General features: G+C 39.9%; 6 protein-coding genes across 9 annotated transcripts; 3 read left to right on the top strand and 3 right to left on the bottom strand.

Moving 5' to 3' along the window:
* Positions 1 to 1,363: 1,363 nt before the first annotated feature.
* KAT14 (lysine acetyltransferase 14) lies at positions 1,364 to 22,178 on the bottom strand. Of its 3 annotated transcripts, none has more exons than XM_060774270.2 (10): positions 21,923 to 22,178; positions 19,842 to 19,960; positions 16,748 to 16,869; positions 14,269 to 14,450; positions 13,025 to 13,444; positions 11,142 to 11,704; positions 8,935 to 9,071; positions 7,358 to 7,533; positions 4,006 to 4,196; positions 1,364 to 1,673 (listed from the first exon to the last, which is right to left on the bottom strand). In XM_060774270.2, the coding sequence occupies exons 1-10, from the start codon at positions 22,176 to 22,178 to the stop codon at positions 1,500 to 1,502; spliced, it is 2,340 nt and encodes a 779-aa protein (XP_060630253.1). In that variant the 3' UTR covers positions 1,364 to 1,499. The 3 variants fall into 3 exon arrangements, with proteins under 3 accessions (XP_060630253.1, XP_060630254.1, XP_060630255.1); XM_060774271.2 differs by having other exon boundaries at positions 13,025 to 13,441; XM_060774272.2 differs by lacking the exon at positions 21,923 to 22,178 and adding an exon at positions 17,212 to 17,324 and having other exon boundaries at positions 19,842 to 19,928.
* A 146-nt stretch (positions 22,179 to 22,324) lies between these two features.
* On the bottom strand, positions 22,325 to 24,639 carry PET117 (PET117 cytochrome c oxidase chaperone). The gene is made up of 2 exons (XM_060774275.2): positions 24,519 to 24,639; positions 22,325 to 22,463 (listed from the first exon to the last, which is right to left on the bottom strand). The coding sequence occupies exons 1-2, from the start codon at positions 24,612 to 24,614 to the stop codon at positions 22,326 to 22,328; spliced, it is 234 nt and encodes a 77-aa protein (XP_060630258.2). The 5' UTR covers positions 24,615 to 24,639; the 3' UTR covers position 22,325.
* A 6,987-nt stretch (positions 24,640 to 31,626) lies between these two features.
* OVOL2 (ovo like zinc finger 2) lies at positions 31,627 to 56,082 on the top strand. Its single transcript, XM_060774279.2, has 4 exons — positions 31,627 to 31,936; positions 51,614 to 51,780; positions 52,289 to 52,478; positions 54,585 to 56,082. The coding sequence occupies exons 1-4, from the start codon at positions 31,837 to 31,839 to the stop codon at positions 54,890 to 54,892; spliced, it is 765 nt and encodes a 254-aa protein (XP_060630262.1). The 5' UTR covers positions 31,627 to 31,836; the 3' UTR covers positions 54,893 to 56,082.
* Positions 56,083 to 56,264: 182 nt separating this feature from the next.
* On the bottom strand, positions 56,265 to 68,227 carry MGME1 (mitochondrial genome maintenance exonuclease 1). Its single transcript, XM_060774277.2, has 5 exons — positions 67,691 to 68,227; positions 63,957 to 64,546; positions 62,157 to 62,379; positions 60,119 to 60,251; positions 56,265 to 58,090 (listed from the first exon to the last, which is right to left on the bottom strand). Exons 2-5 carry the CDS (start codon positions 64,480 to 64,482, stop codon positions 57,938 to 57,940), a joined length of 1,035 nt encoding a protein of 344 aa, XP_060630260.2. The 5' UTR covers positions 64,483 to 64,546; positions 67,691 to 68,227; the 3' UTR covers positions 56,265 to 57,937.
* Positions 68,228 to 70,846: 2,619 nt separating this feature from the next.
* On the top strand, positions 70,847 to 96,350 carry SNX5 (sorting nexin 5). Of its 2 annotated transcripts, XM_060774280.2 has the most exons (13): positions 70,847 to 70,947; positions 75,930 to 76,034; positions 76,802 to 76,912; positions 79,797 to 79,918; positions 81,134 to 81,257; positions 81,650 to 81,745; positions 84,103 to 84,208; positions 84,306 to 84,381; positions 86,241 to 86,280; positions 87,413 to 87,499; positions 89,213 to 89,372; positions 93,570 to 93,655; positions 95,742 to 96,350. In XM_060774280.2, exons 1-13 carry the CDS (start codon positions 70,894 to 70,896, stop codon positions 95,790 to 95,792), a joined length of 1,218 nt encoding a protein of 405 aa, XP_060630263.2. In that variant the 5' UTR covers positions 70,847 to 70,893; the 3' UTR covers positions 95,793 to 96,350. The 2 variants fall into 2 exon arrangements, with proteins under 2 accessions (XP_060630263.2, XP_067323802.1); XM_067467701.1 differs by lacking the exons at positions 93,570 to 93,655; positions 95,742 to 96,350 and adding an exon at positions 89,753 to 89,950.
* A 3,726-nt stretch (positions 96,351 to 100,076) lies between these two features.
* BANF2 (BANF family member 2) lies at positions 100,077 to 106,618 on the top strand. The gene is made up of 4 exons (XM_067467087.1): positions 100,077 to 100,094; positions 100,185 to 100,262; positions 104,785 to 104,913; positions 106,388 to 106,618. The coding sequence occupies exons 1-4, from the start codon at positions 100,077 to 100,079 to the stop codon at positions 106,532 to 106,534; spliced, it is 372 nt and encodes a 123-aa protein (XP_067323188.1). The 3' UTR covers positions 106,535 to 106,618.
* Positions 106,619 to 110,662: the final 4,044 nt, after the last annotated feature.

Here is a 110,662-nt window from a genome sequence, read left to right as displayed (position 1 = left end):
TCCTGGGGCTCAATAAGGATTCCTTATTTCTCTTTAACAATAAAAAAAACTTCACCACCTTTGCCCCCGGTGGTGCAATGGGTTAAATCGCTGAGCTGCTGAACTTGCTGATTGAAAGGTCATTGGTTTGAATCCTGGGAGCGGTGTGAGCTCCCACTGTTAGCCCCAGATTCTGCCAACCTAGCAGTTTTAAAACATGCAAATGTGAGTAGGTCAATAGGTACAGCTCCGGCGGTAACGGTGCTCCATGCAGTCATGCTGGCCACATGACCTTGGAGGTGTCTATGGACAACGCTGGCTCTTCGGCTTAGAAATGGAGATGAGCACCAATCCCCAGATTTGGACATGAATGGACTTAATGTAAGGCGAAATCTTTACCTTTACTTCACCTCTACTAATGAAGAGAAAAATGTGATACTCTGCTTCAAAACCCAAGATAGCATATCAGTATTATCTAAAATTCTGAGAGGTGCAGTCTTTAAACAGGTAAAATTTCACAAGATTTTCAAGTACAACTGACTATAGAAAGCCTTTAAAATTAGTACCTTAAGGGCCATACAAATGTCGTGGTACTCTTTTCAGTTGCTATGAATTTGCACATCTCTACTGTGTATTTTTTTTAAAATAAAATAAAACAAGTGAATTTTGAGGAATAAGTAATATGCTTCTATGTGTTGTCGAAGGCTTTCATGGCCGGAATCACTGGGATGTTGTGAGTTTTCTGAGCTGTATGGCCGTGTTCCAAAAGCATTCTCTCCTGACCGTTTTGCCCACATCTATGGCAGGCATCTTCAGAGATGGTGAGGTCTGTTGGAAACTAAGCAAGAGAGGCCTTGGACCTGCAGGGCTTTGCAATGCTAATCAAGGTGATTAACTGCAACATTAACACTTGCCTCCAACAGACAAGAGTTCTTTCTCCCACCCTGGACCTTCCACAGATATATAAACCTCGTTTATTTTCCAATATACCTCACAATCTCTGAGGATGTTTGCCATAGATGTGGGTGAAAAGTCAGGAGAAAATCTTCTGGAACATGGCCGTACAGCCTGGAAAACCCACAGCAACTCAATACGCTTCTATGTAATAAAACTTGCAGCACCTATAATGATTGATACAAGAATTTTTCAAAGTGGAACAAAGAAAAGAAGGGAAATCCAATAATCGTACTGGCCAAATGTACTAATTGTACTGTTCTTTTCAAAAGGGATGCACTTCATCTTACAATAAACAATTGTTTCCATTTGTATCTTAGGAAAATCTACCTAAAATGTATCATCAGAATTATCTGACAGTAAAATACATTGCCTCAAGGAGATGGACTCTTACTTGGCGATTGGATAGGCATATTTTAAGAGACCTTAATTCTCAAAAAAAGTCAGAGACTGAATTTATTAACATTAAAGGCAACAGAGTTTTATAAATCTCTACAACAAAACATTGGAGTTATTTATTTTCCAGTGACTATTTTTCTTTGTGACTCTCCCAATAAATTCTTACGTCATCGTCGCAATCTGAGAAAGAATGCATGCTTGCACTCCTTGCTGTCCAAAGGATAATATTTGTCATAGAAATCTAAGATGTATTCCTCAGTTTTAAATCCAAACTTTTGATATAATAGCATTGCTGAATTGCTTGCAGAGACGTGAAGGGTGGCATCTTTGCCCATGCAAGTCTGTCAAAAGGAAACAAGGCTTGTATTATACATTATGAGTAAAATGAGGACATAAAGAACCAAGTATAACAATGTACAAACCAGCTCATACATTACAAAGAGAGGAAGATGCATTTACTATAACTTGAGGCATTCGATTCAGAGATCACACGTGAATGGAATGAGGAATGATGAGACTACATTTGTTGTCCTGTTATTTCCTCACTTCAACTCATTCTCAGGTTGTAATTAGTTGCTTTTCATTTTTCTTGTCAATTTGAAAAACACAACATTTCAGGCTTCAACAGGAGCAGATGATGCACTGCATGGCAAAGTTCCTGGGATTCAGAAGCCATGAGTGTTCAACTGCAAAATTAATTTCTTGGGAGTCCTTTCTAGTCCAGAGGAACTCTGGGAAATGAATGGGTGGCCACATTGCTCTGTGAGTTTGTTTATTTATTGCACTTTATACCGCTTTGCTCACCCTTGGGGGGACTCAAAGCAGTGTACAGCAAATGGCAAAAATTCAATGTTTCACATATAGTTAAAATAGTACATCACAAGTTTAAAACAATAACATATAACTAAAAATTAAACCAATAAAACTATAAAACGTCAAACACAGAACTAAAATGTATTAAACATTTAGACATTGCACCGATCCCAAGGTTGTCATCTATCTGCTTCAATGTTATTATCACTCACCAATTGCTTGTTTACATAATCAAGTTTTAAATTGTTTTCTAAATACCAGGAGGGAGGGGGCTGATCTAATCTCGCTGGGGAAGGATTTCCACAGCTAAGGGTCCACCACTGAGCTGGTCCTGTCTCTTGTCCCCACCAATAGCACTTGTGACAGTGGCAGAAGCAAGAGCAGGACCTCCCTTGGCATTTTTAGTGCTCTAACTGGCTCATAAAGGGAGATGAATTCGTATAGGTAAGCTGGACTTGAACTGTTTAGGGATGTATAGGCTAAAGCCAGCACTTTGAATTGTGCTCAGATGCAGACTGGCAGCCAGTGGAGCTGATGCAACAGGGGTCTTGTATGCTCCGTGTACGCCGCTCCAGTAAGGAACCTGGTTGCCACCTGTTGGTCTACTTGAAGCTTCCAAACATTCTTCAAAGACAACCCCACATAGAGCGCGTTGCAGTAGTCGGTTTGAGCTGTAACAAGAGCATGGACCACCGTGGCCAAGTCTGACTTCCCAAGGTACGGGCGCAACTAGCGCACAAGTTTAAAATGTGTGAATGCTCCCCTGGCCACCACCGAAACCTGGGGTCCCAAGTCCAGTGATGAATCCAGGAGAACTCCCAAACTCTGAATCTGTGTCTTCAGGGGGAGTGTAACCCCGTCCAGCACAGACTGTAACTCTATACTCTGTTTGGCCTTTCAACTGACCAGGAGTATCTCTATCTTGTCTGGATTCAGTTTCAATTTGTTCGCCCTCATCCAGTCCACCACAGCTGCCAAGCACTGATTTGGGACTTCAATAGCCTCCTTAGCAGCAGGTGGAAAGGAGTGACAAAGTTGAATGTCATCTGCATACAGATGACATCAAACTCCAAAACTTCAGATGATCTCTCCCAGCAGCTTCATGTAGAGTTATTTGGCTATCCTTTCAGCTGTAGGCCCCAAAAGCTCAAACAGCAAATATGCTCTATATTTGAGAAAAGGCTGAATAAAAACAAATCACTTCTCGATTTCAGTGCTTTTTCTAGTAGTATCTAGATTTTTTCTAACTGCTTTCTCATTCTAATGCTAACAAGGATTTGATGCCTATTCAATCTTCTTTTTAAGAAACCCATTGACCTGCTTGTTACTGCTGAAGGAACTTCAAAGCAAGGAAATTAAAGTCTCGATATACTCACTGTATTTTTAATCAACATGTTAAATATGCATGAATGTGTATATGAATACAATAACCTTCTTGAATAGAGCTATTTAAAAAAACATTTAACAGGCACCATTATGAAAGCAGTATTTCTTTTCCTTTTATTGAGATCAACAAAGGCATGGAGAAAATAAATATCTAGCATGTTACAGTCTTGTCTGTACAAGCTGTCTTGGAATTTATTTGCATGTGGAATTTGGCCCTAGGTCTCACAAAATACTTCAAAATCTGATGCCTCGATTTCTGATGCAGTTTGATCAGCTTAATTGATGCCAGCTATTAAATGTCTTTAGGGATTCAGAGTTGTACTGCTCTTGTAATGACTAGGAAGCAACAGCTAAATTCCAAACACAAGCCACATAAACACTTGGGTAAACCTGTTCAATTTGCATTTGTTCTTAAAATAAAAGGACAATCTCATATAGATCAGAAAAAAAACCCAAAAGTACTTTTCAATCTACCTGGATAAGATGATAAATCATAAAAGTTGCAATCCCTGACCGTCTCCACTCAGGATGAACAAACAGAAAAGAGATGTATGCTTCATTGTATTTAACGTCTGGCACCATGAAACCAAACGCAATTATGACTTTTTTGTAAAGGACAACAACACTGAAATCTGGATACTGGAGGCATTCTGAGAGGTCAATCCCTGTGGAATGAGAAAAGCAGTCACGAACTATTACACACTGGTGATGAAACCATTGTCATGCAGAAATGCATTCAAATCGCTTGAGATTTAGTAGAAAAGCACTGCTCAGAAAGCATTCTGGGAAAACATTGAACAATGTTCTGCAATTTTAACAGTGTATGAGGAGGACCAATTCATAATATCTAAAGGGATAATGGAAATAATCCTCTAAGAACCAAATGGAAGTTTTAATTAGATTTTCACAGAACAAGAATGCACTATGAGAATAACACTGTAGTAATTTAAAGCGTAGTTTTATGCCTAACTGGTTTACAGTCCTACTGCATTAGTGAGTGATTGAAATGAAGAAATACCTTAGGGTTATAGGCTGGTTTAACAGAAATATAATGATGTCAATTCTGACATCCTGCAGGCCAAGTTAATGGCCACTACAAAAGCAGACTTAATAACAAGAACCGATATGAAAAGGGTTGATGTGACTTTCCTGGGCTGTATAGCCATGTTCCAGAAGCATTCTCCCCTGACATTTCGCCCAAATCTATGGTAGGGGGCTTTCTTAGGGGTTGAGAGGTCTGTTGGAAACTAGGAAACTGAGATTTATATATCTGTGGAATGTCCAGGATGGGAGAAAGAACTCTTGCCTGCTTGAGGCAAATGTGAATTTTGCAAATGGCCACCTCAATTAGCATTTAATGGTCTTGGAGCTTCAAAGCCTGACTGGTGGCTGCCTGGGGGTATCCTTTGTTGGGAGATGTTAGCTGGCCCTGATTGATTCTTGTCTGGAATTCCGCTTTTTTAGTGTTGCTCTTTATTTACTGTCCTGATTTTAGAGTTTTTCTTAATACTGGTAGCCAGATTTTGTTAATTTTCATGGTTTCCTCTTTCTGTTGAAATTGTCTACATGATTGTAGATTTCTGTGCGGTCTGACATGATAGTCCTGGCATCGCATGATAAAGTGAATGTAGGTGTGTTGGTACATCCTAGGAGAGGACTTAATACAGTACTCAACAGCAGATTATCAAGTACTGTAGAGGGCAGAAAAGAGCCTTGCAGAACGAGGTCCAAGTAGGGCAGTGGTTCTCAACCTGTGGGTCCCCAGGTGTTTTGGCCTACAACTCCCAGAAATCCCAGCCAGTTTACCAGCTGTTAGGATTTCTGGGAGTTGAAGGCCAAAAACATCTGGGGACCCCAGGTTGAGAACCACTGAAGTAGGGTCAATTTTAGCAATGGGAGGATTTGAATTTTTAAAACTGATGAATTGGCCAGTGTCGAATCAGTGGAAAGTTATCTGACTTTGCAAAAGACCAGGAATCTGGGCAGGCATAGGAAGGTATAGAGAAACATCTTCACTGAGGGTGCTGTGAGGCCTCTGACCTGGTTCAGATGAAAAAGTTTGTTTTTGAAGGCATCAAAAAGATATGCAGGCAACCAGGTTATGAACAAGATAGATCCTGTAGCTTTGCATTTGTATGCAAGTAGTAGCAGGCACATCTTTAGGTGTAACTCCAGTCAAAAATCAATCAACCAATCTTTGGATTTGAACACCTCTGTGGTGTTTGTTTGGCTGTCTGTGGCCCTGTTCAGAAGATTTCACATTATTTTCTACTCCTGTGACAATTGAACTTTGAATGTTTTGGCTTGTCACAGAAACAAGGATTAGTGATAAGGCTTCAGGAGATCCTTTTCTCCCTCAATAACTCTTACAGGAATGAATTTCCCTTTCTTGAGATAGATTTCTTCTCACTTCCTGTTGTTACACAGACACACACCACCCCCTTTGTAACTCGAAGTCTTATGTAAGTTGGAAGTTTGCAACTCGCACACTGTCTGTGCTATGTTGGCAAAATATGTGACACAGCATGTTATAATTTGGTACCACAATTCACTGGAGGGTGAAGATGCAAGACTTATTAGAGGCTGTCCTCTGTCTTTAGTATATAAGGTTTTAATAGACGGTAGTCCTATTCATTGGAAAACAGCACAACAGTACAAAATACTGCTTGCAGAGGTATGTATGGCTGAGGTAAATAATAAGTAATGCCTGGAAGTATATCCACCCAACCATCTATAAGAGTCTTAGATTAAGGAGACTGGGCAGAAGTAGAAAATAAAAACACCGCACCATCACGTTTTGTATCAGTTTCCAACACAGAAAGGTATCAACTTTGGGCAGACTGATAAAGGCACATTTTCTTTGACTTTGAGGAGGTACTGGAAAGCATGAAAAACCATCTAGAAGTGGTATTATGCCATAAGAGATCCATCTACCACATGAGATCCAAACAATATCTAAGCATGGCCAGTAGACAACAGATCAGAGGAGAAATGCATCACTTGAATGAACAGTGTAATGTACACATATTTCTTGCTCACTGTGAATAAGTACTCTTTGTTGCAATGTACAGTATTGGGTTGCTGTAAGTTTTTTCAAGGTATATAGCCATGTTCTAGAAGCATTCTCTCCTGACGTTTCGCCTGCATCTATGGCAAGCATCCTCAGAGGTTGTGAAGTCACAACCTCTGAGGATGCTTGCCATAGATGCAGGCGAAATGTCAGGAGAGAATGCCTCTAGAACATGACCATATACCCCCAAAAAACCTACAACAACCCAGTGATTCTGGCCATGAAAGCCTTCGACAATATAATGTACAGTATTACTGATGTGCCTAGATAGTGCACTCGAGCAATGAATTGATACAGATGACCTTTGTCATTGACAGTGTTGTGCTCCTTTATATATGCTACTGCAAGTTATCTTTCTGTCTGTTTTGTTGAAAGGATTCAAAATATCATGCAAGAAAGGGTAAGCTTGTACACTTTCCATCTAAGGTCCAGAATGAGTTGCTAAACTTCTGATAGTTGTAACCAGACCAAAGAACAGAGCTCAATTTTATACTACAACCCCTTCTGACAGTAGAACTACCGATAGCCTGTGAGATTTCTACAACACATAATTAAGCAACCTACAGTAAGAGCAAGACAGTAAAATTCAAGTGAATAAAGTGGGCACAACAGGAGAGTCTGGGCTAAAAGATCACAGGAAGGCAGCTTCCATTTCTTCCTAGTCCCAGGAATTCAATCCCCCCTAGAGCAATTAAAGTGGCAACACACATTGGGACCCCTTAAAACTCCTTATCTAGATCTTCTCATAAATCCTACCTGGCCAGAAGAACTCGTGGCACAGCGCGTTAATAGTGGGGATGTGATTAGGCCGAACATAACAATAATCAATGGGTGCTTCTGGTTCTGCAGTCCAGTTGGGATCGTTCTTGTGTGAATGGGCACGAATCTCACTCAGCAGCTGAAGTTTGGGAGGTTTGGTCTCATAATCACGTCTAGAGGTAACAAAAATAATATTAGGCCGCAAGAGCATGTGGACGTGGGCAGAGTCCCAACCAGGGTAGACCGAAAGCATCAATGAAAGAACAAGTAAACCAAGATCTGTGAAATTTCTCCGGATTCTACAGGACTATCCTAGCTGAAATGTCATCATGTTCATAATTCAATTAAAATTTAGAAAAATAATAGTATGTTTTCCTACTTTGGTCTCTACTGTAGGGTAACCCCTCTGATGTTTAAATCTCTATATAAAAAGTCTAAGTGTATGTGCAATGTTTGTCTGTTTCTACCACTTTGTTGCTCTATGTTATGCTATTGGAAAAGAAAAGTGGCATGTATGAGGGGGAGGGAGAAAGGAAGAGGAGAGCCACAACTGCTAGCATCATTGCTTTTCCTGTACCTCATTTCCATGCACTAGTACAATGAAACAAGCAGGTTAGGTAAGCCTTGCACAAGTGAACAATTTATTTCCAAACCTTCTAGATAACACTTAAAAGTTTCTTCTACGCATCCAGAAATATATTTCTCTCTTAAACAGTGTCCATTTTTCTTATGATTTACACTCGGTGGCTGAACCGATAGGTGTATGCTTTTTTAAAATACTGGAGGAAGCAAGTGGGACAAGCAAACCTGCTTTCCTGTCCTGTATTGCTGTTCACCTGTCCCCATATGCTCAGTAAAGAACTCTAGCAACAGCTGGTGTTTAACTTGCCTGTTGTAGGGAGACACACATAGCTTAGAGCAGGAATGGCTAGAACGTAATCATATCCTTTGCCAGCTCAAGATTTATTGGCTTTTGTCCTTCTGACATATTTCTTCAGCCCACCTTCACCAGCCTCCCAAACCCGATAAAGGTATAGGTAAAGGTTTTCCCTTGACATTAAGTCTAGTCATGTCTGACTCTGGGGTGTGGTGCTCATCTCCATTTCTAAGCTGAAGAGCTGGCGTTGTCCATAGACACCTCCAAGGTCATGTGGCTGGCATGACTGCATGGAGCACCGTTACCTTCCCACTGAAGTGGTACCTACTTATCTACTCACATTTGCATGTTTTCAAACTGTTAGGTTGGCAGAAGCTGGGGCTAACAGTGAGAGCTCACCATGTTCCCTGGATTTGAGCTGCCGACCTTTTGGGGAACAAGTGCAGCAGCTCAGTGGTTTAACCCGCTGTGTCACTGGGGGCTCCCCCAAAACTGATAATGTTTACAAAATTACAGCAAATGAAAAGATTAGTAAAAGGGAAGCTAGTAGTATGAAGACATTAAACAAATACTGTTTTACTGAGGCTTTGTAAACTGAGGCATGCCTGTACTATGTTTATCTGTCACAGTACATAATAAATCTGAAAGTAAGAAGGAGTAGCATGTTCCCAAACAGCAATAGCGTAGTGATCCTTACCTGATATAAGGTTTTAAGACACGGGACGTGTAGGGACTGATGATGCTATGGTCAGTCAGGGCATCTTCTGAACCTACAAGTCTGCATAGAAATTTTGTTTCCATTTGTCGAATTTCCTTCACATTAGACAATTTTGTCTGTAAAACAAGAAAAATTACAGATTAAGAAAGCACTGTACATACCCGAGTATAAGCCTAGTTTTTCAGCCCATTTTTTAGGCTGAAAAAGCTCCCCTCGGCTTATACGCAGGTAAGGGTCCTGGTGGGAAGGCATGGGACTGAAAGAAGGGCTTCTTTCAGCCCCACGCCTTCCTACCAGGACCCTCACCTCTCTGCACAGCAACCCAGCTTTTCTTCCTCTCCTCTCTCGGTGCCAGTGTTTCTTACTTTTCCTTATTCATATACACACAGCATTTTTTCCCCAAAATGTATAGTTAAAATAAACTATGGTGATTATTAGAAGGATATGTAAGCACATTTACACTGAAGGTTAGAATAATCATTTAGTCAAAGTTAGAATTACAGTTTTATGTAAATATTCAAAAACATTTACCCTACTGATACCTCAATCAATGTAATTTTATTGGTATCATTTTTATTTTGAAATTTACCAGTACCCGCTGCATTTCCCACCTTTGGTTTATACTTGAGTCAATGCGTTTTCCCAGGTTTTTTTTTTGTTGTTGTTGTTGTTGTAGAACTAGGTGCCTCAGCTTATACTCGAGTATATACAGTAGTTAACAATTAAAGGCAATGGTGGCCAGATACTTTAGTATCAAAATATCAAGAATAAATGACCTAACTAATATGCACAAAAAGTCTTTTGGCATTTGACAAGAAAATATAAAACACATGTCTATCAATAGGTTACACGCAAGAGGCATTTTGTTTCGTTTGATACATTACAATCTACACTAAGAACCAGATAGCAATTATTAGTTTTATGCCCAATTTTAAGAAAAGTAAATATCATAGCTTTTAATAAGTATAGAAACAATAGAGTCCAAACAATGCCAAGCCATCTCAAGAATTTACCAAACATTTGCTTTTGAGGTCATAAAAAGTAATACTGGATTTATTGTTATTGTTAATCATCTTCAAGAGATGGAGTTTATGCAAAAACTGACATTCCCAAGTGGAGCAGCCTCATGTGCAGGATTAGGGAAGCTTGCAATTTAAAGGTTTCTCATGGCTACAGTTGGAAGATTGAGGCCTAGAGCTCACAGACAAATAAGTTAGCATAAAAAGATGAATGCATTTAATAGCAAAAAAAAAATTACAATAATTCAATTGTATTTATGCTAGAAGGAGAAAATTACTCAAATGTTCTCAACTTATCTTCCATGCTTTAAATTATGTTTCTTGTCACAGGTACACACATCCCTGGCATACTTTAATTCCAGTGTAAGTCAACCACTTTAGTATTATTTGAAAAAGTTTACAACTTTAAATTTCAAATAATTCTTATCTCTGCTAGAATTTCCATAATCAGAATTTGGAAAAGCAAGTTAGATTTCAGCATGCTACTGGTTTTTTTTTTTTGGTTTTTTTTTGGGGGGGGGGAATAATAAAGTCCAAGTAATGCTGTATGATGAACAGAACAGGTTGTAAACTGACTGCAGGCATTTCTCAGTTAACAAAGACACTATTTCTATGTAGTCATTTTTGCCCGCCCAGCTTCCCCTTTTCTTCTTAAAAGAAAGGTGGACATGCTTAGAGAGTGACTTAGAACTACAGTAAGCATTGGGCTTCCAGAAAGTGGGTGAACCGAGGAAAGCAACTGAAGAGAAAAGGAAAGAAATTGGAGTTTTGAATAGACACGTATTTCTCATAGAATTGGAAGAAATCCCAAGAGCCATCCAGTCCAAACCCCTGCTATGCAGAAACACACAATCAAAACACTTCTGACAGATGGCTATCCAGCCTATGCTTGAAAACCTCCAGAGAAGGAAACTGCACCAGCCTTTGAGACAGCATAGCACACTGCCAAACAGCTCTTACCATCAGGAAGTTCTGCATAAAGTAGTAATGTTTATCCGACATATTAATAATTTTGCAATTAATGCTTCTTTGACCGCTGGTTTGGACAGAAACAGCAAATACCATTTAAATGTGCACTACATGGTCAAGAAGACGTCTTCTCCCTTTGCTGAACAACCCCCATAGCAAAGGAGCTATTTGAAAAATGATTGCATTGGAAGCATTAACCTGATATCGATCCAAAATTCTGAAGTCCTGGCTGGTAGTTCTGTATGTGGCATAACCTGCTGGCACACAGGGCGCGCCCTCTCCTTCCTTAGCTCCATAAATCCGATCAATCAGGAGAACAGTCGCATTCACAATGTTATCCAAATCAAAGAGAGGCAGGCCTCTCTCTCGTTTAGCTTGCCGGACTATCAACTTGCGCCTCAACCTCCGAGCTTCAGGGGTCATGGCAACAGCATTTGGATAGGCTTCCAAGTTTCTCAAAAGAAGCTTTTCTTCATAGATACTAACAGGTCCATATTTAGGAATACCAGACCGAACATCCTTATGGTCCAGTTGTGTCTTCCTTTTGTCCTTATGCTGGTCCTGAAAGCCTGTGTGAGTATTATCAGGGTTTTCAGCATCACCTTCCAGTTTCTCTATTTTTTCTTCCTCACTCTCCAGCTCCTGCTTAATCTGTTCCGGTATCTTCACCTTCTTTCGGATCATTCCCACTGATGCACTGGATGGTGGGATGTACTCTATTCCTGGATCTATAACACCATCACCTTCCATCTCTTCATCATCTATAAACACAACAAAATATTTTATTTCAAAATATTTGTTATGACAGAAATACTGTGACAGAACAAGCAATAATATCAGATGTTCTTGGAATACTGTGGTTTAAAAGTGAAATGTCTATACACCAATTAATAAACTACAGCACGAATATGAAAAACAAATTGTAATTGCTCTATAATATTCAAGTTTGATAGTACTGATGAAGTGAACTGATAACTATCCATTTCCTCTTCTCCTTTGACACTCTAAAACAGTGGTTCCCAACCTGTGGCCCACAAGAAATAAAATATGGTCCGCAGCCTCACCATTACTACACCATTGCAACAAGAGCGACTGGTCTCGTGAAACCCTCTTATAGTGGCTTATTAAATATGGTTTTCTGTGGGTGAGCAGATAGCAACTGTATTGTTGTAGGTTTTTCAGGCTATATGGCCATGTTCTAGAGGCATTCTCTCCTGACGTTTCGCCTGCATCTATAGCAAGCATCCTCAGAGGTTGTGAGGTCTGATAGCAACTACTGGATGGCATATGTTCTGTACCAGAAACTAGAGCTGATGTGGTCTATACAATGCAATTTTCTGAATCAGCACCCCAGAAAACCAAACCAAACCTAAAGTTGACTAAAAACTGATTCGTAACCCTTTTGGTACTAATGTTGGAGAGTGATCCCTGGTCAAGTGGTCCCTGGTCAAAAAAAGGTCGGGAACCACTAATCTAAAACAAAGCTGATTTATTAAAAAGTGTTTATAAAAGAAAAGTAAATCCAACTCCACTACAAACAAGATAGTATTCTATTCTATTCGTAGAAGGAAGGAAAATGGGCTATTAAAAACTGGCAGGTCTTCCAACTGGACATGTACTGACAGATGTAGCAACTGGTATATATAACTATTCGTTGACAGGCAGTAAAACATTAAGCATTCTTCTACTAGAAGGCACAGCCAACAGACAGAAAGGGACAGGTATTAATATAGGCTGGAATCATTATTATGTTTCTAATCTATCATCCATCCTCATTTCATCCTCAATATACTACATTTTCTTCAGTATGAGAAAGCACTTATCTTTCTTAAAACTGTTTCATTCACAAACTCTCACATGAAACTTAACACACAAGAACCTAACAGCAATCCCAACTCCCAGTCTGCAATCAGGTGGAAGGAAAGTAAGCAGAAAGCAATCCAGAGGTAGTTCCTTAGTCATATATGTATTTTTCATAGATGTCAATTAGTCCCCTTAAAACAATGGTCAAGAAACTGTTTTGTAAAGGAGATCTAATATATGTAGATTGACAGACAATGAAACTTTTAAAAAGCCTTTACCGTGGAACAGGGCCTGGGGTGGCATTATATCTGGAATCAGATCTGCTTCTGAGAGGAGGCTAGGTGTAGCTGAGTGTGAAGCTGGCGTTCCAGGGGCAGAGAAATCCGGAGAAGGAGATGGAGAAGGGCTGGTCATAGGAGTTCGATCCGAGGAGCTCAGGGATGAAAAATCAACCACCTCTCCTTTCTCAAGCATAATGTCAGGACGCCGGTTTCGGCTGATGAATTTGACAGGTGTGGAAGAGGTACTCCTATCCAGAAAGCCTGCCGCCTCCTTCTGGGCTCTCCTGATGTCTTTGGCTTCCTGAGTTCGAGACCTCTTCTCTTTGAGTTCCATGGCAGATTCTACTGGATTGCGACTCACTCGTTTTCTAAGTCCCTCCACTGTAATTATTGGATCCAAAGATGGTTTTGAACCTGCTGGAGAACAAACAGTGCATTTTTCTAATAAGCACTGAGAATATTGACTTTAGAATTCAGCTGTATAGTAAGGATAAAACCTACTTCGGAATAATGAATACAGAACAAACCTAGATTTTTTAAAAAAATAAGACAAACAAGTAGTTCAATTCAATTCAAAAAGTAATAAATGTATAGGCAAATATAGGCTAACGTAATTAAATCCACAGTATGCTTCATGGAGTGTGGGAACAGATTCTCTGTTGTAGACACTGAAGTTTTAAACTCACATATCAGAGAAAGGAAAGTCAAGAAAGAAGAGAGAGAGAGAAAAATGTAAATGGCTGGTGTTAAGATAATTAAATGAAACTGAAAATGAGTAGGGATGAAAATAATAGAATAGAACTACTTCATTTTCATTATACATCATAAGCAAAATGAAATGCCATTCCCAATCATATTATATATGTAGAATTACCAAAAAAAGACCAAAAGAAAATTGCAGATATCAGGCAGGAGGGGAAAAAAGGGAATGGACAATGCTAGCATTCAGCTTTACCATTCAACACTAACCTATCACATATAATACCACTGACCACTCACCCACTCTGTGCAGAAATGTCGCCTACTTTATACATTCATTTCTAGATTTGAAGTAAACTATTGGCAGATGATCAATTGTATAGTCAAGTGCAACTCACTGTCTCACTCCCATCAAATTATCAAAGTTCAGGACCCCCCTCCCCCCCCCCCCCCCACAACACACACACACACAGCATCTTTCAAGACTAGGCTTATTTATTTATTTAAATGTGAAAACCTATATACAATGTACAAATCATTACCTTTGGCTTTTAAGGCAGATGCAGAGAGTTTCTCCCCTTCAGGCTTCAATGTAGGAGGCCTATTATGAACCAGCTTCCACCACCCTGGCTCTCCAAATTCCTGGGCCCCTGAACGAAAATACATAGGACTTCCCACAGAAAGACAACCAGCAACAGTGCTCCACCAAGTAGACGTCTTCTTTCTAAATAAAATGAAGGAAAATAAAATGAAACAGAAAGCGAAACGGGGGCAGGAAACAACCAGGCACTGCAGTCAGAGTCTGCCTAAAACATTCTGGTGCCCAAGGCAGAAGTACCCAGCTAGCAGCTGAACCTTGGTCTTCTAAATCTTGTGACAGATTACAAACTTGGAGAGAATATGAGATCAACAGAGGTAGAAGTGCATATAATAAAGATATACTCTATATTAACTAATTTGTCCTAAAGCTTGGAGGGATAATTCTTCGTTATACACTTATAGTAGGAACTGTACTGTGCAAAAATACTTCTCATTCAATTGTAAGCTTTACTATGAAGTGAAAGATGGAAATGGAACAGTGTGAGGTCATCCTATCCAAATTTTATTTCCAAGCAGCCACTAGTAACAGGTCAGTCATGGCACCTGACATTGCAAATCGGTGTATGATTCAGCCGGAAGAAGCATTTATTTATATTATGTACAATGTCTATCAATGATCCATGCAGTTGTGTTACTGTTATACTGAGACTATATAAATAGTGTGTTGAGAGAAAATTGAACATTTTCTTCTTGTTGGTATTAAGAGAGAGAATAAATTAGGCCATAGCAAGCTACAGCAAGGCAGAAATGTTATTTAGATATTAAAAGAACAAGTGTTTAGTTAAGGTAGGCAAAAAGGAGTCCTGCCATTATAAGCATCACAACTCCATGTCTTATAAAAATGACATGTCTGAGCTTGAAACTAAAATCCAGGGTTCATTTGATGAGATCTATAAATTAACCAGAAATGCAAGGTAAAAGGTCCTGAAAATTGAGACACCCTCCCTCTCCTGTCTTTGGAAAAGCCTACCATTTATTATTTCAAATTCTGTTGAAACCGATTGCTGTGCTTCATTTAGATCTGTCCTAGAAATAAATCTTTGCTGGTTTGACCAAGTTTTGACAAGCAAGTTCAAAACGTTGTCCAAATTTTCATCCCACATAACATGAAACTTTCTATTGTAGCTGTAGCTAGTAAAGTAAATGATCTATGTTTTAATATTCTTGTTATGGTTTTATATTATGTGTTATTGTTTTTAAATGTTTTATGGTGTTTTTGGGCATCAAATCATTGCCATTGTAAACCGCCCTGAATCGCCTGAGGGCTGATAAGTATAAATAAATAAATAAATAAATAATGTCAGTATGGAATTAAATGCTGACAATAATCTAACATTATAGAGATCTGTGCCTCCCACTTACTATAACTAGAAACCAACAAATGTCTCTACTGTTTTATTTGTTTGTTAGAATTGGATGGAATTTTCAGTCACAGTAACACATCATGGCGGATTCACAGCTATAGACAGATAGGTATAAAGAGCTTTCTGTTAGGAACTGAAAAGGCACAAATCATAGAAGAGGAGTAGCCTGTTATTTAGAGAAGTGAGGGGGCGAGGGATTGGGCGGGGGAAGTATTTCCACAAAGGTATTTTCTCCTAGAAAAAAATAAACATTGAAAAAAAAAGATTTTTTGGAATATTGCATAAAATGATTAAAACAAAGTGTCAACATATTTGTTTTTAACTGCAGTCAACTTTGACCTCCAAGTCATCCTGTCAGTAACTGCCCTGCTCTGGTCTTCCAAACACAGGGCTGTGACTTCCTTGATTGAATCTATCTACATGTAATGCAGTCTTTCACTCTTCCTATTGCCTTCTACATTACAAAGCAATATTATCTTTTCTAGTGAGTCAATCTCAGTTTAGTTATCTTGGCTTTCACTGAGTTTTCAATCTTGAATTAATCTAGGATACATTTATGTGTCTTTTTGGCAGTCTATGGTATCCACAGAACTGCTATCCAGCACATTTCAAATTACTGAACTCTCTTCCTATCTGCTTACTTCACTACCCATCTTTCATTACTACAGTTAGAAACATAGTAAATTAACTTAATAACAAATTTGTACTGGTATAATAATAGACACAATTTGGTACTAGGCTGCGATGGCAGTTCTTCAGTGAACAATACATTAAATTCTGAATTTCATAAGAGAAGGATTTTGCAGTGTTTATGTGTACCAGAGCTACCTAAAACAGAGATGGTAAACAGCAATTACCTTCAAAATCCCTAACAGAGTATGTGTGAAGAGCAAAACAGAGAGAAAAGATGAGAGCAGAGAAGTCTGCCTCATCAGCAAACCCTTCTCTACTTGTTAAAAAAGTGTAAGTTTGGCCATTAAAATGGAACAAGATAGAAGAAGAAAAATCTTTGGATGCATTTTGGAAGACCTTTTTTAAGTTTATTCAATGCCGTTACCTGTTTCCTAACAGAAAACTCCAGTGTTTTTCAATGAAAGCACAAATATCTTCCTTCCATCTGAAATAACCTTGGCGGCCAGTTCCTTCTAGAGATAAATTGTACATTGCCAGCATGACAACCTGAAATACAAATAGTAATGCTTCATTTACTAGTAGTCTAAAAGGTTCTTTATTGGAAGAAGAAAAATCCCTTTCTCCTACTAACTATCTTTGAAATTTAATATATTATTATTACTTTTTTCGCTTCAAGACTCAAAGCATCTTGCAACAAATTAGAAAAATATTTACAAATTCACAAAATACAGAAGTTAAAATGATTAAATTGTCAACAAATTAAAACTGGTTTAAAAGCATAAACCTTGTTAAATCCAACAAAACAACAGATAAAATTAACACTATACAAAGCTAGCTGTGCCTAAACAATCTGTCCTCAAAGGACTGTTGAAACAGAAAAGTTTTCACCTGTTTATGAAAGAGAGTAGAGAGGGTGCCAGTCTAACCTCCCTGGGAAGGGAGTTCTAGAGCCTGGGAGCAGCCACTGAGAAAGCCCTCTTCTGTGTTCCCACCAGATGTACCTGTGAGGGCAGTGGGTCAGAGATCTCAAAACTTGTGAGGATTCATAAGAAAGATCACCATACCAACATCTGTAAGTGTGCTGCCAGAGTAACACTGCCATTGCAAATCCAAGATTATATGGCAACAAGGTAATGAAAGAAAACTATGATTCAGGCAGCAGTATAAGCGCTATGAAGCCTCATTCCTGCCTGGCAATGTTACACTAGCACATGAAGTGGATACTTGTTGAAGTCAGTAAATAGTTAAAATATATTCACATGTTTTATGTAATTATGATGTTGTTTATTGTTTGCGTTTTTGGTTTGTGTTTTCGGTTTTAGTCTGTTGTACTTTGTTGTTTGGGCTTGGCCTCATGTAAGCCGCCTTGAGTCTCCATTGGGGAAATGGCGGCAGGGTATAAATAAAGATTATTATTATTATTATTATTATTATTATTAAACTCCCTCCACTTTTTGATTTACTCCTTCTATAAACAAACTTATCAAATTGAAATAGATAATTCTCTGGTCCAAATATACACTTGTACTAGGTAAATATATTTCTAACCCATATGTTTTTGCTGAAGTTATGTGTTGTATTTCAATCTGTTGTTGTTCCCCACCTTATTCATGTGTATTGGGAAATAAATATTGTTGTTGTTGTTTGTAAGTCACTTGAATGTTTTGCTTTCATATTAAATCCCAAATAAGTTTTTGCAATCTTCTTATGAAATTATCTGATAAATATATCAGGAATACTTGAAATGAATTGATTTTTAAACTACTGTCGTTTTTATAAATTCTGTTTTTCCTAATCATTTTCTGAGTAAACAATTTACTTCTCTATATTTACTTTTACATGTTGCTTTAGGATATGTGAACTACTACATAGCTACAAATTTAACTGGTATATTTAAAGTGTTAGACAATTCTCTCTGTCCTTCTTTCACCACAGCATTGGTATTGAGAATTTTTTCACTGAAAGCCAAGGATGCCATCCTGCTCCTTAACTGGTCCCTGACATCAGTGATGGACTGGATGAGGGCCAACAAGCTGAAGGTAAATGCAGACAAAACAGACGGCTGAGCAGGATGTGGGATTACAACCTATGTTGGACAGAGTCACACTCCCCCTGAAGGTACAGGTTCATGGTCTAGGGGTGCACCTGGACTCATCGCAGACCCTGAAACTTGTGCACCAGCTGCACCCGCACCTTGAGATGCCAGACTTGGCCATGGTAGTCCAAGCCTTGATTACTTCCTGTCTTGACTACTCCAACAATCTGTACATGGGATTGCCTTTGAAGATAGTTTGGAAGCTGCAACTAGTTCAGAGATCAGTGGTCAGGTTACTAACTGGAGTGCCACATCTTGAGAGAATGACTCCCACGTTGCAGCAGCTCCACTGGCTGCCAATCTGGTTTCAGACTAAATACATAGTGCTGGTTATTACTGATAAAGCCCAAAATGGTTCAGGCCCAGACTATTTGAAAAATCGCACCTCCACGTACAAACCAACATGAGCACTGCAGTCTGCGGAGGAGACCCTGCTCTCGTTCCCACACCTCCGTCTCAAGCACAGTTGGTGGGAACGAGAGAAGGGAACTTCTCCGTCGCCACTCCGCATCTCTGGAACTCCCTCCCCAAATAACTAAAAATGGCCCCCTCTCTCATCTCCTTTAAAAAGGTTTTAAAGACCCATCTCTGTAATCTAGTTTATGGAGAGGAGGACTAGTATATCTCGTCCACACATAGGACACCTGACGATATGCTACATTATACAATGCTTTTAATGTACTGTATTTTAATTGGTCGACATCTTGTGTTTATGAAGTTTATGTATTTTAATCCTTGGTTTGATTGTTTATAAGTTACACTGAGTTTATTTTCTTGTATGTTTTGCCTTGAATTTTGTTTATTTGTTTTCTAGCATTGAATGTTTGCCACTTTTGTTATTTCTTGTGATCCGCGCTGAATCCCTTCGGGAAGAGAGGGCGGTCAATAAATAAAGTTTTATTATTATTATTATTATTATTTCTTATCATTATTAAAAATGAAGAAGGTAGTCAATTCTGGATTAAACCGAGTGCTTGCTAACATAATGTGTACAACCAGCATGGTTCATTATATAGGCACAAGAGTGTTTGAAGGAACATGGGGCTACAACAGTGGTTCTCAACCTGTGGGTCCCCAGATGTTTTGGCCTACAACTTCCAGAAATCCCAGCCAGTTTACCAGCTGTTAGGATTTCTGGGAGTTGAAGGCCAAAACACAGGCTGAGAACCACTGGGCTACAAGGCATAATGCCACTTTCCATGTTCATAGCTGTGTCTTTTAATGTTAAGAAAGGATTATATTTGTAATGAGTTTTGAACTGCTCTAGCTCAAAAATCACTTCTTTTTGCCTTTGCATCAAAAAGTTAGCATAGGTTTAACAAAATCACTAGAATCTCACTAAACAAACAAAAGATCCCCAGTGTATATCATTACACAGAAATTTGAAACCTTCTTACTCCATTACTGCTTGTTTGCTACTTACTTGCTGCCATGTTAGTTTTAGCCGTTCAAACTGCTCCTTCCCATCTTCAGCGCAATCAGAGCAAGTAAACTTGAAAAAGTTATCACCTTTGAGATGGGTGATCTGTTCTCTCACCTGACCTATAAACAAGCAAGGAAAGGCTTCAGGTTTGTCATAAACTGTAAAACTGCACATTGCATTCTATCAGAGTGGAGATCCCCTGACTTCAGTAAGAAGGTTCTTACTAGATATGTTGCTCCTTAAGAGAAACTAACGAGACTGAATAATTTATGCTTTAATTACATTTCAATTTATTAGCATTAAAAGATTGACAGAAATACTGACTCTAAGCAGGTTGCCTTTTGAAAATCTGAACACTTTAACCTTTTTTTGCTGAACTGTAAGAAATACTGACTGAAATACTATTGAACACCCTGAAAATATATAAGGCTAGATATTTTTAGAAAAATCAGATCATAATCCATAAGCTTCATGACTTTTATTATTTGTTTAGTTACATACCAGTATGTAACTAAACAAATGACAGGGAATCAACAGATAATTAGTACAGGAGGCTTTCACTTATTTGATAGTCTAAGGACCACAACACTGTCAGAAAGTGGAATTGGTTGGGAAGTGGAACCCGGGGGAGGGGGGGGGGGTAGCTTACAAGTGCATTCTGACTGCAGCATTTTTTTCCCTTGACATTAAGTCCAGTTGTGTCCGACTCTTGGGTGTGGTGATCATCTCCATTTGTAAGCCAAAGAGCCAGTGTTGTCCATAGATACCTCCTAGGTCATGTGGCTAGCATGACTGCATGGAGCGCCGTAACCTTCTCGCCAGAGTGGTACCTATTGATCTACTAACATTTGCATGTTTTCGAACTGCTAGGTTGGCAGAAGCTGGAGCTGAAAGCGGAAGCTCACGCCGCTCCCAGGAATCGAACCTGCGACCTTTCAGTCAACAAGCTCAGCAGCTCACACTTTAACCCAGTGTGCCACCAGGGGCTCCTCAGTACAGTATAGTGTAACATATATATGAGCAGTCCCAAGTTAACCTCATAGACAAGATGTGATAGAACAGTGGACCTGTCATCAAATTACTGGAACTTGTGTGTAATTTTGCAAGCCTTGAAAGAGCAACATATCAGAAAACAAGGCGTTCAAAGACAGAAACCTGTAGAAGGATTTCTTGCCTGGTACTGAAACAAACTGTGTCACTATTTATATTGTACTGATTATGAGGCTTATTTAGAATCAGCAATCAACGTCCAAAAAAATCATGGTGCATGCTGGAGTTTTTCTAGCTTCTCTTTACACAGCAGATACCACCACTCCATGAATCTAGGACCCCACCTACAAAAGCCATTTAATGCAGTTTCAAACTGGTATCAAAAAAGTGGCTTTGCTCTGCAGATGATTACATAGAAAATCCTGGAATCAGTTTGAGGCTCAGATGGTGATTACACAAACCATAGAGCACTGATATGCATTAAGGGCTTTCTTTTGCTAGCTTTCATGGCCATTTGTTGTCTAGCTAGTTTTGAACTGCATTAACTTGTCAGTGTGGATAGGGACACAGATGAATTTCTAGAATAAGATCCTACACAGTGCAAATACTACAGCTGAGAGCAATAACAGACCAGTCTCTGCATACAGAAAGAACCACCTTAGATTTGAATGTGGGGCTTCAAGGAATTTAACTTCATAATGACTATGATCATAACTGCTCAACAGTTAAAGCCTAAGCAGTCGGTTTTCTCTTATCAGCAAACAGAGCAAGACAGCAATGATGCCCAAAACTTGTAGCAGCTTAGCATATATCCTGGAGGAGAGGGGAAAAACCATCCACAGCAGACGTAATTTGTTCAGCATTTTAATTTTATTTGTACGAATCCATTTGCATAGTTGTTACTCTCATTAAACAATGAAGGTTTAACCATAAACCATATATTCTAGATGGACTGTATTTCAAATGACAGAGAAACACATACATCATTTTCATACACATAAATACAGAGAGAGAGAGACAGGCAGACAGACAAAAAGGGAATAAACCTGGAGTTCTGAAAACCACAAAAATTAAATATAAGGGATTCTTACTTGCAGCTATCCATTTCTGGCATCTTTCGCAATAATAGGACAGCTCCTCTGACCAGGATGTTTCCCCTTCATCACTATTCACAGAATCTCCACTCTGATCATGACTCAAATCCACTGATGCCTGATCTTCAGATTCCACTATGAGAAGAGTCTCCCCTTCCACTTCCCCTTCTTCCAGTCCTTCTGAAGGGGACGTCCTTGTTGCTTCATCATCATGACAACTCATCATTTCACTTATGTACATACTATTATCCATTGTTTCTTAAAAGAGGATTTTTTTGGTATGCTAGAAGCTTCCTCTGCTAATAGCATTAGACATATGAAGATTATCTCAACCATCAAGAAACCTATGCAATTACTGAAAGGACCAGGAAATTTCAATTTCAATTCTTCTCCGTCACTGTTAGCATTTTTTGAGCACTTGAATTTTGCTTTCCATTTCACGTTGTTGGATCAAGGCAGAACGTTCCTCCAAAAGGTTAATATATTCTTGTTTATGATTCTGTCTCTCAAAGTCTCTCAACACTCCTTCGCGTAGCCTCTGAAAGAAGGATATGATCATTTTTACTTCACAGGAAAAATGATATTGGAAAGAACGCCCCACAGTGAAACTTCTCAAGTTGTGTTGAAAAACAAAAATTAGACTGAGCTATCTTTTTCCTAGCAACTAACATAAGTTTTCAAGTGTTGCTAACTGCCCTGCAGCCAAACAATAATTTATGTTATACTAATAAGTATATAAACAATTTACAAATTAAACAGAGAAAACTATCCAAGAATCATTATTATTTGTAAAAACAATCTAATCTAGTAAATCTATATAAATAAAAATGTAAAGTTTGTTTGTGGAATTAACACAACTCAAAAACCACTGAACGAATTGACACAAAATTTGGACACAATACACCTATTAGGCCAACAAGTGACCATCACTCATAAAAACACTGAAAAACACAGCGGAAGGGACTTTAAAGCCAAAAGAAGCAAAAAGACACTACAGCGCATGCGCAAAACGACTCCCCCTGGAAAACAAAACACATAAAAGCATATCCACACTCTCTTCCGGACTACAACTCCCAGCATCCCCTAGACCAGGCCCTTTAGGAGAGGAGGATGATCCAAATGCACTGCTTCCAAGCTGAAAGCTTTCTTCTCCTTGGATTTCTTTGAGAGCATCCCAATCCCTGCATATTTCCAATTTCCTATTCCTGGACTGCCACTCCCAGCAATAATCCAGATAGATAAGGTAGACTGAGTAGATGGAGATGGATAAGATGGGTAGGTAGATAGATTGAACAGGAGGACTGCTGGGAGTTGTAGTCCAAGAATAGGTAGAGAAGGAAGAAAGGGGAGAAAGAGGAAGGGAAAGAAAAGGGGGGAGGAAGGGAAGAGATGGAAGGAGAGAATGAAAGAAAAAAAGGGAAGGAAGGAGGGAAAAAGGAAGGGGGAAGAGAAAGGAAGGAGGAGAGAAAGGAGGGAAGGTTGGCCACAGCAACATGTGGCGGGTACAGCTAGTGTTTAATAAAAATTATTTGGAGAGATAAAAAATCCAAATTATCTGCTTTGAACTGGATGATATGGTCAGATCAGCTGGAAAGCAGGGGTCTAGGGCGAACTCGCCATCAGCATTTTAGAAGGGGCCTTTGTCATTTCCGACTTGGTAGTAAATGATGCCAAGCAGCTCTCTAGTGCAAGTGGTTCCCGACCTTTAATCCTCCAGGTGTTATGGACTTCAACTGCTAGAAATCCCAGCCATTTTAGCAGCTGTTAGGAATTTTTCTTTTTGTCGTGTCAGGAGCGACTTGAGAGACTGCAAGTCGCTTCTGGTGTGAGAGAATTGGCCGTCTGCAAGGACGTTGCCCAGGGGACGCCCAGATGATTTGATGTTTTTATCATCCTTGTGGGAGGCTTCTCTCATGTCCCGACATGAGGAGCTGGAGCTGATAGAGGGAGCTCACCCTCCTCTCCCCGGATTTGAACCTGCGACCTGTTGGTCTTCAGTCCTGCCAGCACAGGGGTTTAATCCACTGCTCCTGTTAGGAATTGTGGGAGCTGAAGTCCAAAACACTGGGAGGACCAAAGGTTGGGAACCACTCCTCTAGTGGTTTGCTTCTACTTAATGCTATATTCTTGCCTCATAATCTAGTGCAGTGGTTCTCAACCTGGGGTCCCCAGATGTTTTTGGCCTTCAACTCCCAGAAATCCTAACAGCTGGTAAACTGGCTGGGATTTCTGGGAGTTGTAGGCCAAAAACATCTGGGGACCCCAGGTTGAGAACCACTGATCTAGTGGAAGTGAGAGGAATTCAGAGACTCTCTATCTATTCAGAGACTCTATTCTATCTACTCTCCCTTCCAAAACACATTGAAGTTCTGGCATTCTTCTAATTCTGGTGTTACTTCATGTGGAAGCTATGGTTTTGAAAAGGGTGCCATGCCAATACAGCGCCAAAGGAAGGGAGGCAAGGCTGGGCCCTCTACAGAGGCCTCTCAAAGTCTCTTCTCAGGGAAGCAAGCACTTCCGCCGCGCGCGAGGCGGAAAAAAGGCTTCTAGCACCTTTGGGGATGACGTCACTAGGGAAACCGCGCGCCGTTACCTCTTGCAGGCGCCTCTGCTGGAGGTGGACGCCCGCCACGACCCCGCCGGAGAGCAGCAGCGAGGCCCCCAGCACCACTTTGGAGGCCGTCGACATGGCGGCTCATCTGCGCATGCGTGCTTCCGCGCGCCCCCTAATGCGCATGCTTGCAGGGCGCCGAGTAAGATTGCTCCCTCCCTTTGCTCCCCTCCCCGTTTCTGAGGGGCGGGGCTTCTACACTGCTCTTTTTTAAACAAGTGCTGAGAAGAGAAACTTAGGATCGTCTTATCTTCTTCTCTATATAAATAAAAATGTATTGTTCGTTTGTGGGATTAACAGAACTCAAAAACCACTGGACGAATTGACACCAAATTTGGACACAAGACATCTAACAACCCAATGTATGTCTTTCACTCAAAAAAACTGATTTTGTCATTTGGGAGTTGTAGTTGCTGGGATTTGTAGTTCACCTACAATCAAAGAGCATTCTGAACCCCACCAACGATGGAATAGATCCAAACTTGGCACACATAACTTCCATGACCAACAGAAAATACTGAAAGGGTTTGGTGGGCATTGCCTTGAGTTTTGGAGTTGTAGTTCACCTACATCCAGAGAGCATGGTGCACTCAGTGATGGATATGGACCAAACTTGGCACAAATATTCAATATGCCCAAATATGAACACTGGTGGAGTTTGGGGAAAATAGACTTTGACATTTGGGAATTGCAGTTGCTGGGATTTATAGTTCACCTACAATCAAAGAGCATTCTGAACTCCACCAACAATTGAATTGAACCAAACTTGGCACACAGTTCTCCCATGACCAATAGAAAATACTGCAAGGGTTTGGTGGGCAGTGTCCTTTGGTTTTGGAGTTGTAGTTCACCTACATCCAAAGATCACTGTGGACTCAAACAATGATGGATCTGGACCAAACTCTACACAAATACTCAATATGTCCAAATGTGAACACTGGTGGAGTTTGGGGAAAATAGAGCCTTGACTTTTGGGAGTTGTAGTTGGTGGGATTTATAGTTCACCTACAATCAAAAAACATTATGAACTCCACCAATGATAGAATTGGGCCAAACCTCCCACCCAGAACCCCCATGTGGGTCACAGCAATGCATGGCAGGGGATGGCTAGTAGAATATAGAATTGGAAGAGACCTCATGGGCCATCCAGTCCAACCCCCTGCCAAGAAGCAGGAAAATTGCATTCAAAGCACACACACACACAGATGGCCATCCAGCCTATGTTTAAAAGCATCCAAAGAAGGACCCTCCACCACACTCTGGGGCAGAGAGTTCCACTGCTGAACAGCTCTCACAGTCAGGAAGTTCTTCCTAATGTTCACATGGAATCTCCTTTCTTGTAGTTTGAAGCCATTGTTCCACGTCCTAGTCTCTAGGGCAACAGAAAACAAGCCTGCTCCCCCTTTCTTATAACATCATTTCATATATTTATACATGGCCATCATATCTCCTCTCAGCCTTCTCTTCTTCAGGTTAAACATGCCCAGTTCTTTAAGCCGCTCCTCATAGGGCTTGTTCTCCAGACCCTTGATCATTTTAGTCGCCCTCCTCTGGACACATTCCAGCTTGGTTTGTTTGTTTGGCTCCTTGCTGCACTCTCATATGTGACTAGGATGCCTAGTCAATGTTGCTGGATTGGAAAAATTATCTTCTTTACCTTTATGGCAAAGCAAAGGCACCAGATGTCTTTCTGATTACACTAGGGCCCCTTCCACACAGCTGTATAAAATCCACATTGAACTGGATTATATGGCACTGTGGACTCAGGGCCCTCCAGGCAGGCCCTATATCCCAGGATCTGCATTAAAGTGGATTATATAAGTCCCAGATAATTTGGGATAAACAGAAAACCTGGGATCAGATCCAGGGATATAGGGCCTGTCTGGAAGGACCCACAGATAGCCCTGTTCAAAGCAGATATTGTGGATGGTCTGCCTTGATATTCTGGGTTCTATGACCTTATGTCCCGGAATATCAAGGCAGAAAATCCCAAAATATCTCCTTCGAGCTGGGTTATCTGAATCCACACAGAATGTGTGGATTCAGAATGTGTGATGCCTGGCTCGACAGCAGTCCATGTGAGAAAAATCATTCAGAAAATGTGGGATTTTCTGCCTTGATATTCTGGGATATAGGGCTGTGAGTAAGGGTCCTCTGCTTGGTTCGTTTGTCTACTTACTTCACTCCCATGTAGTCATATGTACTTAGGGTATCCAGTTGATAGAGCTGACTTGAAAAATGATCTTCTTCTTCTAGCATTATGGTGAAGCTAAATACTGATAACTACTTCACTTTTGGGGATAATATGTACCTCCAAATTAGTGGCACTGCTATGGGCATTTACATAGCAATGCAGTATGTAAACATCTTCATGATTGACCAGGAAGTCCTTCCTAAGGCACATGCACCCAACAATATGACCTCTACCTATAGTTTCTTGACATCTTTGTAATTTGGCCACATGGAAAGCAATAATCAGTAACTTCTATCCTAACACCAATCTGAGCCTGGAAGAATCCACATAACAAATTCACTGTCTGACACCATGCTCTACTGAATTCATTAAATTCATTTCTAAGTACCTTTCGGAACATACTATCAATTCAATTTTTTACAGACATCTGAGAACATTGCATCTGCTCAGAACCACAAGACAGATAGTCAAAACTCTTGGACTGAAAACAAAGATTTCTCAAACTGCAATGCCCACTAAATGAGGAAATAAATAAACAAGGCAATACTAATAATACTCAGGAACCACCTACTGCAAGATAGACCAAAAACACAAAATGACAGAAGAACACTAGTTGTTGCCTGCCACCACTGGAATGTTATCAAGGATCTATAACCAGTTCTGGAGAATAACTCAGCGCTCTCACGGGGCCCTTCCACACAGCCCTAGATCCCAGCATATCAAGGCAGCAAATTCCATAATATCTGCTTTGAACTGGGTTCAACTGGGAAGGGCCCACAAGTTCTGGGAGGTAGGCCTACAGACAGCCTCCATATCTTAAGTAACTACTCGCAAGAGGATAACATTGTTATTTTAAATCATTACTCAAAGTAAATTTCAAACTCTGTCCACACCTTCTCCTTTGGTTCTAACTGGATTTGTGTGCTGATGTTTTGAATCCATTTCACTGTACAATCTTTCACTTGTCCCTCCTGCATTTCACTTGTTCCTCCCCCAGCAGCTTATACATTTTAATAATCATATGGTCAAGTGATTTTATCACTACGGCCATGCACACCATCTTGAGAAAGTTCTAACCTGGAAAGCATGCATGGGTCCTGATGGGATGACTCCCATCTATATAAATAAAAAATGTAATGTTCGTTTGTGGGATTAACAGAACTCAAAAACCACTGGGCGAATTGACACCAAATTTGGACACAAGAAACCTATCAGTCCAATGAGTGACCATCACTCATAACCCTCTGCCTCCCAAAAAAACAGTGGAAAGGAATTAAAAACCCCAAAAAGCTAAATGACAAAAAGCTAAATGATGATACAGAAAAAAGGGAAGGGAGGAGAGAAAGGAAGAGAGAGAGAGACAGAAGGAAGCATGGAAGCAAAGAGCAAAGGAAGGAAGGAAAGAGGTAGAGAAGGAAGAAAGGAGTGAAAGAGGAAGGAAAAGAAAAAGAGGGGAGGGAAAGAAAGGTAGAAAAGGAAGGGGAGAAGGAAAGAAAAAAGGAAAGGAAGGAAAGAAGGAGAGAAAGGAGGAGGGAGGAAAGAAGGAAAGATAGAAGGAAGGATGGAAGCAAAAAGCGAAGGAAGGAAAGAGGTAGTGAAGGAAGAAAGGAGAGAAAGAGGGAGGGAAGGAAAGAAGGAAAGAGAATGAAGGATGGAAGCAAAAAAGTGAAGGAAGGAAGGAAAGAGAGAAGGAAGAAAAGAGAGAAAGGGAAGGAAAAGAAAAAGGGAGAAGGAAAGAGGTAGAGAAGGAAGGAAGGAGAGAAGGAAAGAAGAAAAGGGAAGGAAGGAAGGAAGGAAGGAAGGAAGGAAGGAAAGAGGGAGTGAAGGAAGGAGGAAAAGAAGGAGAGAAAGAGGGAGGGAGGGAGGGTTGGCCACAACGCGTGGCGGGTACAGCTAGTGATTGGATAAAACAGATTATATTAGCTCAAAACTGGTCAACATTAAAAGGGTTTTGAATGCCAAAGACATTTACAGAAATTCACTAACAACATGTAGGGCCCTTCCACACAGCCCTATATCCTAGAATATCAAGATAGAAAATCCCACATTTTCTGAGTGTGGACTTAGATAACCCAGTTCAAAGCAGATACTGTGGGATTTTCTGTGTTGATATTCTGGGATATAGGGCTGTATGGAAGGGCCTGTAATGATTAGAATGGACTCTGCAGAAAATGCTTCTTCTGTACTTCATAAAAAGGAATAACAGCTGTTTAGCAAGCCTTGCAAATGCTGAGTTATTTTCAGGAAATGTTTAGTTTTTATATGTAGTTTCTATACCTAGAGTCATATAAACATTTCTCAGGCAGAAAGGGGTCCTGAGTGAAAAAAATTTAAGAAGCCCTCCTCTAGATTACTGTGGGTCCCGACCCCAAATGGGATCCCCTTAGCTCCATGTCAGGATCCAGGGAAAATTGGCAACAGTAAAAACTTATGAACTACCATATTTATTTAACTCTAATTCTCACTTCTGTTGACTAAACTGCCTTCCGAACATTAGAGTGCACATTGGATTTGTGTAATATGGAAATCTTAGAGCTGAATCAAAAACCCCTTCCACGCAGCTGAATAAAATCTACATTATCTGCTTTGAACAGATAATGGCAGTGTGGTCTCAGGATCCTTCCACACAGCCCTATATCCCAGAATATCTGCTTTTAACTGGTTTATTTGAATCCATACTCAGATAATGTGGGAATTTCTGCCTTGATATTCTGGGATATAGGGCTGTGTGGAAGGGCCTCAGATGACCCAGTTCAAAGCAGACATTGTAGGTTATTCTGCCTAATCAAATACTGTTTACCCACAAGCAGAAAGAAATTATATATATTAGAAACCAACACTTTCTCATTACTTTATTTTCCAGATCACCAGACTGGGTCACAGCAATGTGTGGCAGGGGACGGCTAGTATATATATATATATATATATATATATATATATATATATATATATATATATATAATATAAATGTAATGTTAGTTCATGCTACCATCAGAAATAAAAAACCACTGGGGGAATTGACACCAAATTTGGACACAAGACACCTAACAGTCCAATTTATGTCCTCCACTAAAAAAAAATTGATTTTGTCATTTGGGAATTGTTGTTGCTGGGATTTATAGTTTACCTACAATCAAAGAGCATTCTGAACTCCACCAATGATGGAATTGGGCCAAACTTAGCACACAGGGCTCCCATGACCAACAGAAAAAACTGGAAGGGTTTGGTGGACATTGACCTTGAGTTTGGGAATTGTAGTTCACCCACATCCAGAGAGCACTGTGGACTCAAACAATGATGGATCTGGACCAAACTTGGCATGAATATTCCATATGCCAAATAAGAACACAGATGGAGTTTATGGGAAATAGACTTTGACATTTGGGAGTTGTAGTTGCTGGGATTTATAGTTCACCTACAATCAAAGAGCATTCTGAACTCCACCAATGATGGAATTCAACCAAACATGGCATACAGGACTTCCATGACCAACAGAACACACTGGAAGGGTGGTGGGCATTGACCTTGAGTTTGGGAGTTGTAGTTCACCTACATCCAGAGAGCACTGTGGACTCAAAACAATGATGGATCTGGACCAAACTTGACACAAAAATTCCATATGCCTAAATATGAACACAGATGGAGTTTGGAGGAAATAGACCTTGACATTTGGGATTTGTAGTTACTGGGATTTATAGTTCACTACAATTAAAGAGCATTCTGAAACCCACAAACGACAGAAATGGGGCAAATTTCCCACACAGAACCCCCATGACCAACAGAAAATACTTAAGGCCATCCAGTCCAACTCTCTTCACCAGAGAAAGAAAATGTAATCAGAGCCCTCCTGACAAAGAGCCATCCAGTCATAAATATAGATAGATAGATATGATTCTCTCTCACACACACACAGATATAGTATCACAGATTTGAAAGAGACCCTTAAAGAAGGACTATGATATGTTGCATATTCCAGAGTAGGCAAACCAGACACTCTCCACATCAACACTGACAAAGAATTATTTATTATTATTTTATTTCACAGTTTTGTATACCGAGCTTCTCAACCTCGTCGAGGGACTCAGCCCAGTTTACAGCCATAAAAACATATACATTCATTAAAATATCATATATCACAAATTACAAAACAACTTTAAAAACACTAAATATAAAACTACAGTGGTCAGTCATCCTAATAAGATGGATCTACATCAACTTCCATCCAGAGTCCTATGGTGTTGTCTCATTCCTCGAAGACCTGACTCCACAGCCACGTCTTCACCCGTTTCCTAAATGTTAGGATGGATGGGGCGGTTCTGGCCTCCAGAGGGAGAGAGTTCCAGAGTCGTGGGGCCACCACCGAGAAGGCCCTGTCCCTCGTCCCCACCAGCCGCGCTTGCGAGGCTGGTGGGACCGAGAGCAGGGCCTCTCCAGATGATCTTAGTTATCTTGATGGTTCGTAGGGGAGAATACGTTCGGAGAGGTAAACAGGGCCGGAGTCGTTTACTCACAAGCATAAAGGAATTACATATATTAGAAACCAACACTTTCTCATTACTTTATTTTCCAGATCACCAGACTGGGCCACAGCAACGTGTGGCAGGGGACAGTTAGTAATGTATAAAATAGATAGAATAATACATAAATATTACAATTAATATGGCATCCCTACTTTGCTGATTTTGACTTATCGCAGGTGGTCCTGAAGTGAGGGAACCTAGGTGGGTCAGGTACAAACTTCTGGGTCTGAAAAGAGAGTGGGGAGGGGGTATGCAGCCCTGCTCTGGCTAAGTGGGGGAAGTTCCCAGCCCTGCTCCTGCCCCCTCCTCATTCCCAGCCCTCCCCGCTCGGCAAACATTGGGATCTCAAGGATGGGTTGGAACAAAGCAGAGCTGCCCCAACCGGTCGGACAGGTAGGGAGGCTTGTTGACACCGTTATGTTTGCAGCACGCATGCTCCCTCCCAAGTTTCCTGGAGGTGCCTTGCCCGGAGACGCCGTCGGGAATTGCGGGGAGGGGGTCTCCTGGCCTCCAAGGGACTGGTTGGAGTGGTTGGACTGGGAGGAGAAGGGGCAGCGATCAGGCCCCTCTCCTCCTGCTGCTCAGCATGCCCAGAGCCTTCCTGGTCAAGAGGAGGAACCCCCTGCCTGCCTCTCGCAGTTGGGACGCGCTGCCGGACGAAGAGAGGGCCGACACCTATGTGCCAGGTAACGCACACCTGAACACCCCCTTCTCTCAATTGAGGAATGCCCTGTCCAAAGTCCCCAGGCAAAGGAGGCTGGGGGGGGGGGGGGGGGGAGGGTAAAGTGGCCGTTGAGCCTCTCCCGCGGGAGACAGGCAACCTGGAGGAAGAGATCTTGGAGCAGGTAAGGCTGCAGAGCCTCCAGAGCCCCTTCCCCGTTGTTCTTCCATTGCAAAAGTCGGCAGTCCTGATGAGACTCCTTTTGGGAGAAGCGCCGCACCTTAATGGCACCGGAAGCATAGGGGCCCGGCTCTTTAAGCAAAAGAGCCTTGCCTCTTGAACGCAGGAGCCCTTCCAAGGCAAATTGGGCCCAAAGAAAGCCCAACTAGGGCCCCTTCCACACAGCTGTATAAAATCCACATGGAATTGGATTATAGAGCAGTGTGGACTCAGATTATTATTATTATTATTAAAATTAAAATTAAAATAAAATATTCTATATAAATAAAAATGCAATGTTAGTTTGTGGGATTAACATAACTCAAAAACCACTGGACGAATTGACACCAAATTTGGACACAAGACACCGATCAGGCCAACAAGTGGCCATCACCCCTAAAAACACGCGCGCACACACACATAGAATCATAGAATCATAGACTTGGAAGAGACCTCATGGGCCATCCAATCCAACCCCATTCTGCCAAGAAGCAGGAATATTGTATTCAAAGCTCCCCCGACAGATGGCCATCCAGCCTCTGTTTAAAAGCTTCCAAAGAAGGAGCCTCCACCACACTCCGGGGCAGAGAGTTCCACAGCTGAATGGCTCTCACAGTCAGGAAGTTCGTCCTCATGTTCAGATGGAATCTCCTCTCTTGTAGTTTGAAGCCATTGTTCCGCGTCCTAGTCTCCAGGGCGGCAGAAAACAAGCTTGCTCCCTCCTCCCTATGACTTCCTCTCACGTATTTATACATGGCTATCATGTCTCCTCTCAGCCTTCTCTTCTTCAGGCTAAACATGCCCAGCTCTTTAAGCCGCTCCTCATAGGGCTTGTTCTCCAGACCCTTGATCATTTTAGTTGCCCTCCTCTGGGCACATACCAGCTTGTCAATATCTCTCTTCAATTGTGGTGCCCAGAATTGAACACAATATTCTAGGTGGAACAGACTTAAAAACCCCAGCGGAACAGACCTAAAAAACCCAAAGAATACACCATATATACATACACTCATATACATATACACATACACACATTCATACACACTCACATATATATATGCACAAGTACATACAAATATACACATGTACACACACATAAATATACATATATACATATACACATGCATACACAAATATACATATATACACACATATATATATACACATGCACACACATATACATATCCACACATGTATACACACAAATATGCATATAGACAAGCACAATCATATACACAATATACACATATACACATACACACACATATATGAGAACACATATACACAAATATATACACACACATAAGCACATAAATACACACACATAAGCACATAAATACACACACAAAACACAAATACACAGACTGGGCCACAGCAACGAATGGCAGGGGACGGCTAGTAAATCATAAAATGCAATCAGCCTGAAGCCTATAAATATATGGGCATACTACAGTTGGACAATATCGAGCATGGGCATGTGAAAAATGTGGTCAGCAAAGAATATATCCAAAGAGTCAGAAAGGTTTTGAAGAGCAAATTAAATGGCGAAAATACGATCAAGGCTCTCTACACCTGGGCCATCCCCCGTCATTAGATACACTGCTGGAATTGTGAACTGGACACAAGCACAGCTGGAAGATCTGAACAGAAAAACAAGAAAACTGATGACAATCCACTACTCATTACACCCACGCAGTGATGTCGACAGACTTTACCTGCCCAGAACATCAGGAGGCAGAGAGAGGATTATCTGCTTTGATAATCTGGATTATATGGCAGTGTAGAAGGGTCCCTCCAGTGTGGCTTTGTAGACCAAGGTTTCTCAAACTATGCTCTTCCAGGTGTTTTGGACTTCAGCTCCCTGAAATCCCAGCTGTTAGGAATTGTGGGAGCTGAAGCCCAAAATATCTGGAAGAGCAAAGTTTGAGGAACACTAATGATTATATAATACTAATGATTAGATAATCTGGATTTTATATGGCCAACTTCCTAACTATGAGAGCTGTTCAATAGTGTCCTGGAGTGTGGTGGAGGCTCCTTCTTTGGAGGCTTTGTTTGGATGGCCATCTGTTGAGTTGCTTTGAATGCGATTGTCCTGTTTCTTGGCAGGGGGTTGGACTGGATGGCCCACGAGGTTTCATACAACTCTAAGATTCTATGTTGAAGGGGTCTAGATGGCCCTTGGGGTTCTTTTCCAACTGGGAGTCTTTTGTGCTTGAGCCACTCCTTTTCTGGAAGCAGCAACAAAAATACACTCAAATCCTTCTTCAGGAAAGCTAGCGGCTCAGCCTCACCCTCCGTTTTTTGTAGGTTTAGCAGGAGGGGTTTCCCAGGCATCTTCCTTCAGGTCTAACGGGTTGTGGAGGCGACCTTTGGCCTGATCTGGGACTTAAAGCAGCTTTGCAGGCCCGTTGTCTGGGAGCAGAGGCAACTCCCTTCAATGCCGCTTGGATTGTTCAGCCCAAAGGCATGAGAGACAAGCCCTGCTTTGCTTTACTCTCGTCTCCCCCCTCCACCCCACCACCTCCCTGTTCCATTGTTTGCTGAGAAGAGTTGATCCAGAGCCAATGGAAGGACTAGACCACAGGCTTCCAAACTGTGTGTCCTGACACATATTAGGCAGCGCGGAGGTGTGCTGCACAAACGTAACTAGAAACCGCTGAGTCTATGCGAAATAAGCAATCAGTCATGGATTGTAAAAAATATGAATGAGATATATTGTGTCTCCATACATTTCGCAATTACGATGTATGCACACGGTTGCATCTCTTATTAGGTCATGGTTTAATTTCCAGTTTGCTAGAAAAACTGCATTCCTGTGTCACAAAATGATGCATGTATCAAAAAGGTACAGTGACGCAGTGGATTAAACCCTTGTTCCGCCAGGACTGAAGACCGACAAGTCGCAGATTCGAATCTGGGGAGAGCACGGATGAGCTCTCTCTGTCAGCTCCAGCTCCCCATGTGGGGACATGAGAGAAGCTTCCCACAAGAATGGTAAAGCATCAAAAACATCCTGGCGTCCCTTGGGCAACATCCTTGCAGACGGCCAATTCTCTCAAACCAGAAGTGACTTGCAGTTTCTCAAGTCACTCCTGACACGACAAAAAAAGTGTCAGATTTACCATTATGCTTAGGTGTACTAACATATAGGGTCCCATCTCCCTGCCATTTTTTTTCTTGATGGATTTTGCTTATGTGGTGCAATTCTCAATTTGAAGGCATTCTGTTTTGGAGCAATTCAGACATAAAGATGGAGTTGCTAGTCCATGGGAGTGTGTCACAAAGCAGGCAGTGTGGGCCAACCGGGCCTGCCTCCTTCAGGGTCCAAGGAAGGGCTTTGTGACTTAAATAGCACAGGGCTTCGTTTGTCCTAAATCTAGTGCTGTGTGTCACCAACATAGATGAGTGTTCCAAATCCTCATTGAGAACATGTCATCCAAAGTTTTCCAAACATTTCCTGTTGTCGACACACTTTGTAGACATGCATCATTTTGTGGCACAGTAATTCAGTTAGTTGGCAAACTAAAGTTGGATTGTCAAACTCACTTCCAATGAGGGCCACATCAGCCTTATTTATGGTTGCCTTCAAAGAGCTGTTGAGTCCATGGATGGAGAATCTAGATACAGAGGGTCAACTATATAATAATAATAATAATAATAATAATAATAATAATAATAATAATATCACAATCTGTCAACTTCAAAAGGCCACCTTACTTGGATCTGCGCACATCATTCGGAAATATGTACATCACACAGTCCTAGACGCTTGGGAAGTGTTCGACGTGATTTTTTGATACGAAATCCAGCATAGAGATCTCGTTTGCTGTGTCATACTATAGTTTTGTGTCAATAATAATAATAATACAAAAGCAAGCATAGTGGTCCTGTTTGCTGTGTATTAATCTTGTTATGTATCTAATAATAATAATAATAGGTGACAGTCACATTGAGGAAAAACAACAGGAAAAACTCAGCCATTATCAAGACCTCAATATTAAACTGCAAAGGCTCTGGCACAAACCAGTACAGGTGGTCCCAGTAGTCATCAGCACACTGGGTGCCATGCCAAAAGATCTCAGCCGGCATTTGGAAACAATAAAACATTGACAAAATCACGAATTGTCAACTGTAAAAGGCCACCTTACTTGCATCTGCGCGTGTCATTTAAAAATACATCAGACAGTCCTGGATGCTTGGGAAGTGTTCGACTTGTGATTTTGTGATACGCAATCCATCATATATCTTGTTTCCTGTGACATACTGTGTTTTTGTGTCAGTAAAACAACAACAACAACAACAACAACATTTCTAACCGCCCTCTCCCCCCGAGGGGACTTTTTTTCTTTTTATATAATGGTCAGTGTTCTGTAGTTTTTACCCAGTTCGGATTCCCAGGTGTTATTGAACTCTCATCACTTTGGATTACACTTTATAACACAATTTTAGTTCCTGGGTTTTAAATGTAATTTCCTAATTGGTTCTGTCATAAAAAACATGGAAAAAATGTATTAAACTGCCAAAACTTTGATGCAGGCCAAAAGGAGCATAGTGTCTAGATCTAGGGAAGTCATGCTACCTCTCTATTCCGCCTTGGTTAGACCACACCTGGAATATTGTGTCCAATTTTGTGCACCACAATTGAAGAGAGATATTGACAACCTGGAATGTGTCCAGAGGAGGGCGACTAAAATGATCAAGGGTCTGGAGAACAAGTCCTATGAGGAGCGGTTTAAAGATCTGGGCATGTTTAGCTTGAAGAAGAGAAGACTGAGAGGAGACATGATAGCCATGTATGAATATGTGAAGGGAAGTCATAGGCAGGAGGGGGCAGGTGTGTTTTCTGCTGCCCTGGAGACTAGGACACAATGGAACAATGGCTTCAAACTACAAGAAAGGAGATTCCATCTGAACATTAGGAAGAACTTCCTGCTGTGAGAGCCATTCAGCAGTGGAACTCTCTGCCCCGGAGTGTCATGGAGGCTCCTTCTTTGGAAGCTTTGAACAGAGGTTGGATGGCCATCTGTTGGGGGTGCTTTGAATGCAGTTTTCCTGCTTCTTGGCAGGGGGTTGGACTAGATGGCCCATGAGGTCTCTTCCAACTCTATGATTCTATGAAAGAGCTGGAAGAGACCACAAGGGCCATCAGTCCAACCTAATTCTACCATGCAGGAAAACACAATCAAATCCCCCCAACAGATGGCCATCCAGCCTCTGCTGAAAAACCGACAGAGAATGACCCTCTGCCACACTCCAAGGCAACAAATGTCACTGCCAAACAGCTCTTAATATCAGGAATTTTTTTCCTAATGTTTAGGTGGAATCTCTTTTCCTGCATTTTTATCCTTCACTCCTAGTCTCCAGAGCAGCAGAAAACAAACTTGCTCATTCCTCAGTGTGACACGGTTTTGAGTATTTTGGTATTTCCAAAATTTTGGTCATTTCTCATCACGATCGCGTGACAAACCTACACACTGCAACCAACACTCCTGACATGTCATGACACATAGTTTGGAAAGCTTTGATTTAATCACTGCAGCATCAGACTCGTTTCTATGGGTCTTCAAGTCACTTCTACTTCTTTCTTGGAGTTTTCTAGGCAGAAGTTCTTCAGAGGGAATTTGCTGTTAAAATTAAATCTTCTCCCCAGATTCAAAACCACAGTCACTAACACATTGAACATTTCAGCTAAAAGTGTTCATGAACGAGTCGATCAATCCGTGGATTGAAGGCAACACCTTTAATTTACGTAGCTCAAACTGCGTCCCAGGACTTGCAGTGAAGCAGCTGCCTCCTTTGCTTCTGTGCTTGGATTGCTCCTGGCCAAATTCCATCGGCTTTCGCTGAACAAAGATCATGCTTTGCCTCGAGGCCCATTTTCTGTGTATAACTTTCAGCTTTGCAGCAGCATAACACTTTCCTGTTGGTCATGAAAATACATAGCATTCTAATTTTACAAATTAAACATCTTATATATGGAAAAAAACAGCACCTTGCAGTTGACATAAAAACTGCTACTGCTTTCACATGCAGAAAACAACAAAGACCATTCTAAATATGTCTGTTAATTGCTCTGGAAACAACTATTTCATGCATCCAATTGAGCGGAGAGCAAATTTGGAATTTGCTATCACTAAATAAGAGTTGTATGCATGGTGTAGTGGTTTGAGTGTATGACTGCACCTTTGGAGCAAGGTTTGAATTCCTTCTTAGCCAAGGAAACCCACTTGGTGGCCTTGGGTGAGTCACAATCTCCCAGCTTCAGATTTTGCCCAGAAAAAGTCACCTTGAGGTCACGATAAATCAGAAATTACTGAAGGGCACACAACATCTGGTATCTTGAACATTTGCTATATCATGAGATAGGAATCAAGGTTATTTATTATTTTACTCGTTGTTGTTGTTGTTGTTGTTATTACAGTTATTCATTTACTCTATTTATTATTGTTATTATTTTTTATTTTATTCTATTATTATTAAATTTATTATTTTACACTATTTATTATTATTACATTTTATTATTATTATTACTACTACTACTACATTATTGACATTTTCTTTTGTGTCTTATAACAGGCTGTGCTTTTTATTTAATTTTAGTTTGTTAAGTTATAATTCATATTTATATGTTGGTATAAATATGTATAAATTTTGTTAGTATGGATGTATTGTTGTTGTATTCGGGCATTGAATGTTTGCCTTTTAGTATGGGATCCCCCCTGAATCCCTTTGTGGAGACAGAACGGAATATAAATAATAAAATTATTATTATTATTATTTTACTCTATTATTATTACATTTATTATTTTACTCTATTATTGTTGTTATTACATTTACATTATTTTACTGTATTTATTATGAATGGTATCCTTGAAGTGACTGGCTTTACTTGAAGGAGCTGAGGGTGGTGACGGCCACCACGGAGATCTGGCGTGGGTTGGTCCGTAAGGTCACAAAGAGTTGGAAGCAACTGAGCAACTGAACAAATAAACAAAAACTGTATTTATTATTATTATTATTATTATTATTATTATTATTACATTTATTATTTTGCTTTATCATTATTGTTATTATTAAATTTATTATTTTACTCTATTATTATTGGAATGATATATAATCACATTTACATTGAAGAAGGTTAGAATAATGGTTTAATCAGAGTTGGACAGTTTTGTCTTAAATTACAGTTTTATGTAAATATTCAAAAACATTTAACCTACTGATGCCTCGATTAATGTAATTTTATTGGTATCTATTTTTATTTTGAAATTTACAAGTAGCTGCTGCATTTCCCACTATCGGCTTATATTTAAGTATATACGGGTAATTGAAAAGGGGTGAAGAAATTCAGAGGGATAGATACTGACGGCAGGCAAGCCAAAAGGCAACCAATACCATATACCATAAACTAAATGCATGCACCATACACTTCCCCCTTTCTTAGCAATTATCAGGAACTCTGGGAGCTGAAGTCTAGAACATTGGGCCAAAGCTTGGGAACCGTAACTCCAGAGTTTCTTTCTTTACTAGCCTTTCCTAAGGAACAAGACTTTAGGAAAGGGATAGTGCCTCATCTTAGATTTGGTGGGTTGTATAATGAAATCTGTACTGCCTCAATAATATTGAGGCAACATATACCACCTGATTTTGGAAGTAAACAGGGCCAACTCTGATTAGTATTTGCATGGGAGACCATCCCCAAATGCTAGGTACCATAGAGAAAGGAACTACAAAACCACCTTTGATCATTCATTGCCTAAGAAAACTCGATGAAATTCATGGGGTTGCCATAAGTCAACAGGCACCTTAAAGGCATTCATACATATATAAGTAAGCTTGGGCACCAGCATAATATTGTGACTTGAGTGTCGAACTGCAATTCCAGGTGGTCAGGGTTCAAATCCCCACCCAGGGAATGGGCGATCCTGAGCAAAAGTTGCACTTTCTCAGCATCAACCAAAGCAGTAGCAAACTTCCTCTGAACAGAGCCTTGTTGAGAAACCCACCTGATAAAATTCAAGCCATATAAGAACATAAAGAGGGCTGAGAGGTCATTTGAGGTCCGTGGGCCAGAGATTCTGCGCCACTTATGTGGGGAATATCATCTGGAATGTTACTAATCCCGTACACTGTCTCCAGTTTGAAATTGCACCTGAATTCACTTGGACTAGAACAGTAATTGTGCTAAATGTTTTGCTTAGTACCACTCTTTGTAAGCGCAACCCAAATGTAGATATCATGCAGACAAGAGTCTGAGAGAATAACTATTTAACAAGATGATCATGTGCTCCTATTTCCACTGATAGAATTATTACCTATAATTTAGGAGTTCTATAAATTAAACAAGTCATACCAAACAAAACAGCATAGATTTCCTCAGAAAGTAGTGGGCTTGTCAACTTTGGAAATTGGTCAACAGAGGTTGTTTGGGCATCTTTCAGGATTTCTTTAGTTGCATGTTCCTGCATTGCAAGGAATTGAGCTCAATGTCCTCTCCCGTTTTCTTCCTTCAGACATGCCCAGTAAGAGATTCTGAAGGCAGCTGCTGTTTACTCTGCCTGTTGTATGCAGGTACACACAGTTATAGCAGGAATGGATAGAACAGAATCCCCAGATAAAGCTTTATTGCACTGTTTATTGCAGACACACTGCTTCAACCTGAAGACAGAAAATCTATCTTTCTTCAGCTCTCCTTTGTTATCCTCCCACTGCTAAAAGTGCTTAGTAAATAAATAGCTAGTCGGAATTAAATACAGAGAAGGGTAGGGCAGACCTAAAAAACCTTTGTAATAAGGAGCTTTACCATCAGAGGCTTTGTTAACTGAGGAAACCCTTTATTGTATTTTAACATGTGAGCCTCCTTGAATCTCATATAAAATAAGGAAAAATAAGGTATACATATAGAAAATCATGAAACAGCAGCAGTAATAATGTTAAGAGCTTTCTGAGGCTAGGATCTCAAATGGGGGAAACGGCAACAGTTAAGGGCTTGTTTGAATCTGGGGAGCGGCATGAGCTCCTGCTGTTAGCCCCAGCTTTGCCAATCCAGCAGTTTAAAAACATGCAAATGTGAGTAAATCAATAGGTACCACTCCGGTTGGAAGGTAACGGCACTCCATGCAGCCATGCCGGCAACATGACCTTGGAGGTGTCTACGGCTTAGAAATGGGGATGACCACTAACTCCCAGAGTCGGACACGACTGGACTTAATGTCAGAGGAAAACCTTTACCATAAGGGTTTGAACAACTGAACTATCTATACTATGTTATACAGTAAATACCCAGTTGGGAACCATCCCCATAGAAGTATGGATTTGTCAGGACCTTAATAGTCACTTAGTACAGTTCCCAAAAGTAATGTAAATACTTTTGAATGTGACTATTAAAGAGCATTTATAGAGACATTTTGACTGGACATGTTCAAATTGTATATCCATTTCAGTTTTATCAGTGCTGCAATGTTAACAGCCATGTCTATTGTGTGACCTTTTTGCTCTAATGTACTCTGCCTAAGGTAGTAGTAGAATTAGATGGCCTTCAAAGGTAAGTTTCAGTGCTATCATTCTATTGTTAGTAGGCTAAAGTGCTTACAAGGGTTTGCACAACATTCGCCTAAGATGCATGTGTGTTCCTATCTCAGTGCATGTAAATAATGAGTCAGCCTGCAGCCTGTTAGATAATAGGAAGACTGCCCAAGAAGGCATTCTAGCTCCTAAGGCAGAGCAGAAACTAGTACTGTGCCCTAGTGTAATGAAGGTCTCATATATGGCTGTTCATGCTAACTTTCACTGGTCGGACGTGTAATGGCAAGACCAAGGCAAGATAACTCAATTAGCTGCTGCTTTCAGTAAGACTCCTCCAGAGAATGTGAAGAGAAAATAATTTATTCTTTTATAACCCAAAAAACCTACAACAACCCAATTTATTCTTTTTAAAAAAAAAATCGTACAAACAACTAGCCGTCCCCTGCCACGCGTTGTTGTGGCCCACATGGGGGTTCTGTGTGGGAGGTTTGGCCCAATTCTATCATTGGTGGGGTTCTGAATGCTCTGTGATTGTAGGTAAACTATAAATCCCAGCAACGACAACTCCCAAATGTCAAGATTCTATTTTCCCCAAACTCCATCAGTGTTCACACTTGGGCACATTGAGTCTTCGTGTAGAATTTGGTCCAGACCCATCGTTGTTTGAGTCCACAGTGATCTCTGGATGTAGGTGAACTACAACTCCAAAACCAAAGGACACTGCCCACCAAACCCTTCCAGTATTTTCTGTTGGTCATGGGAGAACTGTGTCCCAAGTTTGGTTCAATTCCATCATTGGTGGGGTTCAGAATGCTCTTTGATTGTAGGTAAACTATAAATCCCAGCCACTACAACTCCCAAATGACAAAATCATTTTTTTGATTGAAGGACATACATTTGGTTGTTAGGTGTCTTGTGTCCAAATTTGGTGTCAATTCGTCCAGTGGTTTTCGAGTTCTATTAATCCCACAAACGAACATTACATTTTTATTTATATAGATGTAAATCAGAAAAAGAGTCATCATCATGGGCTATCACTTGTGGCCAAGTATGATTGTCTTCTAGAGATAGAGTCTTAGTGGTGGGTCCATAAGTCACTGTGGAGACCTATTCTGGATCCACAAGGCCTTTCAGAATGAGGACATAAATTTCCAGGCAGAAGGCATTCCCGACAAGGTTTGCTTGACAAGCCTTCCTCTTGGCACATTTCACCCTTTCATCCTCTATTTGTGCTTCTCCAAAATCCAGAGCACTGTTGGGAACAGTTGACCTCCAGTGACCAACACACTTTCAGAAAAAGAAAAAATGAAGCAATGAAAAGAAGGGGGGAAAACATAAAATCAAACTAAAATACATTACTAAATACTGCATGCTAATTCACTGAAATACAAATGGGCTCTAAACCTGCGAACCAAATTGCAAAATAATAATAACGATAGTAATAATAATAATAATAATAATAATAATAATGAAAAATATATTATTCTACCATTACAAATCCAACTAAATAATTCTGCTAGAATTACTAGTAACCATAGGTACAAATTATCACATTGTTAGATTTCTTATTGCGGAAAAAGTTCATGAACAGTTTCCAATCCTTTAAGAAGTCTTCAGTTGGTCAGTTCTTTAGAATCTGTTAGTCTGGCAATTTGGATTAACTCAGCAACCTTTTAATAATCCATTCTTCCATTGTTGGCGCTACAGTCCATTTCCAGAATTGAGCAATCAGTGTTCTTGCTGCTGTTATCATATATCAAAGAAGATATATGGTAACCGAAAATATATATGTTTCTACAATAAAGAAAACAATTAAAAGGAGAAAATAAAACAGTTATACCCAGTCTCAGTTTGTAAAATAAATCTCAGCAATTGAACCTTCTCAGTAGTTTTAGGGTCCTTCAAATAACTTGTGAGATCAAAGGGTCTAAAGCAGGGGTCTTCAAACTTTTTAAGCAGAGGGCCAGGTCACAGTCCCTCAAAGTGTTGGAGGACTGGATTATAATTTGAAAAAAACATAAATGAATTCCTATGCACACTGCACGTATCTTATTTGTACTGCAAAAAACACTTTAAAACAATACAATAATTAAAATGAAGAACAACTTTAACAAATAAAACTTATTAGTATTTCAATGGGAAGTGTGGGCCTGCTTTTGGCTGATAAGAAAGGATTGTTGTTGTTGTTGTGTGCTTTCAAGTTGTTTCAGACTTAGGTTGACCCTAAGTGAGGGCCGGGTAAATAACCTAGGAAGGCCGTATCCGGCCCCCGGGCCGTAGTTTGAGGACGCCTGGTCTAAAGTCTATTCTAAAATTAACTCCACCCCCTAAGAAAGCTGTTCCAAGTTTGGACTAAATGCCAAAATGGGTTTATTACTATCCTCTTGATGTGGGATCTCCTTGAAAAAGAAGTCCCGGTTGCATTGGGAGGTCAGCAAGGGCACCGCAGGGACTTGAACCCCGTCCTGGAAGCCAGGAGTGCCAACCACCAGCGCCTTTTGCTTTTTTCTGTGGCAATGCAACAAGGGGAAAAGCAAAACCCAAGAGAACCACAAGTGTGTTCTCTCAGGAAAAAGAAAACCTGTCAGAGTTAGGATTTCACAATGTTTTGGAGAGGTACTCTTTTTCCTAGCCAGGTATTATTATTATTACAATTACTACTGTTTCCCAAAACAGCTTAGGAGTAAAAAGCAATAAATTTAAAAACATGCATAACTAGAACTCGATTGCAATGTAAGCATTACAGCAAATCAGCTTAAGCACAATTAAAATGAAACAAAACTTTAAAAAAGCAATTCAAGTAAAACCTCCAGTGTCCCACATTCAAAACTGTTTATTCTAACTATTTCAGAATATTTAGGTATTGCTTATGAAGAAATATGTGCCTGTCCTCCTATCCAAAACAATTAGTTATCTATACAAATTCAAAAGTATGGCTAATATTCCTTCCATGGGAGAAGTTATGAGCAAAAGAAGCTGATTATTATATATAGTTTTTAAAAAGTGCTATTTCTAAACATGTTACCCTGTGAACAGCAGCACTGACCAGCATTTGATCTCAGTGCCAATTCAGTGCTTCCTCTTTTCTGCTTAGAAATTTGAAATTAGAGACAATCTCTGCTAGATCCATCTTTAAAGTGATGTAATGGTGAGCTGTCCCAGTTATTTGCGCGGTAAACCAGAATTTTAGTTAACTCACAGAAAATGAGACTTCTGTTTCTTAAAATCAAAGTCATGCATGGTATGAAACCAAAGTGGAAAATATTACATTTTGTGGAGTTTCTTGTTCTGATCTGTGAAAAATAATCTCAAAACACCCCACTCTGTCTCCATCCCCAAACGAGGAATCCCATAAACATAAACAGAGCAAGAGGAATGCAATGGTACTTACCGAGATGACTTCTGTGGCTGGCTGTGAATATAAGGCTGTTAGGCCTCAACAACTATTTGTTATTTCTTAAACATTAAGACAGGAGACCCTCCCATTCTAATCAAACCAGCATGTCAACTGCAAAGCTTTTAAATTAAAATGTGGTTAGCCATGCAATATTCCAAAAAGAAGAATGTTACAAAACAAAGAAAACCAACAGAAAGAAAAAAAATACCTTTAATTTGACGGTCTGGGAGTTTTTTGTCCTGATATGTGAAAAACAGTCTCAAAACACCTCATTCTGTCTCCACCCCCAAAACAGGAATTCCATAGAAATAAACATACGAATACATTTCTATATAGAGTAAGAGATGACTTACCGAGATGACTTCGGTGACGGGCTGTGAATAAAGGTTGTTAGGCCACAAGAACGATTTAAAATGTAGAAAAGGAAAACTTTCCACAAAAACATTTTGGCTTTGTATGGAAAGAGCAAAAAGGTGAGTCACCTGTATGGCTGTTCACTGAAATGGTGACTTCTTTGGATTCCTCCAAGATCAATGAAAAGCCACCCAGTCTTCCCAGATCCCCCAAAGAAAACCAGTAGAAATCCAGACTAGTGAAGCATCTACAAGGGAGAATTATTATATCTGAATTAATAGGAACAATGCCCCCCTCCCACCAACAAAGTCCCCAGAAGTATTCATAAAACAACAGGGACATCTGTTATTTGCTAAAAATTAAGACAACAACAACAACAAACCTTATTTATACCCCGCCACCATCTCCCCCAACGGGGACTCAGGACGGCTTACATTCTATTTATTTATCTATTTGAAACATTTATATTCCATCCTTCTCAACCTCCGAAGAGGGACTCAGGATGGCTACCAAAAGACACCATTCAATGCCAACACAAAATAAAACATAGCATAAAATACAGTTAGTACAAATTAAGACAGCTATAAATATTCATTGTCATCCTAAAAACAGTCCATTCTAGCTAAACCAGCATGTCAACTGCAAAGCTCTTAAATTCAAACATGGTTATCCATGCAATATTCAAAAAGGAACAGCGTAACAAAACAAAGGGAGTCAACAGAGGAAGGAAATATCCTTTATTTGCTGTTCTATGTGTTTCTTGTCCCGCTATGTGAATAATAGTCTCAAAACACCCCACTCTGTCTCCAGTCCCAAACCAGGAATCCCACAGAAATAAACAGACAAATACATTTCTATACAGAGCAAGAGGAATGCAACAGTACGGTACTTACCGAGATGACGTCGGAGGCTGACTGTGAATAAAGGTTGTTAGGCCAAAACAACTATTTCAAACATAGAAAAGTTAATCCTACACAAGAACTTTCTGACCTTGTACGGAAAGAGCAAAAAGGTGCCCACTGTATTGTTGTTTATTGAACTCCTATGGGTCCTCCACAGATTGCTGAAAAGCAACCCCAAAATAATAATAATAATAATAATAATAATTATTATTATTATTATTATTATTATTAATAACCCACCACTATCTCTCGAGGGACTTGGAGCGGCTTGCAAAACACACAAAGGTGCAAATGCACAAAATACAACAAGTGCATAAACAATAACACAAATGCAATAACAACAACATAACATCACAAAACCCCATTGGTTAAAACCAATAAAATGCAACAGTAGCTGCAGATATAAAACAACTGCAATCAATATCAGTCTCATAAAGCGCAAGGTGAAATAATCTCTAGTATTTCCCCAGCCCTTCCACTTCCCCCCAAAAAGACCAATAGAAATCCAGAATAATGCTGCATTTATAAGAGAGAATGAATGTATCTGAAAGAACGGGAACAATGCCCCCCACCAAAGATGCCAGAAAGATTCACAAAACAACAAGAGCACCCATTATTCCTTAAATATCAAAGCAGCAGCACTACCTAATCTAACCAAACTATCATGTCAACGGCAGAGAAGCCTTTAAATTCAAACTTGGTTATCTGTGCAGGATTTGAAAAAGAGGAACATAACAAAACCAAGGGAAAACTAGAAACATTTTCTATCCAAATGGATCCAAATAACCATGGCTGTGCCATGTGTCAAAATGACTCACTGCGCAGGTCTCCCAAGATGAGACTACCGAGATTCAAAGGAGAAGACATCTGCCAAAGGAGGTTCAGTTCAGCACAGCGTCACGATCTGAGCTATGCTTTCCTTTGGTTTTCATCAGATTTCCCTGTTGTCCCTCTCTCCACTTTGGGGGGCATATATTTAATGTTAATTCATCTATCTGTTTCCTCAGTCTCTCTTCCAACTGCCTTCCTAAAACAGAAAAAACCAGTATGGAACCAGTGAGACAGTCTCGCTCAATGGAATGGGCCGGATCCTTCCGCCAGCCATTGCACATCATAAAGGAAAAAAGTAGTCCCTGGCCATAGGGCTCAATGCATGCAAACATGCTCCTTGTAAATCCTTGCTCACATAACAACAGACCAAGCATCCTTTAGCTGGAAATCCAAGATACAAAATGATTCAAAATCCAAACATGGCCACTTGGATAGCTGAAGTGGGGGACATCCAAATACTGACCAGGGATCATCCAGAATAGTGCTTCCCAGACTTTGGTCATCCAAAGCAGCTGGAGGATACAATTCTGGGGAACGCTGGTCCAGAGTAACAGGGTCATGGATGTGTTTACACTGCAGAATTATAGCAGCTTGACCACATGAACTGCCATGGCTCAATGCTATGGAATTGTGGGATGTGTAGTCTTGTGAGGTATTTACCCCGCTCTGTCAGGACGTTCTAATGCCACAACATACTAGAAATCCCATAGTTTCATACAACGGAGTCATGGTAGTTAAAGTGGTGGCAATCTGCTATAATTCTGCAATGTGAATGGTTTAAGTCAGTGGTGCCTAACTTCTTCAATCATAGGAGACTTCTGGAGGCATTTGTTTTCTGTGAAACCACGACTATATCCCTGATTTGTTTAATCAAAATATATATTCTTGATCATTTTGCACTAATGCAAATGTTTCCCTGTTTTCTATAAAACGCTTAGAAATTTAAAGTAAATTTTATTCTTTATATTGTATGAATAGTAGCCCAATATCCTAAATGTCTTTCATCTCGAAAACTGTCCATCTGAGAAAAAAATGCAGAATCAGCTTGAAAAATTGACTACGTGTGAATCATTCTTTTTCAAATGGCAAATAATTTTTAAAAATATATTTATTGAAGAGTTTTCAGTTTACATTAAAAAAGAAAAGAAAAGGGAGATTGAATTAGGGAGGGGGAAAAAGGGGATAGTGGTGGGGAAAGGTTATAATGGGGAAGGGGGATAAAGTGGAAAATAAGGATGGGGTTAAGGGGGAGGGTTACAGGGTAAAGGGGAGGAAGGGTAGGTTGTTGGCTTTCCGTCTTCTCATTCTGGATCCATTCATTTTGATTTGAAGGGTTGTTAGCTCTTGTCTTCTTAGTACTTATGTCCATATTTCCAGATTCATATTTGTGAAATTTGGTACGAGATGTTTTACCGTTGGTATATTACCATGCCAAAACTCGCAAAATGTTATAAAAATATTAATGAGAAATGTTGGAAATGGGAAAAAGAAAGAGGAACTTTCCATCATATTTGGTGGAGTTGTGATAAAGCAAATAAATTTTGGAAAGAGTTTCATAAGATGACTCAAGAGATTCTCCAATTTAAGGTCCAATTAAAACCAGAACATTTTCTCTTGGGGATTATAGATTTTAATCTGGATAGAAGTAAAGATGTTTTATTTAACTATATAATATCAGCAGCAAGAATAGTTATGGTACAAAACGGCTATTATGGAGACAGTAAATCAAATAGTTGGCCTCTTGTGGTTTTATTTTAAAGTTTGTTTAAATTTGATTTTAATATCTTTATTTAAATTCAGTTCAAAGGATTTCCTCAATTTTTGGTTACATTATTGTAGTATTTTTTTTATTTTAAGAAGTATTCATTAACTCTCCATCCAAAGTGCATTTACTCCGTTTTCAGAAACGGGGGATTATGGTCTGATAAGGTGTTTTGCAATATATTCATCTTCATTAAGTTAGCCATATTATTGGAAATCCATTCTAAAGAAAGATTCATGATGATTTGGGTGGAAAAAATAGTCTCTGGAATTTGACCCCAAATCTCTCCAACCATCTATTAACCCAAAGTGCTCCATATCTATTTTTAAAAGGTTCTGGTTTTCCTTCATTCTTTTGCTCTACATTTACCATTATTAGGACCAACAATTCCATTCCCATTGCCTATGTAAATCAAATTTTGTAAGATCAATTCAAATGTCTCTCTTAATAGATTTTCATAAAATGTTGATTCATCATGATTTGGATCATAAATGCTCATTAATTGCATTCAAGTTGTTTTGCATAATTACACATCTGCCTTATTCATCTTCATGCATCAGTTTGATTTATATAAAACACTATTCAATCAATTTATTTTATTCTTGTCCATGAATTCAAATTCTAAGGACCATTAATTTTCATATACACTTGTCTATAATTTTTTTTAAAAATGAGGCTCAAAAACTGACCCCAAAAACTGTCTTGACTTAAATACAAGTCAATGCCTCTGTACGTCTGTTCTCATGGTATTGCTTCTGGCCTTTTGTAATACCAATTTACTGTGTACTAACCAATTAATGCACTTTCAAGCTAGCTTTGAACTTTAGCAGCCAGACAACAAACTCACACAAAAATGTGCCAATGAAAGTCCTTAATCCTCTATAGTTTGTGTAATCTTTTGTGTATAGTTGTGTATAGTTTGTGTATAGTTGTGTAATCAATCCTCTATAGTTTGTGTAATCATAATCCAGGCCTCAAACTGATTTCAGAATTTCCTCTTTAATTATCTATGCAATGAAACCTTGAGACTGGTTGGAAACAGCGTTAAATCATCAATGTAGATGGGTTTTAAGAGTATAATAAGAGTGGAGAGGATTAATGCTTCTTTTTGGGTCCTCCATAGACAGACTAAGCTTTGTGTTGTTGAAGGCTTTCAATGACTTCTCTGTGTAGTCTGACATGATGGTTGTTAGACTCCATAATAATATGGACACAGCATATTATTTGAGAACACAGAAATGCTGGACCACTCTCACAACCACCATGTCAGACTACACAGAGAAGCCATTGAAATACACAAGCATGTGGACAATTTCAACAGAAACCATGAAAATGATCAAAATCTAGCTATCAGTATTTAAAAAAACCTCTAAAATCAGGATAGTAAATAAAGAGCAATACTAAAAAAAGGGAATTCCAGACAAGAATCAATCTGGGCCATCTAACACCTTTAAACAAAGGATTCCTTTAGGCAGCAACCAGTCAGGCTTTGAAGCTGCAAGGCTATTCCGTAATCATCAAGGTGGCCAATTGCAACATTCACACTTGCCCCAAAGACAAGAGTTCTTTCTTTCACCCTGGACATTCTACATATAAACCCCATTTGCCTTGTTTCCAGCAGACCTCACAACCTTTGAGGATGTCTGCTATAGATGTGGGCGAAATGTCAGGAGAGAATGCTTCTGGAACATGGCCATACAGCCTGGAAAACTCTCAGCAACCCAGACTAAGCAGTTGCTCTGGTTGCTGCGTGGTTTCGAGGCAATGGTGTTGTAATGGTAAGGCCGCTGACTAAATTTTCGTTCTTGCGGACCACAGGTTGGGAAACACTGCTCTAAAAAGATTCCTGCAGACTAGGGCCTTCCTCCATAGGAAGGTTTTCTGTGTGCACTGAGTGGTTGACAAAGAAGAAACATAGAAGGCCTTCTGGGGAGGGAAATCCCAAATCCAAAGCACAGCCCCAAAGTCCTTTCCCTGAGCCACCCCAAATTTGCCATATACAAGAGAAACTCTTTAGATTATCCTGAGAAGTTGTTGTTGTTCATTTGTTTAGTCGTTTCCGATTCTTCGTGACCTCATGGACCAGCCCACACCAGAGCTCCCTGTCGGTCGTCACGACCTCCAGCTCCTTCAAGGTCAATCCAGTCACTTCAAGGATCCCATCCATCCATCTTGCCCTTGGTCAGCCCCTCTTCCTTTTTCCTTCCATTTTCCCAAGCATTGTCTTCTCTAAGCTTTCCTTTCTTGAGAAGTAGAGTGTTCCAGTCTTTCCCAATGTTCTTCAATATCCATATGAAGCTGCTGAGTGAGATCATGAGGAGTTTTGAGGTCAAGTGTTCTCAGTATAACGGTGTCATCCGTTCTACTTCTCCTGGTTTTTGGGATCATCTGGGGCTGGACACATGCTGAGGTAATGGTTAGCTACTATAATGTGCTGGATGAGGGCCAAGAAACTGAAGTTGTATCCTGATAAGTTGCAAACTCTGTGGATTGGTTGTTTCTGAGTCCACAAATTAGAAAAAAACGCACTGTCCTAAATAGGACTGTACCCCCTCCTAAGAAAGCAGGAGTCCTGGCTTCACCCCTGGAGGTCCAGTTGGACTGAGTGGCTCAAAGTCTTTAGTAGGGCCACTGTGATCCATCATCAAAAATAGCATTTGTTTGAATGCTTGCTGTTTCTGACTTCGACGTTGTATATTCTTTCTCCAGGGGATATAAGGTGTGTGCTCCTGAATTATCGTAGTGAAGACAGCTGCAGCTTAGAGAGCACAAGCAGCAGGGATACAGAGACTGCAAATAACTCAGCTGAGTCTACAACAGAAGACACACTTTTGGCTTTGGCAGAGAATCGCCCTACAGTGAGATCCAAAATAAAGGTACTTACAGTTGTAAGTGTACATGGAATAATCATATATGTGTTTTGTTAGTTCCTTTTGCTGAAATGTAGCCTACAGCACAGGGTATTGGTTGCTGATCTCCGATCTGTGCTGACCTTGCTTCACCTTCAAGATCAGACTGGATTTGGAGATCAAGGAATTGTCTTTGACCTGATTCTCACCAAAAGGGAAAGAGTGGTCAACAGGAACCTTGGGTGGAGGTCAACATGTTCTCCTGGGACTCATTATAATGATATCCCTAGCAACCCTGAGATAGATCTGTGTTTTGGTTTTTCTGATTTTCTCCTTGTATTATTCGTTTAAGTTCCTCTTTGATAGTTTCTCCCCCTTTTTCCATTGCTTGTACATGTAATTTTTAAATCTTAGTTCAGTTGAATGGTAGGAGGTTGCTTTTGGCCTCAGCTTTGGGGCAGGACAGATGTGTCTTTGGCTCTACTTCCGTCTCAATTCTATAATTCTAAAATGGTGTTTTACTTCCTACTCCTAGTTCACCACCGGCATTTGCGGTGATGCCTTGATGCACAATTGTGAATTATGTGGCAAAGGATTTCGCCTGCAGCGCATGCTCAACCGCCACATAAAGTGTCATAGCCAAGTGAAGAGACACTTATGCACCTTCTGTGGGAAAGGATTCAATGACACTTTCGATCTGAAAAGACACGTAAGGACACACACAGGTAAGAGCAAATATTATCGCCCATCTGATCGGGGTATTGGGTGGCAACCTGTGCTGGATGGGGTTGCACTCCCCCTAAAGTCACAGGTCCGCAGCTTGGGGGTCCAAGGGAGAGCCCCTTCTCCTCTGTGGCTCCCCGACTTTGGAACTCATTACCTGGAGAGATCAGGAAAACCCCTACACTAGAAACGTTCAAAAAGAACCTTAAAACCCGGCTCTTCCCCTGCGCCTTTGGTGAGTAGGTGCACAATATAACACCATTGCACCCCTCAACGCTCTTCCCACTGGAATACATGCCCCCCAAATGGGAAGTTTAGCTTCACAACTATGTGTGTTTTTATGAGTTCCCTGCAGATAACTTGCTCCTATTTTTATCTCATTAGAGTCTTTGAATCGTTTTTATCCTGTACATGTGGCCCGCTCATTGTTATTGTGCTTGTGCTTATTGGAATGTTATTTTATGACTGTGTTTATAATTTTTTTCTTGATGTCATTTGATGATGTTGTTTATTGTTTATGCTTTGGGTTTTTTTTGGTTGTAATTTGTTGTCCGGGCTTGGCCCCATGTAAGTCGCTCCGAGTCCCCATTGGGGAGATGGTGGTGGGGTATAAATAAAGATTATTATTATTATTATTATTATTATTATTATTATTATTATTATTATTTGCTAGAAAATGTCATGAGATTTCTATCCCTTGTAAGCATGCCTGCTGTTGATAGGAAAATGTTGGCCCATTTCTTTTCTTTACTGTTCAATTAGTTTGTCATTGCACTAACATATTTAAAATGCTCTCAGAAGCACATGTTATTTTTCAAGATAAGTTTGGGACATTTGTGTAGAGTTCATTTCTTTGCATCATGGTGCTTTGATACTGGGAGAAAGCAGCTGCACAGTAGACAGAACATCTGAATACTACCAGATCTACTCAGTCTATTTCCCACACACCCCCCAAATATATTGTACCAGTCATAAGCAATAGATACTCCAAACTCCAAACACAAGCAGCTGAATTTTCCAAACAATAATCATATTTCTGTGGTCCCACAGAATCTCAAGTTGCCATTCTGGTATTTAATTTAGAGTTTTGAGTTCCAAGTGGCATTGAGTCCCCTTTAGGGAGATAAAGCGGAGTATAAATACATATAATAATAATAATAATAATAATAATAATTATTATTATTATTATTATTATTATTATTATTATTTTGCTTCTGCTTATAAACCCATGGAGCCCCCGGTGGTGCAGTGGGTTAAACCCCTGTGCCGGCAGGACTGAAGACCGACAGGTCGCAGGTTTGAATCCGGGGAGAGGCGGATGAGCTCCCTCTATCAGCTCCAGCTCCTCATACGGGGAAATGAGAGAAGCCTCCCACAAGGATGATAATATATATATATATAGCTTTCAAACATGTTTTGAACTTTTGAGGATGAGCAAAGTTGTTAAAAAAGAAGCTGAGGACCACAGCAAACTAAGTGTGGAGGCCAATATCACAAACAGCATTTTCCTATGCTTCCTCAATTTACAGCCTACACAGAGCCTTGAAAATGATAATTAAAATGCAATATCACAGAATCATAGAGTTGGAAGAGACCTTGTGGGCCATCAGGTCCAACCCCCTGCCAAGAAACAGGAAATTCACATTCAAAGCACCCCCGACAGATGACCATCCAGTCTGTTTAAAAGCCTCCAAAGAAGGAACACTCTGGGGCAGAGAGTTCCACTGCTGAGCACCTCTCACCATTAGGAAGTTCTTCCTAATGTTCAGGTGGAATCGCCTTTCTTGTAATTTGAAGCCACCGTTCCACGTCCTAGTCTCCAGGGCAGCAGAAAACAAGCTTGCTCCCTCTTCCCTATGACTTCCCCTCACATATTTATACACGGCAGGGTTGGGAAAACTTTTTTTCAGTTGGAAAGCCAATTGTTGAGACCACTAGAAATACTGAGCATGTTCAATTCCTTCTTCCTGCTCAGTGGACTGCCAGATATGAGTAGGTCAGATCATTCTTGTTAAAGATCTGAACTGATTATTTGGAGAGTGTTTGAAATTTGGCTGAGAGTTGCAGATTGTCCATCCCTGATTTTTAAAAAGTCTGTTTTTTTGCAGGAATCCGTCCATACAAATGCGAGGTCTGCAACAAAGCCTTTACCCAGCGTTGTTCCTTGGAATCGCACCTTAAAAAGATCCACGCTGTGCAACAACAATATTCTTATAAGCAACGGAGAGATAAACTGTATGTTTGCGAAGATTGTGGTTATACAGGTCCAACCCAAGAGGACTTGTATATGCACATCGGTAATATACATCCTGGAAGTACTTTACTGAAGAAAACTTCCAAGAAAATGACAGCTGTTTTGCAAAACAAACTGACCTCATCAGTGGAGACAAGCCCAATTCAGAATGAGGGGGAGTAGTAAAGATGTAATAGACTACAGTGGCAAAAGGCAATGAGGTTTACATGTGTACAGATGAAGGCTGCCAGGCCTCGCAGCCTAACTAGTCTACTTAAAATCTTCTAGAGAAGTGCATCTCAAATTATCAGATGTGGGGGACTGGCAGGTTTTCTCCTTGCAATGTGGCAGTACCCCAGTTTGGTAACCAATTCTTTCTTTCTCAGATAATCTCCAAGGACCACCAACCAATGACTTGTGGATTGACACTGGTCCATGGAGCACTACTTTGAGTAACACTGCTCTAGGGTGGGGAACAGAGTAACATTTCAGGAAAAGGAGAGGAAAATACTTGGTTTGCCAAGACTGAACACATTTACAACCATTCCTTCCAAACCACTCTATTGCCACCCAGTTCTCTGTCAAATGAAACGGCAGAGGAAAGCAAAGGGCATCCTATAGGCCAGAGCTTTCCAAACATTTCATGCTGCTGACACACTTATTTGACATGCCTCGTTTTGCAACACAGTAAGGCAGTCCTCAAGTTTGTTTGTTTTTTTGTCATGTCAGGAGCGACCTAAGAAACTGCAAGTTGCTTCTGGTGTGAGAAAATTGGCCATCTGCAAGGACGTTGCCCAGGGGACGCCTGGATGATTTGATGTTTTTATCATCCTTGTGGGAGGCTTCTCTCATGTAGGTGGGGAGCTGGAGCTGATAGAGGGAGCTCATCCACCTCTCCCCGGATTCAAACCTGTGGCCTGTCAGTCTTCAGTCCTGCCAGCACAAGGGTTTAACCCAGTGTGCCACCGGGGGCTCCTCAGCCCTCAAGTTACAAACAACTCATGGCTAAAAACAAGGGTGAGATAACAAGAAGTGAGAGAAATCTATCCCTCAGAAGGGAAATTCACTTCTGAAAGAGATATCATGGAGAAAAGGTGTCTCCACTGAAGCTTTCTCACCAATCCTTGTTTCCATAACAAGTCATTTTTTTAAAAAAAAATCCAATTATCACAGGGACAGAAAGTGAGGTGAAATCTTCTGAACAGACACAGACAGCAAAACAACAACAATAATAACAACTTTACAACTCGGGGCGGCTTACAAGGGACAGGCCCAAGATTACAATTAAAATTAAAACAAACACCACTCTTCCCTAATTTATCCCGTGTGTGTGTGTGTCAGCATTTTAAGTCTGGTGTTACACTTAAAATGTACATTTTACGTGTAACACCAGACTTAAAATGCTGACTTACAAATTCAACTTATGAACAAATCTACAGAACCTATCTTGCTCGTAACTTGGGGATTGCCTGTCATTCAGTTTTACTAGCAAATCAGAGGTTAGAACAACTCCTTATAAGAGATACAGAAACATACATACACTGTAACAATGAAATGTATGGGAACACAACATAATTCATGAAAATATTTAATTTACATGGTTAAAAATATGGTTTATTGCTTATGTCACAAAGACTCAAAGATTTTTCATTGTTTGTGCGATACTCCTGGACAGTGTTGTGACACACAGTTTGGAAGGTTCTACTATAGGCTGTATTCAGCCTCCTGTGCTCCCATCTCTACTCTGTTTTTATAAAAATGAAACGCCACTCTAAGGTTGTAGGTGGAAATTTCACCATGCCTGGAGGAGCTGACATATTTCAGGCTCTTAAAAAATTTTAAAAAAAAACAACACCTGCTTTTAGAGCCTAGAACACTCTGGGAGCAGGGACTGATCTGGTAAAATTAATCCTGTAGCCTGCAGAGGGCATGTTTATTGAAATATATTGGAGCTGGAGGCTGCATCACTACTGGATTGGATGGTTTTATGCGTACTTCTCTGGACCACAGGACTCTGGGCTAAGTTCTACTGCTTCCCTAAATGGGATCCACTTAATTGATTGGCCAAGCACCATTCTGTGGCTGTGAGCTTCAGGGGTTCTCAGAACTGTTATCCAAGTCAACTAAACACCACTAGTGCTTAAACCTGTTGTTTGAAACGATTAGAAAATCAACCTAATTTCTGAACTTGAAAGAAATTTCCACAATAAGGGATGAGCAGAATATAGAACACAACAAAATTTGATTTTGTATGATTTTAACAAATGCCTTTGATAAATAAACCTGGTGTAATGTAACAAAACAAATTTATTGAATATAAATACAGGTGATGGGATTTTGAATTAAAAAGACTTTTTTTTAATGTAGCTCTCCATTTACTAGTCACCCTCACTACATATATCCCAACTTAAAATACATAGTATTTATTCTAAGTTCTCCTCTCTTTCCCACTTCACCACCCAATCACTAGGTCCAAACAATTTTTATGAAGTACTTAAGAATCAGTGGGAAGGCATTGGAGGCAGGTGACTGTTTCACTTTTTTCCTATCAGTATGAAAATTAGAAGTAGGGCCCACTTGAGCACTATTCATATGTAGCATCTCTTTTGGCTTCCTTGGTTACTGAAAGTTTCAAAGGAAATAGAATTCATCTTTGAATGTGGGACCATATATTACCTTTCCAGTATGTATGTTCAAACCTGTGGGATAACAAAATAATAGCAACACACCACCACAAAGGGCATTTGTACATGGGAAGGAGCAGCAAAGGAAACTTTCTATTACAAGCCCTGGCTCCTAATGCTACTTTCACACCACTGGGCTTCTAATTTCATAACACAGCTGACTTCTGCTCCAAAAAATGGGCAGAGGCAACAATGTACAATGGTTTAAATGCTGGACAACTCTGGAGACACAGGTTCAAATCCCTACTCAGCCACGGAAACCCATTGGGTGACTCTGGATAAGGCACGTTCTCTCAGACAAGGGCAATGGTAAATCCTCTCTGAACCATACATTGGAAACAACTTGAAGGCACACAACATGAGAAAAGGAGCATATTCGAGGAATCTTGTGATAAAATAATTTTCCTAGATATCGATACCCTATGTCTGCAAATGTCCCTCTGCAACTTTATGAGGAAAGTACAAGACTGGGAACTCCAATGGCAGACTAAGTTCAAGAAGTACTCCATCTGTAGACTGGGATTTTGACTTTTAAGGGCACTTTTTAAACAGTGTTACTGCCCTTCTTTTTCTCTTTATATTCTTCTAGACGGTGCAGCCACTTCTTCCAGTACTGAGAGCATAGTTCAGAGTCCATGTAGTGAGGATGTGCAGGAGAACCATCTTTGTAGGCAATGACAAGGAGTCCACAATCAACCTAGAAAGAAAAACAAAGCACATTTTTAGCCCATATCCTTTTTTGTTTTATACGTGACGTGCTCATCAAATGTGGAATATATGTGGAAGAACTGTACTAAACTTAAAACATTCACAGATATTCCTTGGTTTTGTTTCTGATTCCCTAAGTTTTATCTTTATAGCATGACATGATTGCTGAATGTTTAGTTTAGTACAATTATTAATGACAATATCAATACACTGACCTTTCCATAAGCAGGGGTTCTGCAGTGGCTTGAGGTCTCTTTGATACCAGTCAAACTATTGTGCCAGTTACGTTGACACTGCCAATGACTTAATGATACCGATGGAGTCGAAGAAAAGAGTAATGTGTAGTGTGGAAGACAGTAGTATGAGTAGGTAACTATGCGTACTATTCACGTTTCCAAAATATCTAGTTTCCCATGGGTCTTTGAGACATGATACTCTGGGAGAGATGGCTTATGCAATCGCTATTCCTGCAAACATCTAAATCAGAGCTTCTTAAAATATAGAGTCACTCTAACTGTATGTTGTGGTCACCTTCCTTTCTTTTTTGTGCAACTGTATGTTGAGTTCACCTTCCTTTCTTTTCCTTCTCTCATTCTTGCATGTGTGTGTGTCTGCTTTCTCTACTCTATCGCGTGTGTGCAGCTCTCTGCCTTCCCTTCTCTCCCTCCCTTGTGCATGTCTTTCTCCCATTCCTCCCTTCCTCCATCCTTTATATACCTAGGGCCACATAAACATTTACTGGATAAAAAAGGCCATGATTAAAAAAAGGTTAAGAAGCTCATGTCTAAATCATATTTTCCATAATGTCCTGACTTGGAAATAACCAACTCTCCAAAATCAGGCATTCAGAACACAAGTGCTTTGGAGTTGCTGCCCACCTTCCATGAGTACTGAAGAAGTGCAACTATACACATAACCGCCCTGAGTCCCTCCAGGGAGATAGGGTAGGTTACAAATAAAGTTGTTGTTATTATATAACAAAAAATTATTATTACATAACAGATTATATTGGTGAGGTCTATCAACACCATCTTTTGAACTGCTATAAACTTTGCAAATCCGCCACATTCAAAAACTTTTTCTTTAAATCTTGATACTATGGCAGACATTTTTGAAGCCACTTCAAACCACCATTTCCGATTCAGAGAGCAAATATTAACCATAGAAAAGGCCTGTACAAAAAGGGATGAGGAAACACGCCAATTCTGGCTTGTTCACAATCCTCCAAAGCCATGGCTCATAAAATAACCTGAACCCAACCACAGAAATGAACAGCGACACTATAAAATAGCAGGTTGATGATGTGATAAATCCCAAAACAGGTTTGCAGAGGGAGATGTCTGATAGACAAAGTTATAAATGAAACCCATGCACCTTTTCCTCTTAATTCCTTTTAATTCAGATTATTCTCCTGTGGATATGTGTGATTAACAAAACTACTCCAGTTCAGGATTAGAAGCATAAATTCTATTCATATTAGATCCTCCCCATCTTTACTTAAGGCATGATTTTTGTTGGCAAGATATATAAGCCACTTTGAGTACCAAAAGCCACTTTCAATCCCAGTCCTGAGAAGAAGTGGAGAAAAAATTGACATATTTAAAAAGTCAGGTTTTTACACAGTGTGCACCTTGAATGTGTAAAGAGGTAATTTAATGTCAAGGTAGTACTTCCTTATTGCTATAGGTAAACTGACTACTAACTTGACACCTCCATTGGTTTCATATTTGCTATGTCATTCCCAGCTGTTATGTGTAGTCCTGTCATGGATACCAGGAAATCATTTTTGGAGTTGCTATATTTTTGGTGCCACTAGGAATGCAGTTTCTGATTCAACCAATGTTAGACTGGCATAAGCTGGCTGCTGGGGCAGTAAGGCTACTGAACCAGATTCATTTGAAATATCACAGGACCAAACGGTTGCAGATCAAGTTGGATTAAGTGGAAAACAAGATGCTAAAAGTACAAAACTGCATTTGAACCGAGAGTCATCTCAGCAGCAAGTGGTCACACTGACCTGGAAGTTGTAGTTGTTATCATGATTAATGGCTCCTATGTATGCTGCAATCTGTAGAGGACTGTCAAATGTATTGCGGAGAAATGGCTTCGATTTCTCTGAAGTCTTCCAGTCAATTACACACAATGTTCCACTGTGTGAACAAGCATTTAGAGATAATTCAGTTATTCACGGCTGACCAAAATCACCACACCTCGTCAATAACAGAGCAATGTCTTATCTGACACCACAAGACAAATGGCTAAAGGTTTTCCCTTCTGTATAATTTCTTCAGAATTCTTGGAAAGCCACACTTCCTCTTTGCACAAGATAAAAGGTAGCCCTTCCAAGGACCATAGGAAGGTTGGCCCCTGATTCCATGGCAGGCATGATTATGGATCACTAAATGAAATGTATCTATGCACTTGCTTCCTCTCTGGTGTAGCATAACTTTTAATTCTGCAAAAGCAGAAACTACAGAAGTACAAATATTAAGATCTTATGGGGAGGCCCTGTTTTCGGTCCCACCTTCTTCACAGGTGCAGTTGGTGGAGATGAGAGACAGGGCCTTCTCAATGGTGGCCCCTCCCTAGTGACATTAGATTAGCCCTCTCCCTCCTGGCCTTTTAAGAAAAAAAAACGAAAACTTGGATGTGGGACCAAGCAATTGGATAAGTGATTAGTGCAATATGTGAGCATGGAATGGTGCAATGATAACTGGAACAGTCTGGACTACAATATTGGATTATGTGGTTTTAATAATTTTAATGTTGATATGTTTTAGCAGGGGTTTTAATGTATTTTTTATTTGCTTGATATATATTGTATGCAATGTATGGCATTGAATTGTGCCTTTGCATACTGCTCTGAGTCCCTTTCAGGATTGAGAAGGATGGGATATAAATATGGCAAATAATAATAAATAATAATAATGCAGTGCCATGCAACAGTAGTGAGCAAATATTCAAGATCTGGGTGCAGCACATGATCCTCACCAGGGCTCAGAAACAGGTACTCCTGCCATTGCACCAGCTACCTCGTTTTTTTAAAATTATTATTTTTTAAATCCAAAATGCCTTTTGCCACTCTGATAAGATACAGGTCACAATTGCCATATATTTCTGGATTCCTTGAACTGTTATAATAATTTAAGGAGGTGAGTTTTATTGAAACAATAAATAAATCAGAATCTTGTTTATTTTGTGCTTTTAAAGAGGGCTACAACAGGCCTTTCCTGGGCTTACATCAATATACAAAGATCGCAAACATTCAGGGAAGGCAAAAACATGATATCGGGTGGTGATATTCCAGCCATAGGTATCATTTCCTCAGCCTTTTATTTTTAATAAAAGCCTCACCAAAATACAAGCAAACTGTAAGCCTGCATATTATCTTTTTATTTTGTGTATTATTTTATGCTTTGATCATGTGTAAAGACAGCAAAAGATGGAGGAATGGGATCAACTTTACCAAAATGAAGCATACTAAGGCAAAGGAGAACAATTGTTGGGGTGTGGACCATATGGGTCTTTCAGAGAACCTTGGAGGGTTTCAATCCTCACCAAAATTCTATCTATCTATCTATCTATCTATCTATCTATCTATCTATCTATCTATCTATCAGGATGTTTGAGAAGACAGGTACCATACATTTTGGTCACTTTTGGTTTTTGAAGAATTTAAGTTCAGGGCCCCCAAAACATGCCAATATTGCCTCTGACACCCCCGGAAAATGTTTGGAAGCAGGAGAGAGGAAGACTATTAACTTTCAATTCTCACTGGTAAATGGAAGGTATAGCGATTTAAATCCAAAGTTTAGGGAAAACTGAGAAGGAAACACAATTTCTAGGTCTATGCTGCCTTAATTTTGAGTATGCTATAAAGAATGTGTCTACCTTACAAATTTTGAAGCATGAGGTAATTGAAATGAAAAACATTTAACATGGGAAAACATGAGATCATTCATTTTACTGGAAAAGCTGAACATGTAGTTCAGCTCCCATTTAATTCAGATATTAAAGTGGACAATTCCATTAACGTGATGGGGTTTTACTCTTACCGATATTCTGCCACACAGTCCACTAGACCTTGATAACCAAGTGTCTCATGCTGTACTGCACTTTCAAGGGCTCTCACTCTGGTGACTTCCTGTAGCACATGCTTTACACTCTTTACAAAGCCAGAACCATCAATATCTTCTTCCTGCACCTTCACAGAAATATCATCACTCAACAATAAACTTTCCATGGCTGCATGAAAGCACTTTCCTTTTTGAAAGATATCTACAAAACAAGACAAGCTAATCATAAAGCAGTTGCTCAAGACATTTTGATATACTGTATAGCTAACAACAATTTACACATGAACATTTGTTAAAGATATACAATTATCAGATTATTTAATAACTGATTATGCAGACAGATCAATAGTGTCTGTTTACTACGTTCATGGCAACAAGGCATTAAAAAAACCTCTCTGTGTAGTATTTGATTTTCTCTGATGATTGAATCCTTTTTAAAATCTGTGTGTTCACTAGTAAAATATTTTATATCAAGCTAAAACACTCTCCCACAAACTGAGATGAATTTGAGGTGGAAGGAGAGTGGGAGAGTGTTTTAGCGTGATATAAAATATTTTAAAAGTGAACACACATATTTTAAAAAGGATCAATGAAACATACTTTGGATTATTTTGTATATTACACTATGTAAATTGATTTTTTGTTCCTGGGTTATGTGTCATTTCCTCATTGGTTCTATAATAAAAACAAGGAAAAGGTTTATTAAACTGCAAAAAAACTGTGTTTTTGTGGAACATCCTATAGCACATTTTGCTATAGTTTTTCAATGAATATCTCATAGAGCAGGGGTCCTCAAACTAAGGCCTGGGGCCAGATACGGCCCTCCAAGGTCATTTACCCAACCCTTGATCAGGGTCAACCTAAATCTAAAATGACTTGAAAGCATACAACAATAATCCTATCCCATCAGCCAAAAGCAGGCCCACACTTCCCACTGAAATACTAATAAGTTTAAATTAGTTAAAATTGTTCTTCGTTTTAATTATTGTATTGTTTTTAAGTGTTTTTTGCACTACAAATAAAGTATGTGCAGTGCACATAGGAATTCATTCATGTGTTTTTCAAATTATAATCCGGAACTCCAACAGTTTGAGGGACTGTGACCTGGCCCTCTGTTTAAAAAGTTTGTGGACCCCTGTCATAGAGTTTCAACCATTTCAGCAGTTTGTGGTAGCCACAAAAACAATGTTTATAGAGTATAACAAATACATTCAAAGTAAGCACTGCAACAATTAAACAGGAAATAACACTTTCAAACAAGGAACTAAATTTTGGTTTCAAATTTTGTTACATAGTGTTATTTTGTAGGAAATGTATCATCATTTTTGACATCCTATTAGCTATGTACTTGCATTTTTTGTATATAACTCAAATTAATACTAAAAAAAAGACAGCCTTGCTTAATATCCCTTTATATATATGTTTGTTGAATAAAAGCCTGGGATGGGAAAATCTCATCACATAGTTCAGATCCAGACTACAACTCATTTTCATCTGGCTCATGTGTGCTACAAACCAGAATAATTCAACAGCCAAATGGGTTTGCAAAGCCACAAATTGTTAATTATGCATATGCTTTATATTTTTTGTAAAGATTCCTACCATTAGCAAACTAGTAAGTTGTAATTTTTAGTACAGGCAGTTAGAATGCATGCTAGCTTAGCAAATAATACACATCTGAAAGCATAAAACTTGATTCAAAACACCAATTCAAATGTTTTTTTCTGATTTAAATCAACCCACCCTGTAATAAACCAACAAGTGCATATGGCTGCTTACTTTTAGTGTATTCTGCAAAACCCTCTTTTCCAAGTTCCAAAATCATTCGCTGTCTCCACTTCTCCAGATGAAAAGCCTGCTCCAGAGGCATGGTCTGCTGCAGCACAGCTGTCACACTGGCCAAATTCCTCTTTTCCAAACTGATTTGCAAAGGCGATTCGAGGACGGATTGTGGGGGTAAAGAACTCTTATAAGGATTCATTAGAGGAGTCCAGTTCCCAATAAGTTGTGGTTCAGCCTCCTTTGTTGGGGGCTTATATTTACTCTCAGGTCCATAAAGCAGTTCGTCTTCTTCAAACAAATATTCAGGTCTTTGCAAACTATCTCGGTAGGAGACAAGATCACGGACCAAATCTCCATACTTTTCTTGGTCAATGTTTTCATATTCACTTATCTTTTTGTTCTTTCTATAAAGAGGGGAAGAAGTAGCAAAGGCCTTGTACAGAAATCTGTCCTTGTTTAAAAAGCTTGTCAACAGCAATTCTAATCGTCTATGTTTTCTAATTAACAGATGCAATAACGACATACTGCAAGACAGTATTTATTGATGGTTACATCCAAGAGGCCCTCTTCTAGTTTTCTATAATTTCCTGGTATAGAGAAAAAATAATATACATTAGTTATTTACTATGCATCATCAAGCCTGCCACTACCACTAGGCAGGCTGATACAATATAAAGATATCTTTCTGAAGTGCAAGTAAAATAAAACCGCAGCTATATATATATATATATATATATATATATATATATATATAATTATTATTGCAATTTCTGAGTTGTTGTAGGTTTTTTGGGCTATATGACCATGTTCTAGAAGGTCATGTTCAATTCTATTTTGGTGATAATTGCTAGCATGGTGAGAATTATAATTTGTTATATTTTCAGTGATGTCTTCAGCTGAAGACCAATTTTTCTTACTTTATCTAGATAAAATATCTTTCTTCTTCTTTATAAGTATTTCAGGGTGCATCTATCTACAAGAATTATAAATAGGTAAAATGTAAAAGAAAAAATGCAGTTTGGCATCACATTAACTGTGATGGCTCAATGTTATGATCAGAGTTGCAGTTTGATGAGGCAGCAGCCCTCTTTGGCAGAGAGGGCTACAGACCTTGTAAAACAACAACTTCCATACTATTGAGACATGGCAATTAAATTGATGTCAAACTGCATTCACTCTACATTCTTCCACACAGCCCTATATCCCAGAATATCAAGGCAGAAACCCCCACATTATCTGAGTGTGGACTCGGATAACCCAGTTCAAAGCAGATATTGTGGGATTTTCTGCCTTGATATTCTGGGATATAGGGTTATGTGGAAGGGCCCATAGTCATATAACCCAGAATATCAAGGCAGATAAACCACAATATCTGCTTTGAACAGGATTATATGAGTCCATACTGCCATATAATACAGTTCAATGTGGGTCTTATACACCTGTGTGGAAGGGGCCTCAGACGCATCCATAAACATCCTTCTTCTGAAACAACTTTAATAAATTATGGTTTTGTTGTTGTTGTTGTTGTTATTGTGTCAGGAGCATCCTGTTGTGAGAGAATTGGCCGTCTGTTGCCCAGGGGACGCCCGAATGATTTTGATGTTTTATCATCCTTGTGGGAGGCTTCTCTCATATCCCCACATGACGAGCTGGAGCTTATAGAGGGAGCTCATTCGCCTCTCCCCAGATTTAAACCTGCGACCTGTCGGTCTTCAGTCCTGCCAGCACAGGGCTTTTACCCACTGTGCCACTGGGGGTTAATATTTGCGAAGCCTACTGATAATCTTCCATTATAACTCTTAATCATCATAATCTTCCATTATGACTCTTAAGATCATCACACGTTAAACTGCTTAAAGATGAACACAGTGACAATGACAATCAAAGAAGGCCATGGGAAGAGACGAGAGAAAGTGCTTCTAAATGAGACCAAGGGAAAATGAAGCATGATGGAGAGACAAAATCGGATAAAATAAAGATTTAAGGGAGCATTATGAAGTAAACTGAGAGGATGTGGGTGGGGAGGTGATTAAAGAAGATAGCCACATAGACCTCATCTACACTGCCACATAATCCAGTTTCAACTGCATTATAATGGTCGGTATAGGCCACTTCTACCCTACCCCATAATCCAGATTATCAAAACAGATAATCCATATTATGTGATTTGAACTGGATTATATGAGTCTTGTTGTTCATTTGTTCAGTCGTTTCCGACTCTTTGTGATTTCATGGACCAGCCAACGCCAGAGCTCCCTGTCGGTCGTCACCACCCCCAGCTCCTTCAAGGTCAATCCAGTCACTTCAAGGATACCATCCATCTTGCCCTTGGTCTTCCTTTTTCCTTCCATTTTCCCCAACATAGTTGTCTTCTCTAAGCTTTCCTTTCTTCTCATGATGTGGCCAGAGTACTTCGTCTTTGCCTCTAATATCCTTCCCTCCAATGAGCAGTCAGGCTTTATTTTCTGAAGTATGGACTGGTTGGACCTTCTGGAGGTCCATTTATTTATTTATTTACTTTGCTTATATACCGCTGTTCTCAGCCCGGGGGCGACTCACAGAACATAGAAAGAACAAGGTTCAAAATTCAAGACACAATATAAAATGATCCACAATCCAGCATTAACAAAAACATCATCATCAAAAAAACATCATCATTACTATAAAAGCCATTCCGCGTCGTCTCATCGTCCAAACCACAATCCAGTATCATCCAAGGCACCCTCAGCACTTTCCTCCAACACCACAGTTCAAAAGCATCTATCTTCCTTTGCTCAGCTTTCCTTATGGCCCAGCTCTCACATCCATAGGTGACTACAGGGAATACCATTGCTTTGACTATGTGGATTTTCATTGCCAGTGTGATGTCTCTACTCTTCACTATTTTATCAAGATTGGTCATTGCTCTCCTCCCAAGAAGTAAGCGTCTCCTGATTTCCTGGCCACAGTCTGCGTCTGCAGTAATCTTTGCACCTAGAAATGCAAAGTCTGTCACTGCCTCCACATTTTCTCCCTCTATTTCCCAGTTGTCAATCATTCTTGTTGCCGTAATCTTGGTTTTTTTTTATGTTTAACTGCAAGCCAGCTTTTGCGCTTTCTTCTTTCACCTTGATTAGAAGGCTCCTCAGCTCCTCCTCACTTTTGGCCATCAAAGTAGTGTCATCTGCATATCTAAGGTTGTATGAGTCTACACTGCCATATAATCCATTTCAAAGCAGAAAATCTGGAGTTTATATGGTAATGCAGAAGAGGCTGTAGACTCCTATAATGCAGTTTGAGGGCCCTCCCAACCTTGAACTGGATGATATGGCAGTGTAGATTCTGATATTCCAGTTCAAAGCAGATATTGTGGATTATCTACCTTGATATTCCAGGTTATATGGCTGTGTGGAAGGGCCCTAAACCTCATTGAAGCAGATTATATGAGTCTCTATACTGCCATATAATCTAGTTCAATGCAGATAATCTGCATTCTAAAACTGGATCATATGGGAGTGTAGATGAGGCCTTAGAAGCTGCAGAGGTATTTATGCATACCTGGCCTGTCTTCCCAGCCCATCACTAAAGGCACCTTGTAAACTAAAGCAGAGTTTTCAAGATATCCTACACATCATACAAAAGCATGAAAAAGAAAATTACAAAATACAAACCAAACAGCATGTTATGAAATCCCTTTAATTCCTAAAGATACATCAAAAGAAACCCCTTATTGAGTTACTTGGTCTTCCTACCTGCTTGCTGCCTTCCTCACTCAGCTTTGCTAACTGGGACAGAGCAAGTCTCTTCTCTTTGCACACATCTCGCGAGACTGCCTGTGTTTCATAGACGCACGAAACAAAAAGTATAGAGTGATACAGCCATATAAACCAATCGGGGCGATTGAAAGAAACCTTGCAGGTACCAAATGCGCGTCTACACCTTGTTGAAAATGAGTGCAGTTTGACACCGCGCTGACTGCTATGGCTCAATGCCTGCAAATCGTGGGAGTTGTAGTGTTACAAGCTCTTTACTCTTCTCTGCCAAAGAGTGCTGTGTCTCAGCAGACTACAGCTCATACAGTTCCATAGCATTAAATCAGTGATACTAAACTGCATTAATTGCACAGTGTAGATACATTGTATAAAAAAAGAGATTCCTAGTGAGAGAAGCTCTTGTGGACTACACAAATCTTTCCTTCACTCTCAAAAAATGCAATAGGATATCTTTGGGCCCTTCTAGACAGACCCTATATCCCAGGATCTGATCCCAGGTTTCCTGCTTTAAACTGGATTATATGATTATTATTTTTTTGTCATCTCAGGAGCGACATGAGAAACTACAAGTTGCTTCTGGTGTGAGAGAATTGGCCGTCTGCAAGGATGTTGCCCAGGATGATTTGATGTTTTATCACCCTTGTGGGAGGCTTCTCTCCGAATGAGGAGCTGGAGCTGATAGAGGGAGCTCATCCGCCTCTCCCCGGATTCGAACCTGCGACCGGTAGGTCTTCAGTCCTGCTGGCACAGGGGTTTAACCCACTGTGCCACTGGGGGCTCCAGGATTATATGATAATCTGGGATAAACAGAAAACCTGGGATCAGATCCTAGGATATAAGGTCTGCCTGGAAGGGGCCTTAGTGTGATTTATTTCACTGCCTAAACAAATCACATTCCTGTTTTAACTCCTCTTTAGTAAAATTATTTTCGTTCATTTTTTTTCATTTAGACGATCCCGATGTCCGAGTAGGATAGTCTTCCAAGATCAGTGTTCTGGTGAGTCCGTAGGTGACTGTGGGGCCCTATTCTTGATCTGCATCTTCTCCCGCAGTGAGGGCATTGGTTCCCAGGTGGAAGGCGGTCCCAGTTGGGGTTGGCTTGATGCACCTTCCTCTTGGCACGTTTCTCTCTTTCGCCCTCCACTGCCTCTTCAAATTCTGCAGCACTTCTGGTCACAGCTGACCTCCAGCTGGAGAGCTCAAGGGCCAGGGCTTCCCAGTTCTCAGTGTCTATGCCACAGTTTTTAAGGTTGGCTTTGAGCCCATCTTTAAATCTCTTTTCCTGTCCTCCAACATTCCGTTTTCCGGAGTTCGGAGTAGAGCAACTGCTTTGGAAGATGGTGGTCGGGCATCCGGACAACGTGGCCGGTCCAGCAGAGTTGATAGCGGAGGAGCATCGCTTCAATGCTGGTGGTCTTTGCTTCTTCCAGCATGCTGATATTTGTCCGCTTCTCTTCCCAAGAGATTTGCAGGATTTTCCGGAGACAGCACTGATGGAATCATTCCAGGAGTTGCATGTGATGTCTGTAGATAGTCCACATCTCGCAGGCATACAGCAGGGTTGGGAGGATGATAGCTTGATAAACAAGCCTTGGTATCCCTACGGATGTCCCGGTCCTCAAACACTCTCTGCTTCATTCGGAAAAAAGCTGCACTCGCAGAGCTCAGGCGGTGTTGCATTTCAGTGTCAATGCTGACTTTGGTGGTGAGGTGGCTGCCACAATGTCTGCTTTGAAGTGGGTTATCTGAATCCACACTGCCATATATCCCAGTTCAAAGCAGACAATGTGGGATTTTATTCAGCTGTGTAGAGGGGGCTTTAGTCCACACTCAGATAATGTGGGAGTTTTTGCCTGGATATTCTGGGATAGAGGGCTGTGTGTAAGGGCCCCCAGAGAATGCTACTGTAACATGGCCATGTTGTTGTTGTTCATTCATTCAGTCATTTCTGACTCTTCATGACTTTATGGACCAGTCCACACCAAAGCTTCCTGTCGGTTGTCGCCACCCCCAGCTCTTTCAAGGTCAATCCAATCACTTCAAGGACACCATCCATCCATCTTGCCCTTGGTCGGCCCCTCTTCCTTTTTCCTTCCTTTTCCCCCAGCATAATTGTCTTCTCTAAGCTTTCTTGTCTTCTCATGATATGGCCAAAGTACTTCATCTTGGCCTCTACTATTCTACACTCCAATCAGCAGTCAGGCTTTATTTCTTGAAGTATGGACTGGTTGGATCTTCTTGCTGTCCAAGGCACTCTCAGAACTTTCCTCCAACACCACAGTTCAAAAGCATCGATCTTCCTTCACTCAGTCTTCCCTATGGTCCAGCTCTCACATCCGTAGGTTACTACGGGGAATACCATTGCTTTGAGTATGCGAATCTTTGTTGCCAGTGTGATGTCTCTACTTTTCACTATTTTATCGAGATTGGACATTGCTCTCCTCCCAAGAAGTAAGTGTCTCCTGATTTCCTGGCTGCATTCTGCATCTGCAGTAATATTTGCACCTAGAAATACAAAGTCTGTCACTGCCTCTATGTTTTCTCCCTCTATTTCCCAGTTGTCAGTAATTCTTGTTGCCATAACCTTCTTTTTTATGTTTAACTACAACCCAGCTTTTGCACTTTCTTCTTTCACCTTGATTAGAAGACTCCTCAGCTCCTCCTCGCTTTTGGTCATCAAAGTGGTGTCATCTGCATATCTAAGGTTGTTAATGTTTCTTCCAGCAATTTTCACCCCGGCCTTGCATTCCTCAAGCCCCACACATTGCATGATGTGTTCTGCATACAAGTTGAATAGGTTGGGTGAGAGTATACAACCCTGCCGTACACCTTTCCCAATCTTGAACCAGTCTAATGTTCCATGGTCAGTTTTGACTGTTGCTACTTGGTCCTTATACAGATTCCTCAGGAGAGAGAGATAAGGTGATTTGGTATGCCCATCCCACCAAGAACTTGCCACAATTTATTATGATCCACACAGTCAAAGGCTTTAGAATAGCCATGGCTATACAGCCCGAAAAACTCACAGAAACCTTTCCCCCATTTCTGCAAAAGGAAATAGAATGGTCTCTTGAGCGCCCTCTTTGGGTCAAAAGGGAGTGAAGTGTCGCTTCCCTTTTTGACGGGAAGAGCTGAGTGGACGTAGTGCGCATGCGCGGCCAACCGAGAGGAGCAGGGCCATCATGTCTGTAGCAGCAGCTGAAGAGAAACCGGAAGAGACGCCGAGCCCTGGCAAGGTAAGAACATAAGAAGAAGAAGAAGAAAGAAAGAAAGCATGAGTTAATACGTTTATTAGGCAACTGTTTATCACTTTGAAGTAACTTAAAGTGTAAGAATAAAGCAATGACAGACTACAGGGAAGCAGGCCAGGGTTCTGCCAGGCTTCTTGGCTGAAGAGAGTGCTGCTTCCACTTCCTCCTTGTTGTTTGCTTCCCGCTTCTTCCATTGACAGAGTTCTGCCTGAGTCTTAAAGAGATAGAGACCCATTAAATGTCAGCCTACTTCTTTGAGGAGTTTGTTTTGGTTTGGAGCAGGCCAACCCAGTCAGTTATGTATCTTTACACTTTATTATTATTATTATTATTATTATTATTTATACCCTGTTTTATTTCCCCCCGAAGGGGACTCAATGCGGCTTAACATAAAAGTGTTATCATAACAATTTAAAATATACAAATATACAAACATCGAGATAGAATTAAATGTAGACAGTATTTAAGAATTCTCAGTTAAAACAGTGGATGTGGCTCTGAATGAGACATGCCGCATTATCACGGGGTGTCTGCGCCCTACACCACTGGAGAAATTACACTGTCTAGCAGGTATTGCACCACCGATCCGCCGGGAAGTGGCAGCCAATAGTGAAAGGACCAAGGCAGAGACATCTCCAGCTCATCCCCTGTTTGGGTATCAGCCAGCACGTCAACAACTTAAATCCAGACATAGTTTTCTAAGATCTACAGAGACACTCACTGGAACACCTCAGCAAGCGAGAGTCCAAAAGTGGCAGGCTCAAACCCAGAACCTCAACCAATGGCTGATACCAAATGAGAGACTCCCCCCCTGGACACACAGAGGACTGGGTGACTTGGAAGGCGCTGAACAGACTGCACTCTGGCACCACGAGATGCAGAGCCAACCTTCAGAAATGGGGCTACAAAGTGGAATCCTCGACATGTGAGTGCGGAGAGGAGCAAACCACAGACCACCTGCTGCAATGCAACCTGAGCCCAGCCACATGCACAATGGAGGACCTTCTTGCACCAACACCAGAAACACTCCAAGTGGCCAGATACTGGTCAAAGGACATTTAATCAACTACCAAACTCACACATTTTGTATTTTCTCTGTTTGCTTGCTTTGTTCTGTTAGAAATGTAATATAATTGACTGGCTGCCCTGACACGAGAAATAAATAGTTAAAAACCATTAAAATAAATTCAGAGCTAAAACCACAGCACCCCCAGAATTGATCTTAAGAACTGTCACCTTTAAAAGCCTGTCTAAATAAAAAGGTTTTAGCCTGCCACTGAAAGGAGAGCAGGGAGGGGGCCATTCTGAGAATTCCAGAATCGAGGGGCAGCCACTGAGAAGGCCCGTCCTCTCGTTCCCACCAATCGTGCTTGAGATGGAGGTGGGACCAAGAGAAAGGCCTCTCCTGAGGATCTCAGGGCCCAGCAAGTTTGTACAAGGGGGTGCAATCAACCAAATAGCCTGGACCTGAACCATCTAGGGCTTTAAAGGTCATAACTAGCACTTTGAATTGTGCTTGGAAACAGACTGGCAGCCAGTGGAGCTACTGCAACAGGGGGGTTGTCCACTCCCTGTAACCAGCCCCAGTTAGCAACCGGGTTGCCACAAAAACAAAGTTTGTGGAGTATAACAACTATTTTCAAAGTAAGTACCGCACAGTTAAACAGGAAATAACACTTTCAAACCAGGAACAAAACATTTTTTAAACTTTGTTATATAGTGTTATTATCGATGAGACACCTTCCAAAGCCCACATCTTACAGACTCGGGGACTTTGTTTCTTTAATTGAATAAACTCACTTGTAGCAGTCTCTCTTTTTTCCTATTGCCTTTCATTTGGATAAGTGAGGAATCTTTACTTCCTGTAAAGACCTGATTTGGTTGAAGACCCACTTATTTGTCTTATTAGCAGTCCATGGTATCCATCGGACTCGCAGCACTGCGCCAATTTCTTCCTACTGTCTGGCTTTCACACCCCAACATAAAAATGGTGAATATGGCAGCATGGACCATCCTAACAAATGTTTGATTATGTATCTTTACACTTCAGGATGTTATCTAGTTTCTTCATATCTGTCTTTCTCAGTCTAAAGGTACATCCACACTGTAGTCTTAATCCAATTTGATACCACCGCCATGGCTCAATGCTCTGGATTAATGGGAGTTGTAGTTTCAAAAGGTATGTAGCCTTCTCCACCAAAGAGTGCTGGTGCCTCACCAAACTACAACTCCAGGATTCCATAACATTGAGCCATGGCGGTGGTGTCAAACTGCATTCATTAAGCGTAGAGCCCGCCTGAGTCTTTTTTCTGATTTCCCATGTTTCCATTTTGGTTAATGACTGAACCAAGGTTTAGGAAATCTTTTACTACTTCATTGTCTTTACAACCCACTTTGGATGGTATAAATCATTTGTGGTCTTTCTCTTTATTTTCTTACAGTTCAGCTGAACCCTGTTTTGCCCTTTCTTTCATGGCTTTCCTTAATAATTGTTCCAGGTCTTCTCTGTTTTCTGCAAGTAATGTGCTGTCATCTGTATATAGTTCCTAGAATTGTCGATGTTCTTTCCCCCCATTTTTCTTTTTCCTCTCAAGTCTAATCATGTTTTCTATAGGATATGTTCTGCATATAAATTAAACAGATGGGGTGCTAAGATACAGTCTTGACTGAGCTCCTTACCAATGGGAAATAATCCAGTTTCTCTATATTGCATCCTGACAGCAATATCTTGTCCAGAGCAGAAATTTATGCATCAGGATAATCAGATGCTGGGGCACTCCCATTACTTTTAGAGGAAACCGTAATTTCTCCTGAACTATATAGTAAAATATTTTGTGATAATCTATAAAACACGGGTTGATAACAAACAGGAACAGGGCAAGAGAATTAAGCATGAAAGAGAGAATGAAGTGTGTATATTAACTCCTAAAAGATCAAACTATATGAGCCAAAGATTCTTCTCCAGATAGCTTCAAATGTGTCCTGATCTAGTGTGGATGGTTTTACTACTATGGATTTTCATGTAATTTCATAATTTATTAGGGCAGTATATAGAGAAATGACCACAGTGATGGTTTCAACAGTCCCTCCAAGCACAGCACAATCCATGACTGGGATGCTACAACAGAGTCTGTCCTCTTGCTCATTTTCTCACAGTGTATTGTCAGAACTTGGAATTCAGACCAAAGGCCTATTGGCAGACAGTGCAATTCTTTTAAAACCATTATTTTATGTTTTGTTTTTTTTGTAGGAGCAATGGTATTATTTGGTTTAACTTCTGCATTTTGTATCATCTGCAATTTCCAAGTCATTTTAAAGGGCAGCCCTACATAGAGTACATTGTAATTGTCTAATCAGGAAGTTACCAGGGCATGGACAACTGTGGCTACGTTATTGCTTGTTCTGGAAATGTTGCAACTCATATACCAGGAGAAGATGGCCCCAGGCACTCAGAGCCACAAGCTCTGCTTGGGTCTTTAGTAATATAAGCCACATCTACACTGACCATTTAAAGTTTCAAACCAGTATTGAAGAAAGTGATTTTCTGTGCAAATGATTATATAGGAAATCCTAGAACCAGTTTGAAGCCAGGATGGTGAGTACATAAACCACAGAGTACACAGAGCTTTCTTTCACATGCTTTTGTGTGAGTTTGAAACTAGTTTTGAACTGTATTAAACGGTCATTATAGATGGGACCAAATATGAATTATATACCTGCTCCCTCAGGGTTAATTAATACATTTAAGTGGCCCATCCGAGACAGATAGCCTACCCAGTTTTCAGTTTATCACTATGTCAGTGGACTACATTACTTCATCACTTTTGTTGATAAATCATACAATTATTGCATTCACATGGTAGTACTAGATTTCATAGAGGGCAACTAGTAGCTGTAATGTGAATACCTAGCACAGCCACAATTTGTCGATTCTGCAGTAAAACTCATTCACCAGGTAATTTAATTTCATCCATTCACTTAATTGGAAAGATAGATCATTCACTTCATATACTAAAATAGTAGCCATACTAGTCTTTTGTAGCAAAACCAACAAATACAGTACACTCTCAGTTAACCAGAACTCAAGTAACTGGAATTCTAAAATAACTGGGGAGAAAAAAATCAAATAATACTGCATTCACAAAACTGTTTTTATAAGACAGTGAAATTGTGTTGCATTAAGGTTGTCTTTATTTGCTTTGGATTATTGTAGTTCAATATTAATATCAAGCTAATATGGAGTTTATAGTATTGTATAGTGTGGGGGCATTAATTAGGCCCATTTTAATAGTAACTCTCAAGCAACTGGACTCTAAGTTTAGCCAGCCTCTACCAATACCCATGGATGCCAGTTAACTGAGAGTCTACTGTATTGATAGTACTATTTCTTCCTTAAGATAATCTTATGGAATTAATGGAGCCACGGTAAGTCAACACATGACTTGAAGGCACACAGGCACTCTATTTAAAAATTAAGGTGTCTTAGGGTTGTTGTTTTTTTTTTTGCAATAAGCAATCAAATTAATGTTCCATGTATTTAGTGAAGCTCATTGAAAAGCATATGCTAAGCAAATCTTTAAGATGTTGCAAGACCCTTTTGTTTCAATGCAGTTTGTTCTTATGTTTCATTAGGTATGTTCCATCCATTACTGAGATCCTGGTCTTAGATTTGTTAGTTTAGCAAGAGATGAAAAAGATCACAGTTCAAGTCACCAGTTCAACAGAATCAAAATAGCCTGTACAGTAGCAGTTCCCAATTTCTGGGCCTCCAGGTGTTTTGAACTTCAGCTCTCACAGTTCCTAACAGCTGATAAGCTGCCTGGGATTTCTGGGAGTTGAAGTCCAAAACACCTGGACGCCCACAGGTTGGGAACCACTGCTGTAGAGGCTGTCTTATCTGCAAGGGGACTGATCCAGATAGAACAAGACATCCAGTCCCTTTCAATCTCTTCTTTTTTCTATTTAAGGTGAGATCTGTGTCTGTTGATCTAAACACTGATGCTTCACTACAGATTGATATTCCTGATGCCCTCAGTGAAAAGGACAAAGTGAAATTCACAGTACATACTAAGGTAAAATGGCAAAATGAAGAGAAAATAAGAATTGGAAGCTATACTTGGCCGTTGTTGACAAGTCAATGTCTGCGCTGCAAGAAGCTATACATTGATAAAAACACACACTAGCAAAGTGCCCCCTTGTTTCCAGCTCACTTCCCATACATCTGTTCACTTCATAGCCCACTTCAGCCTGCTATCCATCATTTCAGGCTATTTATTTATTTATCTATCTGGAAAGCTGGGTATGCTTCATAATAAATTGCATGGGCTATACCTGTCTACTATTCATTTATATATTCTAAGATTACATCTGTGAATTCCATAAAGAAGTAAGCATGCTGCTGGGAGCAATGCCAATTTTCTTGTCTAAATGAGTGTTTTGAGAAAAATAGAGTGGGGTGGGGGGAGATAAAACAATTCAGAAGTTATAGACATCAAAATCAGAAAAATAATTGTTTATTAATAGTTGCAATATTAATTGTTGTGATATATATAATTAATATTATTTTCTATTATATGTATAACTTTCTGGCATATATGCAGGTATAGCTATTGATGTCTTGAAATTGAATAATAATATTTCCGAATTACCCTTTTCCTTAAAAAGATATGAAGGGCAAGAAACCTGGAAGTTGTCATGGAAAGTCTCCATTGGACTCAGAATTTGGGGTGTCAGTACAAATCTGAATAGGTCTAGAAGCGAATACATGAAACTATTCATAATGATAGGATAGGAAGAGTAAGCTATTGATGGGATGAAATGTGCTGCTGATCTCTTTCAGACCACACTACCAGCTTTTCAAGGCACAGAATTCTCAGTTACAAGACAGCATGAAGATTTTGAGTGGCTACATGATGTATTTATTGAAACAGAAGAGTATGCAGGACTCATTGTGAGTATATGCAAAACTTGCTTAAGAGGTTTTGAGTGCCTAAGAGTGGTATTATTTATGCTTGGAGTGCTCTTTATCACATTCTGATAGTCTGGGCTTCCAATTCATGAACCACTGTGAAGTTCAAAGCACCAGCACATCACTTGATCACTCTTAAATCTTGGATATTAGTATGAAAGAATGAATAGGCTCACTGTTGGTCTTTTTATTATTCTGTACAGTCATTGATACACAAATATGCAATCCTCCAGGGAGGAATACTGCACAGGCTTTTCATTATCTAGCCATATTGTATACATTACTTTACATTATGCTTTCATAGGGAATTTTATCTTCAGCCTCTACTTTTCCCTAGCAGCCATTTCTCCTCTTAATCCATAAAGGAAACTAAGCTTCTCATATGTGCCTAAACACACAGGTATCATTATGCACTTAGTAGTATCCATTACAAGGATAATAGGTAAAGGTTTTCCCCTGACATTAAGACCAGTCGTTTCCAACTCTGGGGGCTGGTGCTCATCTCAATTTCTTAGCCAAAAAGCCAGCATTGTCCATAGTCACCTTCAAGGTCATGTGACCAGCATAACTGCATGGAGTGCCGTTATTATACAACGATAATAGGAAGTATCTATTTAGCATATCCTAAACCTTACCAACATTATCTGGGTCTTTTATTAGTCGGGAAAATGAAGTTGTTTTAAAAGTTGTCTTTGTATGACGAAGACTGATACTCAGGTCAGTCTACTATTTCTTTTTACTTTGGGTTGCTATGAGTTTTCCAGGCTGTATGGCCATGTTCCAGAAGCATTCTCTCCTGATGTTTCACTCACATCTATGCCAGGTGTCCTCAGAGGTTGTGAGATCTGTTGGAAACTAGGCAAGTGGGGTCTATATATCTGTCTTTCAGGAATGTTCAGGGTAGGAGAAAAAAACCTCTTGTCTACTTGAGGCAAGTGTGAATGTTGCAAATGGCCACCTTGATTAGCATTGAATGGCCTTGTAACTTTGAAGCCTGACTGGTTGCTGTCTGGGAGATCCTTTGTTGGGAAGTGTTAGCTGTCCCTGATTGATTCTTGTCTGGAATTCCCCTGTTTTCTTTAGTGTTGCTTTTTATTTACTATCCTAATTTTAGAGTTTTTTAAAATACTGGTAGCCATGTTTTGTTCATTTTCATGGTTTCCTCCTTTCTGTTGAAATTGTCCACATGCTTGTGGATTTCAGTGGCTTTTCTGTGTAGCCTAACATAGTGGTTGTTATAGTGGTCCAGCATTTCTGTCTTCTCAAATAATAAGCCATGTCTAGGTTGGTTCATCAGGTGCTCTGCTATGGCTGACTTCTCAGGCTGAAGTAGTCTGCAGTGCCTTTCATGTTCCTTGATTCATGTTTGGGCAATGCTGCATTTGGTCGTCCCTATGTAGACTTGTCCACAGCTGCATGTTATACGGTAGACTCCTGCAGAAGTGAGAGGATCCCTCTTGTCCTTTGCTGAATGTAGCATTTGTTGACATTACTTAGTAAGTCTATAAATAGTTTGTAGGTTGTGTTTCTCCATCACCTTCCCTATGCGGTCAGTGGTTCCCTTCATGTTTTTACATCGCTTCCAGCTTTTCCTTGTTGAGTCAGCTCAGAGATGCTTAATGGCTTTCACTTATACAATATTCTTCTCCACTCAGGCTAAAGACCATAGTAATCATTCTTTTGTGACATAATATTTGGTGACCACTAATTCTTGTCTGCTTTCTGTCAACTTGCGCTGCCACTTCAAGAAGAATATTGATAGGTTGGGATGTGTCCAGAATATGCCAACCAGCATAGTAAAAGCTCTGGCAACCATACTCTGCAAGTAATAGCTGAGGGAGCTGGCTATTGTTAGGTTGAAGAAGAGAGGAGTGAGAGCTTATAGGATAACTATCTTTAAATTTCTGAAGGGATCTAAAAGATGGAGAAGGCTTCATTTTTGCATCTCCAGAGACTAGGACATGAACTCTTGGGTTCAAATAATAAAAAAGTAATTCTAACCAAACGTTAGGATGAGTTTCGTGAAGGAAAAAGCTTGACAATGAACTAGAGCACCCCAAACATTACTGGCTTTTCCGTTATTTAAAATTTTTAAACTGAGGTTGGGTGGATTTCTACTTGATGAATATGATAATCATAATCTCTATTTATATCCTGTCCTCTCTCCCCGAAGGGACTTGGGACAGCTTACAACAGGGGTCCTCAAACTGTTGGAGGGCCGGATTATATTTTTTTAAAAAAAAACATGAATTCCTATACACACTGCACATATCTTATTTGTAGTACAAAAAAACCCACTTAAAAACAGTACAATAATTAAAATGAAGAACAATTTTAACAAATATAAACTTATTGGTATTTCAATGGGAAGTGTAGGCCTCCTTTTGGCTGATGAGATAGGATTGTTGTTCTGTGTTTTCAAGTCATTTCAGACTTAGGTTGACTCTGAGTGAGGGCCGGGTAAATGACCTTGGAGGGCCGTATCCGGCCCCCGGGCCTTAGTTTGAGGACCCCTGGCTTACAACAATCAACAGATTAGACAAAAGACTACAATAAACAATTATCACTACATAAAATGAAAATGATATTCAAATAAAAACAATAATTATGTTAAATACCCCTTAGCATTCTTTCTCGCTCTCTAGTTCTGTGATTCAGTGTGTGACATTGACCCTTGAGACTGAAAACTTGTGATATTGGAGAAGACAATAAAATTAATCGCTCATTTGTTCCTAATGCAGCTGCTCAGGGTGCCAGGGACTCTGCAGTTCAATTATTAAAGCCTAGAAATAATGTGGTAGAAATTACCACAACATTATTTGCCTCAATAGCACTTACTAGCATTGTTGTCTTTCCTCCCCATAAGATTCCACCAGCCCCTGAAAAGCCTGATTTTGATGGCCCCAGAGAGAAGATGCATAAACTTGGCGAAGGAGAAATGTCTATGACAAAGGAGGAATTTTCCAAAATGAAGCAAGAGCTGGAAGCGTGAGTAATTTCTTAGTAAAGACTGTCTGTCCCGTGTAAACATTGTCCCTTGCAAACAAATTATGCAAAGTTAAAGCAGATTTTTAAAGTTTTGAAATAGTATAAAAACATTTACTTGAGTTCAATGTTTGTATGTGTCCCTCAGTTTGAATAAAAGCCTCTTAGTACAGTTAATAAATGTAAGTAAAATATACATATCAAAATCTGATAAATTGACAAATGAAAAAGCAGTCAAAAGCAGCAAGAGGCAGCATGGTAAGCAGTCTGGTAATTTAATTAGGTTTTGAGAGACTCAAGTGGAAGTCTCAATTGAATAATGGAATTCACTGGATGGCTTCAGAGCAGTCACTTTTGTCCATCTGACATACTGCTTTGACAATAAAATGGGTAAGAAGAAAGCCAATCACTATGTAACAAAATTTGAAAAAAAATGTTCCTGGTTTGAAAGTGTTATTCCTGTTTAATTGTGTGGTAGTTACTTTGAAAGTAGTTGTTATACTCCAGAAACTTCATTTTTGTGACTGTCACAAACTATGTTGAATTGTTTGAGACACTATGAGATATTAATTGAAAAACTATAGCAAACTGTGCTGCAGGATGTCTTGCAAAAACAAAGTTTTTGTAATTTCATAAACTTTTTCCATGTTTGAATGATAGAACCAAGTAGGAAATGAATTTTATAACCCAGGAACAAAAATCGTGTTACATAGTGCTATTATTATACTGTACCAAGACATACATGCTGGTATTAAAAATGCCAGCCAAATGCCAAGTGGAACAAAAATATCTTTAAAATCCACTGGGACATAAATTGAAACAGTTTTCTGTCTGCTATTCTATGATTGTGATATATCTTCCTCTGCTATAGTTGATCTTAACAAAATATATCTGTGTGGATATATTTTAATTGCAATTGAAGGGATCCTGAACAAATATTAGTTGCTATTGTTATCATTATAATGAATAATAAATCAGAGCAAAACAGTTTCTGAATCATGTTTCCTGGGGTCAAGGAAATCGAAGTCCATTATATTGAATCCATACAGTTTGTCATAACAGTCAAGTATCATTCATTTTAATAATATTTGAAAATACAATTTGCAATGCCTTCATGCTTTCTAGCAGTGGGACTTGCAAAAGTTTAGACTATATGTTTAAAGTTGCACTGCTAACTGATGTACATATGCATGTATTCTGTGTTTTGTTCCATTCCAGGGAATACCTTGCTGTTTTTAAGAAGACTGTATCTTCACATGAATTTTTTCTTCAGCAGATTTCAGCTCACCCTGTTCTTAGCCAAGATCACAACTTCCATGTCTTCCTTGAATATGATCAGGATGTAAGGCACGTTGTCTTTTAAACTGTCAGATTACATAAAACTGCACCAAGCCAAGCTTTATTCAAAGTTCCTTTGCTCAAGATGTGATTCACCTGAGAGAATTTATAATAAAACCTCTGTTTATGTACTACAAAGCTTTGTTGCCATGTAGAGCCTACACCCTATGGATAACAGCTTAGACTGTTACAGTGATATATCTCCTGCTGGAGTGCCTCCTGATATGATGCTGTATGTTGCTTGTTCAGTAAATTACAGGTTTCTATACTACAGTATGTTTTATTTAAGTAGATATCCAATAGTATTCGGTATTGTTATTCAATTTATTTAAATTATAGTACAATAATAACAAAGAGGTCATTACTTTTTGCTCAGTTTTGTCCTATTTCTCCTAGCTAAGTGTTCGGAGGAAAAACACAAAGGAAATGTTTGGCGGCTTTTTCAAAAATGTGGTAAAGAGCGCTGATGAAGTTCTGCTCTCTGGCGTTAAGGTAAGATCTGTTTTCTGGTTAGGTCTTTTTCATGTTCATTTACATTGTTCAGTTGTCCAAACATATATATCTTTATATGCCTAGATAATAAAAATCTCAAGGCATATTTCTTTTTCTGTACAGGCTTAAAGAAAATATAGCCAGAATATATTTCTTAAATCTGGAGGCAATGGGGCAGGGATCTCAAGGGACCGTAAAGCACACCACATGGCTTGTGGACCGCATGATTCCCATTCCAATCGAGAATGTGAAGATAATTACAAATATATATTTGGGGGGGGGGGGGGTTGTTTGCTAGATTTTTGATTAGAAGAAGATACCAAATTCTGCACTTTTAATTTGTACATAATGAATAAACCAGGTAAATTCTCAGTGTATCCTAAATACAAATTTAAAATAATCATATATTCATACTTTTGAAAATTTAAAATCAATATAAAATGTTTTAGACATACTCTTGTAGTCCTATATACTATTTTTCAGGTATCCACCTGTAATGACAATTTGGTCCAGTGTCTGCATAACGATTTCATAAGCACAAATAACAAAGAGAGCTTGGAGTAAGAATCCAATTGAATTTGTGGAATTCAGCTTGCCCAGGCATATAAATCATAAAATAGGTATAAAAATCAAACATTTACTGATAATAAACCAGCATTTGCAAGGCTTCCTAAACAGGGTGGTTTTCTCTTTTTTATGAAGTTTAGCTGAAAATTATTATTATTATTATTATTATTATTATTAAATTAGTATATATTTAGTAATGTTTGGGGTTGTGATAACACAGCAACCCCAGGTTAAACCACTAGCTGCAGAAAATTTGCTGACCAAAAGGTTGGCAGTTTGAAGCCACCAGTTGGGGTGATCTCCCGACTTTCAGCCCTACCTTCTTCCTACCTAGCAGTTTGAAAGCATTCAATGCAAGCAGATCAATAGGTACCGCCTTGGCAGGAAGGTAAAAGGGCACCCCATGCAGATATGCAGACATGCCGGCAGCACAATCTGAGATGTCCATGGACAACAGGCTCCTCAGCATGGAAAAATGGAACAAGAGCACCTCCCCATGGCTGGAGTTGAGCATTGCCTCCAGATGCGAGAGATGGAAAAAGGGGAAGGCCTTTCCCTTTGTCTGTGTTGTATGTTGTTGTTCACTGTGTGTTGTGTATTGTAATCCTCTCTGCATTATCTCTGGGGAGATAAACCGGAATATAAATAAAGTGTATTATTATAATTATTATATTTCTTGCAGAGTCTGCACTGTAAACACTGTATGTTGTTGCTAACAGAGTTGTGTAAATGGGTGACACACGGAAACCTACAGTGAGCTACCAAGGGGACCCCATTTCGGTTTGGGACCCACAGTTTAAGAAGTGCCCTAACACACATGCAGAATGAGATCTTGAAGAATGTGATAGGAGACAGCTTTGGAAAAAGAACTGTATGTCAGCAGCCAGACTCTGATATAAGTCTGACAGCTGTGGGGAGGATGTGGGTCTGTATTGAAAGAGTAATGAGCTGTCATCAAAAAAACAAAAACTTGAAAATAGAAAATATGCGACCACCATCCAGTGGCCTCTTTATAACTTCAATTGTAGCTGTTTGATGGACTGCGTTGGTAGTAAATAAGTTTGAAAGCTATGAAAGCTGTTGATTCTCCTCCAGTTCGAATATTTTTACTTTTTACTTTACTAATACTTTTCTGTGCCATTATTATTTCTGTTATTAATTAATAATAAATAATAATACTCCACTTTTTCCTCTAAAAAAGAGACTTAAAGCGGCTTACTGTAAAAACAGTACAATACAATTTACAACCTAAAAGTATACAAACATAGGTTTCTGTGACTTTGTGTAAACCATGCAAACTGGCGCTTTTGACGTCTCTCTCCCTATGGAGGAAGAGCAGACTGCAGAATGGCCTGTTACTTCTAGTTTTCATTTTCTTTGAAATTTTAATGTATGTTTTTATATCTTGGGAATACAAAAGAAACTGAAAGGCCCAAATGGAGTAGAAGAGGTATAAAGTGAGTAGCAACATAGACCTGAATTTTGCAGTCTGGGAGGTATTGCCTTTTCGCAGCTGTTTAATGGTGATTAATCAATGAAAATAAAGTTATATTAATTTAATATAAAATGGGATTCTGTACTGCTTTCTGAAAGTAAAAGTAGGTACAATCCTCCATAAAGTCCTTTACAAAACGCACTTGAAACAGTAGTGGCAATTATATATAATTTGCCACTTTGTCCTAAATCTTCATACTTACAAGCAATATTTCATATATTTGCCAAAGTTTGACACTACTAGGACTGAAACAATACTTGTGGTATTCTGATCACTCTAAAATCACTTTTTCCAGGAAGTGGATGATTTCTTTGAACAGGAAAAGACCTTTCTCATAAATTACTACAACAGAATCAAGGAAGCATGTGCCAAGGCAGATAAGATGACAAGATCTCATAAAAGTACGTGTTTGCCTTTTTAAATCTATTAAGTCACTTCCTTAAAAGTTTTTCTCAAGTTTGCAAGGAACTGAAATATTTGTGCATTCTTTCTCATTAGATGTTGCAGAAGATTATATACATACTTCAGCTGCTTTCAGTAGTTTGGCTCAGGAAGAGCCAACTCACCTTAAGAAGTAAGTTCACGTTATTTTAGTTTTTTTCCAAAATACTCTAGCAAAATTCTCAGATTTTGTACAGTGAATAAATTGGTTTGGATTTAATTTCTGATGTCTTTAATATAAAACTGGAAAACAGTATTAAAAATTAAGGAAAAGTTAAACATGGGAATTGGTAACTTTCTCTTTGGTCTCCTTGCAACTTCTATTGGCTTCCTGCTATTTCCGTATATTGTGCTCCACCTTTCCTCCTTGTTTCTGTATTTCCTATTGCTTTTGTTGCTAGTATTTTCAATTGCCTTTTTATATAATTGCTATCTTTGGCTTCACCTTAAATTTGATTTCCCCAACTATGAGTTGCCTCAGTCCCTTGCTCATACTTATCCTCATATAAAGTTCTTACTTTGTATATTGACTATACAATGCAGAAACAATTCTGTCTGTTCGGTGTGCTCATACCAAATAATAATAATAACAATAAAAAAACAAAAACATGGATGTGGCTCATAAGTGGAACTTTAAAAAAGGAGACAAAGGGCTTGATTCTTGCAGCCCAAGAACAAGAAATCAGAACAAATGTCATCAAAGCCAGAATTGAAAAGCTGACAACAGATTTCAAGTGTAGACTCCACTGGAACTTGTGCCACAAATACCATCTGCATGTGACAAAAACTGGTAGGATCACAAGCCTGAAAAAGTTATACAAAATGAAAATGCCAAACTACTCTGGGACTTCCAAATTCAGACTGACAAGAGTTTTGGAGCAAAATACTCCTGACCTCATGATCCTGAGAAAAAAAACAACGAAGTATGGATCATCAATGTTGCAATCCCAGGCGACAGCAGGATTGACGAGAAGCAACTGGAAAAGCAGACATACAAGGATTTAAAGATCAAACTGCAAAGACTCTGGCACAAGCCAATAAAGGTGGTCCCAGTGGTGATCGGCACACTGGGTGCAGTGCCTAAAGACCTTGGCCAGCATTTAAAAACAATCAATGCTTACAAAATTACCATCTGTCAGCTGCAAAAAGCCACCCAACTCGGATCTGCATGCATTATTCACCAATACATCACATAGTCCTAGACACTTGGGAAATATCCGACGTGTGATCCAATGCAACAGCCAGCATCTTGTATGCTGTGTAGTAATCTAGTTGTGTATCAAATAATGATGATGATGATGTTAGCAGTAAGCAGCAAATAGGTACAAATGTACCATAAATATCCGCTGTGTTACTTAACTGGATCATAAAATGTAAGCAGTTCTTTACCCGTTTGTTCTCTGCATTTTAGAACATCAGTTTTCCTCACTATTGTACCCTTGCCCATTTTTTCCTGTCTGAATCCTGGCTTTCTAGGGCAAATACTCTGTCTTCATTCTTTGTTCTTTCCTGTCGTGCTTGCAGAGGTGATGTGCATGGTATCATCTTGGAAAGAGTGTATTGAAATGAATTGCTGTCTGTCACAAAGCTTTGCCATGTAAGCAGCAGACTGGATACATTCTCCAGATTTTCTGTTGAATGGGTTGTGGCATGGGTAGCAGCTTCCATTAATCACAGCATGGGATGACCACGCTTTCTTATAATTCCATCTCTCTCTCTTCTGATCTCTGCTTCGGGATCTCTGTTCTCATTCTTTCATTCTTCCATCTGTGCCATAATAACTTGGCAATCTTTTAAAATGGATATTTCTGTTCAAACATATAACACAGAGCGAGCAGTCGTCCAAATGTTGTTAGTTAGAGAGACCTCAAGCGTCATCTCAACCAGCCTTTGATTGTTGCAGAACATCAGTTGTTGAAGTAGTAATGTTTGTATAACTGCAGGTTTTAGGAGATAAAGTCAATGTTCTCTTCTTGCCCTCTTTCTCTCCAGGTATTTGTTGAAGATTGCTGAACTCTTTGAGAAACTCAGGGTAACTTCATTTAATTTACTAAATATTTACACCTCACCCCCCCCCCCCCCAATAGTTGATAGGTCTTATTCTTATGAAACCCATATGGGCTTCCTTTCTAAATGCTTACAGTTCACAAGTCAGACTCTGGAAGATCTTGGAGTTAAATTCAAACTCACAACAATAAAATCCTGGAGACAAGCAGTTTATTTCTTCTTTCCACAATCCTAAAAAGACAGTTCTAACGTTTTGCCACTCAGACCTCCTGTATACATATCAGCCCCAACTCCCATCTACCCCCTAGTGGCCAAACACTGTGCCCACAGTCTATTTCCCTCACAAAACAGTTGTCTTATCTACACTATCTTCCCAAACTGTACCCAGGCTCCCCCCCCCCCCCCTTTTATGGCAGAGAACCGAAGCAGGCAATCCCAGGCTGATACGATGATCCTATTATCACCAATATAACCTTGAAGAATTTAATATTACAGCCATTGTTTCAGATACAAATCCTCTAGCACCACTTCCTTGAATTGATCTTCTAGGAATTATCAAGCTAATTGTAACAATGCTTAGATGATTGATTTAAAAGGGTTACTATGGCTGACAACACCAACACTGAAGAACAGTGCAGCTAGTCCTATCTAGTTATCAATTTACACCACCAACCAGTGTAGCTGAAGCTGTTTCCATTTTTAAACCATACCTAAAGACATATTGAAGTGGACTGTTTGTTCAATTTACCCCCTTCATTTTTTTTAAGGGTGTCTTTAAAAAAAGATGCTTTGTTCACTACATGCACATTTTTAAAATGTTAATTGATATAACACTGTATAACATGATTTTTGTTCCTGGGTTAGAAATTGTTCTATCATAAAAACATGGAAGAAGTTTATTAAACTGCAAAAACTTTGTTTTTGCATGACATCCTACCGCACATTTCATTATAGTTTTTCAATGAATACCTCTTAGAGTTTCAGCCAATTCAACATAATTTGTGGTAGGCACAAAAACAAAGTTTCTTACTACTTTCAAAGTAAGTGCCGTACAATTAAACAAGAATAATACTTTCAAACCAGGAAGAGGTTTTTTTTTCAAATTTTGTTAAATAGCATAATTAATGCAGCTAGTAATTCTGTCATTTTCTCCATAGAAAGTTGAGAATCGTGTTGCTTCTGATGAAGATTTGAAACTATCAGAGTTACTAAGATACTACATGCACAATATAGAAGCAACAAAGGTGAGTTCTCTCTAAGGGCTCTTTGATGCTTTGAGAAGAAGAGGTTAAGTTAACTTAAAAAGTCAACAGATAATACCTTCAGTTTTTGAAAAATACAAAAACCAGTCAGTAAAATGACAAATACTGCAATAAAAATGAGAAAAAGATCTAAAATAGTAAATGTTAAGAACAGCAAAAAACTATTTTCTATAAACTTCTATAAAGGTGAAGTTAAATGACCCACAATACAAACTGAGCTTCTAAAAATAGATTTTATATTAGTATATCCTCCTTTTCATCCATCATGGAACTCAGAATGGCAAGCATGCAATTTACTACATTTCAGCAGGTTGGCTGCGACCTGTGTCTTCAGACCATCCCTTTGAAAGTGCATCTATTATTATAGCAATCTTTAGAAGATAATTCTCACTGAAATGATAAAACACATTTGACAAGCATTTAAGGAACTATTTTTAGAAACTGAAATATTTCTGTTTTTAAATGGCAAACGCAAATTGAACTTTTGATTGCCCACCAAACAATGTCCTGATGAAGGTGGATGCCATCCCATATTAATATATCACATGACTAAACTTATTGCTGAATATGTGTGAAATATTTTCCAGTAAACTCATATCTGTCTTTATCCATCCATGTAAACATCACTAATAATGGTTTTTGTAATTAGGTCAAATGCAAAATGATAGATCATGAACACAGGAGTGCTGTTGCCTTCTTCAGTAGTTCTGATACATCTTGGAATGCTTTCTGATTAGAATATATTTGTGTGTGTGTGTGCATATACACCCACACACACACACACACTTATTTATTTATTTATTATTTGCAATATTTGTATACCACCCTTCTCAACCCAGAAGGGGACTCAGGGCAGTTCACAAACACATACACACACACACAAGTCAAAATATGTCTGCATGTTTGTTGATTGGTTTGTACCTCAAAGGCTCCTACATGGCTTGATGAATCTGGACAACACCTGGGCCTTCATTACCCAATTTAAAATAACAATGAGGTTTCAACTACAAAATCAACTCTGTTGGGGGCAAGGGCCCCAAAAGGTTTTTTAAAAACCCATATATTGATAGAAAAGACTAGCTACTGACCTGTAAGTAAGTAGGTACACAGTGCTCAGATGCAGTCATGATAGGGCAGTATATAGATAGAAAGGATTAGTTACTGGTAAACAAAATGGCCATACCATGAAACCTATAACAGCCCTGAAGGTCACAGTGGGGACATCCAGAATTTAATAACGATTTATATTTTAAAAGCTCTGAGGCTGAGAAACTGACTTCCAAGAAAAGTTGAGATGAAGGAAGGAAAAGGGGAAGGGAATAAGGGAAGAAAGAATGAAAGGACAAAAAAAGGAGGGAAATGGGAAAAAGAAGAAAACACAAAGGAAGAGGATGGGAAGAATGAAGAGAGGGGAAGGTGTATGGGGGAAAGCTATGGAAGAAGGAAGGGAGGATAGAAAGAAAGGAAAGGAAAGAGGTATTAGGTATATGGGGAAAATGAAGGAATAAAGGAGCCACAAAGAAAAGGCAAACCTGGGCAATGTTGGGTATTGAAGTGCTGGGTATTTCTATTTTAAATATGTTTCTATATATGCTAGTAGTGATAGTAAGTAGAAAATAAAACATAATTTTGGATTAAATAATTTTCTCTCCCGAAAATAAACAATTAATTTTCTTCTATAACGGATTATTTTAGGATCTGTTACATAGACGCACGCGGGCTCTTTCAGACTATGAACATTCAAATAAAGCATTGGATAAAGCTAGGTTGAAAAGCAAAGATGTAAGATTGGCGGAAATCCAACAACAGGAGTGCTGTCAGAGATTTGAAAAACTTTCTGAATCTGCAAAACAAGGTAAAGCTCATCATGCTAAGAAGATTCTCTTCTACGCTGTACATTTTTTGTGATCATACGTGCATTGCAATACAAATACATAAAGTGTACCAGAGTGTTTCTCATTCTCCTGTGATGGGCAGAGGATATCCTCAGGCAAGTTGTCCCTCCCATTCACTCCAACAGGCAGGTTCTTTGACCAATGGGGGAAAGGGCTAATTCCCCCCCCCCCCTCCTTCTGTAGAAGGGCAGTCCTGCGATCCCCCAGTTTAATGTCTGCTTCTGCTCTGTCTGTACTCTCCAAGATTCTCATTTCTCTTCATTTTCTCACTACCATTTCTAGCTACAAAAAATCCTTTCTTCTTTCTTTCTACAATTCTTTCTTTCAACCTTTACTCTAGCTCTCTCTCCGCTTCCTTTCCCCTGGAAGAGCCGAGGCCATGAAGAGGGAAGGAAGCTGTCCGGGTTTGATGGGGGACTTCATGTCCCATCCTTCAACCCAGCATGATTTGGGAACTGCCACAGGTGAAATCCACACCCAGGTGGGCCATGCTGCAGTGTGGAAGGAGGTTGCTGCTGACCTGTGCTTGCTGTGGTGAGTCAAATGCACAAGTGAGAGAGAGTCTGGACTATGCCATCAGGGGTGAGTGAGGCCAGGGCCTTGGTTTCTCCCATCCCCCTTCCCAGTGTGGCAGACCTCTATGATAGAAGAGCTGCCACTTAGATCAAAGTGATGGGCTACTCACCCACATCAGTTTCAAGCCAGGAGGGGAACTGAGCCAAGAGGAACTGGGGAGAATGAGGAGCTTTTTCCTCCTGAAGCTATAATAAAGGGGATCCAGAGGATGGGAGAGTACCAGCCACTCAGTGAGGGAAATACATGATGGTTGCCACTTTTCGAGGACATAGAGAGGACAGGGAATTTGCCATCCTGGGGCACAAGCAGGCCATGGCGCCTCTTCTCTCACTGCCTCTTATACACTCTTGCAAACACCACCATACTTTCTAGTAAGACTAGACCTAATCAGCCCACTCTTCAGCCAAGGAAACTGACAGCAATGTACTCTCGTCTTCCAAAAAGGAGAAACATGACCTTTCAGAGGATGAGTAGCAGGAGGAGCCCTATACATTAAGGCTCTTCAGTCCCAATACTTCCTTCTGAGGTTCAGCACAACACTTAGAATGCTGTCCTAGAATTTCTCGGGCCCTCCTATACAGCTACTAGATCCAATTCTTCATCTTCAGGATTTCTAAACAAGCCAACCAGGGTCCCCTTTATGACATGGCTCTACTTAACCATTTTATGTCGGTAATTAGCAAAGAAAATGAGTAAAATCAGTCTCCTCCAATAATTCCAGCTCATGTGCAATAAAGTTTTAGACTCTACCTAAAAAGATGGTGACCGTACAGTCTTATGGTTGCCTTCAAAGGGCTGTTGAATCCATGGAGGGAAAATTTGAGCATACAGAGGGCCAGCTGTAATTTTTTTAAACATTGTAGTCAGCGTTCTTTAATTTTTACCAAGTTTAGGTCACTGGATGTTATTTTTGATAATCACTTTTGATTATCTGCCATGTGGACTACGGGTAATGAAAATTGCAACTCCACAACACTTGTGGCTTTGAGGTTGGGGAAGGGTTAAGAACATTTCAAAGTCAAGCATCACACCCACAAGTCTTTTACTAAATCCAAACCCCACTATTCAAACCCCACGTCCCTTTTATATTATTATAAAATATTGTTATATTATTATTATCTCGACTGAATAGAACAAACTACAGCCTTTCAGATGTCAATGCATCACAAGTCCCATCAGCTATAATCATGTCTCATGAAAAAGAAGTATGGGAATTGTTATCCAGGACATGAAGGGCCATACACAATGACATGGGTGGCCATATTTGGCCCACAAGCCTTAAGTTTGACACATGTGCCTTAGATCTACACCGTGGCCCAACCGTTTAGCAGGCAAGGTTCCTCTCAGACCAGAGGGAGCAACTGTCTCCTGCAGTACTTAGCTTGGGTGAATCTTGCCACAGAATGTCTTCTACTCCCTACAGCAGTGATTCTCAACCTGTGGGTCCCCAGTTGTTTTGGCCTAAAATTCCCAGAAATCTCAACCAGTTTACCAGCTGTTAGGGTTTCTGGGAGTTGAAGGCCAAAACATCTGGGGACCCACAGGTTGAGAACCACTGCACTATAGGAACATTGATACTTATTATGAGATGGCCATTCTCTGTAGTGAGTAGAGGTCATTTCTGACCCTCCCATCTGCTTGGCATCATCCTCCTCAGAGGGAAGAAGAGGTGTTCCCTTGAACCCTTCCGTAAAGACATCTAATGTTTTGTTTTTCCATTCATCTGCTCTTCTTGTCTCAACCTAGTCTTCACTGGCACAGTTCAACTTGTAAAGGGAAGCATTCTTCATCTGCTGGGCATTAGTCTGGGCGATCATGGAAGAATTAGATCTTTTTTCCCATTGGTCATGGAGCTTGCCTATCGAAATGTGTGAGAGAGATAACCCACTTTAGACCGTCCTTTGCTTATTACAGAGAATTCCATCTCACATAAGTGTCAATGTTTTTATTTCATGTTCGGACTTGTTGTCTATTGGAAAGAATGAACTCTGGTTAATGATACACAAAGAAGTAATCGTGTGGCTGTATTGGTGATTGGGGATCATTAACTTTTTGTGGCTCCACCTCCTAGTGGTTGAAAAGATAGTAAATGGTCCTAAGTGATTGATGGGGCATCCTTAAATTGTAGGTATAATCTCAAACTAGTATGAGATAGGATATGGGAGCCTGGCTACAATTAGGACAGGATAACGTATCAATTTCACTTATTATTATTATTATTATTATTATTATTATTATTATTATTAACTTTATTTGTACCCCGCTAGCATCTCCCGCAGGACTCGATGCGGCTTACACGGGCCGAAGCCTCAAAACACGATACAATAAAACATAACACAACAATAAACAAAGCAAATCAAAACAATTAAGCAAAATAACCACAATGACAATACATCAAGACACTATTAAAACTGGTTCGGCCAGCGCAATGGGGTACAGGGTTAAAAGTGCTGAGATGGCAGGAGGAACGTGGGATTAAAAGTGTGGTGTGCAGCAGCATTGGTTGTGCTAAAGTGCATCTAGGACTTGGGATGGGGATTCCTAATCTGCGAAGGCACATCGGAACAGCCAAGTTTTTAGGTTCCTTCTGAAAACTGCCAGAGTAGGGGCCTGAGGATCCTTCTTTAACTATAATTTGAACACCAAAACAATTAAAATGTAATGCCCAGCCTGCTTTTTTCTGCTTTGAACGCCATGTTATCCAAGTGCATATGTCAGTGTTTAAAGGATGGTTACTAGATGTTAAATCGATAGTCTGTTTTTATACAATACAAAATTGGAAGGGGGAATTATAACAGTAGTACCAAATTACTGGTGTTTTTCCAGATTTCACAGTCTTGCAAGCTCCTTTCTTATTCAGGGAGCAATATATTGTGAACCCTCCAGATCTGCTGTTTCAGAGGCATGATTTCCACTAACCACGGATCATCATATCCTATACATAAAATGGCAAAATGAACACAGACATGCTAAAGCATCTGAACATATCACCACCATTTAATAATACAGGACACAATTCGTTACTTTACTGGAGGATCCACTGTATTGGTTTTGTTTTCCTTTTGAAAAGAAGCCAAAGGCTTTGGGAAAGATCGCTGAACGCATGACCTTTTGCCTGCATTGGTTTGGTGCAGACATACAGGTGTTAGTTCAGGGTCAACATAATGTTGCATGTAGGCTGCATGTCCCCCCGAGAGGTTTTTTTTAAATAGCCCCTTTCTTGCAAAACAAAAGCTTTGGGAAAGGAGATGTCACTTTTTCAGCTCCTGAAGGCCTTGAGGAGCAGCAATTGGGCTTGCAGAGGTTGAAGGACCTTCTCGGCTTGCTAATTTTTTACTCAAATCCAAAAGCAAATCTAGAACCACTTCCAGTGAACTTCTGCTTTTGTTACTATGTTTTAGCCTTTTTCTATTTTAGAGGTTGTACAGCCTGTTGAGCAACAAAAAATGTGCCAGAAGTCTCCTCTTCAACATAGATGGAGATACATAGTTCAGTACTCCTATAAGCAGCAGTCTCCCAACAGATTCCCGATCTCTTAAGAACACTATTCTCATCATATGTGTGTTTTCTCTCAATGACAGAACTGAACAACTTCAAACAGAAGCGAGTCGCAGCATTTCGTAGAAATCTAATTGAAATGACTGAGCTCGAGATCAAACACGCAAAGGTATATGTTCAAAAGCAAGACTTGCAATAACAGGCTATTCTAGTTGTGTTTCGGTTTATTATTTCTTTGAGCTGCTGAAGGGGGACTATTCTAATGCAAGAATTACCCAAGCAGGAAATGGATAAACAATTAAATAACTTGAGCTAAACACTTATTAATAATGTGAACATTTTATGCTATGTAAGGTTATATCCTGATTGTTTTCATGAATTTATTTATTTATTTAGGATATGTCTATCATGCCTTTCTCCGCAATGTGGCTCCAAAGTGGCTTACAAACAGAATACAAACATTAAAATCCTTCAATCAGGAGAACAAAATAGATAAAACTGTGATTAAAAACAATCAATAAATCCCACATTTCAGTTAGAACCATAACCTCCTTCCCTATGTATCCCTCCTCCATCCTTCCTCATTCTTTAGGCAGTTCCAAAGGGCTGGAGCCATACCGAGAAGGAGCCTTCTCTGATTACGTGTAAACGCATACTGGTAGGGGCTCGCATATTGATTCAAGTTTCCCTGCTTGATCTGAGGGATATATGGGGGGACGCAGTGCTCCAGATATGCTGGACCGAAGCCATATAGGACTTTATAGGTGATGACCAGCACCTTGAATTGAGCCTGGAACCAGAGGGGCAACCAATGGAGCTGCTTCAGGATAGGCATAGTATGCTCCCCTGAAGTTAGCACCCATCAGAAGTCTGGCTGCTGCTCACTGAACAAACTGCAGTTTCCGGATGTTCTTCAAGCGCAGACCTACGTAGAGCGCATTGCAATTGTCCAATCTGGATGTAACTAATGCCTGCACCGCTGAGGCCAGGTTCGTAGTGTCCAGGAATTGGCGCAGTTAGTGTACAAGCTTTAGTTGTGTGAAGGCCAACCTAGTCACTGTCGCCACCTGGGCTTTTAGGTTTAACGTGGAGTCTAGGATGACCCCCATACTGGTCACCTGAGATTTCCGGGAGAGTTCAACCCCATCCAGCTCAGATTGAAATCCCTCCTCCAAGACACCAGTAGTGCCTCCATCTTGTCTGGATTGAGCTTCAACTTGTTCACCCTGGTCCAGTCCATCACTTCTTTCAGACAACAGTTCAGGGCAGGACTGCTTCCTTGGCATCAGGTGAAAAGGAGTAGTAGAGTTGGGCATCATCCGCATACAGATGATACTGAACTCCAAAACTCCAGTTGAACTCTCCCAGCATAGATGTTAAATAATATTGGGGATAAAGATAAAGCCCTGTGGGACCCCACAGCCCACCGGCCATGAGGTCGAGCAGGACTCCCCCAACATCACTTTCTGCGACTGGTCCGCAAGAAAGGAAATGAAAAACAAATCTGTAATGTGAAAAGGAGTTTTCGCAATAGTATCCTATTAGTCAATGCAATGTAATTTAGTTATGAAGGTCCCATTGTGTTGCTGTCCTTTGTATGGCTGAGTTCTATATATGTCCAAACTGGACTAGGCCTTTTCGAAAAATTCTGATGAATTCTTAAATAGAAGGTCATGGGTGGATAGATGTTGTCAGAGTGCAGGTACCATCGTCCTTATCATTAGTGATGGTGGCTAAAGCTGATTGAATTTGTTGTCCACAAGTTGTTGCTTTGAGATGTCGTTGACCTTTTGGCACTTTGTCATAGACAAATTTTGTTCAACAAGATAAATACATCAAATGATGTAAGTCGAACATGTATTAATTTCTCTAAGGGCCTCCTGTTGGTTCAGTGGGTTAAACCACTGAGCTGCTGAACTTGCTGACTGAAAGGTTGGTGGTTTGAATCCAGGGAGCGGGGTGAGCTCCTGCTGTTAGGCCCAGCTTCTGCCAACCTAGTAGTTCAAAAACATGCAAATATGAGTAGATCAGTAGGTACTGCTTCTGCGGGAAGGTAATGGCGCTCCATACAGTCATGCCAGCCATATAACCTTGGAGTAGTCTACAGACAAAGCTGGCTCTTTGGTTTAGAAATGGAGATGAGCATCCCCTCCCAGAGGTGTACACAACTAGACTTAATGTCAGGAGAAACCTTTACTTTTATTCATTTCTCTGGTCTTTCTTGCATGCTGACTTAATTGTGTTTTGTTTTCCAGAATAGTGTTTCTCTTGTCCAAAGCTGCATTGAAGTGTTCAAGAACAACTGACTCCATCTTTGTTTGATTGTGAGGCTGGTGGAAAGTCCCCCAATAACTGTGGTCACTTAACAGCCATATGGGTGTTCTTTTTCTAACTTTGTTTCTTTAAAATAACTTTTTTGGCTCCAAAGTTAACTATCCTGGCACTAATGATAATTGATATTGAATGTAAAAATGTATCACATATAGATTTGCTTGAAATGCAACTAACACTGTGTAAATTCATCAAGGGGAGCAAAAAATATGCATATTGATAACGGAAAAAAATATATTGTATCAGAAACTGGCTTCTGAAAAAAAAATGTTTAGCCTGAAATGGAGAGTATATAGTGGAGAGACTCAAGATTGCAATCTCTTGTGCTCTTTGCTGTAAATCAATCATGATTCCTAAATTCTCAAGCTATACTTGTAAGTTGCTACAGCAAATTCTTCTACTATTTTATAAGGAAGTTCCTTAACCTTCCATTTCATACCCTTCCCTTGCAGAGTATTTTCAATTCAATGTTTGTATGCTTTTGAATGATGCAAAAATAAAGATGCATACTCATTGTGCTATTCTTGATTTAATACTTTTGAACAGCATTTAATTCATTAGGGGTCCTCTCATTTTTTATCATGTCTTCTTTTTTGTGTGTGAATCATAGCAGGTAGATGACTATTTGTACTTGTAAGTATGTAAACAGTATGGTTTGCTTTAATTTGCTGGAGAACTTTAGGATCACAACTAAGATTGGTGCAGCTTGGGGACTCTGTGTGGGAGGATTGTCAGGAATATATTGGCAAACTCACCACTGGCCCTACTGATGCAGCTTGTGGTGGTGAAGGAACCAAAACTTAAGTAGTCCACAAAAGATTGTGTTACCACTAATTGATTAATCCTGAATTGCCACGAGACTTTGTGGTACAGCTGATTATTATGGATACCTTTCTAGAAATTAATCTCCTTGGTCAATTGCAGATCCTATCATGAATTACTTTTCAATTACTTTAAAGCATAGGTTCTTTTTATTGCAATTTCCAGTGTAAGAGGGTAGATCAGATTACAGAAAACAGACAAAGAATGACATTGGACATACAGATTCTATGCAACTATATTGTATGTATAACAACTTACAGTTATATTGGACTAACAAACAGACAAAGGGGAGTTACATTTTCACTCAGCATTCACACCACATGTACACGCATTCATCCTCAGGCATTCAAATATTATCATATCATTTTCTCCCTCCTTGGAGAAGCACCTGTTAGGCCAGACTCTGCTTCCCTGCAGCCTGCCAATGTATAGTTCTAAAACTATACATAACTTAAAAAAGCCAAAACTTCTTCCCTAAGCACAATGCCAAGTACCAGATCTCTGTTTTCCATACAATAGAACCTGACTCCCTGCACAAAATCTAAGGCTCCAAAAGTGCACTTCTTCCTCTTCCCTTGGGAAAGATGCTCCAAAATGACCAGACTCCTCCAGTGCAAATCTGCTACTATCCATAGGTACACTATCTCTCTCCTTCGCATGGAGCAGAGCATATTTGGTGGAACAGACTCTTCAGGTATGCCACACTTTAAGCATTATTAGAATGAGTATTCTATAGGAATATTCTGCTAATGTAGACCCAAAGTTGTAAATTAATGATAGATGTCTTCCATCCTGGCTCCATCTCAGTTTCCTGGCCAGATGTTGATCTTCTTGATTGGTGTTGATTTTATGTTGACTTCCTTCTTAACATAAGGAATTTTGCAAACATTCTCTTAACTTGAAAGAACTGTTGTCACAGTTCTTATCAGAGTTTCCTTTTCACTTCTTATTAGCAGGTTTTAATCACAGTCCAGAAAGCAGGTAGTTATTGCAGGCCTTAATATTTTACTGGTGTCTCCAAAATTATTAACTCCACTCATACAACTTCCATTCTTCCATTCATTCCCATATATCAATATTAAATTCACATTTATCAAATCTGCACATTGAATTTCTTATCAGTCCCAACCCTCAACTAGGACATAAAATCATTCTACTGGCAAAATAAGTAGTGTAAATCAAACACTTCTTTGAAGCTGACAGAGCTGACTTTTGCCCCTCTTCTCTACTTCACATTTGAGCCATATATCCATAGTAAAGCACTGGTTGTAGATCTGGCCAGGTTCCTATTGTCACATGAAATAAATAAACTAGATTATGATTTGAAATGGCATGGCATGGCCCCATATTGTGTTCTGTTGCATTGATACAAGCAAGAACTGTGTTGAAAGAGAATTTTGGATACATGGTTTGGCCATGGACAAAAAGGAACCAGCAGTTTATCAAAAACAGTGCTGATGTTCTATCTTGGAATTCAAAATACATGTTCTTTCAAGAGCGAGTACAATTATTCATTCAAATTGGAGTGAAAGAACATCTACTTTTGACCTGTCTTGCGGTCCTTCTAAGTCTTTATCATCTTCTTAATCTGGCACTCAGGTGCTTAAATTTACTAGCTACTAAAGAACCTGCTAAGTTCACCAAAGAACTGTAAATCAAGCAACAAAAGTGTTGTCATTAAGATACTGAGGTGCTATATTGCCAGTTACCAATTTTGGCTCATCCAGCTTCTATAGAGAGTTAACTACGCTTGCGCAATAATAATATTGTGAAGACCAAGATGAAAATATGTGTATATGTGCCTTCAGGTCACCTGTTGACTTATGGTAATTCCATTAATTTCAGGAGGTTTCCTAAGGCAAGAAATACTCGGATGTGGTTTTGATGAGGGAAGTGTGTCCAGATGTTTTAGACTTCAACTCCCACAATTCCTAACAGCTGGAGTTGAAATCCAAAACACCTGGAATACCCAAATTTGCCCATGCCTGTTCTATATTCTGCACAGCAACTCAGTTTTATAATATATTTCTGCAATTGAATCTGAATCCCACTTCTGTAACAACACTTATAGAGTTAAGTGAGGCGATGAAATAACAAGTCCCAAGGTTCAACTGCTGCAAATTTTCCCCTTGAAGGTGTCATTTGAATGATGAATAACATATTTTCTCACAATATTTTCTAAGTATTTAATAATGTACATTGTTCAGTTTTGCCCCAAGAATAGCCTTAAAACCAAGTTTAAAGAAGCTCAAAAAGCTTTACTTCAGCAAAGTTTAAAGTAGCAAACTCACATTAACAACAGTAATTTCACAAAAGACAAGTTCACAAAACAAGACAAAAGTATCTTGGCTGAGCAAAATCTTTGGTAATTTTCTTCTCCAGGCAACAAACACTTACAAAGACAAGGTTTCTGGCTGGCACAAATACAGGATCAAGGCTAGAGGGAGCGGTTGCTGTCAGCGACAGCTGTTTCCTCTGATTTATAGCCTTCAGCCCACAACACATGTATCTAGGAAGTAGTCTGATTGCTGAGAGTCTTTTCAGCAATCCTGACTGACCTACGCATTGCTTGTTGCTCCCTTCGGCATTCTTGAAAAGTAGGAACAACCAATGTTCTCCTTCATCTACCTCCTGAGCAGGCCTGAACATCTGCCCAGAATCCCCAGCCCCTTCCTCAGGCAGAAGAGGAAGACTTAACATGCAGAAGAGAAGCTCCACATCCAGGTAAAATTTCTGGGTGGATTTGGGTACTCCATGCTACTATTACAATTAACCATGCCAACTATTACAGCTGGAAACATTTGTGGGTTTCATTATTTACAGATTGTTCCAATATGTTCTCTGTAGGAATCCCAAGATCCTCTGGTGAAAGTTGACCGTAGAATTTAGCTGGACAACTTAGATACTCCTAGGAAGAACGCTTCTCTAGGCATTTCAGGACCCTCCAGTGGTAGAAATGGACAAAAGAGTCAGGCTGCAGGACTAAGACATTCTTAGAGAAGTTTCCTCTCAGATTTGAAAAACAGGATTTTTAAAAAAATCACATTTCTCCCTTCTTTTTTGGAGGTCTTTTACCCCCTAAACTAAACTAATGTGGAGGGCCCATATACTGTGGTCATCCTCTTTTCTGAATGATTGGCAGAGTCCATTCAGCTTTATTCTCTCATAGGGAGAGTCTTTTCTTCCTTCTTCAAACAATCCCATGGGTCTACAGACCAGTTGAATCTTTCTACACTACTATCAAGGTTCACAGATTCCCTATATGACTGTATTCTTAGAACCCATATTGCTTTTTACAACATTCATACTCCTGATCCCAATTTTTGGAATGGTCCATCTATAAATTTAATGGACTTTAATTATTTACCTGTCTATACAACAGGTAAATGTTTTGTAGGGTAAAGTATTTCCCATACCGAACATAAAAAAGATGTACAATGAATAGGAAAGCTAAGGTGAGGCAGGCTGACCAATCTGCATTGTTTTGTCACACATTACAAACACAATTGTTACTGTTGCATAGCTGAAGGTTTGTCTGTATACAGCATCCCCAAGCATTTTGGGAGATGGTTAGTCTTCCTTCTGCCATGTGGATACCAGGTAGAGGAACAAGACATGAGCAGGTGAGCAGATCCTTTAAATAACATACTGATTTTGACTAATATGGTTTAGTGCAGGGGTCCTCAAACTTTTTAAGCAGAGGGCCGGTACACAGTCCCTCAGGCTGTTAAGACGTTGGATTATAGTTTGAAAAAACTCAAACAAATTCCTTTGCACGCTGCACATATCTTATTTGTAATCCAAAAAAATGAAAAAAACAATACAATATTTAAAATGAAGAACAATTTTAACCAACATAAACTTACTAGTATTTCAAGCATGAGTCTGCTTTCGGCTGATGAGATAGTCAAGTTAATAAGGTTTTTGTGTACCTTTGTTTCAGACTTAGGACAACCCTAAGTCTAAAGTTTAGGGTAGGAGCTGGGTAAATTACCATGGTCCACAGGCCTTAGTTTGGGTACCCTTCGTTTAGTGGATTGAATATTACTGGATGGCTCTTGTGTGCTTTTGAGTAGTTTCGTACTTATGGCAACCCTAAGTTCTCTCATATAGAAGATTATCTTGGCAGTATTTGTTTAGCTATGACATGCCATTGCCTTCCTCTAAGACTCAAGAGAGTCTAACTTCCTTAAGTTTCAGCCTGTGGAGGGGATCTGCTTGCACTGTTTAGGGACACTTAGTTTAGTGGATAAATTATTTTTTTAATTTACCCATATTTTATCACATAAAAGTCCCATTGTGTAATAGTCGCGTCCCCATTTTGGTGTGGCAAAATTGGTATTTTTGTATTCCTCACATAATAGTCGCAGAGTCATTTGAGGCTGATTCCTTCATAAAGTGGAGTAAATTCTACAGTTTATAAAGACTTTATAAAGACTTGATGATAATGAAGTCAAACTGTGGATAATAAAGAATCAGAATGTTTTGTGCAAGTAATGGAAAATTGCTCTAGTTTCTATGGTTCCTTTTAGATTAAAAATTGTGCCTAGTCCTGAAAAAATGATGTATACTGAATTGTGCTCAATTTTTGAAGAAATTATTTGACTAGTTAATGCAGAGAAAGGTTCCTGCTCCTATGCTCCCGTATCTTGGGAAGTCTGATTTGGCCACAGTAATCCACGCTCTGGTTACATCCCATATAGACTACTGCAACACGATCTACGTGGGGTTGCCTTGAAGACTGTTTGGAAGCTTCAAATGGTCCAGCGGGCAGCAGCCAGATTACTAACAGGAGTTGCACTCAGGGAGCGTACAACTCCTCTGTTGCACCCACTCCACTGACTGCCAGTTTGCTACCGAGTACAATTCAAAGTACTGGCTCTAGCCTATAAAGCCCTAAACAGTTCCAGCTCAGCTTACCTGACCGAACGTATCTCTCCTTATGAACCATCTAGGAATTTAAGATCATATAGGGAGGCCCTGCTTTCGACCCCGCCTTCCTCGCAAGCGCATTTGGTGGGGACGAGAGACAGGGCCTTCTCAGTGGTGCCCCTTGGGTGTGGAACTCCCTCCCTAGGGATATTAGATCGGCCCCCTCCCTCCTGACTTTCAGAAAGAGAGTAAAAACTTAGCTCTTTGAACAAGTGTTTGGAAATGCAGCGGAATAAATAATTATGAAATAGGAAGAATAAACACGGAATGACTAGACAATGCTGCTGGACAATGATTTTAACAGGACGACACTGGTGATGGTATGTTTTTAATGGTTTTAATAGTTTATATGGTTTTTATAATATTAGGTCGAATGTTTTTAATTTTCTTTATGAAAATATGGCATCAAATTCTGCCAATTTCTGTAAGTTGCTTTGAGCTGCAGTAAGGCTGAGAAAGGTGGGCTACAGATCTCGTAAATAAATAAATAAATCCCAACTGTTAAACCCTACCAGAGCAGACCCACTGAATAAATACAATTAGATAACTGTTATCTTGCCAACTTTTCATTGATTCAATGGATCTACTCTTGTTAGCAATAACAATTGGATTCAGACCTTGTACTCTGACTAATACAAGGCTGAAAAGACTGTCATTCACCGACTATTGTTTCAATGATCTCAAGATCCTACTGCTTTTATTATGCTTTAATATGTATCCTATTGAGAGCTAACATGATGTAAGTGGATTGCTGTGAGTTTTCCAGGCTATATGGCCATGTTCCAGAAGCATTCTCTCCTGACATTTCGTCCACATCTATGGCAGGCATCCTCAAAGGTGAGGTTTGTTGGAAACAGATAAGAGTTCTTTCTCCCACCCTGACAACACAATGATGTAAGTGATTTGAGCATTGGGCTATGACTCTGGAGAGCAGTATTCAGATTGCTTCCAAACCATGGAAACCTATTGGATGACCTTGGACAGGTCACACACTCAATCTCAGCGAAAGGCAAAGGCAAATACCCTCAGAAGAAATCTTGCCAATTAAAGCCCACAAAGGCATGATAAGTTGAAAACAGCTTAAGGCACACTACAATACATGTATGGTTTTGTTATTAAGAAATTATCTCCCCCCCCCAAAAAAAAATGAATTATATAAAATGCCATATATGAATTTAAGACTTGGCCCATTGGAAAATATAGTCAGCCACATAGTCATTTCTAATTGCCCTAAAATGTAACCTTTCTGTGAAATGTCTTGGAAATTCCCCAGAACTCACAACAGACACAAGATGTCAAATCCACAAATGACAGTTTACTAAATTTACCACCTTGTCTCTGATTAGTTCAGAGGCAGAAACTGACTCGTACCTCCTCCAATGGGGCTGCAGATCCTAGCCAGCACCCTCCAAGACCAATGAAAAACCGTCATGGAAATTTTCAATTGTTCTCTACTGCTTTTTGTTTCCATCAATGCACTATAAATAGACTCATGTGTTCACAGTTGTGGTATGTCAATAATTTGGAGTGCTGTCTCCATTGACATCCTCTTTGGCCACTGAGAATAAACCTCTGATTTTGCCTTCTACCTCACTGTATCTAATTTGACTTTTTGGAATAGCTAGACACACCGAGTTCCCCAAACTCACGAATTTAGCAGAGCTGAAATCACTCAGTGGTATTAAAACCAGCTTCAGTTAGGCATCTTTTTGGACATGTGAGTTTACATCTTAATTGGAGAGCCCTTTCCAAACCAAAATCCGAATTCTATTTTTGAAAAGGTCCTGTGGGGCTTAGCTCAGCAGTAGGTGGTCAGGGCCAAATCCAAATGACAATTTGCCACAGTGGCAGGTTTGCAAAAAGTTGCCAACTTGGAAACAGGGTGGCCTATTCCAGGAAAAGCCTTGCCTGTTTGCAAATAAGATAACAGATTACGTGCACAGCCCTTTCAGTGTGCTCCCATTCCACAAAACCCCTTCCAGGGTTACAAAACAAGAGTTCATTTCACTGCAAACCTTATCGGGATGTAAACAGAAGCAGTCTGATTGGAGGAAGAAACCGTGCACGATGAATTCAGCCTGTGGACTACAGGTTCCACTCCACAGACTTCTAGTATTATCTCAGAGATGTCAAACTTTTCTCTAATTTTTGTTATAATAAAATAAACTATAGTAATTTAAAAGAAAGTGAGCCTACATGTAGCCTTGTTTTGAGTCCCTTGTAAAGCTCTGTGAGTCGCCCCCGGGCTGAGAACAGCGGTATATAAGCAAAATAAATAAATACCGTACATAAATAAATAAATAAATTATAAAGTAGCTTGTTCTCTTTCTAGAACGAGGTACCCACTAATAAGCAGAACAGTGAAGAGGTAGATCAATTGACCTCCACCAACCCAACCATTTGAAGAAACCATCACTGGACCCCACTAAATTTGACAACTTTCGGCCTGTTTCCAATCTTCCCTTCTTGGGCAAAGTCATGGAAAGCGTGGTGGCCTCACAACTCCAGGTATTCTTGAGAGACACGGATTATCTGGATCCGGCACAGTCTGGCTTCAGACCGGGACATGGTACTGAGACGGTCTTGGTCGCCTTAGTGGATGATCTCCGCCGGGAGCTAGACAGGGGGAGTGTGTCCCTGTTGGTGCTTCTGGACCAGTGATATGACGATTGTCCTGAATCAATCTGTCAACTTTTTGCTTGTGAAACTTGGTGGTTGCTGTCACAGGACGTCCAACTCTTTGTCACACAAGTCAGATGTTCCCACCTCAACATCTTTAAACTTATTTGCCCAACGACGCACAATACTCACATCAATACAATCACCATAAACAGCTTGCATTCTCTGATGAATCTCCTTTGGGATGACACCTTCTGCTGCCAAGAATTCAATGACTGCACGTTGTTTAAATCGCATTGACCGACCGTCTGCGCAGGGTTCCATACTTCACACTTTAACAACACAACCGTTCAATCCTAAGGCTTCCCGCCAAAATTGAACTGTATGCAGCAGGTACTGAACAAGCCAGTACCTGCCGCATACCAGTACTGCCATCTGTTGAGGAGTTACGAAGATGGAAGCATTACTTTTCATTCAACCCTTGTACTGTATAAACGTGTGCAGTCACTTCCATATAAACATGCTATACATTTATTATAATCATTACACTACAATTTTTTAGCCTTCTTTCCCTTTATTCTATCCTTGTTCTAGACGGTGGTCATGAGAACCAAGAAATATCAGGATTTTGTGAGCGAACCTATGGGTGACAAACCTATTACTGCAGTGGATGGTATTGATGACGAACTCGGAGCAAAGCTAGCTGCAAAGGGCTTTGACAAGGTAATATATTAACCCACTGTGCCCTAGTTGTGTCACTCTATAATCTCTTTGGGTCGCATTACAGGAACTAATGTTTGAAGAGCCAAAACAAACTACGACTTGAAGAATAGAGAGGTAAGATTTCTGAAATTATGAAGCCACAAATCATCTCCAAATCAAAATACTCTTGCAAGAGTTATTTTTAGGCACCGTTTCCCAAGCAAAAACTATATATTTACACTTACAAATGTCACTTTCACAGAAGTTTCTAAAGATTCTCTCCAAACTGAGAAACAAATTGGAATGATCGAAACCACAGCTGCTTCGAGATTCATATGTTTGCCCAAATTCATGCACGTACATATCCCAAAGGCAACAGGATTTCTATGGCCCCATCTACAATGCCATATAAAATCCAGATTATCTGCTTTGAACTGGATTATATGCCAGTGTAGACTCATATAATCCAGTTCAAAGCAAATAATATGGATTATCTGCTTTGATAATCTTGATTATAATAGGGCAGTGTAGAAGAACAAACCAGTACTACAGATCGGCCATAGAAACAAACCATTGATGTGTTCTGGGGTACTCCCTCGTTGCATCTGTGATCCATAATGGTGCTCCTTGTCTTTTCTGCAAGATTCCATAGCATTGAGCCATGGCAGATAAAATGGTATCAAACTACATTGATTCTACAGTGTAGATGCACTCCCTGTTGACTAAAGGGTTATTAGTGTGACATGTGTGTAGATGGGTTCTGGAAATCCCAGATTTCTGCCATATTCAAATTTCCAGGCAGCTGAATGATTTCAGAACTGCTTCCTTGTAAAGAGCCTTTTACATAGTAATAGTAATATTTTGTCACAATAACAATATACTGAGCAATATAAAAGGACTTGAGAACCAATCCTATATTGCAGTGGACACATACCGAATAATTGTTTTAGTTACTGTAAGCGTCTTCTTGAAAATGTGGGTAAAACGGTACAACTTACAACCTCATCACATGCGGAAATTTCAGCGTCCTAGGAAGCTTCTGCCCCAGTTGAACCACAGAACTCCATGCTGCCCATCACACAACGTAGTCTCACTTCCAGTAGGGCTCCGTGATTCAACTGGGGCAGAAGTGTCCTAGGACGTTGTGCTGCCAACCCGGAAGCCTTCCCATGTTCTATTTCAAACAATGGGGCTACAGCAGGGGGAAGCCTTACGGCAATGTTTCTCCATATGTGATGGGGAAGCGTCAGCTGACAGCGAGGCAGGGTGCCAGGATTGCCCTGCTGCCCCCCAATTTCCCATAGAGGCTGGCAAATCGATCCAGAGGACCTCATTAATGTGATAAGGTTCATAATCAAAGGCTGGTTTGTTGAGCTATTTTCAACACCAAAATCCAGGCATGAAAACCATCTATTTTTTAAGATTTTCTGTCCATTTGGTCATTTGTTTTTGCTGTTAATTGGAATAATGTTGATTCTCCTTCCCATTCTTTCAGGCATACATCCTTTTAGGACAGTTCCTGCTCCTGAAGAAGGAATGTGCTGCATTTCAAAGCTGGCTGAAGTCATCCTTTGATGCCAGTAGTAGCCAGGCGGAGCAGTGCGCCTTGTGCTTCTTGGAGTGGTCCTATGCCTTCTTATGAAGCGTAGTCATATTCATCCCTTCCCAAAAACAAGGACCTTCAGTTCCCACTGCCATGGCCTGAAATAAAGTGGCCCGCAATGGATTCATAGCACTGTGAAGTGATTAAATGTCATGCTAGCTAAAAAGGTATACAATTGCACGTACTTTGCATAACATGTATGAAAAGTTTACAAATTTTAAATGTAATAAAACTCCATGGCTGGGATTTCTGGGTATTGTAGGCCAAAACACCTTAAGACCCACAGGTTGAGAATCACTGATTTAAGAGAAAGTTGTCTCTATAAAAGTAAAGGTTTCCCCTTGACATTAAGACTAGTTGTGTCCAACTCTGGAGGGTGGTGCTCATCTCCATTTTTAAGCCAAAGAGCCAGTGTTGTTCGTTGCCTCTTTCTCTTTATTCACACCCTGTATTCCAAGGTCATGTAGCCAGCATGACTGCATGGAGTGCCATTACCTTCCCACCAGAGCGATACCTATTGATCTACTCCCATTTTCATGTTTTCAAATGGATAGGTTGGCAGAAGCTGGGCCTAACAGCGGGAGCTCACCCTGCTCCCTGGATTCGAATCACGTCCTTTTGGTCAGCAAGTTCAGCAGCTCAGCGGTTTAACCCGCTGTGCCACCGGGGGCTCCACTATATAGCAATTCCTAATTATGGAATTTCCTACCTAAAGGAGACAATTTGACCCTCTATCCCAGTTTGTGTCATCTAAGTATGACCTTATATTTGTTTGACTTGTATTTGGTAAGCCAGCTTGAACAATTTCCAATGAACCGACCTCTAGGTCTCCCACTTCTTTTAAACACTGAATCATTTATTGGTTCTACCATTGTGCTGAGCACTGTGACCATAAGAGAAGAAATCACATTTACGATTTTTCTTAAATAAGTTGACATGCTTAACTTTGTAATGGATTTTGTATAATCTGCCAACAATTGGCAAATATTAATCAACCAACCACCACCAGCTCTTGGCCTGGAAAGATGTAACAATTTAATGAGCCCTACGGCCCTTCCACACAGCCCTATATCCCAGAATATCAAAGCAGAAAATCCCACAGTATCTGCTTTGAACTGGGTCATCTGACTTCACACTGCCATATATTCCAGTTCAAAGCAGATAATGTGGGATTTTATTCAACTGCATGTAAGGGACCCAAGAATCACATAATTTATATTGAACAATATAATAAATAATCGTCCATCTAACCAAGGCTGGAAACTGGTACGCACACAACTGTTCTATATAGGGTATACCTTCTTCAAGTAAGCTGAAGACATAGTTTGGAAATGGAGGGCCATGAAAACGTCTTTCTTTAAACAGCTAAACAATTATAGTTGCAGTTAGTCATCTTTTCATAAGTATCTGCCTCATAGACTTATTCTTATGGGTTAGAAACATCCAAGCATTCTCCAAATATAAGAATATAAATATAAGAAGAGAAGGCTGAGAGGAGATATGATAGCCATGTATAAATATGTGAGAGGAAGCCACAGGGAGGAGGAAGCAAGCTTGTTTTCTGCTTCCTTGAAGACTAGGATGCGGAACAATGGCTTCAAACTACAAGAGAGGAGAATCCATCTGAACATTAGGAAGAACTTCCTGACTGTGAGAGCCGTTCAGCAGTGGAACTCTCTGCCCCGGAGTGTGGTGGAGGCTCCTTCTTTGGAAGCTTTTAAGCAGAGGCTGGATGGCCATTTGTCAGGGGTGATTTGAATGCAATATTCCTGCTTCTTGGCAGGGGGTTGGACTGGATGGCCCATGAGGTCTCTTCCAACTCTTTGATTCTATGATTCTATGATTCTATGGTTATGGTTCCATCTACATTAATTATTTAAATGCAATTCAAAGCTAACTTCAAATTGTAGCAACTAGAAGACAAAATCCCAGTGCTCTATGGTTTACGTAATCACCATCCAGGTTTTCATGATTTTCACACAAAATGTGAAATACATACACATTATTTTCAGATAGCCATTGTTTCTTGTACAAGTGTGCTATTTTTGCAGCAACCCCCCCCCCCCCCAGCAATCTTGCATAAAAAATATAGGTAGTGTTTTTGTGTGAAAATTGTTTTATGTGTATGTGTGGAAACAACCAACAGCAAAAGGCCAGGCTCTCAACCATAACCACATATATAGGGAAACCTATTTTTGGTGCAAAATAATATTTCTGTACAAATTCCATTAATTTTGCACAGAAATAGAACATGGTTTCAGAAAACATTATTTGGCCAGAACTGGGGGGAAATTGCATTTAAACTTGTTGTTTACTCATTCAGTCACTTCCGACTCTTTGTGATCTGATGAACCAGCCCATGCCAGAGATCCCTGTCGGCTGTGGCCACCCTCCGCTCTTTCAAGGTCAAGCCAGTCACTTCAAGGATACCATCCATCCATTTTGCCCTTGGTCGGCCCCTCTTCCTTTTTCCATCCATTTTCCCCAGCATCATTGTCTTCTCCAAGCTTTCCTGTTTTCTAACACTCAAATATTTTGGGACAAAAATCTAAGAGTTCTTAAGAGAGAAACAAACATTAATACAGAAAGAAGAGACACTGTTATGAAGCATTGCTCTGCTGCCATTAGACCATGAAAATGATGTCATTAAATCAGAGTCACACATCCACTTAAATCAAAACAAAGGCACCAGGCCACCACAACCGTGATTCCTTTTATGGCATCCTGCTGCTGCAGAGGCAAAAATGTCTGGCTGAAAACTGTACTAAGCTGTTATAGTTAGTTTCAAGACTTCATCCCATGGCTTTAAGGCTCTGTTTACACGTGCTTCAGAAATGGAGGCCCATGGAGGTCATCATATGATGTGAGGGCACTGCTGGTGGGACTCCATGGGGCTCAGTTTCTGCAACACATGGAAAAGAGCTCTAAAGCAGCGTTTCTCAACCTAGGGGTTGGGATCCCTGGGGGGTCGTGAGAAGGTGTCAGAGGGGTCGCCACAGACCATCAGAAAACACAATATTTTGTAGGTGAACTATAAATCGAGGCAACCACAACTCCCAAATATCAAAGTCTGTTTTCTCCAAAATCCATCAGTGTTCACATTGGGGTGTATTGAGTATTCAAGCCAAGTTTGGTCCAGATTCATCATTGTTGGAGTCCACAGTGCTCTCTGGATGTAGGTGAACTACAACTCCAAAACTCAAGGTCAATGCCCACCAAACCAAACATGGGAGTTCTGTGTGCCAAGTTTGGTTCAATTCCATTGTTGGTGTAGTTCAGAATGCTCTTTGATTGTAGCTGAACTATCAATCCCAGCAACTACAATTCCCAAATGACAAAATCAATCCCTGCCCCAACTCCACCAGTATTCAAATTTGGGCATATTGGATATTTGTGCCAAATTTGGTCCAGTGAACGAAGATACATCCTGCTTATCAGATATTTACATTGTCGAAGACTTTCATGGCCAGAATCACTGGGTTGTTGTAGGTTTTTCCGGGCTATATGGCCATGTTCTGGAGGCAATTTTTCTCCTGACGTTTCGCCTGCATCTATGGCAAGCATCCTCAGAGGTAGTGAGATTTTGGCCGGCATCAATAGGAGCATAGTGTCTAGATCTAAGGAAGTAATGCTACCCCTCTATTCCGCTTTGGTTAGACCACACCTGGAATATTGTGTCCAATTCTGGGCCCCACAGTTCAAGAGAGATACTGACAAGCTGGAATGTGTCCAGAGGAGAGCGACTAAAATGATAAAAGGTCTGGAGAACAAGCCCTATGAGGAACGGCTTAAGGAGCTGGGCATGTTTAGCCTGAAGAAGAGAAGAGAAGGCTGAGAGGGGATATGATAGCCATGTATAAATATGTGAGAGGAAGCCACAGGGAGGAGGGAGCAAGCTTGTTTTCTGCTTCCCTGGAGACTAGGACGCGGAACAATGGCTTCAAACTACAAGAGAGGAGATTCCATCTGAACATGAGGAAGAACTTCCTGACTGTGAGAGCCGTTCAGCAGTGGAACTCTCTGCCCCAGAGTGTGGTGGAGGCTCCTTCTTTGGAAGCTTTTAAACAGAGGCTGGATGGCCATCTGTTGGGGGTTATTTGAATGCGATGTTCCTGCTTCTTGGCAGGGGGTTGGACTGGATGGCCCATGAGGTCTCTTCCAACTCTT

The sequence above is a fragment of the Anolis sagrei genome, chromosome 4, assembly GCF_037176765.1.
Source record: "Anolis sagrei isolate rAnoSag1 chromosome 4, rAnoSag1.mat, whole genome shotgun sequence".
Classification (NCBI taxonomy): Eukaryota; Metazoa; Chordata; class Lepidosauria; order Squamata; family Dactyloidae; genus Anolis; species Anolis sagrei.
This window is presented reverse-complemented; position numbering and strand designations above follow the sequence as displayed.

What these genes read in the sequence shown, in the direction of transcription:
- KAT14 (XM_060774270.2), bottom strand. Translation starts at nt 22,178, where the DNA reads ATGGATAATAGTATGTACATAAGTGAAATGATGAGTTGTCATGATGAT. An exon ending in AGTTTTCTGTTAGGAAACAG is followed by an intron (nt 14,451 to 16,747) that starts GTAACGGCATTG and finishes CATTTTATTTAG; the next exon opens with AAAGAAGACGTCTACTTGGT. An exon ending in TGATTTATCATCTTATCCAG is followed by an intron (nt 1,674 to 4,005) that starts GTAGATTGAAAA and finishes TCCTTTTGACAG; the next exon opens with ACTTGCATGGGCAAAGATGC.
- PET117 (XM_060774275.2), bottom strand. Translation starts at nt 24,614, where the DNA reads ATGTCGACGGCCTCCAAAGTGGTGCTGGGGGCCTCGCTGCTGCTCTCC. An exon ending in AGCAGAGGCGCCTGCAAGAG is followed by an intron (nt 22,464 to 24,518) that starts GTAACGGCGCGC and finishes TCCTTCTTTCAG; the next exon opens with AGGCTACGCGAAGGAGTGTT.
- OVOL2 (XM_060774279.2), top strand. Translation starts at nt 31,837, where the DNA reads ATGCCCAGAGCCTTCCTGGTCAAGAGGAGGAACCCCCTGCCTGCCTCT. An exon ending in GGCCGACACCTATGTGCCAG is followed by an intron (nt 31,937 to 51,613) that starts GTAACGCACACC and finishes TTCTTTCTCCAG; the next exon opens with GGGATATAAGGTGTGTGCTC. An exon ending in ACACGTAAGGACACACACAG is followed by an intron (nt 52,479 to 54,584) that starts GTAAGAGCAAAT and finishes GTTTTTTTGCAG; the next exon opens with GAATCCGTCCATACAAATGC.
- MGME1 (XM_060774277.2), bottom strand. Translation starts at nt 64,482, where the DNA reads ATGTCGTTATTGCATCTGTTAATTAGAAAACATAGACGATTAGAATTG. An exon ending in GACTGTGTGGCAGAATATCG is followed by an intron (nt 60,252 to 62,156) that starts GTAAGAGTAAAA and finishes TTGTTCACACAG; the next exon opens with TGGAACATTGTGTGTAATTG. An exon ending in ATAACAACTACAACTTCCAG is followed by an intron (nt 58,091 to 60,118) that starts GTCAGTGTGACC and finishes TTTTCTTTCTAG; the next exon opens with GTTGATTGTGGACTCCTTGT.
- SNX5 (XM_060774280.2), top strand. Translation starts at nt 70,894, where the DNA reads ATGTCTGTAGCAGCAGCTGAAGAGAAACCGGAAGAGACGCCGAGCCCT. An exon ending in AGACGCCGAGCCCTGGCAAG is followed by an intron (nt 70,948 to 75,929) that starts GTAAGAACATAA and finishes TTTCTATTTAAG; the next exon opens with GTGAGATCTGTGTCTGTTGA. An exon ending in TTCTGCTCTCTGGCGTTAAG is followed by an intron (nt 81,746 to 84,102) that starts GTAAGATCTGTT and finishes CACTTTTTCCAG; the next exon opens with GAAGTGGATGATTTCTTTGA.
- BANF2 (XM_067467087.1), top strand. An exon ending in GAGGAACAAGACATGAGCAG is followed by an intron (nt 100,263 to 104,784) that starts GTGAGCAGATCC and finishes TCCTTGTTCTAG; the next exon opens with ACGGTGGTCATGAGAACCAA. An exon ending in CTGCAAAGGGCTTTGACAAG is followed by an intron (nt 104,914 to 106,387) that starts GTAATATATTAA and finishes CCATTCTTTCAG; the next exon opens with GCATACATCCTTTTAGGACA.